Genomic DNA, 137,264 nt, shown 5'->3' on the forward strand with positions numbered 1-137,264 from the left:
TTCTGTGACATTAAAAGCAATGTTGGTAACATTAAAAGTGCAGCGGGAATTCTACAGCTAAATGCAGAGGAGAGAGTGGATAACTGGAAAGATTACATTGAACGCCTCTATGGGGATAGATTTATCTGATGTGATAGAAAAAGAAATACAAGTCGATTTAGAAGAGGCAGGGGATCCAGTATTAGAATCAGAATTTAAAAGAGCTTTGGAGAAACTAAGATGAAATAAGGCTGAAGAGATAGATAACATTCCATCACAATTTCTAAAATCATTGTGGGAGGTGGCAACAAAACGACTATTCATGTTGATGTGTAGAATGTATGAGTCTGGCCACATACGACCTGAATTTCCGAAAAGCATCATCCATGCTATTCCGAAGACGGTAAGAGCTGACAAATGTGAGAACTGTCGCTCATACATCTAAGGTACTTACAAGAATCATACAAAGAAGAATGGAAAAGAAAATTGAGAATGCGCTAGATGACGATCAGTTTGGCTTTAGGAAAGATAAAGGCACCAGAGTAGCAATTCTGACGTTGCGGTTAAAAATGGAAGCAAGACTAAGGAAAAATCAAGACACGTTCATAGGATTTGTCGATCTGGAAAAGCGTTCGACAGCCTAAAATGGTGCAAGATGTACGAAATTCTGAAAAAAGTATGGGTAAGCTATAGGGAGAGATGGGTCATTTACAATATGTACAAGGGCCGAGAGGGAATAATAAGAGTGGACGACCAAGAACGAAGTGCTCGTATTAAAAAGGGTGTAAGACAAAGATGCAGCCTTTCGCCGCTGCTGTTTAATATGTACATCGAGGAAGCAATTGGAAATAAAAGAAAGGTTCGGGAGTGGAATTAAAATTCAAGGTGAAAGGATATCAATGATATGATTCGCTGATGACATTGCTATCTTGAGTGGAAGGGAAGAACTACTTTCAGAAACGACTTCCTGACACTTAAATCTATACTAGATGTTAACAAATTTCTCTTCTTCAGAAACGCTTTCCTTGCCACTGCCACTCTACATTTTATACCCCTCTACTTCGACCATAATCAGTTATTTTGCTCCCCAAGTAGCATAACTCATTTACTACTTTAAGTGTCTCATTTCCTAATATAACTCCCTCAGCATCACCCGATTTAATTCGACTACATTCCATTATCCTCGTTTTGCTTTTGTTGTTGTTCATCTTATATCCTCCTTTCAAGACGCGGTCCATTCCGTTCAGCTGCTCTTCATGGTCCTTTGCTTTATCTGACAGAATTCACTTATACAAAGATAAATTCAAACAGAAGATAATCCGCATCTGCTTGGTAACGATATCACATATTAGCTTCAGTCTCTACATTCACTGACTTAATATCGAAAAACTTGTCACAATACTGTTTGTATTCTTACAGCAATTTTCACGTATTCTTCGGTGCAACCAAGCGCTGCACATGATTTCACCACTGTAATAAAGAACCTTCGCCCCCAACCCCCCCGAAACAGCTACAGTTAAGATAAATGGGAAAAATTCCTAAGTCGCCTGTAAATAAATGCTGCCACTAGTTAGTTAACTGATAGAGATGTTTTCGACACAGGGTGATTATTCTTAATGTTTAAACTCCTCCAAAGGGACGTGGATAACAATGAGGCAAATAATTTCATATGGAGTTGCAAATGTCGTGAAATACCCCAAAAGTGGGTGACAAATGTTAAAAACCTGACGTCACCAGATGACGTACCTCGCCACCGCACGTGCCGCGGTTGAGTCTTTCGGTCTCTCGCACCTGATCGTCGCAATCTAAGTCAATGGTTGTGGGCTCAAGGTTCGAGTCTTGCATCTGGAAGGCAGTCTATTTGTTTCATTGCATTAGACACTTGCGTGTTTACATGGAGATAAGAATTATTATTTTATTCATCAACCTACCGTATTGCGTTGCAAGTAAATGAGTGTAAAGTTCCCAAGTTGCGTCGTTACCAGTAAATGATGTACGTTTTCATTACTAAATTTAGTTATTTTATTTATTTATGCATTATTTTACCTGGCAAGATTAGGGCCTTCAGACTCTCTTTTACACCTAACCAGGCATACTCAGTGTGTACAGAACATTATGAACGTACCATGTGTTATACAGTATTAATGTTAAAGAAAAAATAGAGATTATAACAGTAGTAGAAGGATAATTATAACAATAAAAATTATAACAATCAAGAATAATAATAATGGTAATGACTATGTATATGAAAGTAAACGTATTTTTCTTTTATGAATGTCAGTCCTATTGCTAGTTGGGAATTTTCTCGTTATGTTCTTGCAGCTTGTGAGTTATTCACATCGGGCAGAGACATAAGACGATGAAATGGGGTGAAGGAGATTCAGACGAGGCAGCTAGGTTAGAGGAAGAGAAATAGAATGGTAAAATTCGAAGGTATGATGGAGAGGAGAAAGAAAGAGATGAGAGCGGCACAACAATGGTGGCTATACCGTCCCTAATATGTTAGTTTTGAGTTCCCTTTTGAATGTTGAGTGGTTCTGGAAAATTCGCAGATCGCGGTGGAGCGCGTTCCATAGTCGTATGGCTGAGATTGAGAATGACACGGAGAAAGTTTTTCTGTTATGTAAAGGTACAGCCATAAATAATATTTGTTCACAAAAAAAGAAGGGACAAAGGACAAGAAAGACAAAATAAGAACAGCTTTTACTTGATCACAGCGAGGAAAATAATTTTGCAGCTTCTACGTTTACAACAAAAGACATTTACGGAAGGTGTTAGAAATTTGCACCGTTTGGAAGTACTGCATCGCTCAATCATCCCTTCACACGCAAGGCCAACCTCTGCACATTTGGCGACGTACTTTTTCTGGAGACGTCGCATCTTCAACATTTCTGATTTATTTTTGGGCGATTTCCCGACATTTGCTGCCACAGGTGTTTTATATCAAATTACTTGTCTCAGCGTCGTGTACGTCCCTCCGGGAGTTTTTAAAGAGGTAATAAGACTCACCCTATACAGGCCGTTACAAAAAGGTACGGCCAAACTTTCAGGAAACATTCCTCACACACAAAGAAAGAAAATATGTTATGTGGACATGTGTCCAGAAACGCTTACTTTCCATGTTAGAGCTCATTTTATTACTTCTCTTCAAATCACATTAATCATGGAATGGAAACACACAGCAACAGAACGTACCAGCGTGACTTCAAACACTTTGTTACAGGAAATGTTCAAAATGTCCTCCGTTAGCGAGGATACATGCATCCACCCTCCGTCGCATGGAATCCCTGATGCGCAGATGCAGCCCTGGAGAATGGCGTATTGTATTACAGCCGTCCACAATACGAGCACGAAGAGTCTCTACATTTGGTACCGGGGTTGCGTAGACAAGAGCTTTCAAATGCCCCCATAAATGAAAGCCAAGAGGGTTGAGGTCAGGAGAGCGTGGAGGCCATGGAATTGGTCCGCCTCTACCAATCCATCGGTCACTGAATATGTTGTTGAGATTGTTGAGAAGAGTGCGAACACTTCGACTGAAATGTACAGGAGCTCCATCGTGCAAGAAACACATGTTGTGTCGTACTTGTAAAGGCACATGTTCTAGCAGCACAGGTAGAGTATCCCGCATGAAATCATAACGTGCTCCATTGAGCGTAGGTGGAAGAACCTGGGGCCCAATCAAGACATCACCCACAATGCCTGCCCAAACGTTCACACAAAATCTGTGTTTATGTCGTGATTGCACAATTGCGTGCGGATTCTCGTCAGCCCACAAATGTTGATTGTAAAAATGTACAATTTGATCACGTTGGAATGAAGCCTCATCCGTAAAGAGAACATTTGCATTGACATGAGGATTGACAAATTGCTGGATGAACCATTCGCGAAAGTGTACTCGTGGAGGCCAATCAGCTGCTGATAGTGCCTACACACGCTGTACATGGTACGGAAACAACTGGTTCTCCCGTAGCACTCTCCACACAGTGACGTGGTCAACGTTACCTTGTACAGCAGCAACTTCTCTGACGCTGACATTAGGGTTACCGTCAACTGCACGAAGAATTGCCTCGTCGATTGCAGGTATACTCGTCATTCTAGGCCTTCCCCCGTCGCGAGTCATAGGTTGGATCGTTCCGTGCTCCATAAGACGCCGATCAATTTCTTCGAACGTCTTCCTGTCGGGACACCTTCGTTCTGGAAATCTGTCTCGATACAAACGTACCGCGCCACGGCTATTGCCCCGTGCTAATCCATACATCAGATGGGCATCTGCCAACTCCGCATTTGTAAACATTGCACTGACTGCAAAACCACGTTCGTGATGAACACTAACCTGTTGATGCTACGTACTGATGTGCTTGACGCTAGTACTGTAGAGCAATGAGTGGCATGTCAACACAAGGACAGAAGTCAGTATTACCTTCCTTCAATTGGGCCAACTGGCGGTGAATGGAGTAAGTACAGTAGATACTGACGAAACTAAAATGAGCTCTAACATGGAAATTAAGCGTTTCCGGACACATGTGCACATAACGTCTTTTCCTTATTTGTGTGTGAGGAATGTTTCCTGGAAGTTTGGCCGTACCTTTTTGTAACACCCTGTATAATGACACCGAGCAGTGTTTGTATCATCTGCAGCCTAAGCTTCCACTGGGCGGCGCAAAACGAGACAAGACAATTTTTCAGACCTCAGCGACACGTCTGCTCCTTAGCGCGTTGTTTGTGCCTCTCGACCGCGCACCAGCGCCTCTCGCGCAGCGAGTGCTGACACTAGTTCAGCATTACCGTTTCCACCGTAATCCAGTTCGCGTCGGTTGCCCCCTCGTGGATGCGACCTTCGCCTCTTTTCCCCGATCAGCCAATACGGCGATACACGTATCGTCCCCGCGGGACATGGCAGCCTTTTTTGTGCGCGGCGCGGTGACGCAAGCTATCGACGACCGTAGCGGGAACGCTACGCCGAGCCGCCGCAGCACAGTGTTTTCCGGCGCGGCTGGAAATATCGTGGAGAATCTGGATGGAACCGCGCTTCCTGTCGAAGGGTGCCGGCCGGCGGCTCGAACCGGACCGATCAGCTGACTGCGTGGAGTCGACTAGGTGTCTGCTCTGCGAGGTGGCGGGTGGGGGGGGGGGGGGGGGGGGTGTTCGGCGTGCCTATAGCGGGAGGTGGGACCGCGTGGCCGGACAGTCCGGCCGCGCCACTCAACAGCGTCGCACGACCGCCGCTCACTGGACGCCTTGCATTAGCTGCTCGCTCCTCCGCCGCGCGAGGCACACCTCTGGGAAGTCTGCTGCTTGCTGTTGCAGGTTTGTCAAGTTACTCCCACCAAAATGTTCCACGGCAGTTATGTTTTTCTTGAAGAGCCGCCGTCCGTTACATTGTAGACATTGTGATAAGCGCATTCGCTATTCAAACGTCCATGGAAGGAATCCTATAACTCGAAATGATGCTTTCTTCTGTATTTACATTATTGTTCCGCAGTTTCTCAATTAGCGGAACTCGGGGCGGAACGGGATACTTAATGTTTAACAATTTCTACAAAATAAGGCAACACAAGGAGACACTTCTTAAAGTGATAAAAAAACACCTTGTAGTGTAACCTAATGTACCTTATTTTAAAATCACTTAAAACAGTATATTTTGCATTTTTACAATTTTTCAAAGAAAGTCTTTCATATTTCCCGTTCCGAACCACCCACGGGGCAGAATGGGATGTTCTTGTTGTTCAATCCTGAGACTGGCTTGATGCAGCTCTCCATGCTACTCTATCCTGTGCAAGCTTCTTCATCTTCCAGTACCTACTGCAACCTACATCCTTCTGAATCTGCTTAGTGTATTCATCTCTTGGTCTCCCTCTACGATTTTTACCTTCCACGCTGCCCTCCAATGCTAAATTTGTGATCCCTTGACGCCTCAGGACATGTCCTAACAACCGATCCCTTCTTCTAGTCAAGTTGTGCCACAAACTTCTCTTCTCCCCAATCCTATTCAGTACCTCCTCATTAGTTACGTGATCTACCCATCTAATTTGCAGCATTCTTCTGTAGCACCACATTTCGAAAGCTTCTATTCTCATCTTGTCCAAACTATTTATTGTCCATGTTTCACTTCCATACATGGCTACACTCCATACAAATACTTTAAGAAACGACTTCCTGTCATTTAAGTCTATACTCGATGTTAATAAATGTCTCTTCTTCAGAAACGCTTTCCTTGTCATTGCTAGTTTACATTTTATATCCTCTCTACTTCGACCATTAGTTATTTTGCTCCCCAAAAAAGCAAAACTCCTCTACTACTTTAAGTGTCTCATTTCCTAATCTAATTCCCTCAGCATCACCCGACTTAATTCGACTACATTCCATTATCCTCGTTGTGCTTTTGTTGATGTTCATCTTATACCCTCCTTTCAAGACACTGTCCATTCCGCTCAACTGCTCTTCCAAGTTCTTTGCTGTCTCTGACAGAATAACAATGTCATCTGCGAACCTCAAAGTTTTTATTTCTTCTCCATGGATTTTAATACCTATTCCGAACTTTTCTTTTGTTTCCTTTACTGCTTGCTCAATATACAGATTAAATAGCATCGGGGAGAGGCTACAACCCTGTCTCACTCCCTTCCCAACCACTGCTTCTCTTTCATGTTCCTCGATTCTTATAACCGCCATATCCTTTCTGTTCAAATTGTAAATAGCTTTTCGCTCCCGGTATTTTACCCCTGCCACCTTCGTAATTAGAGTATTCCATTCAACATTGTCAAAAGCTTTCTCTAAGTCTACAAATGCTAGAGACGTAGGTTTGCCTTTCTTTAATCTTTTTTCTAAGATAAGTCTTTTGTGGTCAGTATTGCCTCACGTGTTCCAACATTTCTACGGAATGCAAACTGATCTTCCCCGAGGGCGGCTTCTACTAGTTTTTCCATTCGTCTGTAAAGAATTCGCGTTAGTATTCAGAAAGGGATATCATCCCGGAAGTATTAAGTGAAGACGATACCGGCCGTGAAAGCCTACATTGTCTGATTACTCTTATTTTATCACGATAGTCATTTCTCCCTATGTAGGTGGGCGCCAAACAAAATATTTCCACTCTCTGAGGATTGAAATTTCGTGAGAAGTTTCTGCCGCAGCGAAAAACGCCTTTGTTTTAATGAGTGCCACCCCAGTTCGTGTATCTCTGCCCTATATCGCGATAAACACATAGCGAGCTGACATTCTTTGAACTTTTTCGATGTCCTTCGTCAATTTTATCTGATGCACATCCCTCACAGCACAGCAGTACCCTAGAAGAGGGCGGACAAACGTACTGTAAGCAGTCTCTTTAGTAGACCTGTTACATTTTCTGAGCATTCTGCCAATAAATCGCAGCCATTTGTTTGCTTTACTCACAATAATAGTTCTGTGATCGTTCCAGTTTAAGTTATTCTTAAGTGTAATCCCCAAGTATTTAGTTGAGTTTCAACCATTAGATTTGTGTCACTTATCGTGTAACCGAAATTTAGCAGGTTCCTGTTCGTACTCATGTGGGGGACATCACATTTTTCACTATTTAGTGTCAATTGGCACTTTTTGCTCCATTCAGATACTTCTTCTAAATCATTTAACAATTATTTTTGATCGCCTGATGATTTTACATGACGGCTGCAAAAAATCGAAGAGGGCTGCTCACATTGTCTCCGAAATCGTTTATGTAGACCAGGAACAGCAGAAGCCCCACCACTTCCTTAGGGAACGCCAGATATTACTTCTGTTTTACTGGATGACTTTCCGTCAGTTACTATGAACTGTGGCCATCTTGACAAGAAATCACGAGTTGTGCCACAAAACTAAGACGATACTGCATAGCCACACATTTTCATTAAAAGTCGCTTGTGAGGAACAGGGTCAAAAGCCTTCTGGAAGCCTAAAAAGTCGGAACCAATTTGACGTCCCCTGTCGATAGTTCTCATTACTTCGTAAGAATAAAGAGCTAGTTGTGTTTCACAAGAACTATAGTTTCTGAATACCTGTTGGCTGTTTGTCAATAAATCGTTTTCTTCTAGGTGATTCATAATGTTCGAGCACAGTATATGTTCCAAAACCTTACTGCAAATCGACGTCTGTGATATGAGGCTGTAATTCGGGGGATTACTCCTATTTCCTTTCTTTGTAATGTTGTGACCCGTGCAGCTTTCCATTCTTTGGGTACGGATCTTTTTGTGAGCGAGCGGTTGTATATGATTGCTAAGTATGGAGCTATTGTATCAGCGTAGTCTGAAAGAAACCTGACTCGTATACAGCCTACACTGGAGGCCATGGCTGTATACTTTGTTTTAATCTGCTTTCTACACCGAGGATATCTACTTCTAAGTTACTCATGATGATAGTTGCGCTTAATTCGAATTCTGGTATATTTAGTTCGTATTTTTTTGTGAAGGAATTTCGGGAACTCGTGTTTAGTAACTCTGCTTTAGTGGAACTCTCATCAAAAAATCACCATTATTATCGTGCAGTGAAGATGTTGATTGCATCTTGCCGCTGGTATACTTTACATACGACCAGAGTCTCGTGATTGTTAGTTAACGATGTAATATAGTGTCGAAAGGCTTTTTGGAAATCCGAAATAAAAGAGTTTATCTGTTCTTCAGAATCTTCTCTCTGAAAGACGCGGTGTACAAATAGTGCAAGCTGTGTTTCACACGATTGTTTTTCGTGAATCTGTAATGAATGAGAGAGCTTAATATATCTTCAGGAAGTGCTACCTCACAGTTCGCAGTTCTTTGAAAAATGTCCTGCTTACCGCCTTGGCTTGCTGATAAAATCTTTTGTTGAACAACCCGTCTCGGTCGAGTGTCCACCATGAGGTTTCTGTATACGTAATCGGAATAACTCGTAAGAAGGATTAAAAGAGTAAAGTGTCACAAATCTGTTAATTGGTGTAAATGTTAAGAACATCACACGCGTAATAAAATGTCACATACTCAATATAAAAGCATCTAAAGCATTGTATCACTTGAATATAAAATCATTCCCGTCAGTTAATAAAACCATGAATTTGTCATTGAAAAGAAAAGAACGACTAGACAGTCATGTAGCCCATTATGAAGAAATCATATCACAAAAACGTAAATGATTCGTATTTATACATAGTTACCTGTCGCAACGTCGTAATCTAAACTATATCGTCTATATATAAACTGTACTAGGCAGTGCACTCCCTAATGTTACATCACCAATGGGCGTTAACGCTGAGAACGGATTATACCTCACAGAGCCGACAGCACAACTGACAGCTGTTTACCGGTAGACCCAAAGATGGTCATTGAGGACTAGACACATCAACAGCGACTAGTTTCTTACAATTATACAAGTTGTGTGTCGTATGCTGCGATAAGAAAATGTGACAATCGTAACAGGTAGGCTGTATGTTGCACCTAATAGACGCTTACGCTGGTTACAGTCACAGCTGCGCTCACAGATATAAACGCATGAAAGTAACAACTTACGTACACGCATAGACACCAGTGTGAAACAAGCTACAGCCTCATTTCACATATCGTGCAGAAACAGTTATCAACTAATTCGTATAACAAACTGAAGCGTTAGTTGCGTCACACGTACCATCAATTAAAATTTGACACAGTAACGAAGTCGTATGCTGATTTAAAACCATGTATTATGTAGTGTACAGCTAAAGCAAGTTTACTAAATGTTCTGTATTATAACGTATGAAATTCCTGACACTTACGTAGACAGACGTGGCACCTGAATGAACCATATCAATAGTGAGCGTCTAAATCTAGCCATGTTCAACACGTATACATTGAGGTAACAAGGCGATACAGATACAGCAACTATTTTTACAGAAGTCTGAAAATGAATGAGAATAATGCTCCAGCTATTTTACATTTTTTAAGATGAGAGATGTGCTTTTCCTTTCAGGAACGATATAACGTTTGATCTCAGTGTATGGTCAAGGTTTCTGCGACGGGTGTCCCTTTTTGTAAGTGGGGACTGTCCGACGTTCTTTTGCAGTTACGCGAAACTGTTTGCTGTTGAACAGATTGTCGTAAAACATTAACGAGGGAACGGGGCTAGTTTCACAACGTTTTCAGTGTTGACTCAAGCTGAAATTGGAGTACTATTTTATGCCGTGCGGCTCTACACGATAACGGAGATTGATTAAAGTGTGTTACATTCATGATATACATCCCTACACGAACTCTGCAAGCGACGTGAGTTGTGTGGTGGAAGGCACATAGGTTAGCAGTATGTTTTTTTGCTTTTTCTGTTCTATCTGTGAAAGTACATTAGATCGAGGTCATATCGTTGAAGCCCAGCTCAAGAGGCACAACATCTGAGCACGAATGTAGGCACTAGACTTCTCACGCCTGGCCAGAGGAAAAATGGTTCAAATGGCTCTGAGTACTATGGGACTCAACTGCTGTGGTCATCAGTCCCCTAGAACTTAGAACTACTTAAACCTAACTAACCTAAGGACATCACACACATCCATGCCCGAGGCAGGATTCGAACCTGCGACCGTAGCAGTCGCACGGTTCCGGACTGCGCGCCTAGAACCGCGAGACCACCGCGGCCGGCTGGCCAGAGGAGAATGCACTGTCGGTACCGCGATTCGGCGAAACCACTACCGCTGCCAGTTAACTGCCATGGACAACGACGTGTTAACGGGATGGGTTCCCCGTAACAGGTAAGTCGGATATAAGACTCGGATTTGTTGGAAGGTTTCTGGGAAAGTTGCAGTGCATTTCCAAAGGAAAACGCTTACAAGACGTGTGGGACGATTTCTTGAAAATCGCTTTAGCATTTGGAGTAGGCATGAGAGCAGACCTCAAAAGAATTTATAGAGGCACCACTAGGATCGCAAAGGGTCGGTATAGCATTGTCAATGGTGTAAAAAGGATGCCTCAGAACTTAAACAGGATTCTTTGGAAGAAATGTGAAGTTGTTCTTGCGAAACCTTCTTGGGTAAATTTAGAGAAACGTTAGTGGTGGAAAGCTCTATTATAATTATCTTACTATAATTATCTTACATCTTGCGTGCGGATGATGACAGTAAGATCAGAGAGGTTACACCACCTACAGAGGCACTCTACAGCCATTATTCCGTCGCTCGATATGCGAATGGAATATGACAGAAAATCTACAGTTGTGGTAAGAAACATTTTCCGCCAAATACTGTGCACTGGTTTGCAAAGTATTTATTAGATGCCATTATAGAAGATGCTACCACCGTCACTTCAGGTAATCTTGCGGATGGTACCTTCTGAAAAACCACAGTCGACAACCTGCACTGTTCTTGAACATCTTGCTTGGTCTCTAATGACTCTGACACCGACGAGGTTTTAAGCTATAGGCTTCCTTATTTTCTTTGTTTATGGTGCCCAAGAGTAAGACTATGGATTTATTACACGTAAGATCGAGTTTCTCAAGGTGTCTATCAAACTTATATACAGAATTCATCGTAACAATACCTCTCACACTAGTTAGCTGTTTTCTTTAGCAGCTGTTTATGAAACCGCGTATCAAAGTAAATCAAGAGGCTGCGGAATAGAAGCCAGAATACGTTGACACCTTACCAAGAGATTTCGGCTGACAACCATTCAGTTATGGTTCAAATGGCTCTGAGCACTATGGGACTTAACATCTGAGGTCATCAGTTCCCTAGAACGTAGAACTACTTAAACCTAACTAACCTTAAGGACGACACATACATCCATGCCCGAGGCAGGAATCTAACCTGCGACCGTAGCGGTTCCAGAGTGATGCGCCTAGAACCGCACGGCCACTGCGGCCGGCCATTCAGTTATCTTCAGTGTTTTAAAACACTGGCCTGAATATGGCTGAGTGGTTGATAGCCGAATATCGTGTGGAAGTCATCCGGCGGCAATCCCAAAAACTCACAGAACACAAATTACTGCGGGAAAACTTTGAGAATCACATAAAATGTGGTGTTTAGATACATTGCAGTTGTAACGATGTGAACTTGAAGACGGTTAGTTATTAGTCCAAACAAGTAATTAAAAATGTTACTTTTTGCGGTCAAGATTGTGGATAAATTAGCCACTCAGTTCAGAAAATGACCACTGTATCCTCCATCTCACATTAAACATAATGTAGAGGCTTAAAATTATCTACTTTTAATCACGCAGGTTTACTTGATACGCATAAGCCAGAATAAGCTTTCGAAATTTATAAAAGAATTATGTACGTAGGCAACGTTTTTATGAGTCACGTCCCAATGAAGATAGTTGAGTGTTTACATGAAGCTCCCACCACAACCGAACAATTATGTAAGGATACGTAGAGGCATAACAGAACTTAAAAGAAAAGAACACAAACACACACACAACCTCGGTTCCGACCAAGCTTTTCGGGAGGTTTCCCATGGTCATCAGGCGAATCTTGGAACTAGAATTCCCTGCCAAATATTTTCAATAATCGGGAACCTCTGTGCGTCATTCACAGCCTACTGTGATATTTGGCTGAAAAGAAAAACACTTATGCAACAGTCCAGCCGTAGCTTTGACATTTCAGCAAACACTATGGAAGAGTATATGTTGGTTAGTCAAACAGAGATAAGCTAGGTTATCATACCAACATGTATGTTGGAAACATACAACCTATGCGAAACATCTTTTTACAAAAAGCCATGAATGCAATGCACATCCTGAGTGTTAAAGCAGGTATATGAAAGTACTGCAAATCAATAAACCTATGTCACAGAGTATAGCTTAACTGTCAATGCACACAATCAGTTTCTCTTTTGTCCTTCTGTACATTTCAGCTATACAACTTCATATGGTTTTGTTTATTTCAACTGTTTCTGCGTAACATGAATGTACTACTCTACTTTGTAAACACTCCGTACCTTCTGTGTCAGTAATATCTGCGTAAGGCGCACGTCATTTCATCATTCTGTGGTTGTGACATTCAGTTGTCACCTGACGATGGCACAGGAAGCCGTAAGCAGTTTGGTGTTCCAGTAAAAAATATTATGCAGAGCGCCAGATAAGTGTTTCCTACTTAAAAATCTTGTAGGTTTCTTCAAGTATATATCCAGTTATATATTTAATGAACTCAGAGCGATCTGTGCCTTGTCGGTAACTGTTTTACTACAACGTTTCTGTGTAGTGAGGACTTAACGAGAGACATTAGCATGAGGGAACAGCTGCGCCCCGTGGCAAGTAATGTCATCGTTGTATAACACTTCATCATCCGTAATGTGCCAGTGACCGGACGAACATCCTTGCTAAGTAGTAACCTCACTGTGTACTCCCTCTGCCGACTGTGTGAAGTACACTGCCAGCCATACAGGCTCGGTGCTAAGTCTTGAACAATTTGCTAGCATCTCTTACGTCACCTTATGTTTTCTTAAGTGAATGACACGAAATCAAGAGTGAGGAATTAGAAATATCCATCGAACGTCGCTGTACTTACGAAGTTAATTTGTCTTCGTATCTCTTACTTGGGATTTGCACCTCGTTCGTTTGTTGTATTGCTACCATACTGTCAGAAATTTTCCATCTGTCGCATTGGCTATTTTAGGAAATGAATTTTTAAACAATCATGCAGATGCTTCAGATAAAACGTACTCTGTTTCTCTTTGCAGAAATCTGCATCCTGCCTATTTTCAACAAGCGTTTTCTCTCTTTCTTTAAAGGCAGCTAGTGATCTCATGCTGCGGTGTCATCCCTAAAAACAATCGAATACAAGAACGTTGGATAAAACACATAAGCATCACCGCTGAGAGATTTTCCAATAAATGGAAATCTTTGACAATCAAATTTATGGATATCATTTTCATCCTGATTTACGAAGGCAATACTAGGGTGTGAAGGTAACTTACATGAAGCACAGAAATATATCAAGTACTTTCCATGATTCTACTTCTTGATTTTCGTTGCCCGTTGCTCTATTTGCAAACGCGAAGGCGTCATAGGAATTCGTAGTCCAACAGTTGCGCGTAACGGTATGGTGCCGGGGAAACTGCAGTACGGTTTCGTTACACGAATTCTTCCGTGAGTAATGGAGCCTTCATCATTCGTCGTGGTGTCAACAGAGGGTACTGATGTCGAAATATCTCTCCAAGTTCTGCACCAGAACTCATATCTTCTTGCTGTTCGCTACTGCTTCAGAGTCAATATTATTTTATTAGTACATGCACCTTGCTCTGAATTATCTACTTCTGATGAACTCCACAAGGGAAATGTTGCGCCTCTGCTCATGTGCTTGAGTCGGTGATTAGTATACTTCTAAAAAACATATTTCTTGACTACAGGAAACTGTCAACATAAATGAGAAACCAGTTCCTGAGTTTTGTGTTGGTACCGACGCGACGATATCTCAGTTCATTACAGCTTCACGGCTTCCAGAATAGAAAAGGTATATTGCCATTAAAAGAAATTCAAGGAGGCTCGTCATGGTTAATACGATACGGGCACTCCGTTTCTTACATGGATGACATTTGAATGGGAAATGAGATGCCGTGCGGAGGCGGGACTGCCGGTAAAAGTTGCAGTCTGCTACACGGTAGCGACAGCGAATACCACTCACTGCTACATAAGAAGTTATTTCTTGGGAATTACGTTAATCCCATTAAATTATGCTATCTCGTTACCGGTTGCGCTCGACAAAAATCAATATCTAACGCTATGTCTTGGCATCCTTAGCAACTAAAAGTGAAACAGGAAACTCTTGTTTGGGCACAAATGGTTTCTTCCTCTGATCGATTCCTGATGAACTGGAGATCTACATTTCTAGTGCAAATAGTGTCACTGATTAGTAATGTCTCTTTTGCTGTGTCTTACGAGGATCAGAGGAGATATCGTGAACTGTCATGTAGTCCACTACACGTGAAGAGCAAGTGATTCCAAAGGGTTAACGTTCCTACCCAGACATACGACTCACCTTCGGCTCTCGTTAAATCTTTTCGAGACTTACGATTTAATGCAGGACGAAAATGTACTAACACGTGACGAAGTATTTACCCTTTGTTTGTGTTGTATCTGTTATTTACCTCTCGTTGTTTTTCTTGTCTTCAGTCCGAAGACTGGTTTGCTTATTCTCTCCATGTTGGTATAGCCTGTGCAAGCCTCTTAATTTCTGCATAGCTACTGTTACCTACTGCTTACTGCAATCATGCTGTGCTTTTCCCATTCAATTTTACCCCTCCCCTCCCAATTCACATCTATTGCCTAACTGTCTATTCCTTCCAACAAAGACCTTCTTTTAGTCAAGATGTGCCATAAAATTCTTTTTTCGCTGTTATGATTCTGAACCTCTTCATTAGTTACTCGATATATCTGTCTAATCTTTAACATTCTCCTATAACACCACAATTAAAAAGCTTCTATTTACTTGTTGCCTGAACTACTCATTGTCCACATTTCAGGTTCGTAGAGGGTTACGCTCCATACAAAAATATTCGGAAAAGACTTAACTAACATTAAAATTTATGTTCGATGTTAACAAATTTCTGTCTTTCAGAAATGCCTCTTCTGCTGTACAAAGTCTGCAGTTGATATCTTCGCTACTTCGGCCATCATCATTTATTTTCCCATTCAAAATGCAAAACTCATGTACTAATTTTGCTGTCTCATGTCCTAATCTAATTCCTTCAGCATTACCTGATTCAATTCGACTACATTCCATTACACAATGCTCAATACGTACACTGCCGGGGAAAAAAAAATGTAACGCCCACAAGGACAGGGTCATTTTTATTAACAGTTCATACGATAGGAAATTCATCATTGTAGGAGTAAACGGAAAATTCACACCAAATGAAGCACCCACGTTAAGGTAAAGGGTGGCCAAACAGTCGCGTCAGTATGCAATATAAGCCCTTCAGGCAGAAACGCAGGCGCGTGTTCTCGCACGCTAAGAATCGTGAAGATGGCAAATGACTACTTGCAGTAAATTGTCCCAGACACCGTGAATCCTCTGTTGCAATTTGGTGATACTTCTTACAGGCTCTGGGAGACGAGTAACTTCTCACTTCAGTACATTCCTTACGTGGCCACTCGGGGAGAGATCTGGGGCTCTTGCTAGCCAGGGCACTTATTGTACTCCACGAAGACCACACTGCGTGGTAGCAGTCTTAGGTAGACGTGCATTGTCGTGCACGAAAAGCAAATCACCTTCCTGCTGAAGAAGTAGCAGTACCACAGGCACTTGTTACTTTACCCAACAGAAACTCCAAATGTGGCCGCGAGCTTTAACTGGTGTCTCCTCCCTACACCAGGAGACCGTTCCCAGTGGTCCTCGGTGACACAGCAAGAGCTGGATACTCTTCGGTCGTCCACCGCTGCTAGAATAATGCGTCGATCTTGTGAATTTGCATTACGCGAACGTCCAGAACCTGGTCTAAAGGTGTGGCAATGTTCCACAGATCACTGCTGAAAGCACGACACACCACCGATGGAATGCGCCCAGCTTGTGCAGCAGTACGTGGATGCGTTCATTCAGCTTCCCGCGAAACGGAATGTATTTGTCGGTGAGGCACGGTAGTACCCTAGAATGAATTTTGCAACCACTGTTCACCTTTAAATGCAGCACAGTTATTGCCTGCAGAGACAAAAGGGATGACGCACAGCCCTAGGCTTCCTGTGCGCCATCGTTTCGTATATATTACTTCATCTAGCTCATCGTCACTTAATGGCCAAAGATGTAAAGATAGAGAAATTTAGACTTTCCAGGTAAATATTCTCACTATGTGCTTTACATTGTCAAGCGAGGGGCGATCTGGGATAATGCATAAACAGAAGTACAACTTCAAAATTTTGAGATCGCTATTATACAGCCTTTATTGGGATGATCAGTTTCAGCAAAGTATTTCTCCATCATCATGTCTACTGCATTTGATAATGGCAACGTTGTTTGCTGAAACTGGTCTTCACAATAAAGGCTGTATAATAGGGATCTTGGCTCTTTCAAACTGTACATCCGTTTCTGAAATATTCACAAGAAGAAGAGACAGGATCAGAGGACATATGTATAGACGTGTTTTAAGGCTTCCATGGTAATTGTGGGAACAATAGGGGAAAAAATAATAGGAGAAGACAGAGACTGGAATATATCCAACAGATGATTGATGACGCTGGGTGCAAGTGCTACTCTAAGACGAGAAGGTTGGCTGGTCACGAAACCACTACGACACAGGAAAAGGCGCGCATCATCGACTGGAATAACATCTCCAATGACCTCGCGGTCGACGGGACATTAACTCTGATCTTTCTTGAGGAAATTGGATAATTTATTTCTTTTATTTCGTCCGCCTCAGTTGCACTTACATAAAATTCAGCTGTCGTGGTTACCGGTTTGTGGCTGACTCTCTCATTTTCGAATAAAATCGTTGCTGCTGACTGGCAGTTTGGTTTTGTCACTAAGTAGCAACGGAGGCGTAGTCTAAGATCAGTGAGGGTACTTGTTGCTCACTGTATAATTTGCAATGCATTTTGGCACCATATTGTATAAATAATTACGGTTAACAGCACGGTGTGTGGTTTGAAAATGGTTGTGTCAACCCGAAACCGGTAAGGAGTACAGCTGAATTTTATATCAGTGCAACTGAGACAGACGAAATAAAAAATAAATTATCCAATTTCCTCAGTACTGAGCAGCTGCGAAGCTACCACCTAGTGGCAGCATGCCTCGAATAACCTAATCTTCCTTCCTTCCTTCCTTCGACTGGAATAAGAGGAGAGGAAAATCATTCTATTGGTAGCAGATGGGGCTTCAAGGCCAGCTGTAGACTGTGATACATCATTTGTCGTTTTTCACTATCTCTTTCTGTGTATCTACAGTGCTCTGTCACGCACACATGTGCACCAATGCTGGTCCTCATGTCCAACCAATAACTCCCCCGAACACGCACACTCACGTCATGAAGTCGTCCGATTTCTCTCTGCACATTCTGGGTCGATGTTTCACTCTGCCCAGTCAGTAACGGTAAGTGGACAGCGCTACTCTGCTGTAGGTGTAAGTTACTTTCAGGTTGTGTGACGCGTATTTCCACCGCAGTTCATGACTACACATCACTTCCGCCATCATTACAGACCAGCTTCCACCTGTCTACTAAATATTTTCAGTATTTTTTTTCAATATTCAATACATTCTCGAGCCTGTTGGATGCTACTTTGACAAATTTCATATAATTTTGAGCACTGGCCACACTGCCCAATGACATTAATGTGACCACCTGTCAAAAGCGGGAATATGGTCCCTAAGGACAGAAGGATATTTGCGTTCCTCCACTGTGCCTTCAAGAATGACGAGACCGCCCAGGCAATACTACGGAACATTCCACAGACCATAACGCTCCTACCGACCTGGACCCTTCCGATGATTATTATTTCTTTCAGGCGTTTCACGCCATACACGCCAACGGCAACCTGTCCCTGTCCTATGGAAATCAAAAAACGGTTCATCTGAAAAGGCCATCTGCCGACACTCAGTGGACTTGTGCTACTGGCGTGCAAAGTCCAGCCTTCGTAGCCTATGAACAGCGGTTTATCAGGAAACACTGTTCGCAATCGTCTGGTGCATCTGGGCGGCCAGTGCCTCAACAGCTACACGTCTATTCGCCAGTACACATCTCCGCAGCCGTTGTTCGCCGCTGTCATCAATAGCCTGAGGTGCCCACAGTTGCCTCGGCACCTGTTATGGATAGCGCCAATTTGCCATGTATGCTATATTTCAACCACTTCACCACTTGCAAAAATAGCCGTTTCGGAAATGCTTCCATCCTTGGTCCACAAGGCAATTATCGTACTCTTCTGGACGTGAGATAAATCGCTCCGTTTCTGCATTTCGACAACTGCATTTTTTCCGCGTCCCCACCAACGCGCTTTATATACCCGGCAGTACTTGGGCTGCCACTCACCGTCTGTGAGTAGTTATTGCACGTTGACGTAGAAAATATTAATCTGACTGGATCATCTGTCAGACAGGGTGCGCTGCTGCGATTTTACATGCAGCCGTAAGGTTTGTTGTTAAGCGCAAACTGTGGATGAAAGGGAAAAAGGGAAACGTTCTTTCACTTTAACTTTTTGCACGAAATCCGTTTTGCGGAAACTGCAGAATATCAGAACAGTTTTCTTGTGGAGATAAATACATTCAACTACACAACTGGCCATTAAAAGTGCTACGCCAAGAAGAAATGCAGACGATAATCGGGTGTTCATTGGACAAATATGTTATACTAGAACTGACATGTGATTACATTTTCGCGCAATTTGGGTGCATAGATCCTGAGAAATCAGTAACCAGAACAACCACCTCTGGCCGTAATAACGGCCTTGACACGCCCCCCATTGAGTGAAACACAACATGGATGGCGTGTACAGGTACAGCTGCCCATGCAGCTTCAACACGATACCACAGTTCATCAAGAGTAGTGACTGGCGTATTGTGACGAGCCAGTTGCTCGGCCACCATTGACCAGACGTTTTCAATTGGTGAGAGATCTGGAGATGCGCTGGCCAGGGCAGCAGTCGAACATTTTCTGTATCCAGAAAGGCCCGTATAATACCTGCAACATGCGGTCGTGCATTATCCTGCTGAAATGTAGGGTTTCGCAGGGATCGAATGAAGGGTAGAGCCACGGGTCGTAACACATCTGAAATGTAACGTCCACTGTTCAAAGTGCCGTCAATGCGAACAAGAGGTGACCGAAACGTCTAACCAATGGCACCCCATACCATCACGCCGGGTGATACGCCAGTATGGCGATGGCGAATACACGCTTCCAATGTGCGTTCACTGCGATGTCGCCAAACACGGATGCGACCATCATGATGCTGTAAACAGAACCTGGATTCATCCGAAAAAATGACGTTTTGGCATTAGTGCACCCAGGTTCGTCGTTGAGTACATCATCGCAGGCGCTCCTGTCTGTGATGCAGCGTCGAAGGTAACCGCAGCAATGGTCCCCGAGCTGATCGTCCATGCTGCCGTAAACGTCGTCGAACTGTTCGTGCAGATGGTTACTGTCTTACAAACATCCCCATCTGTTTACTCCGAGACCGAGACGTGGCTGCACGATCATTTATAACCATGCGGATAATATGCATGCCATCTCGACTGCTAGTGATACGAGGCCGTTGGGATCCAGTACGGCGTTCCGTATGACCATCCTGAACCCACCGATTCCATATTGTGCTAACAGTCATTGGATCTCGACCAACGACAGCAGCAATGTCGCGATACGATAAACTGCAATCGCGATGTGCTACAATCCGACCTTTATCAAAGTCGGAAACGTGATGGTACACATTTCTCCTCTTTACACGAGGCATCGAAAGAAGTATTCACCAGGCAACGCCGGTCAACTGCTGTTTGTGTATGAGGAATCGGATGGAAACTTTCCTCATGTCAACATGTTGTAGGTGTCGCCACCGGCGCCAACGTTGTGTGAATGCTCTGAAAAGATAATCATTTGCATATCACAGCATCTTCTTTCTGTCGGTTAAATTTCACGTCTGCAGCACGTCATCTTCGTGGTGTAGGAAGTTTAATGTTTTAATGGCCAGTAGTGTAGTTAGACTGTACCAGTGACGCCTCCCCCACCCCCTCCCCGTTCTCCCCATCCCCACTTCCTTAAAAATCTCGCATTAATAATTTCACGCTTCTCAGTGATTATGACGTAATATCTCCTGACCAGTGTGTCATACAGTGATGTAATTTTGCAGGTTCTTTCAGTGGGGTATGTGGATACTGTGTGCAAAATGTGTTGCGAATAGAGTTAGTAGTAAACAATTTATTTGTTTGTGTTGCTTTACTCTCTGTATTCACATAAATGGACAATATCTTGTGTAACGTAGGAATTTATTTTGATGTTGTTGTAATATTGTGGTTCCCTGGGGCTCCGATATTTCGCCAATCACTTATTTAGATTAGGGTTATCAGTATGTCTTATTACCACTTCAAGATTGTCTAAGTATTCCCCTCTGTCAGTGCTTACACTACAGTTTCTTCCACTCATGTAAATAACAAAGCGAAATTAAAGTCAGTTTTACTTACAGTACACCATCCAGTATCTAGTGGTGACGCTAATGAAGTTCGAATCCTTATCAATACCGACTGTTATAATCCTATCTTAATCTGTACTTTCTGCGTAGATGGTCAGTATTATTGTCTTTGTGGTTAAGGACTTTCAACGTCAGGATCGTGTTGTGTTCAATTAATATCAGGAAGAATCGCCTATATTAGTTTGTGTTGGACTACAGCAGTGGAAGCGCTTGTGAAACTTAGTGTTCTCATAGCAAAAAGTCATGCTTCCAGTCTTGTACCCATTGGCTTATTCAGCCGTTGCAAGAATGCAGAAAACAATTTCTGGCATCTTACTGCGTATTATACTGCGAATGCCATATCCATGTGACAAACAAATACACATGTACACAGTAGAATAACTCTATACTGATGCTTGCATACATATTATCTGCCGCCAGTCCTGATCTTCTCACACGCCTCGTGTGAAACTAAAGGAAAATGAAGAGCTGCCGGCGTTAATAGACAAGTCATCCGTTGTGATATCATACAGATTGTGTGTATCTGTCATACTGTACAGATCCTCCGACCTGCAGAAATCATCGGACCGTGATGTGCTCTGTGCAGCGCAGACACTATTGACCGTCGTTTACATCCTCATCTCTGTGCCACGTCGATCAGTGAACGCACTCATCACACCGCATACAGCATGTGAAACAACACCAGTAGGGACTGGTAAAGCCAGGTCGCCAACGAGTTCTCACGTGGACTAAACAAAGCAAAGCCATGAGAACTCTGTTTTTTTATTAGTGTCATCGCTAACGGTATATATTTCCGTAGTTAACTTCGCTGGAGCACTACTCCTATCTTAATGCATCGCTCGGTGTAATCACATGAATGTGACCACCGCCTCTGCTCGACGTAAACGTGCAATAACCACTCACAGACGCCAGGTGGCTACGCTAGCATTGGAAGGTATACTAAGTGTGTCCCTGTGACGCAGAAAACACTGCAGCCGTCGTAATGCAGAATCGGAGCGATTATCTGACGCCCAAGAGGGCATGATCATTGGCTTTCGGGCCAAGGGTAGAAGAATTTCCGAAACGCCTAAGTTTGTAAACTGTACTTATGCTGCCGTGGTTAAAGTATACCGTTTATGGCAAAATGGAGCTATCCAAAACAGGAACCGAGACGACTGTGGCGCACCACGGACCATAGATGCCTTTCTTTGAACTTTTTCGATGTATTCCGCCAGTCCTATCTGTTAAGGGTCCCACATCGCGCAGCAGTTTTCTAAAAGGGGACGGACAAGCGTAGTGTAGGCAGCCTCGTTAGTAGGTCTGTTACATTTTCTAAGTGTCCTGCCAATAAAACGCAGTCTTTGGTTAGCCTCCCCACAACATTTTCTATGTGTTCCTTCCAATTGAAGTAGTTCGTAATTGTAATACGTAGGTATTTAGTTGAATTTACGGCTTTTAGATTATACCGATTTATTGTGTAACCGAAGTTTAACGGATTCCTTTTAGCACTCATGTGGATGACCTCACACTTTCCGTTATTTACGGTCAGTGGTCAATTTTCGCATCGTTTCTAAATGGTTCTGCAATTTGTTTTGATCTTCTGAAGACTTTATTAGTCAATAAACGACAGAGTCATCTCCAAACAACCGAAGACGGCTGCTCAGATTGTCTCCCAAATCGTTTATATACATAAGGAACAGCAAAGGGCCTATAATAATACCTTGTGGAACGCCAAAAATCACTTCTGTTTTACTTGATGACTTTCCGTCAATTGCTACGAACTGCGACCTCTCCGACAGGAAATCGCAACTCCAGTCACATAACTGAGACGATATTCCATAAGCACGCAATTTCACTACGAGCAGCTTGTGTGGTACAGTGTCAAAAGCCTTTCGGAAGTCCAGAAATACCGAATCGATCTGAAATCCCTTGTCAATAGCACTCAGCACTTCATGTGAATAATGAGCTAGTTGTGTTTCACAGGAACAATGTTTTCTAAACCCATGTTGATTGTGTGTCAATAGACCGTTTCCTTCGAGGTAATTCATAATGTTCGAACACAATATATGTTCTAAAATCCTGATGCACATCGACGTTACCGATATTGGCCTGTAACTTAGTGGATTACTCCTACTACCTTTCTTGAATCTTGGTGTGACCTGTGCAACTTTCCAGTCTTTGGGTAAGGATCTTTCGTCGAGCGAACGGTTGTATATGATTGTGAAGTATGGAACTAATGCATCAGCATACTCCGAAAGGAACCTCGTTGGTATACAGTCTGGAGCAGAAGACTTGCTTTTATTAAGCGATATAAGTTGCTGCACTCCTCCGAGGATATTTACTTCTACGTTACTCATGTTGGCAGCTGTTCTCGATTCGAATTTTGGAATATTTACTTCGTCTTCTTTTGTGAAGGCATTTCGGATGACTGTTTTTAGTATCTCTGCGTTGGCAGCACTGTATTCGATTGTATCTCCATTGCTATCGCGCAGAGAAGGCATTGATTGTTTCTTGCTGCTAACATACTTCACATACGACCAGAATCTCTTTGGATTTTCTGCCAGCTTTCGAGAAAAAGTTTTGTTGTGGAAAGTGTTGTAGGCATTTCGCATTGAAGTCCGCGCTAAATTTCGAACTTCCGAAAATGTTCGCCAATGTTGGTGATGTTGTGTCTGTTTAAATTTGGCCTGTTTGTTTCGTTGTTTCTGCAACAATGTTCTAACCCGTTTTGTTAATTTATTTGGTATGAATCTCTCAATTGCTACCGATACTATTTCTTTGAATTTAAGCCACATCTGGTCTACATGTGGCTTTTTCAGATAAATCGCTTTGTATGGCCCATTGGACAGGTGGCCTTTGGCGTGTGCGGCGTGAAACGTCTGAAAGTAAACGCACGGCAACAAACGTCGGAAGTTTCCAGGCCGGAGGACAGAGCGTTATGCTCTGAGGAATTCTTTCGTGGCAGTCCTTGGTTAATCTCGTCATTCGGGACGGCACATTGGAGGAACACAAGTATGCATGTGTCCCGTGGGACCACGTCGACTCCTACACGCAGGTCTTGTTTCTTCGAGACGATGGCATCTACCAGCAGGACAATGCGATGTGTCACATAGCATATGCGAGGTTCCAAGAGCGCCAGGATGAGTTTGCCGTACTCCCATGGCCACCAGTATCCCCGAAAATCTGTGGGATCACCTCCGTCGGGCTGTACGCGCCGTTGATCATCAACTGAGCAACCTAGCGCAGCTGGCTAATGCACTGGAGTTAGTATGACTCCACATCCCTGTCGGTACCTTCTAGAACCTCATTGTCTCTTCCTGCATGTCTCACAGGAGCCCTCTCTGCAAAACGTCGCTGTTCAATCTTTTCACGGGTGGTCACATAAATTCCACTGGGCAATTCACTCTAAAACTGTTCCTTCATGGGGAGAATGAAGCAAGATATTCGATACGCAACGTTTTGGCAGTATTGTGGAATATCAGAATGAAACCGATCCTGTGAGCGTCGGCTGCGCGTGCTCGTGGATAAATATTGTGCTTCCGCTGACCACGTGTGCCAGAGAAGAAGTATCTTTTGTGAGCGGCCTCGTCGCCTGATCAGCTCCAATAACGTAACTGTGGACCAGCGAAACAGGACACGATTCCTCCCTCCACATAAGGCTATTTATAATATCTGAAACATTTTTAAATACAAAAGACCTTTAAGGCTGTGGTTTGTTGACTCAGTATTTGGCGCATACTGACGTTTCCCGGTAGGTTGGACCATTGAACCCACAGCGTAATCAACGCATTTGTCTGGAGACAGCCGTCACTTGCCTCCCTCTGAGAAGCATTCCGCAGCACCGCGTTTAAAGAGCTACTCCGTCTCTTCAAATAATTTGTCGCCACGTACCTGCCAGGGCACTGCTTTCCAATTACTGCGTCATTACTCACATCAGCACAGCTCCTTTTTTTGTGTCACCCGTTCTGTTGCATTGGTTGCTATTATATGACGCTCTGGACAACATAATGAATCATTTAACTGGTCACAAATCAATAGACTGGTGAGCGGGTCAATGACTCCTCGAATATTTTTCCTACCCTTGTATCACAGATGACGAGGTCCTTGACAGCCCCCATAGGGACAAGTAGCTGCTGTCGGCGGTGAGAGGCTGTTATCGGCACCTCGTGGGAAGGGTGATGTTCTCGCCCGTCACCCGCTGTGCTAGCCTGCACTGCCACTGATAAGCCTAATCTGTGTGGTCCCTAGACCTGCCGATAAGACCGACGGACGTCCTCCGCCAGTGGCGAACGAACTTGGCTGCCCCCTTGCAGACAGATTTATCAGTACCTAGCCCAGATGAAGAGTCCGTTAGCTGCTAAACTGCGAGTCAATCAACGCAATCGCCATCACTCGAACCCCTTTCTGTTTGCAGCGGCTTAGGTATTATACACGTGACAAACTAGTCATCTGTTTTACTGAGTATGCTTTTCCAAAATAATACCTACACGTACACTTAGCTTTCAGAGCTTTTCGGCATCCTCTACCTGAATTAAATTAAAGATAATGCTGCCCTCATCGCGCCGATTCCGAACAAGGTTTTTGGGAGATTTCCGTTGGTTGTCAAGCAAATGTTGGATGTGAAAAGATTCCCAATTGGCACTATGTCTGCTCCACTAACAGCTCGATCGCTATCTGGCTGCACGTATTACGAGAAATTGTAGAAGTCGGCTACGTACCCAATTTTCTTAATAGTTTCAGCTGTTATTTGTTAATTCCGCTTCCTTGCAACTTTATTATTTATTTCATTTCCATGTTCATCTCTTGTATGTACGTACAACAGACTTCAAGACAATATTGTCTCATCTTCAGTAAGTGCCTGGATATCATTGGTATTCACATCAGTCATAGTAGCTTGTATTTCATAGGAGACGCGTATATACACATTTCCACAGGCTGTAAGCGGAAGATTTCTATAATTATTCCCCCTTTCACTAAAGAGATTAAGTATATTGAGAAAGGAAACAGCAAATGTATCTTTCACAAGAACAAGCAGAGACGCTGCAATAGTTTAACACTACAATATTACTCAAAATTTCTAAGAAGAGTTATTAAAAAAATCAAGAAACATGCACATTAAGTCAGAAATCAGTAATTCCAACAACAGGCTTAAGGCTGTACGGAACGTTGTGAAACGAGAGACAGGACAACCAGTGACAGAACAAGATAACATAGCTGTTGGACTGAATGGAAGGGCTATAAATGGTGAGTCAGAGGTAGCAAAAACATTTAATAATCATTCCTTAAATTTCGCAGAAAGTATAGATACTAACACATCAAGAGGGAAAGCACAGCAGTATGTCGAAAAATCCTCACAAATTCAGTCATATGAATGTACTCTATGTGATCAAAAGTATCCGGACACCAGGCTGAAAATGACTTAAAAGTTCGTGGTGCCCTCCATTGGTAATGCTGGAATTCAATATGGTGTTGGCCAACCTTAGCCTTGTTAACAGCTTCCACTCTCGCACGCATACGTTCAATCAGATGCTGGGAGGTTCCTTGGAGACTTGCAGCCCATTCTTCACAGAGTGCTGCACTGAGAAGAGACCTGGCACGAAGTCGGAGTTTCAAAACATCCCAAAGGTGTTCTATAGGATTCAGCTGAGGACTCTATGCAGGCCAGTCCCATATAGGGATGTTATTGTCGTGTAACCACTCCGCCACAGGCTGTGCATTATGAACAGGTGCTCGATCGTGCTGAAAGATGCAGTCACCATGCCTGAATTGCTCTTCAACAGTGGAAAGCAAGAAGGTACCTGAAGCATCAATGTAGGCCAGTGCTGTGATAGTGACACGCAGAATAACAAGGGGTGCAAGCCCCCTCCATGAAAAACACGACCACACCATAACACCAACGCCTCCGAATTTGACTGTTGGCTCTACACTCGCTGGAAGATGACTTTCGCCGGGCATTCGTCGTACCCACACTCTGCCATCCGATCGCCACATTGTGTACCGTGATTCGTCACTCCACACAACCTTTTTCCACTGTTCAGTCGTCAAATGTTTAGCTCCTTACACCACGCGAGGCGCCGTTTAGCATTTACCGGCATAATGTGTGACTTCTGAGCAGCCGCTCGATCATGAAATCCAAGTTTTCTCACCTCCCGCCTAACTGCCGTAGTAGTTGCAGTGGATCCTGATGCAGTTTGGAATTCCTGTGTGATGTTCTGGATAGATGTCTGCCGATTACACATTATGACCCTCGTCAATGGCCAGCGGTCTCTGTCAGTCAACAGACGAGGTCGGTATGTACGCTTTTGTGCTATAGTGTCCCTTCACGTTTCCACTCCACTACCATATCGGAAACAGTGGATCTAGGGATGTTAAGGATTGTGGAGATCTCGCGTACAGACGTATGACACGAGTGTCACCCTATCACCTGACCACGTTCGAAGTTCCGCGGAGCGCCTCATTCTGCTCTCTCACAATGTGTAATGACTACTGAGGTGACTGTTGTGGAGTACCTGGCAAGTAGGCAACAGCACAATGCATCTAATATGAAAGACGTACGTTTTTGGGGGTGTCCGGATACTTTTTATCACATAGTGCATCAGCAACTTTTCGTTCTGAAATTAAGACTTATACGTTCTCTGAAAAATAAAAGCTCATCTAGTTTTGATGGTCTTTCCAACAGAATACTAAAGTTTTGTTCCCACATAATAAGCACAGTATTCTCTGAAATATGTAATGCATCACTGAAATTGAGACTTATAAATTCTCTATTGGTCTTTCCAATGGGGTACTAAAAGTTTTTTCCATACAATGAGCCCAGTCTTATCAGAAATATGCAATATGCATCACTACCGCAAGACATTTTTCCAGGGAGAAATGTCACTGTTAAACCTTTCTTCGCCTGGAGATGACAATTAGGAAACTTGTTGAAAAGTTGCTGCAGAACGACGCCTTAATTTGGCTTATAACTCTGAAAGACTTTATCTCCGAGATTAGCTGAGAAAGTCTAAATTCGCGTATAATATGTCAACTTGCCAACAATAATATCCTCAGAGAATTAAATAATACAATAGAGCCGAATGGTATTTTCTCAGACCTATCTAAGGCATCTGAATAAGTGAATCACAAGTTTTATGGAATTCATGGTAGAGCCAACCAATGGATAATATGTAACTAAAAGAATGCAGAGAGTTGTACTTAGTTATTCAAACAATCTAATGAAGAGAAATTTTTCTGACTTTACAGGAACCATGTATGAAGTACCCTAAGGTTCAACCTTGGGTCTGCTATTATTCCTTGTCTTTATAAACGATCTTGTGTCTTTTATACAACAAGCAGAATTAGTTCTTTTTGCGGATGACACAAGTATTGTAATTACTCCAAGTATACAAACAGCAAGAGAAGAAATGGCCCACTTTGTTCTTAGTAGAGTTATTGATTGGTTTCCTGCGAATGGTCTCACAGTCAATTTTAAACAGACACGATATATTCAGTTCTGCATACCTATAGGCACTATACAAATGATAAGTGTAGCACATGGTGAGGAAATAAAAAAAATACGTTGAAAAGTTAAAAAAATGTAGGTTTTCACACTGATGAGAATTTAAACGGGAAAAATTACGTTTTGGATCTCTACAACAACCTAGCTCAGCCACATTTGTACTTTAAGTCATTGCAAATCTTTGGAAAAGGCCAGTCAGTAAGTTGACATATTTTGGATATTTTCATTCAAAATTGTCACATGGAATTATGTTCTGAGGCAACTCATCTGTAAGGAAGTTTTCTTTACTCAGTATCGTGCTGTAAGAATAATATGTGGCGCACACCCATAATCATCTTGTAGACATCTTTTTAATAAGGTGTTGGGCATTTTGATAACTGCTCCGCAGTATGCTTATTCCCTCTCGAAATTGAGTTCAAAGGGAATGATGATGTAATAATCACAAAAAGAGAAGAAAAATGACATTCATTACTCCACATTTAGTTTGTCTTTAGCACAAAAACGGCGCACAGTGCTGCCAATAATATTTTCGGTCGCACAATCAGTGACAGAAAGCAAAGTAGAATTTCAAAATAAACTGAAAAAGTCTCTCCTTGGAAACACCTTGTGTTCAAAAGAAGAATTTCTATTACTTTAGCGTGTGAAAGTTGGTGCGTAGTGGTTACTAACTCACATCTGAATATTTTTAAATAAAATAAGAAAAAACTTATAAATGTTAAGCATGTAGCCATATTTGCGCCTTAATTTTCGATGTGAATGTAAAGCGATACGTCCCACCCCATTACGATTTATAGTGAAAGTGATCCATGTAACATTAAACTAACTAACTTTGATGAATAGAGCAATATATGCAGACGCACTAATATATTATGACTGCCATCCTAAGTTAGACTCGCTCTTAATAGTTCTATATAATTTTAAATGTGTTTGAGGGAAATATCTTCACACATAGGTACACTGCAAGTCGGATTTTATGCTACTGACAGAATGTTATGCATGTTGTGGTTGGCTGGAGAGCCAACCCTGTGTTATTAAGGGAGGCCGAAATGCACGTGTCTCAGCTCACGCAGGCTGGAACATGACAAGGGAATTAGAATTGAGAAAAACGGACGTAGCTGGTGGAATACTTAACTTCAATCCATTAATAGAGAAAATCGCTCTTTATGGTACATGATTCACAATATCAATAGTACGGATACTGGCGCCTTGCTAGGTCGTAGCAAATAACGTAGCTGAAGGCTATGCTAACTATAGTCTCGGCAAATGAGAGCGTAGAAGTCAGTTAACCATCGATAGAAAAGTCGGCTGTACAACTGGGGCGAGTGCTAGGAAGTCTCTCTAGACCTGCCGTGTGGCGGCGGTCGGTGTGCAATCACTGATAGTGGCGACACGCGGGTCCGACGTATACTACCGGACCGCGGCCGATTTAAAGGCTACCACCTAGCAAGTGTGGTGTCTGGCGGTGACACCACAATGCAAATGCTACGGGTATGATTATCTGTAATTATTTTACTTGACTACCAAATGACGTATACCTTCGGGAATATCAATTGAGGAATACTTGACTAATACCTGCAGTTACATCATAAGTGTAATGGAGGTGGTCACACGCGTGCTTTGTGTAGCGTAGATACCTGGAGATGAGACAATATTGCCTTGAAATCGATGGTACTTGCACGATGCGTACATTATAATAAACTAAAAAATACAGCCATAGGAAAAACGAGTTTCATTGGAATTAATGAAAGACCTACAACGGGCCAAAAGTAGAGTAGTTCACTCTTCCTTTAGGAGTAGAAATGAAAAGTGAGCGGGGTTACCCAGGAGGAAAGGTTAATATTCAAGGATATCACAGGAACGTTAATTCATAACAAAAAACTCAAATAAAGACGGGCTGTAAAGTGCAGAGCTATGAGCATTTGTTCATTTCCGCTACTGTGCAAGTCACCTCGTCTTCTGAACAAGTGCTCATCTCTCTTAAGGTACGCATGTTTATTTTGCTACAACTTTTTGCTTTGAATTATCGTTTTTGTCACACTCTTCCGTTGTTCTTGGGACACCCTTTAAAAATGCACTACATTTTTTAACACACACACTCACACACACACACACACACACACACACACACACACACCTCATACACACAGACATACATACATACAAACAATTGTTTGATTTTTGACTGCGTCAGCGAACTACATGGATCCATAAATATGTTAATATAAATCATATCCCCCTCAGTTCTGAGCAAGATTTTCAGGATAGTACCTTTGGTTTTCAAGAGAATGCCAGAACTGTAAATTCTCTCCCAGTTATTTGGGAATCATTGCCCCCAATTTTCACTCTGCTGGGATATTTGTCTGGGAAAAGCGAAGTTATACAGTGACCCGCCTAGTTCTAATACGTAGAGAATGAAATCTACATGCCGGCCGCGGTGGTCTAGCGGTTCTAGGCGCTCAGTCCGGAGCCGCGCGACTGCTACGGTCGCAGGTTCGAATCTTGTCTCGGGCATGGATGTGTGTGATGTCCTTAGGTTAGTTAGGTGTAAGTAGTTCTAAGTTCGAGGGGACTTATGACCTCAGCAGTTGAGTACCATAGTGCTCAGAACCATTTTTTGGAATCTACATGAAAACTGAAACTTTTTAGCAGATTAAAACTGTGTGTCGGACCAAGACGAACCTGGGATCTTTATCTTTTGCAGGGCAGAGCTCTACTGATCGAGCACTCCAAGCTCTACACACGACCCGCCCTCGCAGCTTTACTTCCTCCAGTACCTCTCTTAGTAATTTTTGGTGAAATATTTAAGATTATAGCAGTAAAGATCACAATTATTTATTTATTGATTCTTGTATTCAAACCACTTCGTGAACCGGCTCCACAAGCCATCAAGGCGCGTCTGACCTGTAGATGGTCGCCTAGCCAGAAACCGTTTACTATAATGTTAAATAAATAATTACTGTGACCTGCGCTGCCTTTTTCTGCTGTACTCTGTCTTCTAACTTCGAAACATCACTGGTCTTAATCCACCACGAAGTGCAAGGCACAAGATCTCGACGAAACTTCTACCAAATTTTACATGGAGTCAGCTACGGAATTGGACCATTTCCTATCTCGTATTTGTCGAGAATCTTCCGTGCGGCGAGTAAGTCCACGTGACTCTCAAAGGGCGCTCTATTATCTAAGAACGGTGTGGCCTTGAGTTATAGTGGTGATGTGTGCGCCTGGAAACCAAAATGTCGCGGGACCGAATGCCGGCCGGCCCACGGAATATTTCAGTCTGCCTTTAACGTAGCCTCCAACTCTCAATGACATGAAGATTCGCCAGGAAATACATGTGGTTCGGATTCCATGTTCAACTATAAGTTTCATTTCCCCGCGTGGATTACTCGTGTAGCTCAGGAAAACGGAAGTCGTAGAAATTTAGTTCAATTGAAAGACTAACACAAATCCGTCAAACCACACATAATTATTATTAAGGAAGAAATTTATCGTTCATAAATTCCCTAAGGTTGAAAGTCTGCCGCTTGAGACCTACTTACAGCTTATTCCATTGTTTATTTTATAGTAGATTCTGAAAATATTCAACTCCTCTCGATATAGTTATCTTGCGGTCGTTGTTTGTTCAGCGTTGGTTCCAATATATTTTTGACGTAGTCTTAATTTTATAAATAACAACCAGAAACTTCGAGCTATGACTGATTATTATTGTCCGGTAAGAAATACTAACACGAACAAGACGGACTGAAATAGTTCACTGCCTCAGTAATGTAACCTTCTCCCTAGCCAAACACAGTACAACGCCATCTTGAAAACATGCACTTTAATGTGCATTTATGTTTTGTTTTCATACAGTTCATATACTGGGTGATCAAAGAATCAGTATAAATTTGAAAACTTAATAAACTACGGAATAATGTGGATAGAGAGGTAAAAATTGACACTAATGCTTTGAATGACATGGGATTTTATTAGAAAGTAAAAAAAAGTATTGCTAGACGAATGGAAGACCTCTTGCGCGCGTCGTTTGGTGATGATCGTGTGCTCAGCCACCACTTTCGCCATGCTTGGCCTCCCAGGTCCCCAGACCTCAGTCCGTGCGATTAATAGCTTTGGGGTTACCTGAAGTCGCAAGTGTATCGTGATCGACCGACATCTCCAGGGATGCTGAAAGACAACATCCGACGCCAGTGCCTCACTATAACTCCGGACATGCTTTACAGTGCTGTTCACAACGTTATTCCTCGACTACAGCCATTGTTGAGGAATGATGGTGGACATATTGAGCATTTCCTGTAAAGAACATCATCTTTGCTTTGTCTTACTTTCGTATGCTAATTATTGCTATTCTGATCAGATGTTGAGGAATGATGGTGGACATATTGAGCATTTCCTGTAAAGAACATCATCTTTGCTTTGTCTTACTTTCGTATGCTAATTATTGCTATTCTGATCAGATGAAGCGCCATCTGTCGGACATCTTTTGAACTTTTGTATTTTTTTGGTTCTAATAAAACCCCGTGTCATTCTAAGCATGTGTGTCAATTTGTACCTCACTATCTACATTATTCCGTGATTTATTCAGATTTGAAATTTATACTGGCTCTTTGATCACATGGTACATTGTAACCATCTGTTTTAAGATGGATACATACAGTACACACTCTGGAGGGGGAAAGGAAGCATCCAAGTGACATCGGTAGTCACTTACACATTCCTGGTTCCGAGCGCATGCAAATCGCGTTTATAATACAATGATTGAAACATGCCGAAATGCGGAAGGGCTACAAGCATGCAACAACAAAAATTACTAGAAAAATTGATAGGTATTTCGACCTCTTGCTTGGACTAAAATACTTCAAGTCCTTTCTAGAGACAGTGACAGAATTAATATCAGGCTTTGCAGGATAAATTTTAAAAGACAAATCAAATAGAAAAACTAGAACTTCATAAAGCTGATAAAGTAAATACAAAAAAACATTTCGATGTGGAAAGGGACGGATAATTTTAAGTAATTTTATGTAGTGTGCGGAAATGTTATGTTACTTCAGAGACAACTTTTATTACGCTGAATTTAGGTAATGAAGAACAAAGCAATTTTCATTGATTAGCAATTGGCAGATTGCATCGAAGCAGTGTATTTGGAATATATCGAGTAGCAGGAGTCGATCTCGGCTTTATAAAAATTGTATGACACGCTATGGGAAGTGAATAGCATTTGTATTTCAAATGCGTGCATCCTACCGCTCGCGCAACTTTTCCGCAGTTTCGTGGTGCGCACGCTACGTCACGACGCCTTCGTTACCCCACTGATAGACTTGGCTCCACGATCCTGGCACACTGTCTCGTATTGTCCTGTGTTGGCGAGAGATTTAGTGAGGTAACACTGAAGTATCTCGTTTACTTCGCACGCCCAAGGTCAGGAAACGCGAACAACTTTATCTGTTTCGCTTGCAAGGTCACTCATGGAGGTATTCTTCACCACTTGTAACCGAGGACTGTCACTGCACCACTTGAACCTCTCCAGCATTATTATTATTTCAAGCCGCAGTATAGCGTCTGCGAGCCTGTAGGAATGTGCAGGGACTTGACTCATCGTGAAGTGGCAGGTGGCGTCCAGGAATAGACTGGCGCAACTGTACAGGGCGTGGGCCGCTCTCACTTGTACACTTGGCGGCTACTAGCAGCCAAGTCAGCGACCGGATCTGTCATACGACTGTTGACAAACGGCACTCGACTTTGGGAAAAGCTTTCCGATTACTTTAGATAGACTCTGTGATGACTTCTTCAGTAAAGCCAGAGCGAGTTTCTTTGCTCAACTGTGATCAACTGATTGGGTGCGCGACTCAGTCGGTAAGAACGGAACCCTGATAGGATCTATTTGTTGCCCGTCTGGTGTACGTCCGTCAGCGTGTCCGACTGTTTAGACCATTTTTCTCAGCAACTGGTAGAGGTATCAAACTGAAATTTATGTTAGATACTAAGGTCTACGGTCTCTCAACAGGATAAAAAAATTGATCTCCTATGTCAGCGCAGTCGAAACATACGGTAGTGTATGGGTCATATATTTATGCTCTCAAACTCACTCATCAAACCTGTAGATTAATAGGGTTTTTAATTGTATTTCCGCTCTTTCTAAATGATTTGTAGCCTGCATGTTTGCTTAACCAATGGATTATCTCCATAGTAAGAGCCACCATTTATATCTTTCGATTCAGGTGATCTGTAACCTTCCTACTTGCTTAATGCTTCTTACCGTATGTTACGAACGAGCATTTGTAACTGTTGTTTGCTCATTTTTTCCTCAACTTTGTTAGTTAGTCAAAATGTCTTAGAGCTTTTCAGAGTACTTTCCTTTTTTTCATTTTTTAAATACGTTTTAACCGTGATGGCTAGTCAGAGACGCGGGACACCTTTTTGTGCAGCGGTCAGTTGCCCAATACATTCTCGCACGTTACGCCGCTATCTGTCTAAGGTTTTAAGTTACTAACGTAGATGTGCTGTGCTGCAGCTAGAATTTATATTAGCTGTAGGTAGAGGTCCTAAACGGAAACACAATTTGTAACTGGGAGCTCGTGCTCGCCATCGAGTCGGATGTCTAAGCCGTGGCAGACCCACTTACTCGCGTCGCTGAAAACTCGTATCCAGCGGCCGATCTCTGCGTCAAGATACTGGAAAGTTCACTGTAACGCCGCGTCTCCATCGGCCCACGGCGCCACCTTAAGCTGATTATTAAATAAATCTGATCACTGTACCCGTTCTTCAGCTCCTTTTTACAAGCTATGTCATTTTTGTGTATAAATTTTAAACGATTGATTAGCACGTGACGTAAGGTCCTAATGGTGTTTCATTTGTTTAAGACTGACGTTCAGTTTCGTTTGACTTATGTTACAGATACGAGCGCCCTCATTGTGTTTAATATTCGTAAACGTTTAGGCACTCTAGCGGTCGCTGCTTCTTATACACTGAAGAGCCAAAGAAACTGGTACAACTGCCTAATATCGTGCATGGCCCCCACGGGTACGCAGAAGCGCCGCAACACGACGTGGCATGGACTCGACTAATGTCTGATGTAGTGCTGGAGGGAACTAACGTACGGGAAAATCCCCCCTTCATCGCTACCTCTCAGGCGCTGTGTTCCATCGCTCATGCGCCGACCACGATCAGACTCAGATCTTGATAACTTTCCATTGTAGCAGCAGTAACCGACGTAACAACTGCGCCAAATACTTGTTGTCTTATATAGAAGTTGCCGACCGTACCGCCGTATTCTGCCTGTTTACATACCTCCGTATTTGAATCTACATGCCGGTACCGGTTTCTTTGGCGCTTAAGTTTATAAGGGTTATCTTTTATAGTCAAGCCATCAGTCTGTTGGTGCTAATCTTCTTGTGTCTCGTGGTTTTCTATGTTTTACTTATAATGCAAAGTTCTTTGGTCACCATATCTTCGCATTTTTTACGTTACTTTTTGACAGTTTGTCAGTACTACGTAAAACTTTTAACGAAGCTACGTTTACAATCTTACTGTGGTGCATTTACAGCTATTAATGTGCTGTTAATTGTGATCTAACCCTGGTAATCACTAAATTCTTATTCTGCATCCATTCGTGCAGAACTCTATTGTCCAGAGTTTGCTTGACGACTGCTGGAATAACGATTTTTTTCAGTCTTCGTTATAACCTGGTCTTTACCTCTGAACAATATTAGGAGTCACTGGAAACAACTTGTGGTTCGGATTCCACGTTGCACTGTAGATCACGTTTTCCATATTGCACACGCAAGTCTCCGAAGGGGAATAGGAAGACTTGCAACAGGCCACTGAGCCACATTAAATTATTCTTATTACCTGTATGTACATAATTAATTTTGTATGAAATTTTTAGGATGTGATTCTTGCTCGGCCTTGTCTGTTTTTATTTTTTCTTGATTTTGATCTACACTGAGAGTTCATCCGTGGGCAAGCACCCTATGGAGAACCCCTCTGGTTCGGATAAAAGTAATGGTTCACCTTATTACCAATAAGTGAACCCCTTCTTTTATAAACAAAGTGTACAGGACTGGTGAACTTGTCTGTCCCGAGGGCATGTGAAATGTGATGACGGATGTACACGGTTTCCAAGCAGCCTTTGATAGCCTACGGCATCGCGTGGCAGGAGCCAATTGACTACGTTCACACGTATACTGAAAGGGAGGGAGGAGGATTGGTGCTTAGTGAGCTTTGCGGACGCATTCTTGGCAGGGATAATTCACTATTCGGTTCTCTACATTGTTACTAAATTCAGTTGTGTTGATAACCAATATGAGTGCATGGACAGTGCAGTGTGCAAAATCGTTGCACTGTTGAACATGATTAGGGAAACGAAAGGATGAAGAGGATGAAAGCAGGTGGTGCCACCATAGTCTGTTCCTCTGGAACAACAACAAGGGAGTCGCCGAGCATAACTTCCCGATATGGCGGATGGATGAACACCAACTGAGCCACGTGTTCTCGCTCCATGAGACACTGACGGATTCAATTTTCTAAACTTAAGACATTCGTAGATAGTTCAGTGAACAGAAACTCTGCTTTCCTTGCCAGTGACACTCTAGTGATAAACGTTTCTTATGCTGGCGTGACTCACACTGGTTACCTTGGTCTCGAAGGGCACGAGCGAGTGAAGGGAGCGCGTGCTCGGAGCACCAGTAATGTGATCAGTACACATGCTGCGCCATCGCACTGATAATACGCAGCAGTACAAGGCAGGAACATAACCAGTATAGACGTGGGCAGAAGAAAACAGCCCATGTGGCTGATATGCGGTAAAGCGGTGAGTATAATGTACCAGCTGAAATAAAAGAATATACAGAGTGTCCATAACCAAAGTTCCAGTTTCAAAACGCTGTTGAAAGCCCTACTGATCAGAATGACAACAAACTCGAACAGTCCCGAAACATTCCTACAATTCGACATTTCAGATAACTTTTAGCTCATTCGGCGATGCGTTTTCAATCTCATCTATTCTTGTAAAACGACAGCCCTTTTAAGGTTTTCGGTGTTTATGGAACAAAAAAAGCTACATAGGGCCATAACGCGAATATACAGGTGGAGGCATCATTATATCTTTTGTCCAAAAATTCAGGAGCAAGTAATGAATGGGCACGTGTAATATCGTCGAGCAAACGTCATGAATTGTTTCACTACAAATCTAGGTGTTTGCATAAGTTGTACTCCTTATTGATCGAACTCTTGAGAACTCAGGGTCCATTATGCCCCTACAGCAAAAGAACACAGTGTGCATAGCCTTCGCATCTGATCGCAATTTTCGAGCATTTTACCGTCTTGGCGATCCAAAATGCTACCCCTGTGATGATGTAACCAAGGTTCGGATTCATATATGCAACACTATATCTAACCACCTTGTTAAGACACGTTTCTGTCGTTCTGCATCGTTGTTGACTTCATCTGGCGACTCGAAAGCAACTTGCAATTGCTGCTACTATTGTTCAAAATTCAAAAAATTTATAACAGATTTTGCTGTCGCACGTTTTGTATTCAAGAAAACCATAAAATGTCGTGGCATGGGCCAGTTATTATGTTACCACCGTCGGCGACTTTTCTACGATTCGGCGATCGTTCGTAATCCTTTCTTTCATTTATTTCTTCACTTGAAGATTTGCTGAACCCTCCAGGGCGCTCGTCATATTCATCTTCAGGGCCTCTTCGAAACCTTTATAGCACTTTCCTTACACTTAACAAAAGCAATACTTACCATTTCTAATTCTGTGCTGCATTTCATCCAGTTCCTACAGCAAAATTTAATACAAATCCTCTGATCCATTTTTATACAACACAAACAATCGCCGCTACTACCCAAACACATGTTATCCTTTTGGTTGCTCAAAACAGACTAAACATGCCATATAGATAAATCCGTACCCATACTTAACAGACTTGTTTATTAATACAACAAACGTGAATTGGACTAATAGCTGGAGAGGAATTACTAAATTTCACTGAACTTGCTATTGATCACAAAATGAATACGTACAGGGCATATGTGTTACAATCCGAGGAACATTATCTAGGAAAAAGAGAATAGAAACAAGACTGAAATTTTCTGAATCAATAGCCCTGCAGTTCTGCTTTGCGGCGCAGAGACGTAGGTGGCTAGAGGTGAACATTTTAGTAAAATACAGAAATCATAAATGAGGCACCGAGATGCTCCACATGACTGCATAGATTTAAAAACGACTATATGCAGTGAGAAATGAACATTTTTGAAATAGAATCAACCAAAATGGAGAGAGGTGTTTCTCACATCTGATAAGAATACAAGAAGAGGAAACACCAAAAGAAGTTTTATCATGCGAACAGAAAGGTGAAGGGGACACTGGAAGACCAAGGAAACAATTTTCTCTGTGACCGGAAAAGGGGAACATACTCTTTGAAGAATAAGAAGAAAAAGGAAAGAAGAAGGAGAAGAAGAAGATTGAAAATAACTTTAACCTCAACTGCCGCATTGAGACTCGAACACCACTCCTCGCGATTCGGGAGACTAAACTTTGTATGGCGTTGCCTGGCTCGGAGAGCACATTAAGTACATGTCACACGAGCGACTTTCTGATCCTAACCGACTTCTTGTTGTGGATACGCATCACCTGACTGTTTAATTCCGCAGCAAAGCACGTTGCGACTGGGTCAGTGACGTCCATACTCAATTGACTGAGTCGAGTGGACATATCTAAATTCTTTAGTTTGCTGCAAATTGCGCATGCACCAAAACACATGCTAAAATCTGAAGTTAACCTGTTGTCAACGATTTTTCTCCTACTATACAAAGTAATGGGTTTTATGATTTATGTCTTCTTAATCTATATTTCGTAGTTTGCTTTACTTTTTCAGCATATTACAAAACTTGCAGGAGGACCTGGTGTTGTTCCTACTACTGTTCTTCCATGTTGTTGTTGTGTTGTTATGCTGTTATTGTGGTCTTTAGTCCAAAGACTGGTTTGATGTTAGCTCTCCATGCTACTCTATCATGTGCAAGCCTTTTCTTCTCTAAGAGACTGCTATAACCTACTACATCCTTCTGAATCTGCTTGCTGTATTTGTCTCTTGGTCTTCATCTAGGATTTTTACCCCCCACGCTTCCCTCCAGTACTAAATTGGGATCCATTGATGACTCGGAATGTGTCCTACCAAACGGACATTTCATTCAGTCAGGTAATACCATAAATTTTTCCAGTCTCCAATTCTATTCAGTACCTCCTCATTAGTTACGTGATCTATCCATCTGATCTTCAGCATTCTTCTATAGCACAACAATTCAAATGCTTCTATTCTCTTCTGGTCTAAACTGTTTAGCGTCCATGTTTCGCTTCCATACATGGCTACACTCCATACAAATTAGAAAGTACTTCCTGATATTTAAATCTATATTCTATGTTAACAAATTTCTCTTCTTCAGAAATGCATTTCTTACCATTGTCAGTCTGAATTTTATATCATCAGTTATTTTGCTGCCCAAATAGTTAACTCATCTACTACTTTAAGTGTCTAACTTCCTAATCTAATTCCCTGTGCATGCACCTAATTTAATTAGACTACATTCCATTATCCTCGTTTTGCGTTTGTTTATGTTCATCTTACATCCTCCTTTCAAGACACTGTCCATTCCATTCAACTGCTCTTCCAAGCCCTTTGCTGTCTCTGACCAAATTACAACGTCATCGGCAAACATCCAAGTCTTCATTTCTTCTCCTTGGACTTTAATCCATACACCAAACTTTTCTTTTGTTTGCTTTACTGCTTGCTCAATATACGGACTGAATAACATCGAGGATAGGCTGTAGCCCTGTCTAACTCCCTTCTCAAACACTGCTTCTCTTTCGTGCCCCGCAGTTCTCATAACTGCCATCTGGTTTCTGTACAAATTGTAAATTGCCTTTCGCTACCTGAATTTACTCCTGCCACCTTTAGAATTCCACAAGAGAGACGAAATATCTGATGGCAAAAATACTGGACAAAGGAAAATCTTATACTATGCGTAAATAAATACTTAAAAGGTAAAACGTTCTTCAACGAAAATTCTTTAAAAACGCACATGTCAGTTCGATTCAACAAGGAAAATAGTTCTCGATGTTATGTGGCATTTATAAAGAAAACAAACATTAACAGATAACGTATACTGTTCTCGAAAAATCAGGTTCGCCAAGATCGTCTCTAAATCTTTTTGTTGATTACCGGTTTCGGCAGATCTGTGTTGACATCATTGGATTTTGCAGCAGCAAAGATCTGTGGAAATCTGTAATCAGTAAAAATATTTACAAGAGTTCTTGGCGAACATGATTTTTCAAGAATAATAATAATTATTCAGATCGCCGCAACAGTTGACACAATGTTAACCTTTTATAAAGGATAACGTGTTTTGTAAATGTTGTTTGATGCGTTCTCCAGTAAATGTTTTCTACAGCAAATAAATGTAGACGTACTGAAAAGTCTGGACGATTCTTTTCCCATTCAGATCTCAGGACCACGGGGATTTTACTACACGATCTTTGTCCACTGTAAGTTTTGGTTTGCTCATTAATGAACTGTTATCATTACTTATTTCTACATTCTGTTGCTGTGTTTATACTTTTTCATGAAATTCTCGTTTTCAACTTTCGGGTGCCAAACTGCAAAGCGGACAGCTGTCGTAATACACGTAATTTTGGCACTGACGTGTAAACGAAAAAAGTCACTCTTTACGTACGAGAATACAGGAATAAACCTCCAGGGGCGCTGCAGTAGACTCATTGGCCACGGGTAGTCGAGTGAAAGAAGAAAGTCGCTCACGTAAAAGGGCCTTTATAGCCGGAGCACAAACTCACCAGGGAAAACATGAGGAAGGTAGACTGCCGTGGCCTTTGAAAGGAACGGCTTCTCCTTGCGTCAGCGTGTAGGTAGCGCGTAAAGAACCAGCCATTAAGCTGTCGTGTGCTTTACGAGTTAGTCTACAAATCTCGATCTCGGCTGGTCGACCCGACAGAGGAGAAAGCTGTGTCTTAATGGGCAGCGGTTTGTATGCTGGGATGCTGCGGGCTTTTAGTGCCGTCTGTGCGGCTGGAACTAGGTGGGTCACGACCGACATGGCGTCTTCACGAGCTGTGAGAGACTCTAATGTTGCTTTTTCAGCGTCATGAAATGGGCGTAGGAGCAACAAGCTCTGCGAAGATACGTCTCTAACGCCCTAAGTAACAAAAGACGTAAAAGGTAAGGAAGGTTTCTTGTAACAATAGTTATCTTCCCGCCTTCATTTGGACGTCTAGCACGGGCAAGTCTATTTCTGGCACTATTTTACGAGCAGAGGTACCATCCTTCTACTCCCATCATTACAGTAACGCACACGTAGCGAATGTTAAGTTACTGTGATATGGCCGTACGAAAAAGTGGTCGTTATTCGTGCCCCATGAGTTGTCAGCTGAGCTGACTCTCTCGGCATTTCCTATTCGGCAGTGAATGTAACACACCTTCACAAGATCAGCCTGGAATTGAGCATAAAATACGTGACACTGTAACACCAATGAGAACGCAACGGAGCGTCTAACTTTGTACAGGCCTTGAAAAACACGACATCCCTGGGAAGTAACTGCCCTATACGCCTCTGTCCAAATAAAATAGCAATTCTATCACGTCTTAAAATGATGCCATATTGTAACGATTGATTTCACGATATCCAGAGTTAAATGGCTCTATACGACATGTTCGTTTATTTGGATAGAGGCGTATGGGGCATGAAGATGGTATAATGAAAAGCTGAAACTAGTAGCCATCACAATAAAATAAAAAAATATCTTAAGTTACACTGCTGTTGCTGAATTATATTGACATTGACAATTACTTAACCAGCCGATGTCCCCTGTTCATGATGAACCAACAGAGATCCCTGGAAGTGTCGATAGAGCTGTAATATTTACAGGCTGTCTTTATTCGAATCGATTACAGTGACAAAGTACTGAGTGCTGCTTTCAGTTATTACTTTAACTCTAAACGCTGCTGGAAGTACAGTAAAGATGGCTGATAACATTATTTAATGTCTAGTTATAGTGGAACTGGGTTACTCCTACAAGACAGATGCAACACCAGAGAACTGTAGGGAAATGCAGCACGAAATTGACCGTTGGTGCAGGGACTTACAAGGTGACCCTTCAAGGCGAGGTGCACTATCTTTGGACCGAAAAAAGCACGTTCTTTGAGAATTTTGTTCTCGGGATGTTTTATAGATATCAATGCCAAATTTGTTCACAATGTTTATTGATATTTCCTCTATAAACTGGATTTTTTTCGCCCGGAAATGTCGAAGAGAAAAGGCGGAAATGCCGTCGGAACGAAAGAAAATTTCGATGTAGACCTCCACGACCGGTCTGAAATCTAAATTGAGTTGATGTTAGAGAAGTATATAAGATTCTTTAGGAGTTGTACCCCGCTTAAGTTATATGGACCATAGGAAACAAAATGGATGCCATTTGGAACAAAATAGGGTTTCTTCATTGATTTTTCGACTTCGTCAGCTAAGTAAAAATGTTTGTAGTTGATGGATCGGAATAAAAGTAGTTCAACTCCTAGACAATTTAGTTTGCAACTTACGTTCAATCTGCTATTACAGGTCCATGAAATAGTACTTCCACTACTCCAGAGCCGCTCGTACGGCCGGTGACAAGCTGTCTTCGGCGCCTGAATCCGCTGGTCTTCCGAATGCTTGGCGAACTGCGTCGAATAGAGCCCCAGGGTGGCGTCCATCGTTGTCAAGGTCTTCAGAATTGCGGAATACCCTTCGTTGAAACTGCTCACCGCCAGGAGAGTCGCAATCTCTAAAGTCTTCACACGAGAATGCAAATGCTTGGGGGCTAACTTCCAAACGCACGCGTTCAAACTTTCATCTGAATTTTGTATGTTTCCTCCCAAGCACCGATACAATAATTCGTCCTCCGAAAGAAAAAAAAAAAAAAACAGGTGCATGAAAAAGGCCGATTTCAGGCACGTGCGCCCGGTGGGGTGGCCGAGCGGTTCTAGGGGCTACAGTCTGGAACCCCGCGACCGCTACGGTCGCAGGTTTGAATCCTGCCTCGGGAATGGATGTGTGTGATGACCTTACGTTAGTTAGGTTTAAGTAGTTCTACGTTCTAGGGGACTGATGAGCTCAGTAGTTAACGGGGGTAGGACGTCAAACGGGCCGACTTGGAGCAGGAGAGGCACCACAGGACATTTTAATTTCCGCTGTCTATACTTTTACAGGTAAATTCATAATACTTTGTCAGTATCACCATGAAGGATTCAGGATTCATACTTGTAGCAGCGGAAGTACAAAATAATTTTTTTTACATGTGAAATTTCATCGTTTTTTCGCTTACTGTTGGCTGCATTTGTTGCTATAGGTACATTTTTCTTCACAAGTAAGAGAGATTCTTTGATGAGTTTTGCACATCATACAAACCATATTTACGGGTGTATGAAAATCTAGAATTTTCCAAATCTATTAAAAATTGAGATAATTAACCACAAAATTTGATTTTTTTTCTAAACATAAAGTTAAAAACGTAACAGCTCATTCATTTTTTCATAAATTAAATAGATTCTAGAGTTTCAGACACCTTCCACTGCTCTGAGCGTGAATCCCGAATCCTTCCTGGTCATGTTGACAACGTTTTATGAATTTATTTGTAAAAGTATAAACAGTAGAAAATATAATGTCCTGTGGTGCCTGTCCTGCTCCAAGTCGGCCCGTTTGACGTTCTACCCCCCTTAAGTCCCATAGTGCTCAGAGCCATTTGAACCATTTTTTTCAGGCAGGTGCATTTTTTGTTCAACCGCCAATAACAAACATTTTCGTTCCGTATTCGGAAAACCCGTTTCTGGGGTGGAGTCTTAACACTTTTATGGATCCAGAAATGCAATTAAAAAAACGATTTTTTGAACCAAAAGATTGTAAACCTCCCCACAACGCAAATACATTGCCTCCAAAAAATCAGTACACCCTTTTAGAGGTTTACAATTCACTCAAGATTTATTGTTGCAAGAGTGCATATGGAGTACATGAAATCATCACATTTACAAATGTAGCAGTCGCGGGGTTCCGGACTGAGCGCCTAAAACCGATCAGTCACAGAACAGATCAATGACATAAGTGGTTCTGATGTACCAGGTATCGATTCATGTTCAAGCACACACATTAGTTCGTGGTGTAGCCTCCGAAGGCAGCAAAGCAGGCGCTGACTCTGGCGTCCACTTGATCGTGCTGATGGTGAATACTGTCTTGGGGTACGTTATGCGCCAGTGGGAGATCGGCTAGAATGGTGCGCGCCCGTAGTCCCATCGCTAATAACCGGTTCGCAGCAGTTCGTGTCGACACGTCAGGGTCACAAGCCGTCTCATCTGTGCTAAGGTTGCTGTGCGACCTGCCACTGTTGCCCTTACAATGCGACGGCGGGCATCTGTGTTGCGTGGACGCAAGGATCATCCGAAAGGACCATCCCAGCACTCGCAGTCCACAATTTGAACCCTTTCATACTTGTTCAGTCAACATTTTCGGTACACAGCATGCCCAAATCTTAGAGTAGGTCTTTTCTTCTGTAATTGCTACGACACTGCCTTTACCGATTGATAAACGGAGACGTACTTCACCAAATGCCACCCAGCAGTCGTTAGGGGTGATTCAGCCTACACTCTGGGCGTTGTGTCGTCACTGCAGTCACCGACCGATGGCTCCGCCTTCTGTAAAGCGACGAAACAATCGTCTAACAACGATGAAGTCCATCGTAGCACCTGCACACAATTTCTTAAGCCTTACATGAATATGTCTGGCCGTTTTACATTCAGCAGTAACAAATTCATCCACAGAATTCTGTCTTATTCATTCAAGCTCATACATTAACGATAATGCTGATACATGGTGAAATAACGCTCTGGTGGGTGGTTTAAATCGCCCTGGTGTAGACCATGAAGTGTATTTGACCTGCGGTCGTCGCACGATGGCGCTGGCAGCAGTCCACATACGCAGTGGTAATTTGGTGCATGCCAGAGTACGGTGCAGCGAGTAAATGTGCAGACGTTTTCAGACGTGCTAATGGTGACTGTGTGTTGAAAATGGCTCAATGAACGCATAATGATGACGTTATGAGGGGTAGAATACTAGGGCGACTGGAGGCTGGTCAAACACAGCAGGTCGTAGCACGGGCCCTCCGTGTGCCACAAAGCGTGATCTGACGAGTATGATAACGATTCCAGCTGACAGGAAACGTGTCCAGGCGCTACAGTATGGGACGTCCATAGCGTACTAAACCACAAGAAGACCGGTAGCTCACCATCAGTGCCCACAGACAACCACGGATTAATGCAGGTAGCCCTGCTCGGGACCTTACCACAGCCACTGGAACAGTTGGTGCCAGACACACAGTCTACAGACACGGTTTATTCGCCCGGAGACCTACAAGGTGCATTCCACTGACCTCTGGTCACAGGAGAGCCCGTAAAGGCTGGTGTCAAGAACACAGTACATGGTCATTGGAACAGTGGTCCCAGGTTGTTTTGACGGACGAGTCCAGGTAGAGTCTAACCAGTGATTCTCGCCAGGTTTCATCTGGCGTCAACCAGGAACCAGATACCAACCCCTTAATGTCCTTGAAAGGGACCTGTATGGAGGTCGTGGTTTGATGGTGTGGGGTGGAATTATGACTGATGCACGTACACTACAGCTTATCTTTGACGGAGGAACTGTTACAGGTCAGGTGTTTAGGGACGTCATTTTGCACCAGTATGCCCGCCTTTTCAGGCGTGCAGTAGGTCCCTCCTTCCCCGTGATGGATAATAACGCACGGCCCCACCGAGCTGCCACTGTGGAGGAGCACCTTGAAACAGAAGATACCAGTTGAGTGGAGTGGTCTATCTGTTCTCCAGACCTAACCCTATCGAGCACATGTGGGGTGCTCTCGCTCGACGTATCGCTGCACATCTTCAAACCCCTACAACACTTCAGGATCTCCGACAGGCACTGGTGCAAGAATGGGAGGCTATATCCCAGCAGCTGCTCGACTACCTGATACAGAGCATGCCAACCCGTTATCCAGTCTGTGTACGTGTACATGGCGATCATACCCATACTGATGTCGGGGTGCTTGCGCAGGAAACAGTGGCGTTTTGTAGCACATGTGTTTTGGGACGGTTTTCTCAACTTATCACCAATACCGTGGACTTACAGATGTGTGTCGCGTATCTTACCTACGTGCCTATGCTATTTGCGCCAGTTTTGTGTAGTGCCACGTTGTGTAGCACCACATTCTGCAATTATCCTTAATATATGAGCATGAGTGCACATGCGTCAGGGCGCTAAACGCTACAGGAGAGTCGTTGTGCATCATGGAGTGGTTTACGTGTTTAAATTCCGAAGGCATGTGTTTCAAGACGAATCGGTCAAGATATGACGGTCACTTACGTGTGATCGTAAGGTGATTTGTGGAGTATAGACATAGATACAGACAATAGGTACATGATGTGCCTCTAATACAATGGTACTTTTTTCAAAGAGAGAACATTCACATACGCTCAGCAAAATGGACGAGACCTCGTGATGCGCAGACCTACTCACCAGACGAGGCGTCATTGTTTAGAAATATTCGGTATTCTGTCCTGGAGCGGAAGTATGTTCAACTGATAATTGCAATCAGTTTGTTGTTGGAAGATGTTTAATCAAGGCGTCGTCCTTGTATGTATGTGCTGCTATTGGCTTCAGTATTTACATTCTTTATTCCCGCAAACATCAAAAGCAACACAAAGATATAATATTCCGCGAGCACATGTCGATGCGATGTATATGAAGCCTCATATCATCAGACAAAATATTGATGGTGCAAAAGTTCATAGCATTTTTGGTTTGCATGTTCCGGTTGCTACGGCTCTATTTATCGAGTGTCACTGTTTTGTTCTTTGCTGTTACTATTTCAATTTACATATTGTCACTTCGTAATCTGGAGATGGTGAGCGGAGTTGTGGATTCTAGAAGATGGAGTGCCAAGTGGAGAAATCGGAACATTTCCGACATATTCTTCTGTTTGAGATCAGTAGAGGTGGACATCGGTGGAAGGAGCCAGAAATATTTTTGCCCTGTATGAGGATAGCTCTATTGGATAAAAGACGCTAAGGTAATGGTTCTCTCTTTTTAAGGAGGATCATTTTAACATCAGTGGCTCTCCGCTTTCAGGAAGACATTCGGCGTTCCATGAAAACCCTTAAAATATATTACTCCACGATGATTCACGTCATTGTACTCGAGAACTGGCAAATGTGATGAACAGTGATAATTTCCGACCGTGCAACATTTCCATGCAGCGGGGAAGGTTTAAAAACCTGACGTGTGAATAAGCCAACATCACAAAAATCAGCAGGTGGCCACATGGGCATCTCTGCTTACTCGTCAGCAATTTGCTCGTAAACAACACCGCCCATTTTTATCCAGTAATGCTACTGGTGACGAGAAAAGGTGTCTTTATTCTGACATAACGAAAAAGGAATCGTTCAACCCATTAAAAGCAGCAACTGCTCGTTCAAAGACATACCCACATCCTCAAAAGATAATGTTGTGCATGTGGTGGAACAGCAAAGGTGTGATGTACTGCGAATTGCTTCCCCGAGGTTTAGCCATCACTGGTGACATATGTCCACAGCTGAGGTGTCTTGTGGAATTAATCCAAGAACAACGACCAGGAAGACTGCGTGACGTGGTGCTACTCTACGATAACGCCCGCCCACATTGTTACACTGACGAATAACACTATATAGGAGTCGGATTTTGGAGTCATCCCGCACCCACCTTATTCGCCTGATCTTGCGCCCCCAGATTTCCACCGTTTCCATTTTCTATCGGACAACCTTCAAGGAACTTTCTTCTCGGATGAAAATGTACACCGAACATAGCTCGACGAGTTCTTCGCCTCAAAATCACATAATTTCTACAGTTGCGGAATCAAAAAGTTACCCCAGCGTTGGTACACTGTTGTCAATAGTGAGGGACAATATATTATTGATGACTAAAACCTCTCTTACGTGTACCTCTTGTATTTATAAACTTATGGAAAAATGCTACCAACTAATGCCACCAACCTAATATAAGACAGTACACGTACTTCGTTGAGGAAAGGAAGTGTATCTTAGTGTTTCAATACAACCTACGACCACCCGTGAAAATAGGTCACAAGTCACAAAGAAGCGCTCGAGCTAATGGCTAGCCATTAACAGTGACTATTCTTGGAGATGAGTTTTTAAAAGCCCTTCTGAAGTATTAAAAACAAACGTTCAGCGGAAATATTTTTTGTATAACGGTCCTTTTGCTTGTTGCAGTAGCCAGCCGAGTTTGTTCTATGTGGTGTGCCTACAGTGCGAAGTAACTGTCTGGCTGATAAGTTGTGGTAAAAAGGAGCCCCACGTCATTATATCTGCCTGTTTCCTTGACACACAGTCTTGGGAATAATTATTCCATGAATAATCTCCTTTCTCAAGAACAGTACAGTAGAAAAATTAGAAACCACCTAAATACAACCCATAAGTATCAGGATATGTGTTGCTTTGGTGTTATGTGTCGTATCAGCCGATACAGAATGAAGGGGACGATCCGAGGCTATTACAGTGTATACGTCTATTGGTCGACAAGGATGTACGAGGGCTGTTCAAAAAGTAAGGTGACTTTTCAAATTGCGCCGCAACGTACATTTGATTATCGATCTTTTCTTCGTTATATTGGTTCACATGCCCCAACATACGTTCACAGTCTCAAGTGTACAGTATACTTCGTCTGTTTTTGACAGATAGAAAGGTTAGACGTGTTTTAGTGGGCTCGTCGATTTTTGATTGCTATAAAAATGGAGCAAGGAATTTGCATCAAAATAGAAATGTTGACACTGGCATACGGTGAGTTTGCTCTAAGTAAAAAAAAAGTGTTTACAAGTTCTTCCAAGACGGCGGAGGAGATGCCAATGACAAACCTCGCTCTGGACACCCCAGCGCACCAACAACAGATGATAACGTAAAAACTGTGAAGAAAATTATTTTGGAAAATCATCGAATTACAGTAAGAGAAGTTGCTGAGGATGTTGGCATATCGGTCAGCTCGTGTAATGCAATTTTGGGCCATGAGACGTGTCAGCGAGTTTGTTCCAAAACTTCTCAATTTTGATCAGAAGAACCGACGCATTAGCATCGCTCAAGAGCTCTTAAATGACGTCAATGATGATCCTGATTTGCTTAGAGGGGTAATAACTAGTGACGAAACATGGGTTTACTGTTATGACGTCGAAACGAAAGCCCGGTCGTTCCAGTGGAAGCATTCCGGAGAGCCAAGACCGAAAACAGCACACAGAGTTTGACCAAACGTCAAAGACAGCTCACTACTTTTACAATTACTGTGGTGTATCCCATGATGAATTTATTCCTCTAGGTAGTACGATTAATAAGGAGTTACGCGCCGATTGCGAGAAGCAATGCGCAAAAAGAGTCCGGAAGTGTGCAGAAACTATTCATGGCTTTTGCATCACGACAATGCACCTGCTCATTGATTGTTGCCGGTGAGAGTTTTTTGGCAACAAAAAAAACACGACTATCATGCCTGAGCCACCACATTCACTAGATTTGGCCCCCTGCGACTATTTACTGTTCCCTAAACTAAAGAGATCTGTGACAGAACGAAGATTTTCAACGAATGAGGGAATAAATACTGCATCGCTGGAAGTACTCAAGGCTGTTCCAAGACGTGCTTATGAGAAGTACTTCGAGGATTGGAAGAAGGGTTGGCATAAGTATATTGTATCTGAGGGGCATTACTTTGGAGGGGACAAATGGCTCTGAGCACTATGGGACTGAACATCTATGGTCATCAGTCCCCTAGAACTAAGAACTACTTAAACCTAACTAACCTAAGGACATCACACAACACCCAGTCATCACGAGGCAGAGAAAATCCCTGATCCCGCCGGGAAACGAGCCCGAGAACCCGGCCGTGGGAAGCAAGAACGCTACCGCACGTCCACGAGCTGCGGACTTTGGAGGGGACAACCAATATAGATGAATAAATAAATATTATCCATAAAAATACAGTCACCTCACTTTTGGAACACACCTCGTATTTGTAACTTCCACGCTGATAAACAGTGCTGCAAGATGCTGCATCCACTTTCACCTGATCATATTGCTGGCTCAAGTAACATAGTTTCTACCGCATTAGAAGGTATAGCAGCCATGCTTTAATCCTTCTCTAACCACCGTAATTTATTTTGTACTAGGTTTCCACTAAGCACTATACGCAACAGGTACTTCCACATTTGAAAGCCATATTAACTGTTAATTGACCGCGTCTTTTTTGAAAAATGTAAACGGTTTTTCAGAAGACGCTTCCAGTCACGAATTTCTGAGGACTTACTTAAATTATGCTATCAAGAAACCTGTTTCGAGAACCAGGCCTCGCCCTCAAGAAAAATTGGCAAAGCAAAAAGCATTTTTAGAAAAGTTCACGTAGACTATCCAACCACATTAATGTGACCAACTTTCGGCAGCGTGAATAATCACATTTTCCAGCGTGAACCATTGCGAGACGTGCAGGAAGACAGTCAGTGAGATTCTGCAAGGTAGCGACCGGGATGTGGAGCAATGCCGACTCCGGTGCCTTGGCCAGCTGCGCTAGGCTTCGCGGTTGAGGATCCTCTGTGCGAACAGCTCGATCGAGGTGGTCCCACAGATTCTCGGTCTGGGGTTCAATCCAGGGAGTTTGGTGACTAGGGGAGCACGGTGAGCTCATCCTGGAGCCCTTCAAACCGTGCGCGAACACAGACGTCTGCGACACGTTGCATTGTCCTGCTGGTAGATGCCATCGTGCCGAGCAAACACAGGCATGGTCACCAGGGATAGATGCATAATCATCTTGTTCCATTGTGCCTTCGAGAACGACGAAATCGCTGAGTGCTCTCAGTGATGGATACAGTATGGGCAGCTTGCGAGCCGTGAGTTACGTTAACACTTAACGTGTTAAACCTGTAACGCTACATTTCACCCCTCAATGAGTAGATTACGACAGCATTTATACACTACAGGCCATTAAAATTGCTACACCACGAAGATGACGTACTACAAACGCGTAATTTAACCGACAGGAAGAAGATACTGTGGTATGCAAATGATCAGCTTTTCAGAGCATTCACACAATATTGGCGTCGGTGGCGACACCTACAACGTGCTGACATGAGGAAAGTTTCCAACCGATTTCTCATACACAAACAGCAGTTGACCGGGGTTGCCTGGTGAAACATTGTTGCGATGCCTCGTGCAAGGAGGAGAAATGTGTACCATCACGTTTCCGACTTTCATGAAGGTCGGATTGTAGCCTATCGCGATTGCGGTTTATCGTATCGCGACATTGCTGCTCGCGTTGGTCGAGATCCAATGACCGTTAGCACAATATGGAATCGGTGGCTTCAGGAAGGTAATACGGAACGCCGTGCTGGATCCCAACGGCCTCGCATCACTAGCAGTCGAGATGACAGGCATGTTATCCGCATGGCTGTAACGGACCGCTCAGCCACGTCTCGATCCCTGAGTCAAAAGTTGGGGACGTTTGCAAGACAACAACCGTCTGCACGAACAGTTCGATGTCGTTTGCAGCAGCATGGACTATAAGCTTGGAGACCCTTGACGCTGCATCAGAGACAGGGGCGCCTGCGATGGAGTACTCGGCGACGAACCTGGGTGCACGTGTTTTGTTGGCAGAAGAGGAATTAGAATTCAGAAAGCGGACGTAGCTAGTCTGATGCTTAACTTTAATCCATTAATGATGAACGTCGCTCTAGACGGTACATGATTCACAATATTGTCTGCTCAGAATTCATTCCAATTACTGAATATGGCGCCTTGCTAGGTCGTAGCAAATGACGTAGCTGAAGGCTACACTAAACTATCGTCTCGGCAAATGCGAGCATAAGTAGACAGTGAACCATCGCTAGGAAAGTCGGCTGTCCAACTCGGGCGAGTGCTAGGGAGTGTCTCTTGACTAGACCTGCCGTGTGGCGGCGCTCGGTCTGCAATCACTGATAGTGGCGACACGCGGGTCCGACGTATACTAACGGACCGCGGCCGATTTAAAGGCTACCACCTAGCAAGTGTGGTGTCTGGCGGTGACACCACAGGACGAACAGCAAAACGTCATTTTTTCGGATGAATCCAGGTTCTGTTTACAGCATCATGATGGTCGCATCCGTGTTTGGCGACATCGCGGTGATCGCACATTGGAAGCGTGTATTCGTCATCGCCATATTGGTGTATCACCCGGCGTGATGGTGTGGAGTGCTATTGGTTACACGTCTCGGTCACCTCTTGCTCGGATTGACGGCACTTTGAACAGTGAACGTTACATTACAGATGTGTTACGACCCGAGGCTCTACCCTTCATTCGATTCTTGCGAACCCTACATTTCAGCAGGACAATGCACGACAGCATGTTGCAGGTCCTGTACGGACCTTTCTGGATACAGAAAATGTCCGACTGCGATCCTAGCCAGCAGATTCTCCATATCTTTCACCAATTGAAATCGTGTGGTGAATGGTACCCGAGCAAGTGTCTCGTTGCAATACGCCAGTCACTACTTTCGATAAACTGTGGTATCGTGTTGAAGCTGCATGGGCAGGCTGTAGCTGTATACGCCATCCAAGCTCTGTTCGACTCAATGCGCATGCGTATCAAGGCCGCTATTACGGCCAGAGTTGGTTTTTCTGGGTTCTGATTTCTCACGATCTATGCACCGAAATTGTGTGAAAATGTAATCACATGTCCGTTCTAGTATATTTGTCGAATGAATACCCGTTTATCATCTGCATTTCTTCTTGGTGTAGCCATTTTAATGGCCAGTAGTGTAATTTTTAAATTGGGCCAGTAACTATACGAAATACTGAAAATCAGTTTTCTGCGTGTCGAAGCCGTTAGACAACGTGCAACAGGGACGGCGCGTCGTTTAAGCCGCATAGTAAGGTGGACAGGGAGAGTGTGTTCCGCCAGTGATTGGCCATCTCGGCAGTGTCCCCGCTGGCAGCGGCAGTACGATGCGTGCTATAAACGTAGTGCCGGGTGTCATGGCGAGAGTGAAGTGCGGCGAGTTCTGGTGTAAACTGCCCAGATCTGGCCGCAGCGCGCGCCCACGCCAGGGACACTCGCAGCACGGCAGAGCTTCGCCAGCTGCTGGGTAGACCGCTGCCCACTGGCCACCGCCGCGCAGTGTGAGGGACGCACGCCGAGCGTCCGACTACAGCAGCCGCCGGACGCTGCTTGGGGATCCGCAGCGCGTCTGTGCAACAGCAGCAGCAACCTCAGCCGCATCGCGTCCGGTAGGCGACGCTCGCCGCTCTCCCGTCACGTTTGTTTGGCACCGTAGCGAGCTCCTGCCCTTCTTTAACACCCGAGTGGTTACTAATGGTATCTGCCACATCTTTGCCAAACATAGGGACTAATTTGGGTCTACCTAACATATGCGACGTTACGTGGTCGTATCTTTTGATTGCACTGACTTAGAAGCTACACTTTTTCACACCGCCCAGGGACAGTAGACATCAGTATGGGAAATAATTTTCAACTTGAATTTCAACTGGCTACCTCTACTTGTTTATGAGGAAAAGGTTTTTTGACAGTCAGACAGACAGAAAGACGGACAAGAAAGTGATCCTGTAAGGGTCCCCCTTTTACCGATTAAGCTACAGAATCTTAAAAATGTGCATGAATTCCGCAAATACAGGGTGAAAAGTATTTAAACCGATCAACTCTGGGAGGTTTTAGGGGATATCAAAACAAATATTTTCCCCTAATGTCATTTTTTCCTATGAGGATTATTTAAAACGGCGGAGGCCGTATTACGCTCTTCATTTGTTAGAGGTCGTATTACGATCTTCAGTTGTTAGAGGGCGTAGTACGCTCTTCAGTTGTAGGCAACTGCTGTCCATCAGTGTAGTAGTGCATTGTCTCTGTTTACTAATGGAGCGATACACCTGGAGTGAGTACACTGATATGGTTGGTGCGTACTATGTAGCGCATCACAACGGACGAGCTGCACAGCGGGTTTATCAACAACAATATCCTCATCGCCGTATCCCGCATCATACGACCTTTACTGCTGTTTACCAACGTCGGCATGAGACCGGGTCATTTAGCAGATTACCTGGACAGGAAAGCCGTCGCACGGTAAGAACGCTGCAGTTTGAGGAAGCTGTCTTGCAGCATGTGGAGCGGGATCCTTCAATCAGCACTCGTGCAATTGCATGTAACACGGGGCGAATCAGACGAATGTAAGAACAGCCCTTCGAGAGCAACTGTTACGTCCATTTCGCTTACAGCGTGTCCACAACCTGGAACCAGTTAACTATTCACCAAGAGCACAGTTTTCGCAGTGGTACCTGGAACAGTGTGAAATGCATCCTACATTTCCATCCTCTGTGTTGTTTACCATTAAAGCAACGTTCGGGCGTGATGGAGTCTTCAACATGCACAATTCGCATCTTTGGAGTGAGGATAACCCACATGCCATAGTTACTAGTGCTCATCAAGTGCGGTTCTTCGTTAATGTGTGGGTCGGTTTTGTTGGGGACTGTTTAATTGGGCCGTATCTGCTACCTAGGCCATTAAATAGCAGGCGCTATTACAATTTTCTCTCCAGAGCAATGCCAGAAGACGTCCTGCTCCCTACCAGACATTGCATGTGGTTCCAACACGACGGGGCGCCGGCACATTTGAGTCGTAGAGTGCATCGATTCCTGGACCGACGCCTCCCAGAAACGTGGATTGGCAGAGGTGGTGCTGCTCGATCCCCAGATATGTCCACTCTGAACTGTTTTGTGTGGGGAGAGATGCGCAACCTTGTTTACGCAACTCCTGTTGCGTCAGAAGAGGATCTGGTTGCCTGGATAGTAGCAGCAAAAGGAACAATTCAGGATACGCCTGGGTTTTTTTCCCATATCAGACAGAACATGATCCGAAGGCGTAACGTTTGTTTACGTGTCAATGGAGGCATTTTTGAAAATCTTCTGTAATTGAAATTGGGTTGTGTTAATGTGTTGTCTCTTGGTCACAGAAAAATTGGAAAGTGTTCCTTGGTTTAATTAATTTGCCGCCAGAGAAATCTTTCTCTACCGGTTTAAATATTCCTCATAGGAAAAAATGACATTAGGGGAAAATATTTGTTTTGATGTCCCCTACAACTTCCCAGAGTTTGTCGGTTTAAATACTTTTCACCCTGTAGAGATTTTGCGCAACTCAGCTCGCTCTGTACTGAAGAAATTCGGGCAACTGCGCACACAACGGCGCTCAGGCTTATGTCGTAATCCTTAACTTCGCAAAGGTATTTGACACAGTTCGGCGTTCTTGTTCAGTGAAGGAAATACTAACTCGCCCGAGTTTTGGACCAGATTTGTGACTGATTTCGGGACGTCCTTGTAGACAGAGCTCAATCCGTCGTTTTTAACGCAGCGAAATTATTTCATTTGCCCCGTGCACAGCGTGTACCAGTAGTGATTTGACGTGATTACTGATTCAAGTGAAAGATATTAACAAAGGTAACATCACAGGCGCAACATACGGCTGTGACATGAAAACACAATCATGTCAGATGTTTTTAAGTTTTGACATTTCCTAATGCACAGTTCTACCACTTTATAATGCCCATATCGTTGAAATTGCAAGGAAGATAGTAGAAATAAATAGTTTTATAGTCAAAGACGACCCTCATGTCATCTGCAAAATTTTATATGACTTTGAACCCCAGATTCGAGAAGTTAAGCAGATTTCTCTTTTATTTTTCCCTCGCCTAGCCGCTAATAAAGGAAACCAAGGAGATACTTGGAGGGGGAATAAAAATTCATAGAGAAGAAATAAAAAACAGGGAAGAAATAAACAAATTTAGGTTCTCTGATGACATTGTAATTCATTTAGAGACAGCAAAGGACTTGGAAGACAAGCTGGACGTATTGGATAGTGTCCTCAAGGGAGGTTATAAGATGAATGTCAACAAAAGTAAAACGTAGCTAACGGCCTTTTCGGGAGATATACGTAGGTTGGGTTGGGTTGTCTGGGGTAAGACACCAAACAGCGAGGTCATCGGTCTCATCGGATTAGCGAAGGAAGTTGGCCGTGCCCTTTCATAGGAAGCATCCCGGCATTTTCCTGAAGCGATTTAGGGAAATGACGGAAAACCTAAATCAGGATGGCCGGACCCAGGATTTTACCGTAGTTCTCCCGAATGCGAGTCCAGTGTGCTAACCACTGCGCCACCTCACTCGGTAGATATACGTAGGACGAAGCAATATATTCACTGACTCTTCTAGGAACGAACGAACGCAGTTAAGTGTTAAATGTACTTGCTAATGGTATGCATAATATTGTTGCTCCTGAGTCATCGATATTAATATTTATCATCCTGCATCTCATGGTAACATAGAAATAAATAATAAATTGAGCAGGTTTATTCACTATTATTCACATGACAAAAAAAATCGTGTGATATAACTACAAATTAACAGTTCCGTGCTGGGAATCGAAACTGGTCCCCTTCAGTTGACATGCAGTCACATTGACCCCGCAGCTGCCGAGGTGTACTTATCCGTATTGAAACCATCACATACTAGTACATACTATATTTCACTTTTGTCACTTACAGCAATTCACACTATGATGCATAACGCCTTTCCTGTTGCCCCTGTCACCAAGAACTGGATGACCATCTGCGTGACACTTTCGGGCTTAGTAAATGTAACGTGCTGTTTTCCTTTAGATATCGTCTATATCCTCTCGGTCAAATCTAGTAAGAGTCCCACACTGTTGAGCATTACTCAAGAATCTACATCTACATCTACATCTACATCCATACTCCGCAAGCCACCTGACGGTGTGTGGCGGAGGGTACCCTGAGTACCTCTATCGGTTCTCCCTTCTATTCCACTCTCGTATTGTACGTGGAAAGAAGGATTGTCGGTATGCTTCTGTGTGGGCTCTAATCTCTCTGATTTTATCCTCATGGTCTCTTCGCGAGATATACGTAGGAGGGAGCAATATACTGCTTGACTCTTCGGTGAAGGTATGTTCTCGAAACTTTAACAAAAGCCCGTACCGAGCTACTGAGCGTCTCTCCTGCAGAGTCTTCCACTGGAGTTTATCTATCATCTCCGTAACGCTTTCGCAATTACTAAATGATCCTGTAACGAAGCGCGCTGCTCTCCGTTGGATCTTCTCTATCTCTTCTATAAACCCTACCTGGTGCGGATCCCACACTGCTGAGCAGTATTCAAGCATTGGGCGAACAAGCGTACTGTAACCTACTTCCTTTGTTGTCGGATTGCATTTCCTTAAGATTCTTCCAATGAATCTCAGTCTGGCATCTGCTTTACCGACGATCAACTTTATATGATCATTCCATTTTAAATCACTCCTAATTAGTACTCCCAGATAATTTATGAAATTAACTACTTCCAGTTGCTGACCTGCTATTTTGTAGCTAAATGATAAGGGACCTATCTTTCTATGTATTCGCATCACATTACACTTGTCTACATTGAGATTCAATTGCCATTCCGTGCACCATGCGTCAATTCGCTGCAGATCCTCCTGCATTTCAGTACAATTTTCCATTGTTGCAACCTCTCGATACACCACAGCATCATCTGCAAAAAGCCTCAGTGAACTTCCGATGTCATCCACCAGGTCATTTATGTATATTGTGAATAGCAACGGTCCTATGACACTCCCCTGCGGCACACCTGAAATCACTCTTACTTCGGAAGACTTCTCTCCATTGAGAATGACATGCTGCGTTCTGTTATCTAGGAACTCCTCAATCCAATCACACAATTGATCTGATAGTCCGTATGCTCTTATTTTGTTCATTAAACGACTGTGGGGAACTGTGTCAAACGCCTTGCGGAAGTCAAGAAACACGGCATCTACCTGTGAACCCGTGTCTAAGGCCCTCTGAGTCTCGTGGACGAATAGCGAGAGCTGGGTTTCACACGACCGTCTTTTTCGAAACCCATGCTGATTCCTACAGAGTAGATTTCTAGTCTACAGAAAAGACATTATACTCGAACAGAATCGGTCGAACAACCATTTCATAAGGCAATAGTGGGTTGTACAAATAAATAATTTGACGGTCAAAGGTGACCATAAGGTCATTTACCAAAGGGAAAATTTCATACACCTGTACTATTACAGACAAAATTCCAATTTGTAGCTCTTACACTCCTATGGCTTGCGGACTGCTTTACTTATCGTTTACAGACAGTCCAGGAAAAATACAGTAGTTAGCACAGTCGACCTAGAATTGTGAATTTTGCCAAGAAACAAAGGTTCACAATACTATCAAAGGACCTGCCAATTTCTTATTATAACATACGAAAAAATATTCTTTTTTCATTTGTTACTTAATTTCAAACGCCACGCGGGACTGTGCGGCTGGTCCCGGAGGAGGTTCGAGTCGTCCATCGGGTATGGGTGTGTGTGTTTCTCCTTAGGATAATTTAGGTTAAGTAGTGTGTAAGCTTAGGGACTGATGAACTTAGCAGTTAAGTCTCATACGATTCCACACACATTTGAACATTTTGATTTCAAACTTGAAATCAAAACATTCTCGGAAGTCTTGGAATTCCCGGGACCGATACCTTGCCCGCATTAATGTCGATAAGAGGCAAAATTCGTCACGAGTCTCGATTCCCGGGATGTATGATCTGTCTATACACACAATTAAATTTGAACGGGACCATCAGCACGCGAGTGCTACTGGCACCCGGCCCATTTTTAGAGGAAATTTTCGTTCTCCAAAAACGTAATACTCGAATAAAAAAAAAAAAATTCTACAATTCTACACCAGACTGACTTCAGTGATGTAGGCTTATAATTATGTGCAGTATGACCAATACAAGCCTTCTTTAAAAGCGGAATGTCTTGCTCGTCGTTTCTTGTATGATACAAATTAAATAATGCAATCCATACTGCTTGACTGTAAATGTACCTACAAAACGTCTCAGTGTCACGACAGTGTTAGTGGTGTACAGTGTATGTGGGAGACTCGGCTCTTGTCTGCTGTTGCTGTTCTGCTGGCGGAAGACGGCGACAGCTGTGGGCGCCGGCGACCTTGCGTCTGGCGATGTCTGCGAAGCCGCGAGGCCGCCGTCAGCAAGAGCTCTGCTGACAGCGCGCCCCCGTCCTCTTCCAAACACTGCTGCGCCGTCGCGTGCCAGGCGAGGGGCATCGGAGCGCAGCTTGAGGGAGCAAACTGCGCTAAGCCGTCCTCACACGGGACGAGTTAACTAACGCTGACGGGCACGAGTTTTAAGTGACGACCACTTGCTCTCATTCACGTTGAGGAGTCATTTCGTCACGTGCAACACAAAATAAAGGTCCCTACACACTCACCAACCGACCGACCGACAAATCGGACGTGTGTAGGCACTTTGACCAACAGACCCACCAACTTTACTTGTCCTGCGATCGGCTGAGTACGACGACAGCCGTCGCCTCAACACAAATTGTGCCGTGTGTAGCGATGTCATGCCAACTGCTACCAGACAAAAGTTAGCATTTTGTCACTGAGCCCAGGTTTATATACTGTTCTAATATACGTGATACAGTGCGAGGTGGACGAAACTTTAATGACAATTTCTGGAGAAATTTAATTGTTGGAGATGTTTGTGTGATACATCGTGCAGGGGAGCACAGCAATAGAGAAGCAAGAAATGAAGCACTTGTTTAAAAAATTGGTTCGAATGGCTCTGAGCAGTATGGGACTTAACATCTGTGATCATCAGTCACTTAGAACTACTTAACCCTAACTAACCTAAGGACATCACACACATCCATGCCCGAGGCTGGATTCGAATCTGCGACCGTAGCAGTCACGCGGTTCCAGACTGAAGCGCCTAGAACCGCGCGGTCACACCGGCCGACGAAGGGCTTGTTTCATTTTTTAACGAATTCATAATGGTTTCATGTCACACATAGAGACAGTAAAATATATTTTATGAGTAAAAGTCTATCAACTTCTGTATTTCGGTTTTATTTTCGGTACCTATCGAAAATGAAAAGCTCAAATACAGACAGATTAGATCTAAGATTTCATTTCCGATACGTATCGGAAATGAAACCTACGAACCGAAACCGAAACACATACAGTCAACGGACTGATAAAAAAATGCAGCCTGTATTTATGCCATCGGATATGAACACCAAAGTGGAGGACTTTATTCCTCTTCCAAGCCGGCCGCAGTGGCTGAGCGGTTCTAGACGTTTCAGCCTGGAACCGCTCGAGCGATCCGGTCGCACGTTCAAATCCAGCCTCGGGCATGGATGTGTGTGATGTCCTTAGGTTAGTTAGGTTTAAGTAGTTCTAAGTTCTGGGGACTGATGACCTCAGATCTTGAGTCCCATACTGCTCAGAGCCATTTGAACCATTTACTCTTCCAACCGTTTCTAAATGCTTCTTTCTCTTGTGTCTGTTGTATGTATTAGATTATGTGCGCCAAAACATTTGTATTCTTCATTATTCTTATTTAAAATAAGTTACTGCCGATAGTGTATGTAGCGTTACATTATGAATTAATGTGTGTATACTGTATGTAGTGACTGGTAGGAGCCGGCCGGGGTGGCTGAGCGGTTCTAGGCGCTACAGTCTGGAACCGTGCGACCGCTTCGTTCGCAGGTTCGAATCCTGCCTCGGGCATGGACGTGTGTGATGTCCTTAGGTTAGTTAGGTTTAAGTAGTTCTAAGTTCTAGGGGACTGCTGACCTTAAAAGTTAAATCCGATAGTGCTCAGAGCCATTTTCGACTGGTAGTGAGAAATGTATCGACAGTGTAATACTGGCAGTTTACGTTTTAAAGCAAATTCTTTGCAAAACAGAAATGCGCACCAGAGAAGAACGAAATTATGTTGCGCTGTTTTAAAATGACTAAGCTTGCATTCGGAAGGTCCTAGGTGTCAATCTCTACCTTGCCATTCTGATACAGGTATTTCATGTTCTTTCTAAGTTTCTTCTGGCACATTTCGGGATTCTTTAATAGGTAATATATTGTGAAATGGAAACATGCGACCTTAAACAGGGTGAATCACCTAAAACTTGCACCGCAGATATTGCGGAAATTGAAAGTGCTATTGATGTGTGGTTTCCACAGAATGGATTGCTGGTTAGGGGTCCACACTGTTAGACAATCAACAAATTGTAATCGTACGTAGAAACTGTACAAACATTCTTGTACAGACACACACTTTTTTTAGATGAAACAATTCCTACTGACATTAACAAACTAAAAGAAGGGCCAGTCGGAATGTCAGTGGTGTTTATTGCAGGATTCTGGTGTGAGTCCTTTACGAGATACCATATTTTGGAAAGTTTCCACACCGACACATCTTTGTGGCACTCAACCTGCGTGGTTCCTAAGTACGATGTTGTCATGTTTGATTGCAGTGTACTTGTGTGTTCCTCCCCCCCGTCAGTGTGTGACAGTGTGAGCGGTAGGTGGTGAGTGGACGATGTGATTTACCAATGCAGAAAAGTCGACAGGCTCTTGGTGTATGAAGAGTAGTAAGACTCAATTCGTTCATGTACGGTGTATCCAGCAAGATACCTCACTACCTCATCTATCTCAGCAGTTGTTTATCAAAATCTCCAACCAGTTATGTGAACGTGGTAGTGTAACACCTAGACAACGTAACAGAAGGAAACAAATGACGAGCAGAAGAGGCGAAATCTTAATGTTCTTGCTGCTGTTGCAGTTGACCCTCCCAATAGCCCCCAAGTTCAAATGGTTCAAATGGCTCTGAGCACTATGGGACTTAACATCTGATGTCATCAGTCCCCTATAACGTAGAACTACTTAAACCTAAATAACCTAAGGACATCACACACATCCATGCCCTAGGCAGGATTCGAGCCCCCAAGTAATCGAACGAGAAAGTGGCATGAGACAGCAAGTGTCCTACGCATTTTCCGTCGACATAGGTTCCATGCCTGTCACATCTGTCTCCTTCAACAGTTGCATGGAAACGATTATGAGAATTGTGTTAACTTCTCCAGATGTATGATGATACTCCAGAGGTATCGACGGCCGGAGTGGCTGGGCAGTTCTAGGCGCTACTGTCTGGAACCGCGTGACCGGCACGGTCGCAGGTTCGACTCCTTCCTCTGGCATGGATGTGTGTGATGTCCTTAGGTTTATTAGGTTTAAGTAGTTCTAAGTTCTAGGGGACTGATGACCACAGCAGTTAAGTCCCATAGTGCTCAGAGCCATTTGAATCAGAGGTTTCATGTTTCTTGTTTAGCGATGAAGTCACATTTACCAGTAATGACCATTTAAACCGCCGAAACGTGCGTTATTGGTCTGTTGATAATCCCCAATGGCTTCATCAAGTTTAACGTCAACTTCCGTGGAGTGTAATCGTGTGGTGTGCGATAGTGAACTATCAGCTCACAGGTCTGTTTCTCATACTCGGGAAACAGAACGCGCACGGGTATTGCAGCCTCGTAACAGACCGTCTTCCACGGATGTAGAAGACGCTCCTCTACATACTAGGAGGAGCCTGTGGTATCAACGTGACGATTGTCCAGCTCATATTGCAAGAAGTACTACAGCATGTCTTCACGAATTGTTTCTAAATCGTTGGACTGGAAGCAGAGGACCAGTAAAGTGGCCGACCCGTTTCCCAGATTTGACGCCAGTAGACTTTTTCCTGTGGGGGAAGCTGAAAGATGCTGTCTACAAGGACATACCAGTTACACCTGATGATATGCCTCGACCTATAACTGCAGACTGCTCGGATATCTCCGCTAACATTCTGCCAATTGTGTAGCAGTCGTTCCATACCAGACTGGAAGCGTGTATTGCCGATGCCAGTGGTCATTTTCAACACAACCTGTGATGGTCAGTTGTATCGTTACTGGTCAGAATCCAGATACCTAATGTATGCACTTGTGTTGTTCCTTAGTGTCTACCACAGGTATTGTACAAGTTTCGGTGCGGAAACTTTCCAAAATACGGTACCTCGTAAACGACCTGCAATAGAACCCTGTAAGAAATACCGCTGACGTTCTGATTGACCATTCTTTTGGTTTGTTATTGTCAGTTGGAATTGTTCCATTTAAAAAAGTGTATACCTGCACAAAATTACTGTTTCTTAGCATTATTACAATCTGTTGATTTGCTAACATTACGGTTGTCTGACTACGAATCTATTCTGTTGAAACCACAATATTTACGGTGCAAGTTGTAGGTGATTCAACCTGTATGTGTTTGTGCAATAACTTATAATGTCGCGATAGCCACTAATTGCTACAAACATTCATATCGCTGATTTTGACACATTAACTACATTCTTCAGATGTGACAGTAATTCACAAAGTGTTTCGTAATAATGTATAAACACTAATTACAAATCATGAAAAAAGGTAAAAATATCTCAATAAAATAAGCATGCACCTTGCCGTCTTTTATCACGTGACTAGGGTCAGCAGCTGTATAAAGCTATTAAGTGAAATAAATTTTCCTTCACTTTGTTCTCATAATTAGAAAATAATGTAGATCTTTTATCCAATCAGCTGGCCTAAGGCTCTGTGACCATTTTCAAGTGTAGACACGTCAGAAATGTACTTATAATCTCGAAATTACATTTACATCTCCGACGAAAATGTAGCAGCTCTGTGTGCACTCTCTCGAATTGATTTAGTGGTTAACAAAGAAGTACCTCCATACTCAGTAACTTCAAATTTTAACGCAGGATTAAAATTGAGCGTCACAATATCATTACTGTAATTATAGAAGCAGCATTTTTCATTGGCAGATTCGGCAAATACCGTGTTGTTGTTGTTGTTGTCATCAGTCCTGAGACTGGTTTGATGCAGCTCTCCATGCTACTCTATCCTGTGCAAGCTTCTTCATCTCCCAGTACCTACTGCAACCTACATCCTTCTGAATCTGCTTAGTGTACTCATCTCTCGGTCTCCCTCTACGATTTTTACCCTCCACGCTGCCCTCCAATGCTAAATTTGTGATCCCTTGATGCCTCAAAACATGTCCTACCAACCGATCCCTTCTTCTAGTCAAGTTGTGCCACAAACTTCTCTTCTCCCCAATCCTATTCAATACCTCCTCATTAGTTACGTGATCTATCCACCTTATCTTCAGTATTCTTCTGTAGCACCACATTTCGAAAGCTTCTATTCTCTTCTTGTCCAAACTAGTTATCGTCCATGTTTCACTTCCATACATGGCTACACTCCAAACAAATACTTTCAGAAACGACTTCCTGATACATAAATCTATATTCGATGTTAACAAATTTCTCTTCTTCAGAAACGCTTTCCTTGCCATTGCCAGTCTACATTTTATATCCTCTCTACTTCGACCATCATCAGTTATTTTACTTCCTAAATAGCAAAACTCCTTTACTACTTTAAGTGTCTCATTTCCTAATCTAATTCCCTCAGCATCACCCGATTTAATTTGACTACATTCCATTATCCTCGTTTTGCTTTTGTTAATGTTCATCTTATATCCTCCTTTCAAGACACTGTCCATTCCGTTCAACTGCTCTTCCAAGTCCTTTGCCGTCTCTGACAGAATTACAATGTCATCGGCGAACCTCAAAGTTTTTACTTCGTCTCCATGAATTTTAATACCTGCTCCAAATTTTTCTTTTGTTTCCTTTACTGCTTGCTCAATATACAGATTGAATAACATCGGGGAGAGGCTACAACCCTGTCTCACTCCTTTCCCAACCACTGCTTCCCTTTCATGCCCCTCGACTCTTATTACTGCCATCTGGTTTCTGTACAAATTATAAATAGCTTTTCGCTCCCTGTATTTTACACCTGCCACCTTTAGAATTTGAAAAAGAGTATTCCAGTCAACATTGTCAAAAGCTTTCTCTAAGTCTACAAATGCTAGAAACGTAGGTTTGCCTTTTCTTAATCTTTCTTCTAAGATAAGTCGTAAGGTCAGTATTGCCTCACGTGTTCCAACATTTCGACGGAATCCAAACTGATCCTCCCCGAGGTCTGCATCTACCAGTTTTTCCATTCGTCTATAAAGAATTCGCGTTAGTATTTTGCAGCCGTGGCTTATTAAACTGATAGTTCGGTTATTTTCACATCTGTCAGCACCTGCTTTCTTTGGGATTGGAATTATTATATTCTTCTTGAAGTCTGAGGGTATTTCGCCTGTCTCATACATCTTGCTCACCAGCTGGTAGAGTTTTGTCAGGACTGGTTGTCCCAAGGCCGTCAGTAGTTCTAATGGAATGTTGTCTACTCCGGGGGCCTTGTTTCGACTCAGGTCTTTCAGTGCTCTGTCAAACTCTTCACGCAGTATCGTATCTCCCATTTCGTCTTCATCTACATCCTCTTCTATTTCCATAATATTGTCCTCAAGTACATCGCCCTTGTATAAACCTTCTATATACTCCTTCCACCTTTCTGCCTTCCCTTCTTTGCTTAGAACTGGGCTGCCATCTGAGCTCTTGATATTCATACACGTCGTTCTCTTCTCTCCAAAGGTCTCTTTAATTTTCCTGTAGGCAGTATCTATCTTACCCCTAGTGAGATAAGCTTCTACATCCTTACATTTGTCCTCTAGCCATCCCTGTTTAGCCACTTTGCACTTCCTGTCGATCGCATTTTTGAGACGTTTGTATTCCTTTTTGCCTGCTTCATTTACTGCATTTTTATATTTTCTCCTTTCATCAATTAAATTCAATATTTCTTCTGTTACCCAAGGATTTCTAGCAGCCCTCGTCTTTGTACCTACTTTATCCTCTGCCGCCTTCACTACTACATCCCTCAGAGCTACCCATTCTTCTTCTACTGTACTTCTTTCCCCTATTCCAGTCAATTGTTCCCTTATGCTCTCTCTGAAACTCTGTACAACCTCTGGTTCTTTCAGTTTATCCAGGTCCCATCTCCTTAATTTCCCACATTTTTGCACTTTCTTCAGTTTTAATCTACAGGTCATAACCAATAGATTGTGGTCAGAGTCCACATCTGCCCCTGGAAATGTCTTACAACTTAAAACCTGGTTCCTAAATCTCTGTCTTACCATTATATAATCTATCTGATACCTTTTAGTATCTCCAGGGTTCTTCCACGTATACAACCTTCTTTCATGATTCTTAAATGATTCTTCAAATACCGTATGAATGTGTTATTCTTCCCAAATAATTCCTTTCGACAGTCTGACTTCCGCTGTTGGAAGTTTGTAATAGAGACGCCTACGCAACATTTGCCTGGTTTACCGCAGGTGCTCCTGTTTGTACCAACAGACAGTTGATGAATGCAAGCAAACAATGAATAAAAAAAGACTTGCAGAAACAGTGCCAGCGCGTGAGGGAAAGGTGGCAATTCGCGAAAGTTCTACAAAAACTTACCACGAAGTGAGTGAAACTTTTGTACTCGCCCTGGTGTACGAAATGTGCTTCTGAATCCGATTTCTCCGTTTCTTATTCACTGTAAGTTCTTTCAGAGCGGTATCACGTAAGAAATTACATGGTCACATTCCTGAGCCCGTATTGTAAAGGATCGGCTATAACCGGTTCCGACAAGATTGCGGAAGGTGACGTTAGCCGACGAATCATGACCTACAAAAGATGAATATAAGTTGATTGACATAATTCTTCATTACTGATATAGCTGTTTCGTAACAAATGACAAATACTGAAGCACCGCTAAAGAAAATATATATTGTCACACGTATGTAAGATTCCAAAAATTTGTACATTTCTCCTTTATCCTACTAATAAATTTTTCAATTTTTTCTGATGACATTCAAAATGTGACCGTCGTTAAATATTAAATGTGAGTTTAGATACTACTGTACTTCATTTGATAGTCTTGGTTAACTACTGTTCAGTTCAACTGCTTGCAATGACAGTGGTGAGCCATTTTAGACCTTGCTGTCACTTTCTCATCGAGTCTAGTATATATTTCGGCATAAAATTGAGACACCAGTTGCACAAGTATTTTTATTTCGCTTTACCGGCTTCACCTGATTAGTCTGTCATCTTCAAAAGCTTAGAATTGGTTTACTGAATGTCAGCATCTTCAGGGAAGCATACTGCCATTACATGCCCAAAAACGTATATACTCGTATGTGATTGTTACAAACACACATTGACGGACAGACAGTTTACGGTGAAGAAGATATTGACATCTGTTAAATCAGCATTTAGCTTCTGAAGATGACAGATTAATCTGTTGAAACCAATAGAGAGAAATAAAAATATCTGTGCAACTGGTGAATGAATTTTATTCTGAAATGGTGATGGTATAGTTTTGCAGCTTGTTCTACTTTTTGAATTTTTATGATAGCTTCTGAATGCTTTTGGAATACAACATGGTGAATTAAAAGGTAGTGTTGTAAGCATTATACATTTGTAATTTCATTCTTTATACTCAGAAATAAGAAGCACTTTAACATTTTCGCTTAATTTCAACGTACTAAGTACTGTTTTTTAATGAAGGTGAAACATGAATGGTCTGTAATAGTTACACGAAGATAATAGATTCTGAAATGTGACGCTACAGAAATTGTGGAGAAAAGAGCGTTATGACACTAGCTGAACTAAAAGAAGGGATAGGTTAGTCATGGAAACTACGATACATAGTGCGAACATGTGGCATCATCGTAATCGCTGTAAAAATATTCGAAAAGCCTGCTGCAAACAGTATGCAATCAACCGACAACTGGGATCGCACGCGAGATCTCTCGGCACCATCGCCTGCAACATTCGGTGGGAGCTTGGCCATGCAGCAAGATGGATGTCAGCAGAGTGGAGCAGCGATAATACGTGAAAATAGCATTTTTCATTGTCAGAAATACTACTAGCGCCACATGGAACTACGAACAGTTGTAGGTGACAGGGCATCCATCACCCATAGCCATGCTCATTCTGTCGTATGAGAGCCACGGTATTCTGGAAAGTCTCGCTGTTGGGGACGGCCCCACCGTCAATGACAAATACTACCGTAACTTACTGCTGTACCATCTGCAATATACACATCTGGCACTGCTTTGTAATGCAGTTATACTCCATGATAACGCTACAGCCGACAGTTCAGGCGTAATCAAGAACTGCGGTGAGGGTGGAGAAAGCTCCCCAACCCACTCGAATCAACGATTCTCATTCTATGCGACTTCGACCTTGTTCCACAGCAGAAGAAACCAGTGCGTGGGAAGGACTTTGCAAAGAGGGCGAAAATCCTCATGACATTTCGGCGACAGGTAGCACACATTGATGGCAATGACAGTGGATTCGTCGCCTTTCCCATCGTTGGCAACGCTGTGTGGATGCACTGGGGGACTATTTTGAAATCAGTAGAAGGTTCTGATTCATTTTTGTTCCGTTTGTACTCGAGCTCAATAAATGTACACAGATTTCCAATGAGTGTGTTACATTTCAATCTTTACTGTGACCTCCTGTACTGAACTATTTTATGTTGGCATTCAGATACACACTGCCTTACCGGTTCAGTACGCATCATGGGATTTCCGTGTTGTCGCATTATCACAATATATACCATCGTTGCCAAGAGGTACGGAATGTCACTGGTGTATATATAAAGGGCTGTAATTTTTGTCTGGAACAGTATATTAACGAAAATGAAAATTATGCCTGTTGGACACATCTGGCCCTAAGTCCAAATACTCCGGTTTCGACCAAGTGTTCTGGAGGTTTCCCTTGTTTATAGGGAAAATACTGGAACTAGTGTGGCTTTCCGGTTAATAACACCCGTGACCCACTTCCGCATCGCTGCGAAACGCGACCAGAGCACTGTAACAGCCTGTCCTGATACCTCTTATAGGAAATGAAAGACGAGATAACGTGATTCCGATATCTTCTTAAATTCATTCATGGGAGTCAGTTTGATTCTGTTGTGTTGGCAGAAGAGCCAACACCGTGTTACTAGAGGAGGGCGAAATGCACGCGTTTTAGCTCACGCAGGCTGGCGTGAGGAGGGAAGAACTATACTGACGTGAGGTCTGGAACATGACAAGGAACTAGAATTCAGAAAGCGGACATAATTAGTTTGATACTGAACTTTAATCCATGAATGATGAACGTCCCTCTTGATGGTACATGAGTCACAATATTATCTGTTGAGAAGACATAGTAACTGAATATGGCGCCATGCCAGGTCGTAGCAATTGACGTAGTTGAAGGCTATGCTAAACTGTCGTCTCGGAAAATGAGAGCGTATGTAGACAGTGAATCATCGCTAGCAAAGTCGGCTGTACAACAGGGGCGAGTGCTAGGGAGTCTCTCTAGACTAGACCTGCCGTGTGGCGGCGCTCGGTCTGCAATCACTGATAGTGGCGACACGCGGGTCCGAGTTATACTTACGGACCGCGGCCGATTTAAAGTCTACCACATAGCAAGTGTGGTGTCTGGCGGTGAAACCACAGATTCTGTAACGAAGAGTGCTCCAAGGCAATTTCTGTATGACTTTTCATATGAAGTGGGGGGGGGGGGGGGGGGGGGAATAAATGAGATAAGGATCGGCAGCATGGCCAGTTATCTGAAATCGTTAATCAGTGAGCGCTTATGAGTTAATAGGCAGGATTAACAGTTTTAAGTGCCAAGTCCGCAAAAGAGCGCGCCGCGTCTAGCGTTAGCTGGAATCAACCAGTGCCAGCCAGCCTTTTCACGATTGGTGCAGTCGATTCTGGTAAGCTATTTAGTGAAGTTGCCTTCATCCTAGAACTTTTCTGCAATCTGTAAAAAGCAAAGCCACTATGATTCTTTTTTAATGCTTTATTACATAAGTACTGTAGTTTGGTGACTTAACACGATAACGTTTAACTGTGTTTAGATGTGTTTCTTCGTCTGCCGGTGTATCAGTGGTTGTGTTGCAATGTTACTCCACGCTCGGTTTCAACGCGGCTCATTAATCTCTCTCGGCGCAATCTTATCGCCTGTATAACGCGGAACTACGAGCACCCACCGTAAACTGGTATGGTACAAGGTCGTCGGCCTTAGGTTCTTGCCCGAATAAATCAATGTACTTAGCGACTGGCGGAGTCATTGTGAAAACGGAAAAAAAGGAGATTGGATACGTTTAATCACCTTGCATGAGTACAAATTAAAGCAACTGTACAAATCAATTAGTTACAAGTAGCTGTTTCCATTGCTGTACAAACCGTTGTTTTACAATGCACGCATCAGAACTGCTACAGGCATGAATTGAATTGGATCCCCGAGCCGTATATTAGCTACCCTCGGCATGGTACTGCAGCGAGGGACAATATCAAACTTAGAGGGTTTTGGTTGGTTGGTTGATTTGGGGTAGGAGACCAAACAGCTAGGTCTTCGTCCCATCGGATTAGGGAAGGATGGGGAAGGAAATCGGGCGTGCCCTTTCAAAGAAATCAAGCCAGGTGTGTGTGTGTTGTTGTTAGCCTTTAAGTAGTGTAAGTCTAGGGACTAACGACCTTAGCAGTTTGATCCCTTAGAAATTCACATACATTTGAACATTTTGAAACCACCCTGGAATTTGCCTGAAGCGATTTAGGAAAATCACGGGAAACCTGAATCAGGATGGGAGGACGCGGATTTGAACCGTCGTCCTCCCGAAAGCGAGTCCAGTCTGCTAACTGTTCAGCCACATCGCTAGGTAGTGGTTTCCCTCACCTGTACTAGTACAGCGGTTTCTCGCTACAGCCTGACGAATAGTGTCCAAACAGTGGTAATATGAAAATTCGGGGTATAATAACCAAGCGGTTGTGAAAACTGAACGCTGTGGAAGACATGTAACTGAAACGATGTACAACACTCTGCGTGACAATATATATTTGACGACTATGACACAATTGTGTATGATCTCGGCCTCTGAGGCGGCAGAAGAATGTGGTGCCGTGGTTAAAAATCGTTCAGTTTTTCCATTAGCATCCGACAAAACTTCTCGCACGCTTTCACTCTTTTGTAAACAAAGGTTTCAGACTGTGTTTATATTTATCACCAAATGTTTTCATCTACATCTTCTGCCGCAATAAGCACTTCTTAGCTATTTTAATTTTCGGTATTTCTCGTGCCATTTTCTTTTTATTTTGTTTCATTGCGATTATAGTCACGTAGGGCGGCTCATGTCAGTCATTCGATTATTTGTGGCCTTGTAACTGAATCTGTTTAGCCGTCTCTTATTTTTCCTGTCCCTCGTCTCACCCTTGTGCAGGTAGCCTGATTGTGGCTGATCAGTAATATCGAAATTACTTCCCAGGCGATGTATGTGGGTTCTGGTTCCTTAATGGGGGCTCAAGGCCTATTCCTTCCAGGTTATACGTCATTAAAAGATAGACAAGCGTTCTGCGACCACGCAAGAGTGCAGGACATGCACTGTGGTGACAGTTTTCTCCAGTCTGTTGCGATTTAAATCATGTGCAATTTTTAGCTTTCTAATTCCCATACACTACTACGAAAATAATCTGATAACATCAGTAGTAACACATTCTAGGAAATTCTAAAAAAATTAGTGTGGCAAACGTACCGTTTGGACGTACGGTGTACGTTGGAGTGTGAACTATAGTGACATTATTACCAAATGCGTCCAAATACGACCAACTCGCTGTTATTCTCTTCATGGCTAACGAGGGACAAATGCCGTAGTCATCTACAGTGGGATGGACAATGTGTATATGGGAGCAAGTTTGTCACAAACCACCACTACAGAATGGTGCGCGCGCTGATCGCTATTCGACAGAAGAAAAAAAATGGTTCAAATGGCTCGGAGCACTATGGGACTTAACACATGAAGTCATCAGTCCCCTACAAATTAGAACTACTTAGACCTAACTAACCTAAGGACAGCGCACACATCCATGCCAAAGGCAGGATTCGAACCTGCGACCGTTGCGGTCGCTCGGTTCCAGACTGAAGCGCCTAGAACCGCTCGGCCACACCGGCCGACTCGACAGAAGCCATCGATCGATCATGGGTTCTTTGTAGCAGGCTACGAAAGGTGGTGTCACGATTGGGAATCGGAGCCGAAATCGTCGACGATACAATGGTGTCATCAATAGTCCCCTTGTCCCAAGAAGTTCAAGAGCCAGCCATCAGCTGTAAAGGTGATGCTCATGCTTTTCTTTGAATACCGTGGCCCAATGCTTCTAAGAACCTGGTGTCTCCATCACTGAGGAACGGTACTGCACAACACTAGAGCAATTACAGCCTGCAGTTAAGGCGGAATGTCCGGGAAAACTGCGACAAGAGGCGCTGCTGCTTCGTGATAACGCACATCTCGATATTGTAAATGTCACGACACAGAAATTACGCCAATTCAGGTGGGAGATACTTGAACATAAGCCCTATAGTACTGAAGTCTCCCCATGCGCTTATCACGTCTTCGGTCCCTTACTAAGGACCTTGAAGGGTCGACGGTGCCTGCCGAATGAGAATGTGCAGCAGACTGTCACGGACTTCATTACGCAGCATAACAAGGTATTTTACCAAAGTGGTATATTCAACCTGTTGCGTCGGTGCAATGACTGCATCAGTGCTCATGGCGATTTTGCCTGATTGGTATACCGATTCTGGACTGTAAGACTTTCGAATGGAAACACTTCTTTGATCAGCCCTTATACGTTAGTACATGAACAGTAAATAGTAATAATGATAATAATAATAATAATAATAATAATAATAATCGTAAGAATAATACCAGTCAGATTAAAGGTCATGCCTCTTAATCGAAGTTTTAACTCCGTGTGATGAGAACATTATAGATAAGGCGGCACAGAAGAAACTGAAATATATTTATCTGAGGTAGCTACTTCAGAAAGCTGGATGTGAACTGGAGTTGACTTGATTACACCAAACGATGTAATCTATGTTGAGCAAAATAAAGACAACAGTAATATAACAATATGCGGGGTGATGGGGGTATTAGCACAGATATTATTATTGGTGACAATGAACTGAGCGACATTACATTTACTTCATTAGCAGACTAATAATTGTAGCTATTAGTAGTAGAATGTTTTTAGGTTGGATATCATCTACAAGTACATATGGCAAGCAAGCCATTAATGCTTATTTTTCCCTGTGCGGCAGGTTAGGTGTTGAAGAGTGGACACACGGATGCAAAACGATTAATGTATGCTGAGACGAGCAGACGGCAAAGTGGTGTATGACAGAGCAGAAAACATCAGGTAATAAATTATGTGACGTATTTGTGGGAAGATTGGTTCTAACGCAGAGAAAAACAACACACTAAAATGGGTACATGTTAAGGTACCTATGATAGCTATATCTGCAGTTATACCCATAAGACTCTGTACATCAGAACGATATCTAAAGGAATGTATGGCAGCAACACAGAAGGAGTGAACGTTGGAGAAGAAGCTGATCGTCAGAGAGAAGACCGTAAAAGAGTAAGATTATCAGAGGAGATGGAGGGCTGAAATAAACGTTGACAGTCAGATGTTTTTTTATTCCAGTCTCTGATCACAATATCAATTCTTTAGACGATGACCGGTTTCAATCCGTAATGACCATCCTCAGATCTTTTCTACATCATGTCCTAAAGTGATGAGGCCATAATGGCATCGTCAAAACATATAAATACAGTATAATTAGCACAGCATCGTCACATAGATCTAAAATAAGGTGTAGAATAGGCCACATCGTCCACACAGTGATTATTGCAATAATGTGGCCTATTCTACACCATATTTTAGATATATGTGACGATGCTGTGCTGATTATATTTATATGTTTTGACGATACCATTATGGCCTTATCACTTGAGGACATGGTGTAAAAAAGATCTGAGGATGGTCATTACGGACTGAAACCGGTCATCGTCTAAAGGATTGATGATGTGATCAGAGACTGGAATAAAAAACATTTGACACTATTGGATCACTATTTGTAAACGCGATTATGTCGCAGCTGGTGGAACGACGACAGTGTGGACAATATGTCAATAGCTCATTGTTGAACAGATGGAAGATGGGACACCCCGTGATAGAGGAGTCTAATCCCCTCTTTTAAGCAGAGTGGCTTTGAATAGTAAATGGGTAGTGTGTTCAAGATTCGTATCGGCTGATATGAAGAAGGAGATGGAGAAAAATTTAGTGTTATGCATAGGCAAAAATCAAAATTCAGGACGTATCAGATATTGTGTTGTTGTTCCGGAATGCTGGTAGATGTCTGATATGAGGTGAGGGGCAATGAGGACAGATGTCTTTTCTTGAACGCTCCTTTTCTTTGCTGGGGCAGTTGGGGGTATTAATAGCTTCCTGACTGTTTTGACGTGGTCCACCACGAATCCCCTTCCTGCGTCGACCTTCTCATGTCAGGGTACTGTTCCACCCAACATCTTCAATTATTTGTTGGATATATTCGAACCCCTGTCTTCCCCACAGGTTTTGCTCTGTACACTTCTCTCTAGTACCATTGAGGTTATTTCTCGGTGTGTTAATACATCTCAATCTTCCTTTCCCTTCTTCATGTCAACGTTTTGCACACTTGCCTCTCCTCACCGATTCTGCTGAGAACCTCCCCATTTCTTGTCTAATGTGACCACCTGGCTCCCCATGACGTTTAAATGAAGTTTATTGCTTTGTTTCAGAGAGAATTTCGCCAACATGCCCAGGTCACTACTCCCATCGCAGCTTCTCGCCCAGTGTGGGAGTTCGCTACTTGTGCTTCTGCTGGTCTGCCTGCCCGCTGGTAAGTCATCTCGCGTCTGTATTCCTACAAGACTTGTGTTTTTGTACAATCTCCTGACAGTGTGCTTATTGATACACAGCAAAAGAATAATTGTGTTCGAAGCCGAAGCCCAGGATTAATACAGGGCTATCTGCAAGTACAACCAGTGTTTCAGGAGACGACTGCGGAGAATCTACATACGGAAAATAGACATACATCAATGGATGGTATCTCTCCAAGTTTGGAGCTCACAGTTCAGGTGCTCAATATGGTCATTATTTGCGACCTAGCAAACGTCAAAACGATGGTCAAATTCTTGCCATAAACGTCCCATTACGTCATGATCCATATCAGCTACCATATTAGCTTCCTTGAATTTCTTCCAAAGGCAGCAACACAAGGTATTTGACTTAAGTAGAACTCTCATGGCTCCAAGTGAGGTTAGCATGAGGGCTATTGAAGAACACAAGATTCATGATGGGAAGCACGTCCCCTCCAATGCTGAGGCAGTTCGGCATTGAGGTAATGGCAGAAAATATGGTGGAGCACCGTCGTACTACAAACTGAGGTGCCACTCTCTTTCTATAATTGTAGCATAAGGCACTGCAGCAGCATGTCCGGGTGAAGGAAACCAGTCACAGTTTTTCCGAAAGAAGAATGGTCCATATATTGTTGAAGAGGGTATGGCAAGAAAGACGTTAACTTGATGTGAATCACGAATGTGTTCTACAATCTGGTGTGGACGTTCTCTGCCCTAAACACGTACGTTGTGAGCACTCTGTTTTCCACACACATGGAACATGGCTTCGTCAATGAAGAGCAAGTGTTTAGAACTGGCTTCCTTCAGTAGACACGGCAAGCCACTGCAGAAGTCAGAACGAAAGTGCTTATCCTGAGCAGTGAGCGGATGTAACAACTGTAATGGTTTGGGTCTACACGCAGACTTTTACGTAGAAGGCGCCAGACAGTAGACTGCGGTCCTCTGGTAAAGAACGTCGTCTATTTCTTTGGGCTTCTGACGAAATTATTCTCGCACACGGTCCATCTTCCCTGCAAACGGTCCTGATCGGCCTGTTTGCTTCGCATAACGTAAGGACCCAATCTCACGGAATATGTAGTGCCACCTTTTGACTTTCTGTCTCTCTGAACTCTCACTTGTTACATGGTACGAATCAATGGCTGAAACGTTGCAACTGACACACACGTGGCGAATTCAAGAACACAAAACGAACACGTTTTTCTCTTATACATCTTGTCCTATCATACCTGCCCCCCTCCCTCCAAGGTGCTGCGAATCGGAACTTGGAAAGAGGTTCTACCCACTTTTATATATCAGTTTTCTGTATGTCTTCCAGTTTTCACGTAATGGTTTTCTGAAACACCTGAAGTTCTTACGAATAACTTCATAAATTTGATGGGATAAAGCCTTCTCGTTCGCCACAATTAGTAGCCTCAAAAATGAACTACATTGGTGTATGAGGCAGATATTTGCATGTAAATGAGTAGTGTATATTGTCTGAGTAACTAATCGAGTGTTTGCAATGAAACATAGACACTAATCACACGGAGCTTCTCGCTGGGAAAGATGGTACACGACTGTTGTGTGTGACTATGTACACAACGGTTAGGGTAGGTGGGCTACACAATGGTGCGGCAACTGTCGTTGGAGGGAAGCTGGACAGAAGCAAAAGTCATCATTGAACACGTTAACCCAATGAAAAGAAGATTTACTTAAACTGTATTTCTCCCAGCGACGTAGACTCATTGCAGATGACGCAGCAAGAAATAAAGTCCAGCTCTCAACGTCAACAAGAATGAAGCTCTCTGAACTAAGAATGAACGATGGTGTCGGAGCTGCGACTGGGCTGTGTCTGCATAGCGTCACGTGGTGAAGTGTCTCCCAGCGCAAGAAGGCTGAGTGGCAGTCATTCTGTATTACGGCTGCAAAGGGTGCTCGTAGTGGAGAGCCACCGGTGGCATGGCTCGACGGACACGCACCATTGGTTCCGCCGGATCCTGCACAACTGCTATCGGCGTCTGATGGAAATTTGCAGTTCCGTTGACACCTTTGGCGCCTGTGGTGTGGTACTGATATGCAATACAACACTGACGATAATACGGTGGGGCAAAATATTTGTGTCTAACATTAGAAGGTGCAGGTGCTTGTGTGCTTTGCTCTGGACTACTGACTAGAGTCACAAATCAGTCTCAGGTAGGGCTTCCACAAAGCAAGATGGATCTGGCGCACAAATACGTTTCCGTACTGCGCACTGAACAGGTCCATTCCATCGTTCTGAAGCTATTGACGCCTCAGTTGCCTGAACCTACAGACCTGCGCGTTTTGTGTGTCTTCGTTGCTCTCTCTTTATTAAATAGCATGGCTGTGCTGCTAAAAAGAGGCAAATGAGGAAACAAAAATCTCATTGAAAATGGGCCTGAGAGGATTGCAGGGACCGGTAGCTACTGCAATGCCACTATAACGAGAGTAAAAGGAGATTGGCAAACGTAGCTAGAAGTACTTTCCAAGCCTACTTAGGCAATAAAGGCGAACAGGTTTCCAGAGGACTGACACATAACTTCCACGTGACACATGTTCTTTATTTTGCACTAGCTGAGCAACCACTGCTTCGCTCACGTACATTGTATACTGTAATTAAGACCGTAAAGCATAGACTTTTACGAGTATAGTTCTGACCATAAGACGATTGATAGTTGGAGTCTGAAGTTTATATTAATCAAGCCTTTTGAGTTGTTGTAGTGATATTTCCGTAGAAACTTTCACCCTTTAACATGTTTTTCTTTATTTCGAACCGAGATAATGAAATATTTTCATAAAATTTTTCATTCGCAATGTCACGCCTTAGGGGCTGAATTTCCAAAATCACTGAAATACGTATTTATTTATTTATGGCGGAGAAGTCATATACCAGATTGTCATAGATGTAGCTTTAAAAATGCTGTAGTAGTTATTTAATAACCATTTCTTTAAAAAAAAACTTACACGCATTATTTCATCGCCTTAGGGATTGCATTTCCAAATATGTTGAAACAAGTATTTTTTATTATTATCCGAGAAACCAAATATCATTTTTCGCACTTCCAGCTTCAAACTTGCCTTAATAGCGACATATTTTCAGAAAACCTTTCATCTCCTATTTCACCCCCTTAGAGGTCGAAATTCTAAAAATCGGTTTTCAAGGGATACCTACAGTATAAGATCGGCACCCTTTCCAAATTTGAAGTTTCTATCCTCAGCGACTAGGGCTTGGCAATGAGGAGTCAGTCAAAAAAATGGCTCTGAGCACTATGGGACTTAACATCTTAGGTCGTCAGTCCCCTAGAACTTAGAGCTACTTAAACTTAACTAACCTAAGGACATCACACACATCCATGCCAGAGGCAGGATTCGAACCTGCGACAGTAGCAGTCCCGCGGTTCCAGACTGCAGCGCTAGAACCGCACGACCACCGCGGCCGGCGGAGTCAGTCAGGGCATTTCCTTTTATGTATAAAGGTTGTAAGTGTCGTACTAAGTAACGTTGTTCGCTGCGCTACATTTTTATATCTGTTTTGTTTTTTGAGACCAGATTTGCTTTGTGTGATCCTTTGTTTATGCAACCATTTTTTTTGGTACTCTAGGGAGAAACTATTGACTTTGAATTTTATTCATGTATTTGGCGAATTGTTTATTGAACTAACATAGCCTGTTAATATTATCGTTTGCAGACCCGCTAGCTTAGCTTACAAGTTACACGTTTGTGCCTAGGCTTCATCTGTCGAACTGTAGCTCACCTTTCACAGTGACAATTCACAATAGAGCCCCACCACTAATGTGGTCTCCTCCCCAACACTCGATGTGCAGCTACAGGCCAAGTTATTTTACGTGCGCCCTAGTATTGACCTAAGTCCAAATTTTCAATTTTTGTGAAGGTATTTGTTCTTCAAAAACATGTGTAACCGAAAACGTCTGAAAATTTCCGGCTGTGTTGTCCAGTAAGTACTTTATTCACAGCCATCGTTCGTGTGATGTCACGGTCGCAGAACCTGTCACTTCTAGGAAAGTACGGTGCCTGACTTAACAATGAACCACACCATTACACGCAACACGTTTCATGTAGGACCAGCAGGAACTGAATACCGTAGACGAGAAAAATGAATAGAGATGTCCTGATTAGTCCGGTGAACTGAATACCTAGGAAACGTTCCTGACAGGTAGTGGTTACTATATGGCAACATACCTTTTGGTTTCGAGACATAAACTGTATGTGATCCTGAGAAGCAGTTGTAGTTCAATTAACACTGTGCTGCATTTGTCCACTGCAGTGGGCAGCTGTTAGTAGTCATTCCTTTGGCGTTTTTAATCAGTCCTGAGGTTGCAATTTCACGCAGTTCACTCTTGCGGACACTCCCCACTGGTGCTGTGGTCTCCGTGCATTTGCAGCCTCAGGACTGATTAGGATTGATAAAGAAACCGCTGTTAACAGCCGTTCACTGCAGTGGACGGCTGCACCACAGTGTTGATTTCCAGATAAAGGGATCCACGTGCGGGTTCTCCGCAACATAAATTTATCTGACAAGAACTCGCATGTGTCTGCACTTTCACGTTTAGTTTCGTTGTTACAGTAAATGAAAATACTTGTGGTCTGGCCAATATTAACATTGGTATTTGCTCTGTCGTTGCTCCTTCGACATTCGAGTTAAACATCAGTATCGACGATGTGCAGACATAAACAACAGATATTTAAGGGAGGGTCGGTACTTATAGTAAAGCGTCGGATTTCTGATATAACAGCAGCCTGGCCGTCTGACACACGCTTCGGCTATACGCAGTGATTGCCTGGGATCTAAACGAATTTGAATTTTGAGCATTTTATGTCCGAACTACACAAAATATTGCAATGTTCGAGCAGTTAAAATTAAATTATTTCCTCCGTTGATTACAGAACGCCACAGAGGGAACGGTAGTACTGACGACAATGAAAATAATGTCATGCCTCGGTGTGGTAAGCTGTGCGCTTTCCAAGGACAAGGTTGTCTCCAGGACTCTTACCCTATAACACAACTGACTGCGGAGGCTGTTACGTCAGTCTTCTAGTCTGAAGGTAATAAAGGAAGATGTCAGAGTCACGGGTGTTGGCCATCGCGTTAGCGTCCCTGTCAGAGAATTTGACTAACAAATTGCTTCGCTCTATTTGTTCCGTCTCATGCGTGGTTAAGCAATTCGTGCCGGTTACGGAATGAAACCACTCAAGGACGGTAAGCTGACGTCAGACAAACATTTTTTCGGCGGAGTGAACGAAGTAAGCATTTCAATTACAGCACTTTAGACGCTTTGTTGCTAACTGCAGAACATACACACGTGCAACTGGATATTTATTAATCGTCCGGGGAGAAGCTACTTTAGCGGCAACTTACGATATATTTAAAAACTGTAATCTAATTTATAGGCTTCGATGGTACATGCATGACTTATGCAAGTAATGAAACATTAATGTCATACTAACTACTTGTGAGTACAAAATTAATATCATTTCCTGTTGTGAAAAATAAATACTGGTTGCTTCATTTGTTTCTGAGCTATCACGCAGGTTGATGAAATACGAAATTAATACCAATCAGGCTTCTATTAACATCAAACTCAGCATCTGGTCGAGTAAAAGATACGGAAGACTGGAAGATACCAATGGATACGCTAAACGCTGCAGAAATGTGCTTTTTAGGTTTTAGCAAATCTTTCGACATTTTCTTTGACAATGTTAGGAGGCAGAATTTTTCACCACGCGTTATACAATTTTTTCGCTTGTACATGATTTCTCGTCAATATTACATGATATATGATACTATAAATTCATCATGGACTTGCATTGTCAGGCGTCATCCTGGCTTCATATTCGGTGTGAGGGTCTTTTCACTGTATGTCAATGACATACCCTCCGTTGTGTCCCACTGTCAAAACCACGTGACCTCCAGTTATAGGTAAGTGCATAAGAAATTAACTTGAGAACAGCCACCGAGAAGGTCAACGTCGACATGTGCATCGTAATAGGCATGGAATATTGGGTTAAACTTCAGACTGCAAAACCCAAGCGATACTGGTAAGGCATTCAAGGGTTGGAAATTCCTCCAAACTTTAATATTAAATGGAACTAATGTGAATTGCTCTTCCTTAGCAATGGTTCTGTGAATGATACTGGATAAAGACCTAAACTGAGCAGAAGACATAGATGCAACTGGACTGAAGGCATTGTGATTCTCCATGTCTTACAAAAAGATAAACAGGGGTCTGACAGTGACACATGCCTGAATAAAATGGCAAAGGGTCCCTTTGAGACATCCAGTTTTGTAGCAACCTCAGTGCCACATGCACAACTTTCATGAGCATTTAAAAACAATGTATTTGTACAGAGACACCCCAACACGAATTCCTAAGCGCCTGCAAGCAGGCAACCTCTCGACTCTGTTCAGCAGAGTGGAAGTAAGCTGTTTCTTGCAGGCACGCAGGTTCTGAAGGATGTCGAAGGGGTTGCTTCAATGTAGGCACATTAATTTCAGAGTTGCGGACGTCTTTTCTCATGTGTCGACACCTTGTTGTATGAAGCATCATCGAGCAAGAGGAGCCGGCTGCGGTGTTCTCGCGGTTCTAGGCGCGAAGTCAGGAGCCGTGCGACTGCTACAGTGGCAGGTTCGAATCCTGCCTCGGGCATGGATGTGTGTGATGTTCGTAGGTTAGTTAGGTTTAAGTAGTTCTAAGTTCTAGGGGACTGATGATCACAGTCCCACAGTGCTCAGAGCCATTTGAATCGAGCAAGAGGGCGGCGTCAGAGGATGCCATGCTTCTGCTCTGTTACAGAGGAAGGTTGTAAACACCTACGAGCCAAATTTCAAACCTCTGTATCTCACAGGGAGACAATTACGTACTTTCGTAAAAGCAACCCTTTAATTGTATTGTGCAGTATACAAGGTGTCCCAGAGATGTTGCGACAAACTCCAAAGGGCTGTAGAGGATCTCTTGAGTATAGGAACCCATGTCCAGCACCGTCACTCAACGACGCTACAGAGCACCTGCCACTACGCCATCGCTTCAGCAGCGAACGTAACTTTGTACGCTGCCAGAGCGTAAGCGGAACGTCTTGCGACTTTTCTCATTATGCAATGATCACAACCGATTGCCACGATCGCTAGTGGAGAAGATGGGTCTATCTGCTGCCTAGGCCGGCCGGAGTGGCCGTGCGGTTCTAGGCGCTACAGTCTGGAACCGGGCGACCACGAACGGTCGCAGGTTCGATTCCTGCCTCGGGCATGGATGTGTGTGATGTCCTTAGGTTAGTTAGGTTTAATTAGTTCTACGTTCTAGGCGACTATTGACCTCAGACGTTAAGTCGCATAGTGCTCAGAGCCATTTTGCTGCCTAGGCAGGGCCTGACTCCTATCAATGCGACGCTCTGTTGCCTTGATGGATGATGGTTTCAGACACGGGTTTCTATCTGCAGTTAGTTTTTCTTGTGGGACCCTCTAAAATCTCCGATGTTTTACGTCGTGCAGGAATATAGATACTCTGCTGGCCATTAAAATTGCTACACCACGAAGATGACGTACTACAGACGCGATATTTAACTGACAGGAAGAAGATGCTGTGATATGCAAATGATAAGCTTTTCAGAGCATTCACACAAGGTTGGCGCCAGTTTCGACACCACCTACAACGTGCTGACATGAGGAAAGTTTCCAACCGATTTCTCTTACACAAACAGCAGTTGATGGGCGTTGCCTGGCGAAACATTGTTATGATGCCTCGTGTAAGGAGGAGAAATGCGTAATATCACGTTTCCGACTTTGATAAAGGTCGGATTGTAGTCTGTCGCGATTGCGGTTTATCGTATCGCGACATTGCTGCTCGCTTTGGTCGAGAACCAATGACTGTTAGCAGAATATGTAATCGGTGGGTTCAGGAGGGTAATACGGAATGCCGTGCTGGATCCCAACAACCTCGTATCACTAGCAGTCGAAATGACAGGCATCTTATCCGCATGGCTGTAACGGATCGCGCAACCACGTCTCGATCTCTGAGTCAACAGATGGGGACGTTTGCGAGACAACAACAATCGGTACGAACAGTTAGGAGACCATGGCTGCGGTTGTCCTTGACGCTGCATCACAAACAGGAGCGCCTGCGACGGTGTACTCAACGACATCCTGGGTACACGAATGGCAAAACATTTTTTCGGATGAATCCAGGTTCTGTTTACAGCATCATGATGGTCGCATCCGTGTTTGGCGACATCGCGGTGAACGCATATTGGAAGTGTGTATTCGTCATCGCCATACTGGCGTATCAGCCGGCGTGATGGTAGGGGGTGCCATTGGTTACACGTCTCGGTCACCTCTTGTTCGCACTGACGGCACTTTGAACAGTGAACGTTAGATTTCAGATGTGCTACGACCCGTGGCTCCACCCTTCATTCGATCCCTGCGAAATCCTACATTTCAGCACGATAATGCACGACCCCTGTACGGGCCTTTCTGGATACAGAAAATGTTTGTCTGCTGCCCTGGCCAGCACGTTATCCAGATATCTCACCAACGGAAAACGTCTGGTCAATGGTGGCCGAGCAACTGGCTCGTCATAATATGCCCGTCACTACTCTTGATGAACTGTGGTATCGTGTTGAACCTGCATGGGCAGCTGTACCTGTATACGCCATCCAAGCTCTGTCTGACTCAATGCCCAGGCGTATCAATGCCGTTATTACGGCCAGAGGAGGTTGTTCTGGGTACTGATTCCTCTGGATCTATGCCTCCAAATTGCGTGAAAACGTAAGCACATGTCAGTTCTAGTATAATGTATTTGTACAACGAATAACCGTTTATCATCTGCATTTCTTCTGGGTGTAGCAATTTTAATGGCCAGTAGTGTGTTTTTAGTGTTCACTAAGGACAGTGTACTGCTCATCATTACATCAGAACTTACTTCATTTGAGACTAGTAATTAGAGCTATTAAGAGCACTATGTTTTCTGCTTCGTTAGTGCTTCGAAGTACACGTGGGAAGATCAAGCCATTAATACCTACACCGAGGTGACAAAAGTCTCGGGATACCTCATAACATAGTGTCGGACCTCCTTACGTCCAGTGTAGTGCAGCAACTCGATGTGGCATGGACTCAACACTCAGTCCGCTGCAGAAATATTGAGTCATGCTGCCTCTATAGCCGTCCATAATTGTGCAAGTGTTGCCGGGGCAGAATTTTGTCCACGAACTGACCACACAATTGCATCCCATAAATGTTCGATGGTGTTCATGTCGGGCGATCTGGGTGGCCAAATCATTATCTCGAATCGTGCAAAATGTTCTTCAAACCATTTGCGAATGTTGCGGAGCGGTGACATGGCACATTGTCATTTATAAAAATTTCAACTTCGTTTGGGAACATGAAATCCATGAATGGCTGTATTTGGACTCCAGGTAGCCAGACAAAACCTTTTCCAGTCAACGATTGATTTAGTTGGAGCAGAGGAGCCAGTCCATTTCATGTACAGACCACATCATTATGGAACCACCACCAGCTTGCACAGTGCTTTGTTGACAACCTGGGTCCATGGGTTCGTGGGGTCTGTGCCGCACTCGACCCCTACCATCAGCTCTTACCAACTGAAATCGGTACTCGTCTGACCAAGCCACAGTTTTCCAGTCACCTGGCGTCCAGCCGGTATCGTGACAAACCCAGGAGAGGCGCTGCAGGCGCAAAGGCACTCGCGTTGGTTGGGTGGTGCCATAGACCACTGACGCCAGACTTCCCTGGAATGTTCTAACAGATAGATTAATCATATCTCACATTGATTTCTGTGGGTATTTCACGCAGTGTTGCTCGTCTGTTAGCACTGACAACTCAAACGCCGCTGCTCTCGGTCGTTAAGTAAGGGTCTCGGCTGGCACATTGTTCCTGGTGAGAGGTAATGCCTGAAATATGGTATTCTCGGACATGCTTGAAGTTGTGGATCTCGGAATATTGAATTTCCTAACGATTTCCGAATGTCCCGTGCATCTAGCTACAACAACCACTCTGCGTTCAGAGTCCGTTATTGACCGTCCTGCAGCTACAACCACGTCGGAAACCTTTTAGCAAGAATCACCTAAGCAGAAATGACAGCTCCGTCTATGTTAATGCTCTTTTACACCTTGTGTCTGCGGTAATACGTCATCTGTATATGTCAATATCACCATACCATGACTTTTGTCACGTCAAGGTATAATCCCTGGTGCAGCAGGTCAGATATTGAAGTGTTGAAGCAAAACGGTTAGCCTTTGCTGACAGGCAACACTTACAGGTGGAGCCACAGCTTTGCATAAAACATCATGTAGTAAATTACGTGACATATTTGCGGGAAGACGTTAGACACAGTGAAAACACAAGTAACACAATGAACTGGGTACATATTAAGGTATCTGTTGTGGTTGGCAGGACAGCCAACCGTATGGTTAAAGGAGGCCGAAATGCACGCGTTTTAGCTTACGCAGGCTGGAGTGAGGTCTGGAACATGACAAGGGAATTAGAATTGAGAAAAACGGACGTAGCTGGTGTAATACTTAACTTTAATCCATTAACGGAGAACGTCGCTCTTTATGGTAAATGATTCACAATATCAATAGCACGGATACTGGCGCCTTGCTAGGTCGTAGCAAATAACGTAGCTGAAGGCTATGCTAACTATCGTCTCGGCAAATGAGTAACAATGGTCACAATATCAGCAGTGGCACCCCTAACACCCGATATATAAAGCGTGGTCCATTGATAGTGACCGGGCCAAATGTCTCACGAAATAAGCATCAAACGAAAAAACTACAAAGAACGAAATTGTCTAGCTTGAAGGGGGAAACTAGATGACGCTATGGTTGGACAGCTAGATGGCGCTGCCATAGGTCAAACGGATATCAACTGCGTTTTTTAAAGTAGGAACCCCAATTTTTTATTACATATTTGTGTAGTACGTAAAGAAATATAAATGTTTTCTATGATCACTTTTTTCGCTTTGTGATAGATGGCGCTCTAATAGTCACAAACGTATAAGTACGTGGTATCACGTAATATTTCGTCAGTGCGGACGATATTTGCTCCGTGATACATTACCCGTGTTAAAATGGACCGTTTACCAATTGCGGAAAAGGTCAATATCGTGTTGACGTATGGCTATTGTGATCAAACTACCCAAGGCGCGTGTGCCATGTATGCTGGACGACATCATCCAAGTGTCCGGACTGTTCGCCGGATAGTTATATTATTTAAAGAAACAGAAAGTGTTCAGCCACATGTGAAACGTCAACCACGACCTGCAACAAATGGTGATGCACAAGTAGGTCTTTTAGCTGCTGTCGCGGCTAATCCGCACATCAGTAGCAGACAAACTCCGCGAGAATCGGGAATCTCAAAAGCGTCGGTGTTGAGAACGGTACATAAACATCGATTGCACCCGTACCATATTTCTATGCACCAGGAATTGCATGGCGACGACTTTGAACGTCGTGTACAGTTCTTCCACTATCCACAAGAGAAATTACGGGACGATGACAAATTTTTTGCACACGTTCTATTTAGCGACGAAGAGTCATTCACCGACAGCGGTAACGTAAACCGGCATAATATGCACTACTGGGCAACGGAAAATCCGCGATGGTTGCGACAAGTGGAACATCAGCGACCTTGGTGGGTTAATGCATGGTGCGGCATTATGGGAGGAAGGATAACTGGCTCCCATTTTATCGATGGCAATCTAAATAGTGCAATGATATGCTGATTTCCTACGTAATGTTCTACCGATGTTACTACAAGATGTTTCACTGCATTACAGAATGGCGATGTACTTCCAACATGATGTATATCCGGCACATAGCTCGCGTGCGGTTGAAGCGGTATTCAATAGAATATTTCATAAGAGGTGGGTTGGTCGTGGAAGCATCATACCATGGCCCGCACGTTCACCAGATCTGACGTCCCCGAGTTTCTTTCTGTGGGGAAAGTTGAAGGATATTTGCTATCGTGATCCACCGACAACGCCTGACAACATGCATCAGCGCATTGTCAATACATGTGCGTACATTACGGAAGACGAACTACTCGCTTTTGAGAGGAATACCGTTACACGTATTGCCAAATGCGTTGAGGTTGACGGACTTCTTTTTCAGCATTATTTTATTAATTTGCTATTTACAGGTAATCAGGCTGTAACAGCATGCGTTCTCAGTACATGAAACACATTGTAACAACCGAAATAAAATGTTCAAACGTACCTACATTCTGTGTTTTAATTTAAGAAACATTTCTGTTACCAACTGTTCGTCTAAAATTGTGAGCCGTACGTTTGTGACTATTACAGCGCTATCACAAAGTCAAAAAAGTGGTCAAACTAAAACATTCATATTTCTTTACATATTACACGAATCCATTGCGTGAAAACGCTTATCAATAGCTTTTCCATTTTCGTAATATATGCAGTGCAAGTTTTAGGTGATTCACCCTGTGTATACTTTAGGTTTCCCTATCACTTCCCCCTTATCCTGTTCCGTTCATGAAAAGTGTGCTGGAAGAATGACGGTCGCTGAGAGCTGTATATCTAATTTCCCCGATTTTACCGTTATTGCCATGTTAGTGAGTGGATGTATATGTTGCCTAACTCGGATTTTTTAACAGTAAACCTCTCTGTGATGCAGAACGTCTCTCTAAGTAGCATCTACCAGAAGAGTTTGACGAGTACGCTTTTAACCCAGGTATCCGCTTGTATTACCTACTACAGTGTTCGAAATCAGCGAGAGAGAGAGAGAGAGAGAGAGAGAGAGAGAGAGAGAGAGAGACCCTTATAACACTGAAGATGCTCCAAGAACCAGCAACATGATGAGCTTGACCATGGGTTGTTGCATTTAAAAGTGTGTTTGTGGAACATGTGAACGTAGGCCCCAAATACTGCGTTGGTGCTAAAGTTTGTAGCGTTATAAATGCCGTGTCGCGTCATCAGTGCAAAGTCCCGAAGCAGCGACTGGTGCTTACCACAAGAAAAGTGCTTATGGGAAAGCATAGGTTTACGTACGATTTCACACTGATTTCTGTAACCATTACTACACAGGAGTCTAACATTTCAGTTTTGACTCTTACTCTTTTGATTGCTATTTCTACTAGTTCCTGCTTAAGTGGTCGACAGTTGTCTAGACGATTCCGACCATCGTCGAAATTCGACGAAAGCGGAGCAGCAGGTATGTTCACTTGGTTTATCCTGATTTGAGAGAATTTACATCAATTTATGTTGAACAAAGTACGGTGAAAAATCGTAGTTTTCATCTAAAATCTGTAGGTTTGCTTCAGGTGCTATTCAAACTGTTGCATTAAGAATAGAAGTAATATTATAATGGCAAGCAGCGAGCATGGCTGGACAGTGGATACTTTGCATTACGGACGACATCTTCGAGAGGAGGAAACTTCAATTTTGACCATGTTTCAAATTAAATATGTAAATTTTTGCCTCTGATATTGCTACAAAGCCATTATGTCTAATTCACAGCTTTTAGTTTAGGTACTGTTCACGTACTTCGCACTTATTCTTTCTGGTTTGTTGCTTCCCTGTAAAACTAACTGCTAATTATGCGGGAAGTGATCGGTATTGAAAACTTGGTATTACCTTTGGTCTGTCTGCGATACGTCCAAAAAGATCTGGAAAATAGTATCCACGTTCGACGACAATTTTTTTTTATATTCAGTGCCACAGTCACATTTAAGAAGCCCCTCCATTTTGTTTGCATTGTGACCAGTCATAACTTCACACGATTAGCTGATTTTGACAATGTGCCATTACAAAATGGTTAGTTCCGTCCTCATCATTTTACTCGCTCACTTAAATATATAACAGTCTGTGTAGTATACTCGAACTATAGAAACATTCGGAACTCGTAAACTACACACATCAAAAAACGTTTTGCATCACTCCGGTTCCCAGAACTCCTGAAGACAGACGTTGGCCGTCGATATTGTATCACAGATACAGTCCCTTTGATGGATCAGAGATCTCACTAAACCCGCCCAATGATGTAATAAATCATGTATGGGCAGCGGCTATTAGACGGAGGGGATCCGACAGCCGAACAGTTCCAGTCATTCCACCATGAAGGAGGTACATGGCCAGTGTTGTCTGTAGTCCAACCCTGCCTACACAGTTAATACCTCAGTTGAATCGCGTCCGCTTTGTTACTTTGTGCCAGGAAGGGCTCTCAACAAGGGAAGTGTCCAGGCATCTCGGAGTGAACCAAAGCGATGTTTTTCGGACGTGGAGGAGATACAGAGAGACAGCAACGGACGATGACGTGCCTTGTTCAGGCCGCCCAAGGGTTGCTACTGCAGTAGATGACGGCTGCCTACGGATTATGGCTCGGAGGAACCCTGACAGCAACGCCACGATATAGAATAATGTTTTTCGTGCAGCCACCGGTCGTCGTGATACGACTCAAACAGTGCGCAGAAGGATGCATGATGCGCAGACTTCACGCCCGACGTCCATGGCGAGGTCAATCTTTGCAACCACGACACCATGCAGCGCGGTACATCTGGGCCTAACAACAAGCCGAATGGACCGCTCAGGACTGGCATCACGTTCTCTTCACTGATGAGTGTAGTATATGCCTTCAACCAGACAGTCGTCGGGGACGCGTTTGGAGGCAACCCCCTCAGGCTGAACGCCTTAGACACACTCTCCAACGAGTGCAGCAAGGTGGAGGTTCCCTGCTGTTTGGTGTGGCGTTATATGGGGCCGATGTACGCCACGTTTGTTTGGCACCGTAGCGAGCTCGTGCCCTTCTTTAACACCCGAGTGGTTACAAATGGTATCTGCGACATCTTTGCGCAAACATAGTGACTAATTTGTGTCAATCTAACATATGCGACGTCAGTTTCCCCAGTTAATAAAGTTTGGAGTATTTCAGCATCTCGGGATTTTCGCTATCTAAAGCGCCAATTGGACAGAATTTGGCACGATATTCCCCATGAGGACACCCAGTGAATATATTAATCAATGCCAATAGTCAGAGGTGGACCAAAGCTTTACTGACTTCTGAAGCTCTTTCTCTTGAATGAATCATCCAGTTTCTCTGAAACTGTAATCATTTGTTTGTATGTGGATATGCACCACATCTATCGATTTCCATATCATCCGAATAATTCTTCCGGGGGGTGTCTTTTTCTCTTAGAGTGTATTTATTACCAGCTCACGACTCAAATCATGAGACCACCCACCTACAACAGCCATAATCGTCAGGGTTGCCACTCTTTCTTCTCCCAGTCAAGTTATTGAACTGAGGTTCGAAGTTTATGTAGGACTCTGGCGAAAAATGTGGAGACTAAGTTATGAGAAAGCATTTGTTGTAGACTGATACGATTTATTGTGGAACATGCTGATACATTTCAGATTATTTGATTAGACATTTTGCACATCTCAGTTCCTCAAACTGATACGAAGGCGACCTCAAAGAGTACATTGTGGCTGATGTAGAATTTCTGACAAACGAGAGAATATGTGCAGCCTGAAAAGGAGGAATATTAGGCGATATTGTTGTCCGCCTGTATTGTTGTTTTTAGTTTAAAATATAAACCCTAACGCGTTCCGGTCACAGCCATAGTCATAATCCGTCAGATAATAAACAGAACAAATGAGAAGTAATATTTACACAAGCATCAGAATAGTATATCTATAGGTTAAAATAAAATTATACTACAATAAAAACGTCGGTACACTACTTCTTATCAGTTCTGATTTATCCCTGTACCATAGACTTGTGCTGTTTACTGAGGCAGTATGCTTAAAATAAAAATCTGTTGCCGCTTGGTTGCATCAAATACAGAGAGATTTCTACAATTTTTTCTACTATTCTTTGTTAGCAGCACTATTCTATGGTACAAATAGGCACAAGAACTGACAAGATACAGTGTATCGAGATTTTAAATGTGATATATTTTCGTTTTGTCCTTCATATGTGTTATTACAATAATTTTAGAAATACAGCTTCTGATTTGTTCTACTTCTAATCTGACAGATTCTGATGATGGCTGTGGCCGAAACACGATAGGGCGTATAATTAAAACACGTAACGATCAATATGGACAACCGTATTAATTGCTAACTATGATCGCGGAATCGCATAATGATGTTAAGTCATTTATAGACAAGGAAGATTAAAATTTCGCGCCTCGCCGACTCTCGTTAGGGTTGTAGCTTAAGGCCGAAGGAAGAGAGAAGAGGGAGAAACTCGACTGAGTCCATTTCAGAAAGAACCGTCGTAGCATGGGCGTTAAATGATACAAGGAAACGACGAAGAATCCTAATCCATTGGCTGAACGGACATTTGAATTCTTTTCATCGCGAAAGCGAGTTCCGTTAGACTTCTTGTGCGCCACCTTGCTTAGGTGTAGCAAACAGACACATGAACCTGAAATCCAAAGCCAACAACCAACAGATTGTGCCCAGCCAGAAACAGTACATATGTTCCGTATAATTTAGTCCAACTTCCAGAAACAACCATGCTCTGATACCAAAATGGTGCACACCACTGCAGTGTGGTTACCTGGGAATGGAAGGAATGGGTAAAACAACGGCTGAACATCATTCGTATCAAGATTTTTATTCAAACTCCTCCGAAAAAGTGGGTTTACCTATTAGGTCATCAGGACCTTGACATATTAAACAAAACAATTCAGATAAGATAATGGTTCAAATGGTTCAAATGGCTCTGAGCATTATGGGACTCAACTGCTGTGGTCATAAGTCCCCTAGAACTTAGAACTACTTAAACCTAACTAACCTAAGGACATCACCCACATCCATGCCCGAGGCAGGATTCGAACCTGCGACCGTAGCAGTTGCACGGTTCCCGACTGCGCGCCTAGAACCGCGAGACCACCGCGGCCGGCATAAGATAATGCAAAAGTTCTTAAGCTTTAAGCTTCTTACGGTTTAAGTACAAAACTGAAGAAAGTCCAAATAAGAGTTTTTTTACAATAAGTGTAACATAATCGAAGAACAGTCCTTGCTCGTTATGAAACCACCATGCATCGGGCAATGTGGTCCGGACGAATGGTCCCAAAATTACTTTAGGAAGACGTGATACGCTGTTCACCATGCTCCTCTTTTTCTAAGCAGCCAATGGGCCCATGCCCCAAGGCACAAACATACAATGATAGCTTCAAGAACAAAAGTCATTTATAAATAAAACAAGTAAAAACTTAAGTCATCAGGTTAGACGCTGAAGGCGTTCACAAGACAGGTGTGGTGAATTGTTACGAAATATTAAGGTAACTGGCCAAGACAATCCTCCCCACTAATACATGATTGCAAACAAGTTCAGTGGTCAACGGAGATTCAGTTTCAAATCGCGCCATGTGGTGGAACCTGTAAATGCTTAACTGCCGTGTGGAACGGAAACGTATGTGGGTGGCTGATGAGCTTCACTTATGTCAAACACAAGCTTGGCTTGGAGTCATAACCCACGAAAATACAGTACAAGCAACAATATTTGCCCTGTGCGACACATGAGCTTGTGGCCGAGCGTTTCTAGGTGCTTCAGTCTCGAACGACCCCTACGGTCGCAGGTTCGAATCCTGCATCGGGCATGGATGTGTGTGATGTCCTTAGGTTAGTTAGGTTTAAGCAGTTATGAGTTCTAGGGGACTGATGACCACAGCAGTTAAGTCCCATAGTGCATAGTGCTCAGAGCCATTTGAACCATTTGAACACATGAGCTTGCGGGCTACAAATAGCTAAAGAAAGCGACTTGGCGATTTATTGTCATTATAACACGCAAAAACAGAACGTCTTCAATAGCGAAACGCTGAACATTAAAACAATTACAGAACCTCAATAATTTAAAGGAGACAGTCAAATCACAGCTGTACGACTATTAGCGAACTGAAGCTATTATGTTTTCACACGAGTGACATGCTACTCAGATCGCCTGGCTAGACGAAGGAACAGGGAACATCAATAGGAGGCTTAACTGAGTCCGATATAGAAGCAGCAGGGCACAAATACAAGCTGGAAGCGAACCAGTCACAGTTATCACACTCACAGCGGGGAGCAAGATCAGTCTTTAAGCGTGCTGCGTGGCTTCGGCACCTAAGCAACGGACTAAAAACAGCTCGCCGAGCATCCAAAGCCGCTGTGTGGTGCAGAATAGTGGAAAAGCTCGGAGCCGCCAGACTATGTGTGGATGACGATGAACCACCGCTTGCCTCCGAATCTGGCCAGCCAAAGGAATAATGTGTCCACTCCCATTTCCAGTGCACGTCCTTCGTGTCCGGAAGATGCTCAGCCAGGCAAACTTGGAAGTCACACGGGCGGTAAAATAAACAGCCAGCTCGTTGCCCCAGAGACCTACGCTGTCCGTGCTGCTTCACTCGCTACCTCTCCTGGAAAAATGCCTCAAAGTCACTCGCATCAAACGTGCCTCGCCACTTAACGCCAAAGATCGTGTTCCAGGAGACGTGGAGTGAGATTTCTATCGTGCAACGGTTCATTATTGTTATTAGTTGCAGCAGAAGCAGTACTAGAAATACTTTCAATATTAACTTCATTAGTGCATAGTTAGTATTATTTACTCCTACCGTCACTGTAGACATTCAGATCATTTTGGTACTAACTGCCATACTATAATTGTTATTTCTTAGGGAACTATGATGTAAAGAAAGAACTGTATGTGTGAAACCCTGGTGTGATGTAGAGAGGAGATGATGGCCCTAATCAGGTCAGGATAAATGAGTGAATAAATAAATAAATAGGATACGTCAGAGGATTTTAAGGTTTGAAGTAAAACCTTTTGGAGTACCACTTGATAATGGCCTTACGCCCGAAACTGCAATTGTGAAATAAACAATCCCTACAGTCAATGACGAATATGATGTCCTTTAAAAACTTCTACGTGACTGTGAATCACAATTATGAGATGTTAATCTAGTGGTCACTCACGTATTACGTAGGACTGTCCGGATGGTTACGTTCAGATAGTTATAACTATCAAAAGATTACATTTTAATCATCGATAATATATCTGGTCTTGAATATTTTTAGGGAAACGTATGTCGTAAGTTATCGATTCGTTTGTATCAGTGTTTTAATTAAGTGATTTTAATTAAATCATCGGTTTTGGATGAAACAAAGGATTTGTGTCGAGGAATTTTCACCATGTACGTAGATTGTTGTACTTTAACTACTTTAGAATGCTTTCGAAAAAAAATTCAGCATTACAGTCATATTAGACTTTCTAGGCTTTGCTTAGTTTAAACATCTTTGCTAGTGAGAGGTAGCTTTGCCTTCCAGTGACTGCTAGTCGCCCTGGGGAGAATTTCTAAAAGAGAACGGTTCAAATGGCTCTGAGCACTATGGGACTTACCTTCTGAGGTCATGAGTCCCCTAGGACATAGAACTACTTAAACCTAACTAATCTAAGGACATCAAACACATCCATGCCCGAGGCAGGATTCGAACCTGCGACCGTAGCTGTCGCGCGGTTCCAGACTGTAGCGCCTAGAGCCGCTCAGCCACCGCGGCCGGCTCTAAAAGGGAAGCCAAGTATGAAAACTTGAAGTACACGGAGAAAGATAATAAAGTAAAAGTAGGTAAAGAGATCGATATAGAAAGAGTCGAATAATGTTAAGCAATTTTATGTCATCGCCAAAAGTGACTGCTACGTTACATTAGAGCCGAATTGTATTGCGCGAACATGTAGGTTGTGATGATCAAAAGGCTTTCGTTCTAAAGCAGTAGATGAGATATAGATTTAGTGCTCCAAAGGTTAATCTACGAAATGAACGGCGAATAAAAAGAATTATATGGCACAGTGAACTTAGTATCACCTGTTGTTTATGAATTGTGGAATCTGTCGTTCTCATGTAACAGGAGAGCTACCGTAGTTGCTACTGGAAGTGTAGAAGATGGCGGTCTCTGCATCGGCAGTGGATCTGCGCTGACAACGGTGTGTCTCGACATGTTGCAGCTCGCGCCATCAGCTGCTACCAGTGTAACTCCTTCGAGGATCCTGACTGCGACAAGATAACGATGGGCAACGCGACGTACGATCGCCTTCTCAAGCCGTGTGACGGCGACTACAACGGGGCGGAGCCCTTCTGCCGCAAAATGGTTCAAACGCGTGAGTACTGCACACAGTATCTAAATTTAGTTAACAATCTGAACTGCTTTCGCAGAAATGAAATAATTTCCTTCCGCTACTGAGTTAGCAATGTCGTAGTAATACACTGCTGAGCCAAAACATTACGACAAACGGGTTAACAGCGTGTTGGTTGACGTTTGGAACGCAATACAGCAGCTATAATTTCCTTCCGCTACTGAGTTAGCAATGTCGTAGTAATACACTGCTGAGCCAAAACATTACGACAAACGGGTTAACAGCGTGTTGGTTGACGTTTGGAACGCAATACAGCAGCTATTGTCTGGTGTCGATTCAGCAAGTCTTCGGTAAACTCCTAGAGGTGTGTGGCAGCAGTAACCGCACATCACGTGTTAGTGGTCGGTGGGTGCGTTATTGACTTCCACCAGAGTGCAAGATATATTCTATCGGGTTCAGACCAGATGAATTTGGTGGCCAAGATATCAACATGAGCTCACTATCCTGCTCGTTGTGACATGGACATTTAGTCTGCTGGAAGAGGCTATGTCTGTTGGGGGAGATACCTAGGCATGCAGAGGATGCAAGTGGTGAACAATAATGTTGACTTAATCCTCAGCAGTCACGGCGCCTTCGTTGCTACCAGAGATCCCAGGAATGCCCTGGTGAATGTCCCCCACAGCTTAATACTTCCCCTGTGGCCTGTGTCAATGCTGCAGTACATGCCATGAGCAGCTGTTCGACTCGATGACGGAGTATCCAGACACGACCAATGACCTGTTGTGACAAGAAACCTGATTCATCCGGCTGGGTAACACGTTTCAGTTGATCGACGGTCCGATCTCTACTGTCATAACTGACGATGTCTTGGATCGGCATGGGATGACGTAGGTTTCATCTGCTGCGCAGCCTCATGTTCAACAATTTGTACTGAATGGTGTGTTCGACAATACTTGTGGATGAACTGGTATTGTAGTCTGTCGTCAGATCTGTCACAAAATGCCACTTGTCGCCTGCGCGTGGCTTCACCATCTTTCAACCACTTTCCATATATGTTCACAACAGTAGCAGGTGAACATCTAATTAGCTTCACTCTTTCCGAGACGCTCGTTTTCAGTTGCTGGCCCATAATTAGTCAAAATTTCTCCATCTGCAATCAGCATCGTCACTAGAATGAGTCCCCAATCGAGTCTGCTCCAGTTACATACACTACTGGCCATTACAACTGCTACACCAAGAAGAAATGCGGATGATATACGGGTATTCATTGGACAAATACATCATACTAGAACAGACATGTGATTATATTTTCACGCAATTTGGGGGCATAGATCCTGAGAAATCAGTATCCAGAACAGCCACCTCTGGCCGTAATAACGGCCTTGATACGCCAGGGCATTGAGTCAAACAGAGCTTGGATGGCGTGTAAGGTACAGCTGCCCATGCAGCTTCAACACGATACCACAGTTCATCAAGAGTAGTGGCTGGCGTATTGTGACGAGCCAGGTGCTCGGCCACCATTGGCCAGACGTTTTCAGTTGATGAGAGATCTGGGGAATGTGCTGGCCAGGGCAGCAGGAGAAACATTTTCTACACCCAGAAAGGCCCATACAGGACCTGCAACATGGGGTCGTGCATTATCCTGCTGAAATGTAGGGTTTCGCAGGGTTCGAATGCAGGGTAGAGCCACGGGTCGTATCACATCTGAAATGTAACGTCCACTGTTCAAAGTGCCGTCATTGCGAACAAAAGGTGACCGAGGCGTGCAACTAATGGCACCCCATACCATCACGCCGGGTGATACGCCAGTATGGCGATGACGAATCCACGCTTCCAATTTGTGTTCACAGCGATGTCGCCAAACACGGGTGCGACCATCATGATGCTGTAAACAGAACCTGGATTCATCCGTAAAAGTGACGTTTTGACATTCGTGCACCCAGGTTCATCGTTGAGTACACCATCGCAGGCTCTCCTGTGTGTGACGCAGCGTCGAGGATAACCGCAGCCATGGTCTCCGAGCTGATAGTCCATGCTGCTGCAAACGTCGTCTAAATGTTCGTGCAGATGGTTGTTGTCTTGCAAACGTCCCCATCTGTTGACTCAGGGATCGAGACGTGGCTGCACGATCCATTACAGCCATGGGGATAAGATGCCTGTCATCTCGACTGCTAGTGATACGAGGCCGTTGGGATCCAGCACGGCGTTCCGTATTACGCTCCTGAACCCACCGATTCCATATTCTGCTAACAGTCATTGGATCTGGAGCAATGAGAGCAGCAATGTCGCGATTTGATAAACCGCAATCGCGATAGGCTCCAATCCGACCTTTATCAAAGTCGGAAACGTCATGGTACCCATTTCTCCTCCTTACACGAGGCATCACAACAACGTTTGACCAGGCAACGCCGGTCAACTGTGTATGAGAAATCGGCTGGAAACCTTCCTCACGTCAGCTCGTTGTAGGTGTCGCCACCGGCGCTTACCTTGTATGAATGCTCTCAAAATCTAATCATTTGCATATCACAGCATCTTCTTCCTGTCAGTTAAATTTGGCATCTGTAGCACGTCATCTTCGTGCTGTAGCAGTTTTCGTGGCCAGCAGTATACATTCCCTAAGTCTTCAGTTCATTCAGCAAGATTTGCTGTAAGCCTACTGGCTGGCTTTCGCCACGGTTCCCGAGTAGTCTCTGTCGACTGCTGGCTGGCGTCTGTGCAGGGAGCTTCGTGTGTTTTCCGTGACAGCCACAGTACTATTTCGCGAGTAAAGTTCTTTGAATGCTACCTGGGCTGGCAAATGAGGCGACCTGTTTGGGGTCTGATGTCACAGCCTACTAGGCAGGATCTCACAGGGAACGCTGGTTAACCACCCCAAATGAAATATGACACGCTCATCGGATATACTTGTATACAATTTTCTCAAAAAAATTTCTGGTAAAATTGTATGATTACCTCGCATCTCATAGTCCTAATCATGAGCGTCTTGATGAACTACCTATAATTTTGTTGGAAATGTAATGGAAATGAGCGTTTGCCGTCATTGACCGGGAGGCCCCTTGCGAGGCAGGTCCGGTCGCCTTTGTGCAGGTCTTACCATATTCTACGCCACATTGGGCGACCTCCGCTCCGGATGGGGATGAAATTATGATGAAAACAACACAGTTGCTGAGCGGAGAAAATCTCCGACCCCGGCAGGAATCGAACCCGGGCAAGTAGGGCAGGAATCCGTCACGCTGACCACTCAGCTATCGGGGCGGACATTATTTTGCTAATGATCATAGGTATTGTCATATCTCGACAATACGCAACATCATTATCGAAATTCCAATAGTTTGCAATGAAAAGTAAGGGTTGGTATGTGATTGCACTTGGTGCATGCTAAGTCGAACATTACTGCATAAGAAATGTAGCTAAGACTCTGATTTTTCCTTAGAGTTGGGAGCAGATCATTTATCTCCAATTTGAAGAAAAAGGACTGTATGTAGCTCACACAGCTCCGCTCGAACGCATGGAGTATAGACGTTGAATGAAACATTCGTAACATGCCTTCTGTCTCCAACTGTTTGAGATATCGAAGCGACATTTTGGCAAACGTTAGCCCACAAGAGGAGAGGCTTTGGCCTACGGGTAGTGTGCAGAAATTACTTTTAACTGCTATATGGAAGTAACTCCAGGTATCTTCGATGGAGTAATGTAATTTTAAGGGTCATCAATCTTTGATGAAAAGAAAGTGCTGTGGGTTTTGCAGTTACGTATTGAATAAATTATTCGTTTATTTTTGTACCAAGAGTGGGCTCCTTCATAAACTACTGGCCTGCCTTGCCCTCAGTTTTTAAGTTCATAATACACTGTTTCAGGATTCTGACGCAATGTAAACTACATTACACTTTTAGTGATATAATACTTTGTGAACTCAAACATTTTTTTAATAAAAGAAGTAAATTTTGACAAAAGAGCAAGAGAATTTTGCATTAGAATTCGTCACTGATGACACTTTTCTGAAGAAAGTGAAAAGGAGTAAGAAGTCTGGAGAAAATGAAACGCAACTTCTATAGTTATTTCAGCAGAATCCATACCACAACTGTTTTAATAATAAACGGCTGGAACTGAAACTTCTCAAAGAATTTAGTTCTGTATGTTAACGATCAGATAAATACGAAAACAGTTCACCGCTCATTGTATAATATCTTTTAGTTCTTATACTTATACAGACTGAAGGTCTGTATTTTTCACCTCAACCAAAATTTTTCACCTGAAACATCTTTTAGCTTGTCAAGGACACTGATAATCTGTTTTCACCTTCCGCTCATGCGCACAAACTATAAAGCACACGCCCACCTCATGAACGAGCTTTGGCCAAGGCAAGAACGTTTGATTGGTTTAAGCGACTTATTGATGGTCCGGAGTGTTTGAGAGATGACAGCTGGCCGGTGTGGCAGAGCCGTTCTAGGTGCTTCAGTCTGGCTTCCACCACCAGTATTTAAACCTGCTTGCCTTCGAGTCGAGTGCCACTGCAGAAGTGCGGTTTAGCAACATGGGATACGGAGTAGGGTTAAATTTGATGCACAGAACTGTAACCTTTCAAAATTAAGATAGTCTGTTCTCAAGGAACCACCAATTAATTCTGTGGAAAACATAATAAACGATTTCGTCTGTGGCTTACTGTCTAGGGGGGTTTACTATAGCGCCAGTATCATTTGCAAAAAAAGCAGAAATTCTGGTTGACGAATTATAAGTGAATGTTCATCCACACTAACAGGTGTGTCTCCCATGGGGCGGCAGGAGCATTTTCTCAGGTATTTCGGCAGAAATTTTCAATTTCGTTTCTGCAATGTGTAGCTGGAGTAAGCTCCACCCACTCCCACCAAACAAATACTGCTCAACAAGCCTTCCATGCAACACCCAGTGACAACAGTGTCGACTTGTTTCCCATTACGAGCAAAATGGATTTTAAAGCAGAATTTTAAGTGTCCATTCGATCGAACGGTCCCAAATCAGTTTAGGCGATTTTCATTTTATCGATGTGCGTGAACAGCAACACTAAAATACGAAGAACAGCCAGTACTCCAGCAGAGACAGCACTGCCCTGGTACATGCTGACTGCTGCCGCCATGCAGCAGCGCTACTCAACTGATGCTGGAGTACTCGTTACTTCTCGTGTTTTAATCTTCCTGTTAACACAAATCGATAAAAATTATCGCACTCCACTAGTTTGCGACAGCCAATCGAATGGGCACGTAAAATGACACCTTAAAATGATTTTGCTCGTAATGGGAAACAAATCGACACTTTCTGTTGTCACTGGGTGTTACATGAAAGATCTACGTCTACATCTACATAGATACTCCGCAATCGACCATACGGTGCGTGGCGAAGGGTACCTCGTACCACAACTAGCATCTTCTCTCCCTGTTCCACTCCCAAACAGAACGAGCGAAAAATGACTGCCTATATGCCTCTGTACGAGCCCTAATCTCTCTTATCTTATTTTTGTGGTCTTTCCGCGAAATGTAAGTTGGCGGCAGTAAAATTGTACTGCAGTCAGTCTCAAATGCTGGTTCTCTAAATATCCTCAGTAGCGATTCACGAAAGGAACACCTCCTTTCCTCTAGAGATTCCCACCCGAGTTCCTGAAGCATTTCCGTAACACTCGCGTGATGGTCAAACGTACCAGTAACAAATCTAGCAGCCCGCCTCTGAATTGCTTCTATGTCCTCGCTCAATACGACCTGATAGGGATCCCAAACGCTCGAGCAGTACTCAAGAATAGGTCGTATTAGTGTTTTATTAGCGGTCTCTTTTACAGATGAACCACATCTTCCCAAAATTCTACCAATGAGCCGAAGACGACTATCCGCCTTCCCCACAACTGCCATTACATGCTTTGATGAGCAGCATTTGTTTGGGCTGACACGTACACACTGAAAAAAAACTTCAACTATCAACCAAAAAATCAGGGAAGATGGGCCAAGAAACTTCAACTATCAACGGAAAAATCAAAGGAGATGCGCCTGACGACCCTTGGGAGTGACGCCCTGAATAAGGAATAGGAGTAGACACAAAGTTTAGCCCTGTGGGACATACCTCCTGCATTGTACCGAATCACTAAAATTTTCTCTCCTGCGAACGTTGTTTGAAATATTCCGATTAACGTTTTGCTTTGTTTTTGTAAACTGTGATCGAAACCAGTTATTAGTGAGACCATCAGTTCTATAAAACTTATGTTTTCCTAAGAGAGTAATAATTTACGATCTAGAGAATCAAATGCCTTGGAAACACCACGAAATGTACCGACTGGCTGGAGATGCGTTTCGGATCTCTATCAGGTCGGATTGAGGTAGGACATAGCAGCAATTCAGAGGCGGGCTGCTAGATTTGTTACTGGTGTGTTTGATCATCACGCGAATGTTACAGAAATGCTTCAGGAACTCGGATGGGTGTCTCTAGAGGAAAGGAGGCATTCCTTTCGTGAATCGCTACTGAGGATATTTAGAGAACCAGCATTTGAGGCTGACTGCAGCACAATTTACTGCCCCAACTTTTATTTCGCGGAAAGACCACAAAGATAAGAGAGATTAGGGCTTGTACGGAGGCATATAGGCAGTCATTTTTCGCTCGTTCTGTTTGGGAGTGGAACAGGGAGAGAAGATGCTAGTTGTGGTACGAGGTACCCTCCGCCACGCACCGTGTGGTAGATTGCGGAGTATGTATGTACACTCCTGGAAATTGAAATAAGAACACCGTGAATTCATTGTCCCAGGAAGGGGAAACTTTATTGACACATTCCTGGGGTCAGATACATCACATGATCACACTGACAGAACCACAGGCACATAGACACTGGCAACAGAGCATGCACAATGTCGGCACTAGTACAGTGTATATCCACCTTTCGCAGCAATGCAGGCTGCTATTCTCCCATGGAGAAGATCGTAGAGATGCTGGATGTAGTCCTGTGGAACGGCTTGCCATGCCATTTCCAAGTGGCGCCTCAGTTGGACCAGCGTTCGTGCTGGACGTGCAGACCGCGTTAGACGACGCTTCATCCAGTCCTAAACATGCTCAATGGGGGACAGATCCGGAGATCTTGCTGGCCAGGGTAGTTGACTTACACCTTCTAGAGCACGTTGGGTGGCACAGGATACATGCGGACGTGCATTGTCCTGTTGGAACAGCAAGTTCCCTTGCCGGTCTAGGAATGGTAGAACGATGGGTTCGATGACGGTTTGGATGTACCGTGCACTATTCAGTGTCCCCTCGACGATCACCAGAGGTGTACGGCCAGTGTAGGAGATCGCTCCCCACACCATGATGCCGCGTGTTGGCCCTGTGTGCCTCGGTCGTATGCAGTCCTGATTGTGGCGCTCACCTGCACGGCGCCAAACACGCATACGACCATCATTGGCACCAAGGCAGAAGCGACTCTCATCGCTGAAGACGACACGTCTCCATTCGTCTCTCCATTCATGCCTGTCGCGACACCACTGGAGGCGGGCTGCACGATGTTGGGGCGTGAGCGGAAGACGGCCTAACGGTGTGCGGGACCGTAGCCCAGCTTCATGGAGACGGTTGCGAATGGTCCTCGCCGATACACCAGGAGCAACAGTGTCCCTAATTTGCTGGGAAGTGGCGGTGCGGTCCCCTGCGGCACTGCGTAGGATCCTACGGTCTTGGCGTGCATCCGTGCGCGCTGCGGTCCGGTCCCAGGTCGACGGGCACGTGCACCTTCCGCCGACCACTGGCGACAACATCGATGTACTGTGGAGACCTCACGCCCCACGTGTTGAGCAATTCGGCGGTACGTCCACCCGGCCTCCCGCATGCCCACTATACGCCCTCGCTCAAAGTCCGTGAACTGCACATACGGTTCACGTCCACGCTGTCGCGGCATGCTACAAGTATTAAAGACTGCGATGGAGCTCCGTATGCCACGGCAAACTGGCTGACGCTGACGGCGGCGGTGCACAAATGCTGCGCAGCTAGCGCCATTCGACGGCAAACACCGCGGTTCCTGGTGTGTCCGCTGTGCCGTGCGTGTGATCATTGCTTGTACAGCCCTCTCGCAGTGTCCGGAGCAAGTATGGTGGGTTCTTTTTTCCATTTCCAGGAGTGTAGATGTATGTAGATGTAGATGATGTTCACTCCATTTTTCTCGGGGATGACTCTTTGTACATAGTGCACAACACGGGCCTTGGGAGGCTGCGTGAAACAGCGAGTTGCTTCCCCTGCCTTCAGCCCTGCCGCGTTCAGACACGCCACAAGTGCCATTGCCCGTGTTGCAGTGCACCGCGACGAGCCGGTGGTCCGCGTGCGCCGCACGTGTAGCTGGGAGCGCAGCCGCAGCCCGTGCTACCAGTACGAGGACGACGACCACCTGGAGGTGGTGTGCCAGTGCTTCGCCGACGGCTGCAACGCGGCCACGGCGCCGGCGTCGCCGGGCGTCGCCACGCTGCTCTCCGCCCTGGCGTCCGTCACGGCCTTCCTGCGACCGCACTGACTGCCGCTGCAGCTGCCGCCTCTGCAGACCTCGCTCTGGAATCCAGGCCTCTGCACCGCAGCACGTCCAGCTGGCCGGAGGCCGCCGCTCGCCTCGTCCGGCGAGGACGTCGTCTCTCCGTGCGGACATCCGCGGCGAAAGTGCTCCGTGTTGTGCTGCGACCCGGTGACACGAAGGACCAGCGATCCCAGAGGCGAAAACTCGTCGCGTCCCGCCATCATTATGGCTTGCTTTTTGTCATTTCCATCTCTCACTTCAAGCATAGAGGCGAGGACAGCGCGATACCTATGTACCTCATCATAAACGTGACTGCAGTGAGATACACACAAATAGCCGCTAATCGCAAGAGTTCCGTCACTGTCCTTGCCTCCACGTATTATCTTTATTTCTGAGCCATCATCATCAGCAGTCTTACATTCACTACTGGAGTAAGACACAGCCTTCTCCACGCATTACGATCACTTACATAGTAAATACTCAATAAAATTCAGTTACCTCCGAGAACACCGAATAGCTCTAACCTGTGCCCCTCTCCCAGATACCTCTCATTTACATTCTGAAGTGAAAATCACACCCCATAAAATTTCACTGTTTACGGGACGGTGGGATTTTTACACTATGAAGAAATATCAGGTAACATGACAAATACTCATTACATTGATTACATTCTTCTAGAAATAGTTGTGACAACCGTGTAGATGCAGTATGTTACCACTGATAAGTACAAAGGGACAAATTTTGAAACATTGATACCAATAGAATGTGATTATCTGGATAAATGCTTGTATCATATTACTGTTACTCGAGAGATAGATAGAAAGATACGAAACGGTAAGTGTGCAGAAAATACAAACGTTTCTATTACATTCCTCTTACCGAACAACATAGCGGTTCTGTCCTTTGTTAATGGAACCCTTTAAATTCGCCTTTTCTTTCAGCTCTACATACATGTGCTTTTTGTAGTACCAAATAATAGCACATATGTACTGGAAGCGAGATTCACATCAAATAGCTTATTTAATTCCATTGCAGCTAATTTTTGAAAATGTGATATGCAAGACAATACCATGGACAACTAGTAAATTTTTAATTCCAAAATAATCAGTATTTTTTCCTTTTTATGCCCCTGTGAAAATATCAGATATAGCAAGCCTTTGCAGGCTCCTTATGACTACAGTAACACTTAAGTCTGTATTATTGCATGCAGAGAATTGCAGCTTCAGAAAATATGCTCCAGGAAATTCTACTCTGCAATATGCGTAAAAGTACAAATCTTCAAATATACCAATTTTTCGATGTATGTACGACTCGCCACAATAGTGAAACCAATTGTTATTAAAGTGTAATTTCTTTTTGGAAACGCAAAGTGCTTGTGTGAGTACATTAAAAACTAAGTTTCGAGCCAGAGTGTAGTCTTTGTGATTCTGAATAAAATATTATGTAAAGAAAATATAAACATCTTCATTCGTCTGTAGATTTTATGTAGAAGCGTATTTCCAATATGGGATTCTGTGCTCTTATACACTGTTTGTTAATATGTGAAAGGCTGTGAAAGTTATATAACTTCTTTGTAAGGGAAGTTAATAGAAATTCAACACACGCTACCACATGTACAGTCAATAAACATTTCTCCATTTCATTATGTATGTATTACATACATTTCATTACTACATGTTTAAAAATGCTAGTAAAAGTACGCATTATGTCTCTCACACTAACAGTAGTAAATTTATATATACCTAATGGTTTATTGTCATGTAGAAGTGGATTTGTGGGTAAGCCAGTACTTGATAGATAAATGCGTTATCCAAGATTTTCGTTCGTGACTGTTACGAGCGAGAGAGATAAGTGACTTATTCTATTCCTTCCCCGTTTCCCTTTTACATTCAGAAGAATTTCTTCTTAGTTTTTACTTTTCTCAATTCTTTCAGAGATACTCATTTATGAATTTATGTTGCAAAACGTTTTCAACAGAAGGACATTTCAAATTGGCAGCAGGACGTTCTACACAAAGAGGATTCTGAGATTCATTGACATATGTGTACCTCACTCTGTCTGAGTTACACCTTCTTCCATCACTCTCTATGCGGAAACTAGAAATCGGATTTCTCTTAATTTTCTTTGTGGCTTATGCACAGTTCGTTATAAAACTATACTGATACTTTATAAGAGAATTGTTTGCCAGCTGATCTCAAACTTAGTTTCGTTTAATGTGCAATGTAAACATGCAAATGTAACTAGAAAAGAGGCTACTCTTCAATGTGTCATTTCTACTGTGTTAAGCAAACTTTAAAAGGATTGCACACCCGACTTGAAGTTCACACAGGTATGTCCAGGAAAAATCATCTACAAGCAATGATTATACTTGTGACAATGATTGTGCAATAGAACGAAATCTATTGGTTTTAGTGTTCCACGGGAGATACGAAAGTGAGCAATCAAATCTCTTCAAAAGCGATGAAAATTGCCAAGAAACGAAGGTTCATAGTAAAAAACATGTGTTTTAAGAATACGTAAAATTCTGTATAATTTAAAGCGCGTTACAAATAAAGAAGATATGAACTGAAGTTTGTTTTAGCGAGGACATTCGATGACAGTAGTCCATACACTGTATTAACTGTAATGTTGTGGTGGTGCAATTGCTAGCAACCTGTCTAGTAAGCAAGGTAACCCGCGTTCAAGTCTTGGCCATGGCACAAATTTTAATTCCTTGCTTCAGCTTCCATCATTATCGTAAAAATGAAGAGTTGATATTTTTTGCTACCTTAACGGTTGTAAAGCACTAAACAATTCGCTACCGTATTTGTATATGAAGCTTTACTCATTGTTTGTGAGCACTAATCATCTCTTATCAAAAGGGACCACTCAAGAAAGTATCTTGAAACCTGAAAGTTTGCTTGAGATCTCCTAGGTTCTCCAGGGACTCGCAAATCACTTTGTCAGTGCAATAACCAACATACATAATCTTACATATACCCCGTAAAAGTTTGGTTTTCAGGCGCAAAGTCTACAGACCATGCTTCCAGCACCTTATAATGTAAGTGCTACATCTGATAAATACTAGACATCTGCAAGGATGACATAGCACATAGTACCTAAGGTCATAATGTCACAATAGTTCTTTCAAATCGTTGAACAATAAACAGATAAAGAATAAAACAGTCGCAATACTTATTCTGAAGCGATGCTGCAAGGTAATCTTTTGGGTACACGATGGGATCTACAAGGTAAGCTTTAGCTTTGAAGCTTTTACAACACCCGCTTTTACAGACAAAACTATGGCTGCAAGGTCTGCCTGTTAGGCAAACAAGTGCTTTTCACATCAAATCCAGACGTGTGTCAGCACCTTTGTGCCATCGCCAATGGGTATTTTTTATTTAGTTCTTTAAAATGTAAACGAGTTTTAGTGACATTTATTGTAAGGAAAATTAGGCCTACAACAGTTATTGTAGGTTATTATCTTAACCTTGGATAATGCAGTGCCCTCTTTATATTATTGAATATTAGCATCTACCAGTATTCATTAATGTATAGAGGACCTTACATAACTCAACAATGTAGAAATTAAGGCACTGATAGCAACATACAGACACTGTCACTTAAAATATGTTAATATTTTATACAACTAAATAAAGAATATCTACTGACGAAGATGCTGAATCATATTTGGCTATTATATGAAGAAACAGCGGTTTTCATGGCAGACTGGCCGTATATCCATAACATTAAGCGATATGTACATACAGGATGAGGCCTAACACTCGCCGGCATGGTACGGAAGTTTTCTATAGGAATACATTTAATTACATGTCTACATTACAGTCCATTAAAAACTCTATTATCATGTTTAATTCTGTGATACGAAGACAGTGCTATACAAGTGGTAAGCTGATATTTCAGCTTCCTACAGCATCATGCACGAAGGACTTAGGGGCCATGATAATACTCACGCGAAAAGTGTTTTAAGTCATTTTTCCAGATCACTGTCCGTCGGGTGTTCACCATTATATCTTATATCATATCGAATAATTACGAAGTTCTTGAAAATCGGTACTGATATGTGGCCAAGAATTACGCAATAAATGAAATATAAACGCTCGAAGCTTTTCCTTTTTGTTAATTCTATGTGGCTACTCTTCGTCACAAGGCACACATCTACTCAGTAGTCCTATTCTGCCAATGGCCAACCCAGCATATCAAGAGCGTCGGTACGAATAGCTACCGCTACACGTTGTCGCATATTTTCGAGGTTCTGTGGTAGAGGTGGAACATAAACGCTGTCCTTGATGTAACCTCACAAGAAAAAAAGTCAGTGACTCTGTTGTACACACGAGCAGCACCAGACCAGCGGCTGCAACACGACCTATCCAACGACGTGTCAATGTCTCTTTCAGGTAATCTCGTACACAACTTGTGTTGGGGCGGATGATCATGCCCTTTAGTCCCTTTACCCAACAAACAAACCGACCAACCAACCAACACAACTGTGGAAGGGCCCCTATTTTGTTGAAAGATGAAATCCATCCTATCAGTGTCAAGCTTTGGCATGAGCCACATTTGTGACACGCCGATATAGGTGATACTACTTTGACAGTTCTCTCAGAATAGAAGACGGGTCCATAGACTATGACGTTGGAAACGGTACGAAACACATTAATTATCTCGGAATCCCGAACATGCTCGAAAGCTGCTTGTAGATTATTTGTCCCCATATTCGTGTGCTGTGCCTGTTGAATGTTCCCGAAAAATGAAAGGTGGATTTGTCACTAAAGATTAATATACTAACGAAGTCGTAATATTTAGATTTTTCTGCAATTAGTGGGTAAATGCTGACGATACAGTTTTTCGCCACGGTTTATGGCTTGCTGGAGCTGCAGTTAGTACGGGTTCACCTTCAGTCGTTTAAGAAGAATTTTCCACGTTGCTGGATGGGGTATTTTCTCACTAATTAGCTAGGTAGACTCTATGGGACATCGCAACATCATGGCGCTCACACGGTCACTATATGTTCGGACACTACTGGTCAGCTCGGATGTTTCTCGTCGCACAAACGTCCATCCTCTTCGAAAATTTCTTGTACAATTCACTGTACTGTTCTAATCTTGCCACGGAAAGCACTTCGTACATGCATTAGCGATTGGCAACGTATAAATTCTAATAAACAAAGTGCTTTCTCTTCGCGGTTCACCGCCATTTTCAGCAAATACGTTCAGTGGCGCTCTTGTCGGTGGTTTTCCAAACTAACTTGCCAGCACTAAACACGTTTTAAAAAAAATTCACATACTGTATCATTTCTTACTTTGTTACATTATGTATAACAGTCCACCTACACCAGTTTCTTAAAATGGTTCATATGATTTAGAATCTCCTCGTGTTATACAATTATGTCAATTTATTTGATACTACTAGGCTGCCACGAAACTGTAGGCAAACAAACTTAATAATAAGGACTACTGACAATTGTAACTGGGATGTAGCCGAATGCCAACACTTCTTAGAAACTCATCGTGTATTCTTCATTGAACTTGATACAATATGAAGGAGAAATTAAATACTTCAACCGACCGTATTTAGATATCAACTTCGACTCCTTTATCATAGAAAGAAACCAGCTGAGTTCTTCAACATGCGGCATCTGAATAATGAGCTCTGACCAAGATGGCCGCTCAGAATGCGATCACAATCGACCTTTATAGCGACTCACAATCGATCTGTATAGCGTGGCGTGTACGAAAAATAAATTTAACATTTTGTTGTTGTGGTCTTCAGTCCGAAGACTTTATTGATGCATCTCTCCACGCTATACTATTCAGTGCAGGTCTCTTCATTTCTGCATAACTGCTTCAACCTAAATGTATTTGAAACTGCTACTCAGTCTTGGTTTCCAACAATTTTTACACACCACACTTCATTCCTTCACCAAAATGACTTTACAATGTGCCCATTCAACCGATTTCCTACTTCGAGGCAAGCTGTGCCATATTTTCTTATTTCCCCTTCGATTCAGTGCCTTCTCGTCTAAACTTCAGCATTCTTCTACTATACCACATTTCAAATGCTTCTATTCTCTTATCTGAGCTGCTTATTGTCCACATTTCACTCCCATTGGAGGCAACACTGCATACATGTACCATCTGGAAAGACTTCCTAAAATTTAAATCTATATTCAGTGGTAACAAATTTCGCTTTTTCAGAAAGGCTTATCTTGCTGGTTCCAGTCCGCATTATACATATTCAACACTGCGGCCATAGTTGGTTATTTTGCTGCCCAAATAACAAAATTCATCTACTGCTTTTAGTCTCTAATTTCCTAATATAATTTCCTGAGCATCACCTGATTTAATTCGAGTATATTAAATTAGCCTTGTTATACTTTTGTTGATGTTCATCTTAGATACCTTGCCTCTGTCTTTAGCTTAGTGGATGTAGCGCAAGTGCCCGTTTTTCGCGCCGTTTTCGTAGGCTGGAATTTGAACTTTCCGCCTCCCCCTCTGGGGGAGGGGAGGGGTTTAGATTACTGAAGGTAGCCGAATTGACCTATCTTCCCGACAAAATTTAAACTTCCGGCCATGACGCTCTTGCAATGTTGCCACTTCTATCGCCGCCATCTTGGATCCGGCGTCTTGAATAAATCTGGCAACAATACAACGTGGGGTGGTACGAACTTAGCACCACTACTGCCGGGTAGTGACAATTATCAGTAGAAGATACCAGTCAGTGTGAGTTGACTTACTGTAAACAAGTCCCAACATGTCATCATCCAGATAGGGAAGGCAGCGAAAAATGGATAATTATAAATTGAATGGTGTTTCATCATCCTTGAAATCTTCTACAAACTATGATCTAATTTGCGTTTCTCTCTCGTCTCATGAAAAATTTGGAAATTTGGTGTAAGTTCCTATGGGACCAAACTGCTGAGGTCATCGGTCCCTAGGCTTACACACTACTTAATGTAACTTAAATTGACTTAAGCTAAGGACAGCGCACACACCCATGTCCAACGGAGTACTCGAACCTCCGTCTGGAACAGCCGAGCGAACCGTGGCAAGGCGCCCGAGACAGCACGGCTACCACTCGTGGCTCTCGTCTCAGGAACTTTTAGAAAATTGCTATACAAAATTTAGTATTTATCAAGTAAAACATATCGCATAAGGAAAATACCCATTTCAATTAAAGCAAGTTTCCTAGATCGTCGCCGGCCGTAGTGGCCGTGCGGTTCTAGGCGCTACAATCTGCAGCCGAGCGACTGCAGGTTCGAATCCTCCCTTGAGCATGTATGTGTGTGATACCCTTAGGTTAGTTAGGTTTAAGTATTTCTAAGTTCTAGGCGACTGATGACCTCAGATGACCTCTGATGAGTTCAGTGATCATGTTAGCCACTAAAACAATAACAAAGAATAATGTGAAAGATAACCAAACTAAATAATTAACGAACCTTCCTTTCTCTCTCTCTCTCTCTCTCTCTCTCTCTCTCTCTCTCAAACACACACACACACACTCACACACACACACACTTACACATACAGTCATAAAGAGTAACAGAACCTCATTTTCAAGCACTCTCATAGTGAATGACACATTCACACATAACAAAACACACTCACAACACACACACACACACACACACACACACACACACACACACACACATGCTGGCATACACACAGACACACACACACACAAAACAACTGAAAAATATCAAACCACAAACACTACACAAACAAAAGGTGAAAGGTAAACACACAGCGGCAGGCGACAACTGTACAAAAAGTAAACACACACATGTTGATCACACAAAGAAAAGTGTAGGTGATGTGTTGTAATAAATGTTGCTGAAAAACGCTGGAAATAGGTCATCTGGAGTATGGGGACTAAGTGAACACATCTCCAGGACCACCTGCATGCACTAGTAACATCGGAAATCGTAAGTAACACCTAAAGATAATTTAAAGTCACGGAGATGCTTCATAAAGAAAAGAAATGAAACTCCGTGACAAAAAACAACCAGTTTTTCATAAATTGCGAAGACTGAACATACCTCCATGAAGTTTCCTAATCAGACAATTGTACTAAGGTTGCCGCACTACGTGGGAAGAGCTTTCCAAGGTGTGTAGGATTGGAATCAAGAGTAATTATTGTGTTGTCAGCCTAAATGTCGAAACAAGTCGTAGCTGTAGAAGTTCTTTCCGGTTGTGATTGAAAATGACATTATTTTGTGAGGTATGAGGTGAACATGGGAATATCATCCAGTTACAATCGCCTCAAGTTTTGGTACACTGCATAAACATTATTCCTTCTATGAATGGACTACGTACTTGTCAAACTCATTCAGCTTTGGTTTCGCTCGTATGCCTCCTTATGAACTGACGACAGAGCACTCTAATCGTCGCTTACCTACCAGCAGGAGACGCGCAATCTTCTGGCGCACTCTGGACAAATGAGATGAGTCGCCCGCTGGAGTGGCAGGTAACGAGGTCTCGGCGCTGACATCTCCGGTAGACGACGCTGGAGTGTCACGCCGACGAAAAGGCGTCTCAGGTGTTCCCGCCACGTCGGTAACCGGCAAATCACTGCTTCGAGCCCTCTGAAATTTTTTTCATCGGAAATCTATATCTGTCACTTTCTTTAGACTGAAATATGCACAGAAGTTTGCTAGGTTTCGAGATATAAAGTACCGCACTGTCGTTTAGTGGACAAAATACAAGATGTCCATGTTGAAAGTTAGTTTCAAAAAGCTGTGTAAAGAGAACCACTGTTCACAAAGACGTCAAATCTGAACAGCAACTTATCGACTCCGGGGGAAGCTTCGTGGAACAAAATATAATTTAGCGAAATTTTTACCAACTGTCAGCCCTGTGAGCTACAAATTACAGACAAAATGCAATACGACGGCTATGGTTTGTGTTGCACATTACGCCATGTGTACTGTTCAATGTGCATGACTGCGCAGTCAGCTGTTTTGGCACTTTTAGGTAAGCTCATCCACCAAGGCGAAATTGTACCTCGTCGATGGGAAAAATCAGGTTTTAATCGTCCTGAGCCCAAAAACCATACAAAAAGCAAAATGATATCGCTTTCCAGCTGTTGTGAGTCTGACACAAGACGTGTTCAGTGTGCTGACCATTGTTTTCTGCCACAAGTGTAAATCGAGAAAATGCATGTTCCACAACAACGTTCAGAATGCGTTCCGCAGTGTGTACCTTTAATTGAGCTACGTTCGTAACTGGAGCAGTGAACACAATATCGTTCAGAGAACGCCACAGCCAGAAGTAACATTGTTTAAAATCAGGTGATCTGGGCGGCCAGGGTGCAGGGAAATGACGGCTGATTATTCTAGCATTTCCGAAATTACTCTGCAGCAGCCGCTTCATTGAGAGTGCAATGTGCAGAGGAGCGCCATCTTGCATAAAATTGATTTTACCTACACATCCACGCTGTTGAAGAGCTACAATGAAGCTGGTGTTTGAAAGACTCTCATAGTGTTACAGGTTCTGCGGCACTTCAGTCTGGAACCGCTGCAGGTTAGAATCCTCCCTCGGGCATAGATGTGTGTGATGTCCTTAGGTTAGTTGGGTTTAAGTAGTTCTAAGTTCTAGGGGACTGATGATCTCAGATGTTAAGTCCCATAGTGTTCAGAGCCATTTCAACCATTTTTTGGCTAGAATGACGCTGGTGTGCAAAAGACTTTCATAGCGTTTACCAGTTGCGTTACAGGTAACATCACCTGCAGAACGCATTTTCTCGAAAAAGTACGGCCCTACGACGAGCGAAACCGTGAACCCGCACCACGCACTCACCTATGTAGAATGAAGTGGAACCGGTTGATGAGCGTTCGGATTTTCAATTGGCCATATTCTGCAGTTCTGCGAACTGACATGACGTTGGTAATGGAAATGGGCTTCGTCTGTCCAGGGACTGCTCCATTTCCGTTCATTGTCCACTTCCCCGTGCGAAAGAAACTTCGTAACTCTTCAACATACTTGATTCTGTATAGGTAACGAAGCAGGATATTTCATAAGATTTTGTGTACCATGCTCGCAGGCATATCCAGGGTTCGGGCAGTTCCCCGTGAAATGCATGTTTGCACACCAACTCTCGACTCCGCCTGTAGCGCTGTAGCCATATCTTCGGCAGATGTCGGATACCTGCTTTCCTCCCTCTGTAAAATTGCTCTTCGATTTTTATAAGCATTTTCTTCTAACTATTAGCAGGCGTCGGACCAATGCCTTATTTCATACCCGTGAGTGTATCCAACATCTGCACCTCTGCTGGCGCATAATCGCGACTCTTTTAAAAGCGCGTGTCTGTTTGTATACATATTCTGTCGCTTACGGCGCCATCTAATGTTAAATATTCGTATTTTCTTCCCAGAGACTTTTCCCACTGCGTCAGTAATATTATGGTCAAATGTCAATAGCAATGGTTGAGGTTAGGGGGTATCGGATAAGATTTGTAATTTGATCCAGGACTTCTTTGCAGATAGAAGTGAACACGTCCTTCCTAACAGAAATAATAAACATATGTAAGGGTAACTTCGGAAGTTCCTCAAGGGAGTGTGATAGAACCGTCACTGTTTGCAATTTACATTATGTAGTGGATGATACTGCAAGCTCCATAGCTGTGTTCGCAGATGATGCGTTTGTCTATAAGCAGGTAGCAACGCCAGAACACTGCAGAAAATTTCAAGAAGAGCTGCAGTAGATGGATTAGTAATGCAGGGACTGGCAGTTGCTTCTGAATATAAATAAACGTATCGTGTTGCGCATAAATAGGCGAATAAATTCGTTATTGTAGGATTAAGTTATTGGCGACAAATCACTTAAGATGGTTGTTGTTGTTGTTGTCTTCAGTCCTGAGACTGGTTTGATGCAGCTCTCCATGCTACTCTATCCTGTGCAAGTTTCTTCATCTCCCAGTACTTGCTGCAACCTACGTCCTTCTGAATCTGCTTAGTGTATACATCTCTTGGTCTCCCTCTACAATTTTTACCATCCACGCTGCCCTCCGATGATAAATTTGTGATCCCTTGATGCCTCAGAACCTACCAACCGGTCCCTTCTTCTTGTCAAGTTGTGCCACAAACTCCTCTTCTCCCCAATTCTATTCAATACTTCCTCATTAGTTATGTGATCTACCCATCTAATCTTCAGCATTCTTCTGTAGCACCACATTTCGACAGCTTCTATTCTCTTCTTGTCCAAACTGTTTATCGTCCACGTTTCACTTCACTACATGGCTACACTCCATACAAATACTTTCAGAAACGACTTCCTGGCATTTAAATCTTTACTGGATGTTAACAAATTTCTCTTCTTCAGAAACGCTTTCCTTGTCATTGCCAGTCTAGATTTTATATCCTCTCTACTTCGACCATCATCAGTTATTTTGCTCCCCAAATAGCAAAACTCCTTTACTACTTTAAGTGTCTCACTCCCTAATCTATTTCCCTCAGTATCACCCGACTTCATTCGACTACATTCCATTATCCTCGTTTTGCTTTTGTTGGTGTTCATCTTATACCCTCCTTTCAAGACACTATCCATTCCGTTCAACTGCTCTTCCAAGTCCTCTGCTGTCTCTGACAGAATTACAATGTCATCAGCGAATCTCAAAGTTTTTATTTCTTCTCCATGGATTTTAATACCTACTCCGAATTTTTCTTTTGTTTCCTTTACTGCTTGCTCAATATACAGATTGAATAACATTGGGGAGAGGCTACAGCCCTGTCTCACTCCCTTCCCAACCACTGATTTCCTTTCATGCCCCTCGACTCTTATAACTGCCATTTGGTTTCTGTACAAATTGTAAATAGCCTTTCGCTCCCTGTATTTTACTCTGTCACCTTCAGAATTTGAAAGAGAGTATTCCAGTCAACATTGTCTAAAACTTTCTCTAAGTGTATAAATGCTAGAATAGTATGTTTGCCTTTCCTTAATATAGATTCTAAGATAAGTCGTAGAGTCAGTATTGCATCACGTGTTCCAATATTTCTACGGAATACAAACTGATCTTCCACTAGGTCGGCTTCTATCAGTTTTTTCATTCGTCTGTAAAGAATTCACGTCAGTGTTTTGCAGCCGTGACTTATTAAACTGATACTTCGGTAATTTTCACACCTGTCAACACCTGCTTTCTTTGGGATTGGAATTATTATTTTCTTCTTGAAGTCTGAGGGTATTTCGCCTGTCTCGTACATCTTCCTCACTAGATGGAAGAGTTTTGTCAGGACTGGCTCTCCCAAAGCCGTCAGTAGTTCTAATGGAATGTTGTCTACTCCCGGGGCCTTGTTTCGGCTCAGGTCTTTCAGTGCTCTGGCAAACTCTTCACGCAGTATCGTGTCTCTCATTTCATCTTCATCTACATCCTCTTCCATTTCCATAATATTGTCCTCAAGTACATCGTCTGTGTATAGAACCTCTATATACTCCTTCCACCTTTCTTCTTTCCCTTCTTTGCTTCGAACTGGGTTTCCATCTGAGGTCTTAATATTCATACAAGTGGTTCTCTTTTCTCCAAAGGTCTCTTTTATTTTCCTGTAGGAAGTAGCTATCTTACCCCTTGTGAGATAAGCCTCTACATCCTTACATTTGTCCTCTAGCCATCCCTGCTTAGCCATTTTGCGCTTCCTGTCGATATCATTTTTGAGACATTTATATTTCTTTTTGCCTGCTTCATTTACAGCATTTTTATATTTTCTCCTTTCATCAATTAAATTCAATATTTCTTCTGTTACTCGAGGATTTCTACCAGCCCTCGTCCTTATACCTACTTGATTCTCTGCTGCCTTCACTACTTCATCCCTCAGAGCTACCCATTCTCCTTCTACTGTATTTCTTTCCCCCATTCCTGTCAATTGTTCCCGTATGCTCTCCCTGAAAATCTCTGCAACCTCCGGTTTAGTCAGTTTATCCAGGTCCCATTTCCTTAAATTCCCTCCTTTTTGCAGTTTCTTCAGTTTTAATCTACAGTTCATAACCAATAGATTGTGGTCAGAGTCCACATCTGCCCCTGAAAATGTCTTACAATTTAAAACCTGGTTCCTAAATCTCTGTCTTACCATTATATAATCTATCTGATACCTTCTAGTATCTCCAGGATTCTTCCATGTATACAACCTTCCTTTATGATTCTTGAACCAAGTGTTAGCTATGATTAAGTTGTGCTCTGTGCAAAATTCTTCCAGACGGCTTCTCTCCCCTAATCCATATTCACCCACTATGTTTCCTTCTCTCCATTTTCCTACTCTCGAATTCCAGTCACCCATAACTATTAAATTTTCGTCTCCCTTCACTACCTGAATAATTTCTTTTATCTCATCATACATTTCATCAATGTTTTTATCATCTGCAGAGCTAGTTGGCATATAAACTTGTACTACTGTAGCAGGCGCGGGCTTCTTGTCTATCTTGGCCACAATAATGCGTTCACTATGCTGTTGTTGGGGTGGTTGTTGGGATGTTTAAGGGGGAATACACTATGCTGTTGTTAGTAGCTCACCCTCACTGCTATTTTTTATTCATTATTGAACCTACTCCTGCATTACCCTTATTTGATTTTATAGTTGTAACTCTGTGCTCACCTGACCAAAAGTCTTGTTCCTCCTGCCAACGAACTTCGTTAATTCCCACTATATCTAACTTCAACCTATCCATTTCCCTTTTTAAATTTTCTAATCTACCTGCCTGATTAAGGGATCTGACATTCCACACTCCGATCCGTAGAACGCCAGTTTTCTTTCTCCTGATAACGACGTCCTCTTGGGGAGTCCCCGCCCGGACATCGGAATGAGGGACTATTTTACCTCCGGAATATTTCACCCAAGAGGACGCCATCATCATTTAACCATACAGTAAAGCTGCATGCCCTCTGGAAAAATTAGGGCTGTACTTTCCCCTTGGTTTCAGCCGTTCGCAGTAGCAGCACAGCAGAGCCGTTTTGGTTAGTGGTTACAAGGCCAAACCAGTCAATCATCCAGACTGTTGCCCCTGAAACTACTGAAAAGGCTGCTGCCTCTCTTCAGGAACGACACGTTTGTCTGGTCTCTCAGAAGTACCTCTCCGTTGTAGGTGCACCTACAGTACGGCCATCTGTATCACTGAAGCCCGCAATCTTCCCCACCAACGGCAAGGTCCATGGTTCATGGGGGTAGGTTAAGATGGTTACTGACACAAAATACCTACGAATAACTACCTGCAGAGAGCTAAAGTGGAATAACCACATAAAACAAATTTTAGCAAAAACATTCCTGGGAAACAGAATTCTACTAATATCCAGCATAGGTATTAATCACAGGGTGAAATTTCTGAGAATGTAGATTTGGAGCACAGTACTGTATGGTGGGGAAACATGGACTGTGGGAAAACTGGACCAGTAGGGAATCGTAGCGTTTGAGACGTGGTGCTACAGACAGAAGTCAAAATTAGGTGGACTGATAAGGTAAGGAATGAGGAGGTTCCCCGCAGAAGAACAAGGAGAATGGGCAGGATAACGGGACATCCGTTAAGGCATGAGGGAATAACCACGGTTGCGCTGTGGTAAAAACTGTAGAGGAAAATAAAAATTGGAATACATCCAGAAAATAAATTAGGACGTTGGTTACAAGTGCTGCTCTGAGTTGCAAAGTTTGGTACGGATAAGCAAATTCTCCACGACATGTAATACATCCTCGAGAAAAATGACTTACAGAAGGTTTTTCGACCAATTCTTGAGTATTGCTCATCATTCTGGGAACCTTACCAGGTTAGATTAATAAAGAAGAGTGTTACGGAGTTGACCGACAATATCTTCTTGCAGATGCTACGTAAGCGGCACTATGCGACACCTAGAAATTTGCTATGGAGTTTCCGAGAGAGTACGTTGTGCTATGAGTTGGGCAACATGTTATTTCTTCCGACATAAGGACCATGAAATGGAAACAGAGAAAAATCTTAGAATTTAGAACGCGAGACGTTACCTAAAATCACTGTCCTCACGCCCCATTCACGGGTGGAAACAGACGAGTTGGTGGAAAATGATGCCAGAAGTACCGTCACGTGGCTTTCGTAGTAGTGAAGTGAAAGTAAATGAACCCAAAAACAATGGCCAGACTTCAAGGACACATTAGTCCAACATAGGACGAAATATAATCTCTGCACAAATGAGAGAACTACTGTCCTAATCCGCACTTTATCTAAAAAAATCCGTTATCCGCTTCCGATCAATATTTTATCCCCGTCAGCATCAGTAGATACAAAAATGACAGAATCTGGAACCTTCCAGACAGGGCCAGAGGGCAAATCATGTGAGGCAAGTTGTGCAGCTCTATCGGCCCCGTCCACTGCGGGACCGGCTGATGTCACATGGCGCCAGCAGCAGGCGCCACGTTTGAACCTGTCGCTCCCGAATTTAATTCGACTATATTAAATTAGCCTTGTTTTACTTTTGTTGATGTTCATCTTAGATACCTTGCCTCCATCTTTAGGTTAGTGGAGGTAGGGCAAGTGCCCTTTTTTCGCGCCGTTTTCTTAGGCTAGTAGAGGTAGCCATGTTGTGTATGGCTCTGAGCACTATGGGACGTAACATCTATGGTCATCAGTCCCCTAGAACTACTTAAACCTAACTAACCTAAGGACAGCACACAACACCCAGCCATCACAAGGCAGAAAAAATCCCTGACCCCGCCGGGAACCGAAACCCAGATGCGGGCCATGTTGTGTAGTATTAGCCTGATGCAATTTGAACTTTCCGCCATTTTCTGGGGGAGGGGTTTAGGTTAGTGAAGGTAGCCCAGTTGACCTATGTTCCCAACAAAATTTAAACTTCCCGCCATGACGCTCTTGCGATGTTGCCATATCTATCGCCGTCATCTTGGATCCGTCATCTTGAGTAAATTTGGCAACAATACAACGAGGGGTGGTACGAACCTTGCACCACTATTGCCAGGTAGTGACAATTATCACTGTGACGATACCAGTCAGTGTGAGTTGACTTCTATAAACAAGTCCCAACATGCCATCATCCAGGTAGGGAAGGCAGCGAAAAATGGATCGACTGGTGAAAATTAATAAATATAAATTGAACTGTGTTTCATCTTCCTTGAAATCTTCTACAAACCATGATCTAATTTTCGTTTCTCTCTCGTCTCACGAAAAGTTCCTGTTGGACTAAACTGCTGAGGTCATCGGTCCCTAGCCTTACACACTACTTAATGTAACTTAAGCTAACTTAAGCTAAGGACAGCGCACGCACCCATACCCAAGGGAGGACTCGAACCTCCGACGGGATGAGCCGTGCAAACCGTGGCAAGGCGACGTAGCCCCCACGGCAACCCCTTACGGCTCCCGTCTCAGGAACTTTTAGAAAATTGCTATGCAAAATTTAGTATTTGTCAAGTAAAACATATGGCATAAGGAAAATACCCATTTCACTTAAAGCAAGTTTCCTAGATCGTCTTTTTCTCCGTTTTCTGTCGTTCCTTAGTTGCTTCAAAATTCATGGAGGTTTGTTCCGTCTTTGCAAGTAAATGAAAGGCACTTTTTTTAGTTGTAAGCGTTTCGCTTCTTTTATTTATTAATCATCTTCAGCGGTCTGTAATACATGTTTGTTTTTGGAAGAGCTGTTGAACGGAATGGACAGTGTCTTGAAAGGAGGGTATAAGATGAACATCAACAAAAGCAAAACGAGGATAATGGAATGTAATCGAATTAAGTCGGGTGATGCTAAGGGAATTAGATTAGGAAATGAGACACTTAAAGTAGTAAAGGAGTTTTGCTATTTGGGGAGCAAAATAACTGATGATGGTCGAAGTAGAGAGGATATAAAATCTAGACTGGCAATGGCAAGGAAAACTTTTCTAAAGAAGAGAAATTTGTAAACATCGAGTATTGATTTAAGTGTCAGGAAGTCGTTTCTGAATGTATTTGTATGGAGTGTAGCCATGTATGGAAGTGAAACATGGACGATAACTAGTTTGGACAAGAAGAGAATAGAAGCTTTCGAAATGTGGTGCTACAGAAGAATGTTGAAGTTTAGGTGGGTAGATCACGTAACTAATGAGGAGGTATTGAATAGGATTGGGGAGAAGAGAATTTTGTGGCACAACTTGACTAGAAGAAGGGATCGGTGGGACATATCCTGAGGCATCAAGGGATCACAAATTTAGCATTGGAGGGCAGCGTGGAGGGTAAAAATCGTAGGGGGAGACCAAGAGATGAATACACTAAGCACATTCAGAAGGATGTAGGTTGCAGCAAGTACTGGGAGATGAAGAAGCTTGCACAGGATAGACTAGCATGGAGAGCTGCATCAAACCAGTCTCAGGACTGAAGACAACAACAACAACGACAACTGTGGTAACAACCATGTTGCGATGTTACGTTTCCAATTTTTCTCTGTTTTCTTTTCAGATTAGAAACAACTTTTGTAGCACAAGTTTCGTGAGGTTAAATTATCGTTTTGTGTTACTAACGATTTCCAGTGTTGCTAATCCGTGTTTGTTGTCCTGGAGACGTGGTCAGCTGGCAGGTGTGGCCGATCGGTTCTAGGCGCTTCAGTCTGGAACCGCGTGACCGCTTCTTTCGCCGGTTCGAATCCTGCCTCGGGCATGGATGTGTGTGATGTCCTTAGGTTAGTTAGGTTTAATTAGTTATAAGTTTTAGGCGACTGATGACCCCAGACGTTAAGTCGCATAGTGCTCAGAGCCATTTTTTTAGACGCGGTAATACTGTCGCCATGCAAAGGGGCCTTGCAATGAAAAAATAGTAATCAATGTAAGCAATAGCTCAGTGATCATGTTCGCCACTAAAACAAAAACTAACAATAATATGAAGCTAAATAATTAACGAATCTTCCTCTCTACCTACCATTCTCTCTCTCTCTCTCGCTCTCTCTCTCTCTCTCTCTCTCTCTGACACACCCACATATATATAGATAAAGGATAACATATCCACATTTTGAAGGACTCTCTCTCTCTCTCTCTCTCTCTCTCTCTCTCTCTCACACACACACACACACACACACACACAGACACAGACAGACACCGAGCGAGGTGGCGCAATGGTTAGCACACTGGACTCGCATTCGGGAGGACGACGGTTCAATCCCGCGTCCGGCCATCCTGATTTAGGTTTTCCGTGATTTCCCTAAATCACCCCAGGCAAATACCGGGATGGTTCCTTTGAAAGGGCACGGCCAACTTCCTTCCCCGTCCTTCACAGCGACAGGTGACAACACTACAAACAGTAAAAACACACATGTCGATCACACAATGAAAAGTGTAGGTCATGTGCTGTAATAAATGTTGCTGGAGAAACGCCGGAAATCGGCCATCTGGAATATGGGCCCACACATCTCCAGGACCACATACATGGACTAGCAACTTCGGGAATAGTAAGTAACACCAAACGATAATTTAACCACACGAAAATTCTTCATAAGTAAAAGAAAAGAATGGCCGTGCCAGAAAACACACTGTCTTTAATTTATTTTCGAAGACGGAACATGCCTCCATGAAGTTTCCTAATCAGATAATTGTACTAAAATTCGACATCTCTGGTTGCCGCACTACGTGCGCAGGCCTTTCCAAGGTATCTACTAATGGAAAAAAGTACTGAAAAAAAATGGTTCGAATGGCTCTGAGCACTATGGGACTTAACATCTGTGGTCATCAGTCCCCTAGAACTTAGAACTACTTAAACCTAACTAACCTAAGGACATCACACACGTCCATGCCTGGGGCAGGATTCGAACCTGGGATCAGAGCGGTCACGTGGTTCCAGACTTTTGGGCCTAGAACTGCTCGGCCACCCTCGCCGGCACTGAAGAAGATATCCTCCTTGCGTCAAGAGTAATTATTGTGATGTAAGCCTAAATGTCGAAACAGGTCGTAGCTGTAGAAGTTCTTTCCGGTTGTGACTGAATATGACATTATTTGGTGAGGTATGAGGTGAACACGGGAACATGATCCAGTAACAATCTCCTTTAGTTTTGGTACACTGCGTAAATATTATTCCTTCTATGAATAGACTACGTACTTGTCAAACTCATTCAGCTTAGGTTTCGCTTGTGTGTCTCCTTATGAACTGACGACAGAGCACTCGAATCGTTCCTTACCTACCAGCAGGAGACGTGCAATCTTGTGGCGCACACTGGGCAAATGAGATGAGTCGCCCGCTAGAGTGGCAGATAACGAGGTCTCGGCGCTTACATCTCCGGCAGACGACGCTGGAGTGTCACGTCGACGAAAAGGCGTCTCACGTTTTCCCGCCACGTCGGTAACCGGCAAATCACTGCTTCGAGCCCTCTGAAATTTATTTAACCGGAAATCTATATCTGTCGCTTTCTTTAGACTGAAATATGCACAGAAGTTTGCTACGTTTCGAGATATAAAGCACCGCACTGTCGTTTAGTGAACAAAATACAGGGTGACCATGCTTAAAGTTCTAGTTTCAAATCGCTGCGTCAAGAGAACCACTGTTCAGAAAGACGTCAAATCTCAACAGCAACTTATTGACTCAGGGGCAAGCTTCGTGGAACAAAAATTAATTTAGCGAAATGTTTACCAACAGATAGCACTGTAAGCTACAAATGACAGATAAAACGCAATGCGATGGCTATGGTTTGTGTTTCACGTTACACCATGTGTACTTTTCAATGTGCGTGACTGCACAATTTCGGCAGGCAACTATTGTGGCACTGTTAGCTAAGCCCATCCACCAAGCGAAGATTTTACCGCGTCGGAAAGGAAAAAATCGTCCTGAGACCAAAACCTACATAAAAGGCTAAATGACATCGCTGTCCAGCTGTTGTGAGACTGAGACAAGACACGTTCAGTGTGCAGACCACTGTTTTCTGCCACAAGTGTAAATCGAGAAACTGCATGTTCCACAACAACGTTCAGAATGCGTTGCGCAGTATGTATCTTTAATTGTTAAAATATGAGTGAAATCTTATGCGACTTAACTGCTAATGTCAACAGTCCCTAAGCTTGCACAAAACACACACACCCATGTCCGAGGGAGAACTCAAACCTCAGCCGGAACCAGCCGCACAGTCCATGACTGCAGCGCCTTAGACCGGTGTCTTTAATTGAGCTACGTTCGTAACTGGAGCAGTGAACACAGTATGTTTCAGAGAACGACAAAGCCAGACGTCACACGGTTTAAAATAAGATCTTGGCGGCCAGGCTGCAGGGAAATGACGACTGATATTTTAGCATTTCCGAAATGCCTTCCCAGCAGCCACTTCACTGGCAATGTGCGGAGGAGCGCCATCTTGCATAAAACTGATTTACGTACACATCCACGCTGTTGAAGGGCTACAATTAAGCTGTTGTTTGAAAGACTCTCACAGTGTTACAGGTCCAGCGGCGAGCGACACCGTCATTGCCCACCACAAAGTCACCTATCTAGAATGAAGTACCGATTGACTCGTGCGGATATTATGTTGCCCATATTCTGCAGTTCTGCAAATTGACATGTCCTTGGTGATGCCAATTGGCTTCGTCTTTCCTCGGACTGCTCCATGTCCGTTCTTTGACCACTTCCACGTGCGGAAGAAATTCCGTAACTCTTCAACGCAGATGAGTTTAAGGCGCTGCAGTCATGGACTGTGCGGCTGGTCCCGGCGGAGGTTCGAGTCCTCCCTCGACCGTGGCTGTGTGTGTTTGTTCTTTGGATAATTTCGGTTAAGTAGTGTGTAAGCTTAGGGACTGATGACCTTAACAGTTAAGTCCCATCAGATTTCACACACAACACAGATGATTTTGTATAAGTAACAAAGCAGGATAGTTTGTGCACCGTGCTCGCAGACATATCCAGCGTTCGGGCAGTTCCCTGAGAAATGCATGTTTGCACACCAACTCTCGACCCCGCGTGTAGTGCTGTAGCCATATCTTCCGCAGACGTCGGATCCCTGCTTTCCTCACTCTGTAACATTGCTCTTAGAATTTTATAAGCATTTTCTTCTAACCCTTAGCAGGCATCGGACCAATGCCTTATTTCATACCCGTGAGTATCCGACACTTATGCAGGTCTACTGCCGGCCGTTGTGGCCGAGCGGTTCTAGGCACTTCAGTCGGGAACCGCGTTGCTGCTACGGTCGCAGGTTTGAATCCTGCCTCGGGCATGGATGTGTGTGATGTCCTTAGGTTAGTTAGGTTTAAGTAGTTCTAAGTTCTAGGGGACTGATGACCTCAGATGTTAAAACCCATAGTGCCCAGAGCAATACGAACCAACCATTCCTGGCGAACAGAAGTCTACTAAAATCAAACATAGGCTTTAATCACAGGGAGAAATTTCTGAGACGTACATTTGGAGCACAGTACTGTATGGAGGGGAACCATGGATTGTGGGGAAACTGGAACAGAAGAGAATCGAAGCGTTTGAGACCTGGTGCTACAGACGAAAGTTGAAATTACGCGGACTGATAAGGTGAGGAATGAGGAGGTTCTCCGCAGAATAACAAGGAGAAGGGACAGGACAACGGGACGTCCGTTAAGGGTGCAAAAAAGGCAGCTCGTTTTGTATTATCACGTTATAGGGGAGAGAGTGTGGCAGATATGATGAAGTCATTACAGCATAGACGTTTTTCGTCGCGGCGAGACCTTTTTACGAAATTACAGTCACCAACTTTCTCTTCCGAATGCGAAAATATTTTGTTGAGCCCAACCTACATAGGTAGGAATGATAATCAAAATAAAATAAGAGAAATCAGAGCTCGAACAGAAAGGTTTAGGTGTTCGTTTTTCCCGCTCGCTGTTCGGGAGTGGAATAGTAGAGAGATAGTATGATTGTGGTTCGATGAACCCTCTGCCAAGCACTTAAATGTGAATTGCAGAGTGGTCATGTAGATGTAGATGTAGAAGTTATGAGGGAATAACCACGGTTGCACTGGGGGAAAAACTGTAGAGGAAAAGAAAAAGTGGAATACATCCCGAAAATAAATTAGGACGTTGGTTACAAGTGCTACTCTGAGATGAAAAGTTTGGCACAGATCAGAAGATTCGTCACGAAATGTAATTCATCCACTAGAAAAAGACTTACAGAAGGTTTGCTCGACCAATTCTTGAATATTGCTCATCATTCTGGGAACCTTACCAGGTTAAATTAATATAGAAGAGCGTTACGGAGTTGATCGACAGTATCTACTTGCAGACACTACATAACAGGCAATGTGCGTCACTGAGAGATTTGTTGTGGATGTTCCGAGAAAGCACGTTCTGGGAATAGTTGGGCAACATGTTCTTTCTTCCGACATGAGTCTCATGAAATGGAAACAGTGAGAAAATCTGAGAATTTAGAACGCAAAACTTTACCTACAACCATTCTCCCCACGTCCCATTCACGAATGGAACAGAGACGGGTTGGCGCAAAATGATACTAGAAGTACCCTTCGTCGTCCACCGTCACGTGGCTTTTGTAGTAGCGAAGTAAAAGTAAATGAACTCAAAAACAATGGCCAATCTTCAAGGACACATTAGTCCATCATAGAACGAAATATAATCTCTGCACTGATGAGAGAACTACTGTCCAAATCCGCTCTTCATCTAAAAATCCGTTATCCGCATCCGATCAATATTTTATCCTCGTCAGCATGAGTGGATACAAAAACATTGTAAGCCAGTAAATTTGGAAATTTGTGGTAAGTTCTATGGGACCAAACTGCTGAGGTCATCGGTCCCTAGGCTTACACACTACTTAATCTATATTACACTAAGGACAACATACACAGCCATGAACAAGGGAGGACTCGAACCTCCGACGGGGAACCGAACCGAGCAAGGTTTCGAGACCGCTCGGCTGTAAGCCAGTTCAACGGTTTGTATAAGCCACATTTCTGAGGTATTCGTGCCACTGGATTGGATTTTCGTCTATTGAATTCAGACCTCGGAATTTATATTTCTTGAACTAATAACATAGAGGCTGATCATGGGCGTACGCCGATACAGTATAGTCATATTGTTGATACGTTGCTTAAGTGGCGTCTTTCTATCTGAATTACGGAAACAGATTTTATAAAATATGCTGCATAATATTTCCTCGGTTTTGGGAAGTCAGTTGATCATGTTACAGGTTGTCACATATTGCACACTGATAGTGTTAGTCATCATTACCTTTATCAATTCACGTCAGTTCTCTATAACTTTAAGGTATATTACAGTGTAATAACTCTTAGTGTAGTAAGCACTTATAGAATCGCTTCTTGAAAAAAAGTGATGTGAATCAACTTACCGAGTGATAACTACAATATAACGGCTATATGTGCTCATAGAATTGTAATTACTATTATGTCTGTGTCGTAGTATATAAGAAAAAGATTTATTTGTTTCACGCTCTTGCCTTCTTCTTTGTCTTCTGTGTCTGGTTGGTTCTGATGTCCTATCTAACGTTCGCATATAGATCACGGTTTGTAAATAATCATTTCAATTATATCTACTGTCATGATAATTTTTGTTAAATATGTATGCAAATAGCTTGGTAATATGTGTTTTTTGTTAGTAGCAAAAACGTACATTCTCTGAAGCACAAGTATCATTTACGTAATAATTAAATGCTGCCCTGGCCATTTTGTGTAAGTCCATTGTTGCAGCGACGCCATTGGTGTCAAAAATAATCATTCAGTTGCAAAAAGTATTAAAGACAATAATCTAAATAAATGCAGAACGGCGTCTCGTAATATTTTTCATTTCTTTTTGTAGGCCAGAAGTACAGTTTTATTAACAACAATTATTTCAATTGTATACGCTGCGACTGCACATAGGCAACTATATTAGAGCATCAAGCCTCACAAACGAAAAATAAATAATTAATTGAGTATTAAATTTAATTTGCTTATCGCGTAACATTAAAGAAAGATTTATTTTTATCCGTCGTGAGTCAGACGGATGGAGGTTTCTGGCGACAGCGCCCTGAGAAAATTTAGCCGTGACTTTTAACGAGCATAAAAGAGATTTTTTTAAAGAAAACATTTCATTCCAAATTTAGCAGGATATTTTATTTCATTCACTTTTTCAAAAAGTTCCGCGATCGTTGCACTGTCTACTTGCAAACATTGAACAGCTCCTAGCGGCTCCGTCCTCTGCGGGACCGGCTGACGTCACATGGCGCCAGCAGGAGGCATCACGTTTGAACCTGCCGCTCCCGTGTCCCTAAAAGCGTGAAGCCTACGTCTTTGCTTTCACTGAATGACCTAAGCCCACCTTCACGGCCTACTAAGTGTGCACACCTGGTCTCTGTTAATACTATGGCAGTTCATTTTAATTCCGGGCGCTTCTCTGATAACTGAATCCCGGTATGATGGTATATGAATCAAAACTCACGTGTTTTAAATTGTATTTCACGTCCATTTTCTAGGCAATTTTTAGCCACGGTCGACTGATGAAGGTCTCCTTGTTTGATACGTCTTGAATGCTCTGCACAACGTTCGGCAACAGTGTGAATGGTTTGTTGACCAATGCAGATGCTACCGCATTCACTTGGGATACCATACACACCAGGATCTCAGAGACATATGTTGACTTTAATGGGGCGCAACGTACCTGTTATCTTGGAGGTGGGCCAGATCACTGGTGTCAGTCCATGTATCTTCAGCACATGTTCTACCCAGCTGCTGAATATACACTTCAAATGCTGAGCCACCCGGGGTAGCCTTGTGGGCTGAGGCATCTTGTCATCGTCCGCGAGGCTCCCCCTGTCGGAGATTCGAGTCCTCCCTAGGGATTGCGTGAATGTGTTGTCGTTAACGTAAGTTAGTTTAAGTTAGATTAAGTGGGGTGTAAGCTTAGGGACCGGTGACCTCATCAGTTTGGTTCTGTAAGCCCTTACCACAAATTTCCAAATTTTCAAATGCTGAAATTCAAACTCTATATGGTCGTCATCAGAAATAACCTTTGCTAAGTGTAATAACATGCTCCTCAGCTCTTTCTTGTGTGCATGATGATGAAACCTATTGGTGTTTAAGTCGCGGCCAACGTACCTAGATTTTCTTAACACTGAATGATCAAGCTGGCCTCCTTCCTTCTGTTTAACTGAACCATCCAAGAACGGACGGTCACCCATCTCCAACTCGACAACAAATTTAATGTTGGAATGGACACCGCTTATTTGGTAGTCGAACTGCCGCAGTGAATTTTCACAATGAGGCCATATGGAGAAGGCGTCTTCAACATATACCAGCAAACATATAGCAGGAAGCAAAATGGTCGCAACCTCGCAGAATTCAGAGCTTGTTCCTCAAAGTGCTTCATGAAAAGGTCCACGATGGCCAGAGTCTGTGGGAAGCCGAATTGCTCTGACATCGGTCATCTCGGTATAGAAAGAACATTGTCATTGACGCTTGGCGGAACAGGCTTTCGATATCAGGTGAAAACTGTTGGGCCAAAAGACCCAGAGTGTCCTGACCATGACGGCGGAGACAGCTATCGAAAGCCCAAATGTTTTATTTGAAATGACTTGGCTTGTAAACCGAGAGGACTTTATTGAAACATGTCACTGTAAAGACTCCAAGGACATGTGTAATAATGCTGATGTTGTAAGGTGGCAGAATAAATGGTCAATTTCGCACCTTACATAAGTGTCTTACACATCGTAATGGGAAGGTGAATATTACACCTAAATTACTTCGGTGGTAAAGAGCATATTTGCCTATACGTATGTAATGCAAAAGGGATGCCACTCAATTGGTGTTATTAACACACCGCTCTTTATATAATGCATGTCAATGAGCAGAAGGTGAAACAAGCACCGAGAGGAAATGTTTTGTGTGGAAACAAGCATGGGCAGAAGCAAAGGCCGCACCATGGAAGGCACCACGAAAGGCTCTTAGGGGGCGTCCTGCAGCAGGAGTCAGCGACCGGACAGGTGACAAATACTGGAGAGCAAGTAACGGGCCACCAGACATAGGATAGAAAGAAGCTTCTGAAAACTGCGTTTCAGAATTCCAAACGGGTACAAACAAAACCAGTGATGCAGTTGATTGTGTGAACAACGAGTGATACACATGTAATGTGCACTTGTAACTTACAGGCGTCTGGAGCGGGCACAAAACATCCGATTGTCGGAAACGAACTAGGAACGAGTAAAGTGCCAAGATTTCAAAGCAGTGTAATGGTAGGGCCCTTGCAATTAGCAGAGACAGTTTCCACAAAATAATAGGAACGCTCCCATCCGCCGAAAAAAGCCGTGACGTGGAGAAGGAAAGAACCCAGGTAGGGAGCAGTTCGGCTACAAGAAAGACAAGACCGAAATTTTCGAGCACTCTTCTTTGAACTGGTGTCAAGCGCAGAATGGGGTGCATAAAGCTCTGTATAGCGCAAAGGAGAAATTAGTGTAAACACTGCATTCACTGCAGCTGACATTCAGCTAGATATTAGCTGTAGCATCGTTGAGCTCCGACTGTGGAGAAACGAACCAGCCAGTTAGTTAACTTTCACAATCTGCGACATCGTCGCGAAAAAGCAGTGACCCGTATATGTAATAAGTTTCCCTTTAATTTACGTCTATAGTCACAAACCTTTTGTTAACTGATTACCGGTTTCGGTCTTTAATGACCATCATCACATGTAGATGCAGCAAAAATGGGAAAAACATAAATACACTCGCAAACTGTATACAGCTTAAGAACTATACATAGACCATAATGAAAAGTAGTAGTGACAAAATTTACATTTGTGTACTTTAAATTTGAAGTAATGTACTGCAGCCATAGTGGCATCGTCAAATGTTGAATGCGGAATCAGCACCAGTATCGTAAAATACATATAAATAACATCACACGCACGAAACGTATTGTCAGTAGTACTACTGTTTAAAACAAGCTGCCGTACACTAGCCACAAGATGTTTGTGTTGTAAGTTCACCAGATGTCGCTATGTCGGCATACACAAGTTTCCAATAATTCATTGAAACAGTGAAAATAGAGGGGGGATACAAAAGATAAAGTCTATAATAAGCTTTAAGGTATGAAAGACATTAAAGTAATAAAAAGCAATAAAAAGAAGAACGCGACAAAAGTAATATTGTTAAAAAGAGGAAGAGTTAAAAAACAGTGGTTGACATATGCTCTAGTGCCAATATTCTAGATGTAACATGTATTTTTGGTGAGGACGGCCTTCCACCAATGGAAAAGCAGGCAGTAGCAGAACACTATGGAAGTCAACTGAAGACTGGGTTGCAGGTTTCGAATCCTGCCTCGGGCATGGATGTGCGTGATGTCCTTAGGTTAGTTAGGTTTATCGGTTTAAAGTTCTAAGGGACTAATGACCTCAGATGTTAAGTCCCATAGTGCTCAGAGCCATTTTTTAAAGAATGGGACTTTTCGAGTAAAGAGGTCAAGGGTGCTATTATGGGCACCTTATGTTGAGTGCAGGAAGAAGGCTGACCTGTCTGTAGTAAAATGCGTGATTCGGTTCTATAGGTGATTGATTCTGGATGGTGAATAGCCGCTACCAGACTTTGACCTCTGAGCAGACTGAATATGTTCCAGAGTAGAATCCCTTACTTTTTCCACTTGAATTACGAAGCTGGGGGTAGGCAGAGTGTGCGTTATTATTCAGTGTATTGCGTGTGCAATTTGTGAGTCATCATGTTGAAACTTCCCGGCAGATTAAAACTGTGTGCCAGTCAGAGACTCAAAATGGGGACCTTTGCCTTTCGCTGGCATGTGCTCTACCGGCTGAGCTATCCCAGCACGTTTCTCGACCTGTCCTCACAGCTTTACTTAAGCCAGCATCTCGTCTCCTACATTTCAAACTTGCTCCCGAAAAATAAAGGTCCTAAATTCGAGCATGTGTCCGACACAGAGTTTTAATCTGCCAGGAAGTTTCATATCAGCGCAAACTCCGCTACAGAACGAAAATTTCATTTTGGAATTATTATGTTGAACTGTGAACTGTTTTGAGGTGGTTAATGTAGTGTTTACTGTGATTACAAAATGGACTTAATATTTGCATATCTTTGATGACTATTTAGTTTTGGGAAATTCTCTTACCGCCCACGACGTAACTTTACCGCATTTAATAAAGGTATTTTCTGTCTGCATTTTAAGTTACTATCGTAGGACCATTTTCTGTTTATTTGAGATGTCCATTCTTGAATAAACATTATTCAATGTAATTCTCCGTCACTTAGGTCAATTACAGATGTTGGAGCAGAACCTTTGTTATTAAATTATTCATCTAACTTTTGTGTTTTTGTGTAATTTATTAATTCGTAATGCAACCAGTGCACAGACTGTTTGACTGTAGGATCACGGCTACAGATTATTATTCGCAGCGAATTAGTTATGGAGTATGAAAGTAGACTTGCGCGGCTCGACCCTGTGGCTACATTGAGTTATTTTTCTTAAACAGAGCCCTGCATAGCCAAAGTACCTAAACTATGAATAACTACATTTAGAGATGCAACTGGTTTGGTTGTATGAGATACTGTTTGGAAGAGCACTAATATTCGCTCAAGGTAAGTTGACAGTTGGTGCAGTGGATGACAGGAGAGACTGCAAGTAGGAAATGCGTTTGCGGTCGCTCCCAGCCGAGAGTCAACTTAGTCTGCCCGTGTCGTACACTCAGTGGTGTATCTGTTAGGTAGTATCGCAGCAGGACTGCAGTAGAACCGAAATGTGGGAACACAATAAGAAATAACGAATAACATTTATTAAGAGTATGTTACAAAGCGGTACTTAACTTTTGTGCAATCTGATGTTTGGCACTTGATGTCCTGTCCCCGATACTAAATCTAAATTACTTTGCTGTCGCTTGGCTGTCTATGATTTTTTCGCTTCGACTGAATGTAATTTTTCAGACATTCTTCGTTGTCTCAGTACTCCGTAATTAGCGACTGATACGTCGGAATGTTTTGTAGTTAACGGAACTCGTAAAACTGTGGCCATAGCTTAATTTCAGGCCAGCCGTTGTGGCCGGGCGGTTCTAGGCGCTTCAGTCTGGAACCGCGCGACCGCTATGGTCGCAGGTTCGAATCCTGTCTCGGGCATGGATGTGTGTGATGTCCTCCGGTTAGTTAGGTTTAAGTGGTTCTATGTTCTAGGGGACTCATGACCTTAGTGCTCAGAGCCATTTGAACCATTTAAACCATAATTGCAGGCAGTGAAACAGACTGTTTGATTGCAAGATTTGAACTGCCTCGTCCGACTATGGGATCGGAATTGTGCGAGTGTCTGGGGCCATGTTTTGTGACCGTGAGAGCCACTACAAGACGGAATTAATGTAGTCAGTGTTTGGGTCCGTTTGGGTCCTAGAAACACTATGGGTGGACGAGCATTACGCAGAGGTGGACGTGCTGCAGAAGCAGAAAGTGGTCCCAGTTGGCGTGCACCATATGGAGGCTGCTGCTAGAAACTGAGAGACCCAGGCTTCTCTTGGTATTTGTTGTGTACGTTTAAGCCAGGTACACATCAATAACAATACATTTACATTGTACGATTTTGAGGATAGAACAACTACTGTGTAAGATGTAAATATTTTTGGTTCAATGTAGCAATCTTATCACAGAAATATACGAATTTACACAGTTTACAATGTGACAATGTTGCGACAGCTGTCAAGCGAACACATCTCGTCCTCACAAAGTAAATTTTTACTAGAAGTTTCTTTACAAAAGTATTCTTACGCCTACGTGATGATGTTGCTCAGTACTAATATAAATCATCCGATTCCGGTTCAAAGTTCAGAACTATTTGGGATGACAATCAAGTCTACGGAGAGGATGGTTAGTTTTGTGACAAGTTGAGCAAAAGATTACCCAAGGTCACTCGAGTGTACAGTGGACGCAAGTTACATCACCACCACTTCCCAGACCAAACTAATATGTCACATGAAGAAATGTTTAAGCAATGTCATAAATATTAAATCACACTCAGATCTTTCAGAATAATTACAAATAAAGGATTGTCATAAATAAATAAGTTAGTGTTCTTGCGCCAGTTCACTCATGTTAAACGACAACGAATTGTCGTTACAAACCATTTAAACAATTATTTAGGTGTGCTTGATAGAAGCCTCTTTTGGTGCTCTGCCCAACTGTGGTGTCCGCTACCACTTGCAACTGACCGCTTTTAAATTTGCAGAGCACTTGAAATCAATAATTGAATAAAGTTACTAGCAAAATAGAAAACTGTTCATTAAAGAGACAAACAAACATGACAAAATATGAGGTCTTCATGCTGTACTCGTTTTTTGTGCAATTGTTGAGGATACGCTGTTCTGATAAACATTTGCATAATGAAAAGATATAAAAAACGTAATAAATTAATAAATTAAATAGATACATATAAGTAGCTTTCACTATTGATAGCTATAGTGCAATGCTGTCATCTGAGATTCATACGCTGAAATCACATGAAGCGTTTAAAAGTTGACATCTTGGATATTCGGGAATCCAGCCGGATGTTCGCATCTTTCTCGCACGATATTTCAACAGCGTGCCTCGCTGTCTTGTCACGCTGTTGAAATATCGTGCGAGAACGACGCGAACATCCGGCTGGATTCCAAGATGTCACCAGATCGCCGGGAAAGCATGAAGAATTACGTTTAAAAGTTGTTACTTCAGAGGATCATTGTATAAATGATTATTCCCTGTGTAATATTAAATTTTGTAGTTTTAAAGACATTGAAATATTGTTGTATCGTTGTGCGCACCACACATTTATGACATCACAAATGTATTCAGATTTGCTGATTGTGAATTATTACAGATTCTTGAAGAACTGTAAGAAGCCATCTTTCAGTTTGTCTCAAAGCCCACAGTTGCTGATCATTCCGCATTCTGCTAGGCGAGCGACCATTGTCCATCTCCGCTCTGTTGGGATTTGCCCACATCTGGTCTTCATTCAAGGTTGGCCTGGAGCAGCCGCTTGGTCCGCACTGAGCCCCATGCCCAGTTCCGTTCACCTGTTGCATCAGGTACATCCCACCTTGTAGCAATTCTGGGCGGCGGACTAGCTCGCCTAAATTCGCGCAACGTTACGCTGTCAAGCACAGTATATATGTTGCTAGTTCAATCATGCCGTTTCCACGCAATTTGTCCAACAGTAGCAGCAAACCGCTGTTCTTTTACCGAGGATATTTGGCCAGTATTAATAATAGCTTTTAGTTACACCATTCCCAACAGTTATCCATCGCATGTAATGGAAAAAGAGGGAAATCCTGATATTGGCACTGTCATTTAACTCGTAACCACAATGTAATTATTTTTCTGGATGTCTGCAGGTATACCCACCGATATTCGCATTGGTTCTGTCTTTTGTCGGCACACTACTGTATTACTGCGAATGACCGCGAATATGCCCACGGAAAACTACACAGGCACAGACCTCCTCAGGGGTTCCAAGAGCACACACGTCATCTCACAAGATATACACTACTGGCCATTAAAATTGCTACACCACGAAGATGACGTGCTACAGAAGCGAAATTTAACCGAAAGGAATAAGATGCTGTGATATGCAAATGATTAGCTTTTCAGAGCATTCACACAAGGTTGGCCCCGGTGGCGACACCTACAACGCGCTGACACGAGGAAAGTTTCCAACAGATTTCTCATACACAAACAGCAGTTGACCGGCTTTGCCTGGTGAAACGTTGTTGTGATGGCTCGTGTAAGAAGGAAAAATTCGTACCATCACGTTTCCGACTTTGGTATCGGTCGGATTGTAGCCTATCGCGATTGCGGTTTATCGTATCACGAAATTGCTGCTCGCGTTGAACGAGATCCAATGACTGTTATCAGAATATGGAATCGGTGGGTTCAGGGGGGTAATACGGAACGCCGTGCTGGATCCCAACGGCCTCGTATCACTAGCAGTCGAGATGAAAAGGATCTTATCCGCATGGCTGTTCAAAAAATGGCTGTGAGCACTTGGGAGTCTACTGCTGTGGTCATCAGTCCCCTACAACTTAGAACTACTTAAACCCAACTAACCTAAGGACATCACACACATCCATGCCAGAGGCAGGATTCGAACCTGCGACCGTAGCAGTCGCACGGCTCCGGATTGCGCGCCTAGAACCGCGAGACCGCCGCGGCCGGCCGCATGTCTGTAACGGATCGTGCAGCCAGTTAACACATGGGGACGTTTGCAAGACAACAACCATCTGCACGAACATTTCGACGACGTTTGCAGCAGCATGGACTGTCAGCTCGGAGATCATAACTGATTCCCGCGCCCGGGTTCCCGGGTCTGATTCCCGGTGGGGTCAGGGGTTTTCTCTGCCTCGTGATGACTGGGTGTTGTGTGATGTTCTTAGGTTAGTTAGGTTTAAGTAGTTCTAAGTTCCAGGAGACTGATGACCATTTATGTTAAGTCCCATAGTGCTCAGAGCCATTTGTACCATTTTTTAGATCATGGCTGCGGTTACCCTTGAAGCTGCATCACAGACAGGAGCGCCTGCGATGGTGTTCCCAACGACAAACCTGGGTGCACGAATGGGAAAACGTCATTTTTCGGATGAAACCAGGTTCTGTTTACAGCATCATGGTGGTCGCATCCGTGTTTGGCGACATCGCGGTAAACGCACATCGGAAGCATGTATTCGTTACCGCCTTACTGGCGTATCATCCGGCGTGATGGTATGGGTGCCATTGGTTACACGGCTCGGTCACCTCTTGTTCGTATTGACGGCACTTTGAACAGTGTACGTTGCATTTCAGATGTGTTACGACCCGTGGCTCTACCCCTCATCCGATCCCTGCGGAACCCTACATTTCAGCGGGATAATGCACGACTGCATGTTGCAGGTCCTGTACGGACCTTCCTGAATACAGAAAACGTTCGTCTGCTGCGCTGGCCAGCACATTATCCAGATCTCTCGCCAACGGAAAACGTCTGCTCAATGGTGGCCGAGCAACTGGCTCGTCACAATACGCCAGCCACTACTCTTGATGAACTGTGGTATCGTGTTGAAACTGGGCAGCTGTACCTGTACACTCCATCCTAGCTCTGTTTGACTCAGTGCCCAGGTGTATCAAAGCCGCTATTACGGTCGAAGGTGGTTGTTCTGGATACAGTTTTATCAGTATCTATGCACACAAATTGTGTAAAAATGTAATCACATGTCAGTTCTAGTATAATATATTTGTCCAATGAATACCCGTGTAGCAATTTTAATGGCCAGTAGCGTATTTCTCCACAAATGAAGACGGGAACTTGGGATGGATTTTCTCTTGTGGATAAAACAACGAATTCTTTCTTCTCAAAAGAACCATATACTTGTTTATTCATTCACGTACAAAATTCTACTACTTATTACAGTTACGTTTAATACCAAAGCTTTCATTTATCTTTCACAAATATTCACAGTACCCTGCACTGGACGCACGAGAGACGTCCAAACCATAGTCAAACTCGACAAGTACTTTTGTGAGCATTTTTGGAGTTACGATGTTCACTGCTATTGATACGTGGAGTTGTCGATCATTCAAATTTATTAGAAGGGGAGGCAGATATTTGGAGCCT

The 137,264-nt window shown here is 43.3% G+C and overlaps 1 protein-coding gene across 2 annotated transcripts; it reads left to right on the forward strand.

Annotated features, from left to right (window-relative positions):
* Positions 1–4,960: 4,960 nt before the first annotated feature.
* Positions 4,961–105,462, forward strand: LOC126336559 (uncharacterized). Of its 2 annotated transcripts, none has more exons than XM_050000407.1 (4): positions 4,961–5,286; positions 75,107–75,207; positions 95,198–95,350; positions 103,609–105,462. In XM_050000407.1, exons 1-4 carry the CDS (start codon positions 4,997–4,999, stop codon positions 103,821–103,823), a joined length of 759 nt encoding a protein of 252 aa, XP_049856364.1. In that variant the 5' UTR covers positions 4,961–4,996; the 3' UTR covers positions 103,824–105,462. The 2 variants fall into 2 exon arrangements, with proteins under 2 accessions (XP_049856364.1, XP_049856365.1); XM_050000408.1 differs by lacking the exon at positions 4,961–5,286 and adding an exon at positions 53,692–53,853.
* The last annotated feature ends 31,802 nt before the right edge of the window (positions 105,463–137,264 follow it).

Source organism: Schistocerca gregaria, chromosome 2 (genome assembly GCF_023897955.1).
Source record: "Schistocerca gregaria isolate iqSchGreg1 chromosome 2, iqSchGreg1.2, whole genome shotgun sequence".
In the NCBI taxonomy this organism is placed as follows: domain Eukaryota; kingdom Metazoa; phylum Arthropoda; class Insecta; order Orthoptera; family Acrididae; genus Schistocerca; species Schistocerca gregaria.

Excerpts from the sequence above, each read along its gene's own strand:
- LOC126336559 (XM_050000407.1), top strand. The coding sequence starts at position 4,997 with ATGGAACCGCGCTTCCTGTCGAAGGGTGCCGGCCGGCGGCTCGAACCG. Across the intron at positions 5,287-75,106 it reads TCTGCTGCTTGCTGTTGCAG|AGAGAATTTCGCCAACATGC; the intron begins GTTTGTCAAGTT and ends GCTTTGTTTCAG. Across the intron at positions 75,208-95,197 it reads GCTGGTCTGCCTGCCCGCTG|CTCGCGCCATCAGCTGCTAC; the intron begins GTAAGTCATCTC and ends GACATGTTGCAG.